Here is a 121,896-nt window from a genome sequence, read left to right as displayed (position 1 = left end):
TCAGAACCCGACCGAGTTAACTCGTTAATCACTCTGAGGCGGTGTGTGAATTGTTCTCTCAACTTACCGGGTACCATTACTGACGTTGGTGCCTGTGGGCTTGCGTCAGTCTGGCAGTTATATTTCACAGCGCGGCTGGCCGTGCACTGACAGCCCCGCCAACTGCACAATTATATTTCTCAACGTGGTCAGTCAACCTCTGACAGCCCCGCCGACTGCAGCCAGCCGTGCTGTGAAATATAACTGTGGAGTCGGCGGGGCTGCCAGAGCGCCATACGTAATGCGTCACTTGCAACTGCTGGAGGCGGGACCCCCCCTTAAAATCCCAGGTTCCTTTTGATCCAGGTAAATCATGGCGCAGTGGGAAAGGCTCCCTGGATGCAGCATTCCTGATAAGTTTACCTGCTTCCTAGGAGGGTTAGCTGTTTGAAAGGGGCTGTTTAATGCCAGCATGCGAGTTCTGACACAATCTTATTTTCCAATGATGGTAACTTAAGTATTGGCGCCCTCCGGTGGGGAATGCAGTCATTTGCAATGCACTGCACACAGCAGGTCAGTCAGAATCAGATTTATTGCCATGAACATGTCACAAAATTTGTTTTTTTGCAGCGTTATTGTGCATTACAAGTGCAAAAACTGCTAAAAATTACAATTTTGTAAATACACTATTGTTACAAGTCCAGAGGACCCCAAAACACAGCGGTAATAGATATGCAACACAACAAAGGGTTACTTAAACAAAAGTTGCTTTTAATTATCTTTGAACATGAAAATAGAATCAAACTTTAACTTATTTCTATTGATTCACTTAACCCCCTTCTAACTCTAAGTTCAGCAAAATTCTTTGGTTCACAGTCCAATCTCATTGGTTGCAGGCAATTCTTGTAGCGTGTACAGAAGTTAACATTAACAAAGGTCACCAGGCTTTGGTGCTTAACAAGTAAATGGTTACCTCTCAGAAGGGTTCTTGTTGGTCTTCAGAGAGAGTTTTTCTTGTTTCAGGTCACCACAGAGTTCCTTCCGGTTTCTCCTGTTCCAAGGGAAACACCGGACAGCCAGTCCTCTCCTTTGACCAGGCCGTATTCCAAAGCTTGCCAGCTTGACCCTCTGGAACTGATGTCTGTGTCTCTCCTCTCGCTGCCTGCAAAGATCACATCACCTTCCAGACAGCAAGTTCTGTTTTCCAGACAAAGCTACCCCGCTTGTTGTACGTTTGTTGCCCTTTTGCAAACAGTCCATCATGAGCCTGAGTGAACCCTCTTGCAAAAGCTCCTGCAAAAATTCTGTTTTAAAGTGTTTGTGTGACCTGCTCTAACAAACCTTTCCCAATTTATCTCCCAAACACCTCGATATTCTCCATCACACTATTTTAAAAATAAATAAATTAGTGCAAAAGAGAAAAAGAAACCGTTTTAGTAATGTTGGGTGTGCGTCCTCAGGCTCCTGTTCCTCTTTCCTGATGGTAGCAGTGAAAAGACAGAAAGCCGGATAAATTGATCAGCATTCGAGAAGAGTCCCTCCGTGTGGACACTGAGCAGACCCTGAGCAGACCAGTGTCGTAGGAACCTGAGGCCCAGCTTAAATAATCTTGCTTGCTTGATACACAGAGGAGATTGCAGACGTTTGTATCTGGAGTGACAGACCATCTGCTGGAGGTATTCAGTGGATAAAATAGCATCAGTGGCAAGAATGGGTGACATTTAAATACCAGGTCAGATCGAGATGATGGATCAAGGAGTTTCTTTCCCTTTGCCATCAGGTTCCTGAATGATCAATGAACCAAAGACACTGCCTTACTTGGACTTTTCATGCATTATTTTAATTTATTTTTTTGTAAGGTGGTTTGCTCTGTGACGCTGCCGCAAAACAACCAATTTTGTGACTTTTTCATGACAATAAATTCTGAACTTCTGTCCAAAATGTTGACCATTCTATTCCCTCCCACTGAAGCTGCCGAGTCCCTCCAGCAGATTATCTGTTGCTTCTGACAGCTTGCTACCTGTCAAAGGCTTTTCAGCAGAACTTTTCAACACAAATCACTTTAAAACTATTCAAGCCAATTGAAATTAATTATTTTCTAAATTTAACAAATTTTACTCCTTGGACACTTGAATGTTAGTCATGACTTCAAATAAAACTTAATTAAAACTTCAAAACAAAATAGGAACACTTGTGTCAGATTATTTTTGGAATATTGCATGATAGTGCAGTACAAGGTGAAACATTTCCACCCCATATAAATTAGTATGACAAATTCTTCAGGGGTGACACGTGTAGTTTGGTGAAGCATTTGGTCATAATGTTCCTGTTGTATTGTCTTATGACATTCCCAATAGCAAAGAAGCTTGATCAGAATGTTCAGGAAGACAACAAAATAGCGACAGATACCCAGAAGGGGTGTTTTGCTTTAGAACAAACTCAACATTTCATTCCAGTTTCTGTGGAAGGCGGCAGCTCATTGAAATCCCACTTCAGGGGCAAGTGTAAAATCCTCTGATGGCACCTCAGTGGGGCACTGAATGTAGGAGGTGTGTGTCTACAGACGACTGCACGTCTGTGCGCATAGGAACGCATGTGTGCAAGCGTGTACGTGTGTATGTGGGCATGCAAGGAGTACATGCGTGAGTGTACATGTGCGTGTGGTCATTTGCGTTTGCGGGTGTATATGTGTGACTGGATGGTGGGTGGAGAGGGTTAGTACCTTCAAGTTTCTGGGAGGATCTCTCCTGGAGGCAGCACATCCAGCTAACCGTGAAGGCATAGAACAACCCTACTTTCTCAGAGGTCTGAGAAAATTTGGCCCGATAAACTTTTACAGATGCACAGGTTGAAGTAAAAATACAACACTGGAGAAACTGAGCAGGACAAACTCTGAAATCTCTTCCAGGAAGACCTACCCATGTGCGCAATGTGTGTGCAAGTTCAGAAAAGTTCTTTGGATCACAGTCCAATCTCACTTCTCATTCCTTCAAGTTCACTGGTTGCAGGCAATTCTTACACAGTGCACAGAATTTAACATTTATAAAGTTCACCAGGCTTTGGTGCTTGAAAGGTCAATGGTTACCGCTCAGGAAGGTTCTTGTCAGTTTTCAGTGAGAGATTTCATCCACAACTGATGTACTTCCATCAGTTACTCCAGTGTCTCGCTGATGAAACTTGTCCCTTCAGGGTTCTCCAGATGATAACCTCTTTCTTTCAGGTCACCACAGAGTTCCTTTTTGTTTCTCTTATTCCAAGTGAAACATTACACAGCCAGACCTCTCCTTTTGCATGAACCATAAGAGCTTTGACCAGGCCATCTTACAAACAGGCTGTCCACAAGCTTGTCAGCTTGTCCTATTCTAGCCCCAGCCATTTCTGCTGGCTGTAACACTGTAGAAGTGATCTGTGTCTCTCTCTCTGAGATAGAAAGCCATTTGACTCTCTCTGCTTGCAAAACTACATGACTCTCTTAGAGCAGCAAGCTCTCTTCCAGACAGCAGTGGCTCCGAAATGCTTTCATCTGTTGCCTTTTGTAAACAACAATCATTAGTGAAATCTCTTGAGCACTCTTCAAAGCTCTTGCCAAAGCTGTGAGGCCCCAATATGTCTAGCATTGGGCAGATCTCCAGTATTTCAAATAAGATCTGTTTTAAAGTGTTTGTATGTAACCTACTCTAACAAACCTTTCCCAATTTATCTCCCAAAAACATATCTATATAGTCTGTCACACTACTCATTTAACAAGTCCTGCTTCTCTGGGATGTGGAAGGCCTCGCATTCTTCCACACTACATTCCATGCATCTCGTCCATACTATTCTCTGTTCATACCCCAGCCTGCCCAATTGTACACCCAACAGTTGCAAAAGGAGAAAGAAAGAACTATTTATTAGCAGAGAATTGCTGAGGAGGCCAGACAGCATCTGTAGGTAGAAATGGTCAGTCGTTTTAGGTGTGAAGCTTTATCAAGACGAGGATAGAATCAGTAAAATTACTTATATAAAGAGGAAAATAAGCTGTGAGATGGGCCCCAGAGGTGAGTGAATACAGAAGGTATGGGAAGTGGGTCAGGAGCTTGTGCCACTGCCTGAAATGCAGTGACAAGAGATATTGCATGCAGACTAGTGTTAATCCCCACTTACATGTGGCATGGAACAAATGATTCCTGCTGCTCTCAGTATGCAGAAATAGGCCTGAGATTGCCTGATCTCGGAAGCTGAGCAGGCTCAGGCCTGGTCAGTATTAGGAGGGGAGACCGCTCAGGAACACCAGGTGCTGTAGGTTTCTGTGAGTGGCGCTGGACAATTGGTGACTCTGCCTGCCATGTAGTTGACAAAAGTTAAAGGATTTCATATATGTTACATTCTAAATGTAGTATTACATGACAATAATGGAACCTTTACCTTTAGATATACAAACAACTCAAACATGGTCCAGAGATTATTTTATTTACAAGGTTACAGCGGTACCCTTGAAGTATTTATGAGTTTCACAGGAGGTAGACAAATTCATCCAGTTTCAGACTTCCTCTACCACCATTTTTGTACATGGTTATCTTGCACTCAAGACGGCAAGCTTTGCTCAAACATCTGGCTGGCTACATGGATAGTTAAGATCAAAGATCTAGTCCAACAAAATTCAAATGACATGCCCCATTTGTAAGAGGTTAGTGAAATTACTTGGACTGCAGCAGGATTAGAATTTACAACCCAGAATCCACTGCCATTACATTTCCTCAGATTTAAGATCTGAACATTCCTGTTTTAACTATCAGACCCCTCAGCATGACAAATTTTCAAGACCTAGGCAAAACAGAGTAATGATCATGGATTTCTTGTTTTGTTTATTGGCCAATATCTATTCTACCCTAGAATCTGCTTGCTGTAAGAGAAAGCTAGCCTCTTAAATGAAGGAACCTTCCACAGGCAGCAGGAACAGTGTTAAATCAAATCAGTTAGAGAATCTTGGATTCAGTGCTTCACAGATTAAGTGCCCCCTTCATTAATCAGATAAAAAAGAAAAAAATGCTTGTTCTAAAACTAGACAAAGTATACACACAGATATATCACTGGTTTATACATAGGTATTTCAACAAAAAAAATTGCATAATTACAAATATACAGGTGACCTGCATTTCAACATTCAAGTTTGAAAGACCTCCACACTCAGCTAAACAGTCAGGAATCTGAACTCAAATCAAGAGGTAAGTTGGAAATAACAGATATTTGACTGGTATCAGAAGCAGAGTATTCAGGGCTGGAGTGTGAGGAATAAAGGTTGTAATTTTCAAGGTTGACCCAGCAATGGATTCTGTTCCTCCACCTCCCACTGTTCTGATATCCAGTGTCGCTGTTGTACTTGGAAAGGGGAAAGAGGAACAGAGGAGACTAAGGGCATGACCTAGGGTGGTTAATTGGTGCAACAATCTGTGCTGTTCTGTCAGGTTGCTTTTAGATATCTTACAGTTCACTACTCCCTCACCAGCTCCCAGCTTCAAAAAAGGAATCTATTTTTAGAAAACATGGAATCAGATTTAAAACCAGAGCAGCGAAGACCTCAATTAGAAACGATGCATTTTTTTACCCTAAATCTGCAGGACTTACTAATGGTGATAGCACAGCTCTGATACAGGCCAATGCTATCCAAGCTCTTCAGATGGTTCCTCAAAGGTGCCAATATTGATGAAGGAACAAACATGAAGCAGGAGCTGAGAGATGGATTGCCAGTTATGGCTTCATACAGTTACATAGTCATTTGAATTCTGGTGTTAGTTAAGTAATTACACAATCTACAACGGTAGTGTGCAAGGAAGAATGTGGGCAACCAATCTTGCCTGTAAACATCAGTTCAAAATGGAACACTATTCCAGCTGAGTGTTTGAGAAGTTGGACAATGTGATTCTCAAATGCCTCATCTTCAAGGCTGTTGTGGCCAAGGTTACAAACACCCTAAAAAGTTAGAAAGTACTCCTTCCCATTGTCCAATAGTCTCAGCAAGGCCAGGGAGAGCTCGTTCTTCCAAATAGCTGCGATAGAGGTTTCCCTCAATCTCAAAACAGCACAATGACTTGACTGACAATAACAGCTGGATTAAATGCTATCACTTTGCAACACTGTTTCAAAAGGAAAATGTGTGATTGACAGGAAACACACAGGTCCCACCTATCAGTACTAAAATATTTTACAAGACTGAGCTGTCAAATTTTGCAGGGTTTGGAGCACCAGGAAAAGATCTGCTGTTTCAATGGGGCGGGGTGGAGTTGCATGCAGGAGGTGAACGATTACAGGACATCTCTGCAACCTGTCATTACTGGACAGGCAACAATTGTTTTAGGGCAGCACAGTGAGTGGAGTCACTGCTTCACCATACCAGGCATCCAGATTCATTCCTGACCTCAGGTGCTGTCTGTGTGGAGTTTGCATGTCTTGTGAATGCATGGTTTCCTCTGGGTGCTCTTGTTCCCAGAGGCATGCAGGTTCACAGAGTTAGCAGGCCATCATAAATTGCCTGAAGTGGTGGGGGGGGGGTTTGATAAACAGAATTAGTGTTTCAACTCTATACCTTTCAAAAGGCCTTTGCCACCACAGCTCCAGCCCATCGCCTCTGCCAAAGCAACTGGTCTTTTGCACAGATCAGGATCAAAGGGAGGCCAATCGGGGCAACAATCTGAAGAGCTGCCTTGTGACTATACAGAACCCCAAGATGGTCATGGTGTGGAACTTCAGGTGTGCACAGTTTCAACTTCAAACGTATCCCTCCCGCCACAATCAAGCTGCATAAGGAGCTTGATCCTGTAGGTGAAAGCTCTGCATCTATGGTTCATATGCTAATCTTTGAACTGCCCCCTCCCTTCTGGTCAACCCCTTCCAGTTACAGTGAGCTAGACCAAGGTCCAAGGGATGGGATGGCAGCTCCTGTTGTTTGAACTTCAAATTCCACACCTGAATGTGCTGACACATCTGGTTTATTAATAAAACTGCAACATAGATTTATTAATAATATGTGCCCCTATCCGGGACAGAGGGTCCTTCCTCCTTAGTAACCAGTTCAGAAACATTACTAGCTTTGGAGCTGCTGATCTGTACATTGGTGGAAGCCATCTTGAGATCATCAGGATGGCAAAGGCTCAATAACCAATGATCCTCAGTGAACATTGAAAGAACATTTACTTCTTCACTGCAATCCCTCCCCTCTCCTTTTTCATGTCGCTCTTCAATTTGGTCCCCATTGAGAGCAGGCTACATCTGGAATGTGGTGCAATTCCAACATTTTCTGGGAGCAATGGGCGATGACAGGGATGCAGTTGGGAAAGAAAAAGAATGCGACTCAGAAGGATCCAAAACCACTTTCAGGCACAAAACAGGATTCAAACTAAAAGCAAAACAAAGCCAAGTTGTTTTCCAATTCTCCAGGGCCATGCACGAAGCAGGCAGAGGTCAAGAATTTGGAGTCTAGTTTGCTTCTCAAACCGCAGGGCATTTGGTTCAACAGGATGCCAAAGAAGAAGGGAGCTCATTTACTGATAAAACCATCAGGGGCTGATTGTGCACCATGGTGACAAAACACCATTCACCCTGTTTCACTGTAGAGACTGGAGAGCAGTGACACATGGCTTCATCTTGAAGTACTGGTTAAACCTCAGGACACTATACCTACAAGACAAAAAGAATGTTATCAGGAATTAAAGAAACATGAATTGTTGTAATTTATCAAGCATACGAGGCTGTTTTAGAAAAGATCAAGTGGTTTAAGGAAAATGATGTGAATGAAATAATCCACTGCTCGTATGATTTATTGTTTCAAGAAAGGGATTAGTGATGATGTAACACTACTTATGGCCTAAATATTTGAGTATCTAGGGCTGGGGTGCAATGCTATCAGCAGAAATTTTATGCTTTGCTCAGAAATGTGTGGAATGAAACCTAAAAGTGAGGAAGGGAAGTGAGAAAGGGAGTTCATCAAATTTTCATAGATAGGAGTGGTGTCAGCCCCTGGGTACTTACCCTAAGAAATCGAAGTCTATTGTGGAGTACTTGGCTTGAATCAATGCCCAGAACCCCCAGAAGAAATGAGATGCCTGAAAGCAAAAATTTCAAAAGGACTACTTTAAATTAATACTCAATCAAGAATCTGCAAGTTACTAGCACAGGTTCTGTGTTTCTTTCAAAGGGGTCAGCAGGAGAGTGGCAAAGTGTGTTGGCATTCGTTCTGGGACTCGAATCCGGCAGATACCCGGATTCTCTACCATTCACAATCCCTAATCAAATTTAAAGAGGCCACAGACTCCGAGAATGTCAGGAGACAATTAAATAAAGTCTTGGAAAGATGAAAACAAGATTTCCAAGTGGTTTCTATGGTTGGTGCAACTCCAGTTTGGGACTAAAATCAGTTGAACAGAGATAATAAGAGGATTATAATAGACAGAGTGAATAAATGACCATCAAAATTAGATTTCAGGTTTATTGACATAGGGTTGGATGGATTGCAATACATCTGAAAATTCCTTTGCTTGGCTGTACTGGTTTGGCAAAACACACACACTTGGGAGTTGTGCTTGCAGATCTGATCACTGTAACTTTTGGATATGTATATTTGCCTTGAAGGAGGCGCAATGTAAACTCAGCAGATTCAATGTGTTGCCTGAAGGAAAGAAATGAGAAGTGTGTGTCTATACTCATTGGAATTTAGAGTAATAAACAGCTACGTGATTAAAACTGAAGCTTCAGAGATAAAACATAGCACAGTTCAGTACAGGCCCTTTGACCCTCAATGTTGAACCGACCCATCTATTCCTACCAAAAACGTACTAAACCCTTCCTTCCTCAATAGCCCTCTATTTGTCTTTCATCCACGTGCCTAAGAGTCTCTTAAATGCCCCTAATGTTTGAGCCTCCACCACCATCCCTGGCAAGGCATTCCACATACCCATATCTCAGTAAATAATTTACCCCTGATGTCTTCCCTAAACTTCCCTCCCTTCACTTTGTACAGATGTATTCTATTGTTTGCTATTTTTGCCCTGGGAAAAATATGCTGGCTGTCCACACCTCTCAGAATCTTGTAGACCTCTATTATCTTTTCTCATCCTTCTAACATGTTGATAAGCTGAAGGTATTTCCTCCCCCTTATCAGCTAAAGCTTAGAATGGAGAGGTGGGGAGAGGAGCTTAGAATGTGGATCGCCCACTTGTCCAAGATGCAGTCACACATCAGTGTTGAGTGGTTGTAACTACTCAGTCGTCAGGTGGTTTGAAATTTAGCCTGATTTTTGATGAATCAAGGGTCATGAGATATTAGGGGTGGAGGGGGGAGGGGAGGGAAAGAGTTGGATGCAACCAAGGAGATTGGGAGATGTAGAGCAATTTCATTAAACAGCAGAGTAGGCTTAGGGGCTAAATGACCTATTTTGCTTCAGTATATCCCATGCCTATAAAATGTGAAGAGCATGTCATTCCAATGTTGATGAATTTATTAGATTCTCCACCTCCTCGTTCCAGTAGGCTCACTAATCAGGATGGATCATTTCTTATAAGAACACAAGAAATAAGAGCACGATAGGCCATCTGGCCCGTTGAGCCTGCTCTGCCATCTCCACCCTACCCGACTTTCCCCCATATCCCTTAATATGACCTTAATTCCCTTATTATGAAGAAATCTATTCAACCTTGTCTTAAATATATTCACTGAGGTCACCTCCACTGCTTCAATGGGCAGCGAATTCCACAGATTCACCATCCTCTGGAAAAAGCAGTTCCTCCTCATCGGTCCTAAATTTACTGACCTGAAACTTGAGGATATATCCCCTGGTTCTGGTCTCCCAGCCAATGGGAATAACTTACCCACCTCAATCTGATCTGCCTTTCATAATTTTATGTTTCTATGACCCTCTCTCATTCTTCTAAACTCCAGCAAGTACAATCCCAGATGACTCAATCTCTCCTCATAGGCCAACCCCTTAATTCCTGAAACAACCTGGTGAATCTCCTCTGCACCACCTCCAAAACTAGTACATCCTTCAAGTAAATAGACCAGAACTGCAAGCAGTTCTCCAGATATGGTCTCACCAGGTCCTTGTACAGTGCTGGATAATCTCTCGGCTCTTAAAACCCTCTAGCAATGAAAGTCAACATTTCATTTGCCTTCTTGATAGTCTGCTGCCTGCAAACCAATCTTCTGCGATTCATGCACACTCCCAAGTCTTTCTGCACATGAGTTTGCTGCAGTAGTTTGCCACTTAAATCATACTCTGATCTTCCATTTTCCTTCCAAAGTGAATAACTGCACATTTACCAACATTGTACTCCATCCGCCAGACCCTTACCCACTCACTTAACCTATCTAGGACTCTCTGTAAACTCTCCAAATCCTCTGCACAATTTGCTTTTCATCTTATGATCTGAATGTTCTGTCCAATGTTATCGAGGTCATTCCTAATGTTGGTCAGGTCCACACGTGAATTTTGCGAGATAATAAATGATTATAAATTAAATATTCAACACGTTTAATGAAAAATTGCCCCCCTTCCTTTGTTCTCACTCGCTCATCTAGAACTGCTTATCTTGGAGTACACAAAAGGGCTGGAAAAACTCAACAGGTCACGCACCACCCATAGAAAGTAAAAGACAGTGGATGTTGCAGCCCTGAACTCTGATTTTTGGCACTCCTGAAGGGCTCAGGTCCAAAATGTCCACTGCCTTTCATTTTCTTTGGATACTACATGATTTGCTGAATTCTTCTGAACTGCACTATGCCATAGTATTTGCAGATTTTCTTATTGACTATTTTTCATTTTCAATTAAAAAAATTAAAGTTAAACATACATCACTGTAGCAGGCCATTCTAGCTCATACTACACAATACATTCAAATAGCCTACAACCCCCAGTAAGTTTTGAACGGTGGAAGGAAACCAGAGCACCCAGAGAAAACCCACGCAGACATGGGGAGAATGTACAAACTCCTTACAGACATTGCAGGATTCAAATCCCAGACTCGATAGCTGACATTATAGCAGCATTGCACTAACCGCTAAGCTAACCATGCTTATCCTGGATGGGTGCTATTAAATGCATTGGGAGGATCATGTGTATTGACACCCTTTATGTGCTGATGCAGTGTTTTAACACAAAATGTCTGTGATTCCTCTATTTCCACCTCAGAGTTCCTACAGAGGTTTACTTCCCCCATTGAATTGGTCCCAATTATTCTGCTTTAGATACTTTGTACAATTTCAGTATTCATATGCATTTTGTCCTCTTTACAAAGCACTGCATCCAAGAATTGTTCAGTGCATGGTTTGACCCACAAAGCTACTCACTCATGAATCCTAACTATATAAGCCACTGGGCTCACAACCAGGTTTTGGAATTCTAATTAACAGACAAATCCAATTCCAATCATAGCAGCCAGATTTAAATATCATCTGAAATAAAAAAATAGGAACATCTGTTAATTAGAATTCCAAAACCTGGTTGTGACCCGCATATATGTCAGGGAAGGAAATCTGCCACACTTATCCAGTCTAGCCTATGTGCAACTCCAAACCCACCAATGGGTTCAAAGTTTTAAAAATGTCAGCGTTGCCAAATTTCATAAAATAATGAATAAAGGAACATTCCCCCTCCCCGCCACAACAAAGTTGAGAATCTGAAGTTACTGCAGAAGCCAAATTTCTCCAATGGCAAGGTCCCACAAAAAGCCATGCAATAAATGACCAGTTCAAGTATTTTAGTTGCAGAGTTAAATGATGTCATGGACATGACATTCCTCCTCTTTGGTTGCCATTGATGGTTTACATTTTCTTGAAAGGTTACATAGATGGGGAAGGGAAATAATCTTTAGCAGAGTGTCTAATTTGAATCAAGCCAAGATTACTCTGGAGTGAATGGAGGATGAGAAAGTCATAACCAAGCTGAAACCAATATGCTTTCTTTGAACAAGCAATAAAACTACAAATAATTTGTATTCAAATATTAATAGGTGTTAATACTCCAGTGGAGAGGTTTCTTCCATTGACAACTCCCTGAATTTATTTATTTTTTTTAAATTTGGACATACAGCACGGGAACAGGTCCTTTCGGCCCATGACCTACACCCAAGTGACCTATCACCCTGGGTACTTTTCTGAACAGAGGAAGGAAATCGGAGCAACCAGAGGAAACCCATGCAGAAATGGGGAGAACATATAAACTCCTTAGAGACTGTGTGGAATTCGAACCACAGTCCCGATCGCTGGCGCTGTAACCCGGGTTAGAATGCGGCGCTGTTAGTACATTCTTCCCATGCCTGTGTGGGTTTTATGTGGGTGGTCAGGTTTCCTCCCACCCTTCAAAATGTACTTGGGTTGTAGGTCAATTACATGTAATTGGGCAACACGGGCTTGTGGGCTGGAAGGGCCTGCTACCGTGCTGTGCATCCAAAAAAACCTCAGCTCATCCTTCCTTTTGTGCACATGAACTCGCAGTTTACTAAGGCATTGATTTAAAACTTGTACATTTTAAATCTCCATCTCTGCAATTCCAGCTCTAAAACCCTCCAAGATCTTTGTGCCCCTTCAAGTCCAGCCTCTTCAATAGCCCCAAATTTCAACACTCCTCTACATGGACACATACTTTCTGCTGACCATGACCCAAGCCTCTGCAATCCCCTCCCAAATCTCTCCTTTTTCCTTCAATCAACATACAAATAAATTGTAATTTACCTGGGTGAATTATTTGCTTGCTCTATTTGTCTAAAAACAAAAGGCTTACTCAAAGTCGAGAAAGGTTACAGGGTTACATTTCAAATTATGGGCCATCGGAACATGAAGCACTCAATTCTGCGTGATCCCAAAAAGGTATGATGCAAATTCCTTCTTATAAAAGTTCAGTTGATGGATAGTGTCTTTTATTACACTACAATCAGCATGTTTCAGAAGAGAGAAAGGATTAAGTTTGTCTGAGGACAGTACCATGGAGTTGCATTGTTCCTCTCCCAATTAGGTAGCACCATCTTACAAATTTGGCTAAGAATTTTGACGTAGTGAAAAAGGTGACTGATGAATGTTGGGGTGTGGATGTTAAAAGGTCCCTCATGCTAGGCTGACCCAAAAGAGCAAGGCATTTGGGATTCAGGGGTCTTGGTAGATCAGATTCAAAGGTGGGATGGCCGTAGGACATGAGGGCAGTAGTGGAGGAGCATTATTTTAATGGAAGGTCTATGATCATTGAGCATAGTGGGTCCTTTGTGATACATATAAATGACAAAAATGTAGATGGACTGATTAACAAGTCTGAAGATGACACACAAATGAGCAGAGTTGCGCATAATGAGGAAGATTGTTAATGGACACAATAGGATATAGATGGAAATATGAATTGAAAAATAGCAAAGGGAGTTTGAGCTGGACAAGTACAAGGTGTTACATTTGACCTTTGAAATGGAAGAGGGAAGTACAGTACATCTCCGATTTTCCGAAATCGGATTTTCCAAAATCCTCATTTATCATAAATAAATTTCAGATAAATGATGATATTTGAAACAAATCAGAAGTCCTCATTTATCCAAATTTTTTTGGAGCCAAACTGACTGGAGATATCGGGTCCTGGTGGCAGTGCAGACCTCAGACTCCTGGAATGAGCTGGTCCTCGGTGGGGAGGTGCTGGTGATCGGCGGCAACCAGGATTTTTTTGGTGAGAATGAAACATTTTAATGCTCGAAAAGCCTTCCCCTGTTGTTTAAATACCTTTACAAGTGATTTGGTGTTGCTACTGGGCTGTTTTTTGAAAAAAAAGTTCTTTAAAAAAACCCATTTATCCGACATAAGCACCCTTTCGGATAATCGGGGTTGTACTGTATACAACAGTAGCCTCCTGATTTTTCCATACACGTACTCTTGAGGGTCCAAATCCATACATCTCTGAAAGTGGCAACACTTGGGCACTGACTATAAAAGTCTTGTACAAACTCTGGTTTGGCCATATTTGGAATATTGTGTGCCAGTTGTGTTCACACCAAATATATGGAAGCCAGGATGTTGCCTTGATTAGACTGACTTCAAAGTAAAGAGGCATAGATAGAGAGCAGACTATTTTTCCCCAGGGTAGAAATGTCAAGTATAGTAGAATCAGAATGATCTGGAATTCAATCAACTGGAAACTCAAACAACCAGCAAGAAAAGAGGAAATAAATACAATTGACTGGGTGAATGGATCCCATGGAAGATTGCTGAGGTTTGCCACACTGAACGAGCAATGCCCCTCAATTTGTGACATACTTTTCGCTGTCGCCACTTGTATGCATGCGACTTTGGTTGTCGGTTCGAGGGGGTTGCGCCGAAGGCCTGACTGGGGCACTGGTGTGGAGGTGAGCTGGGCTGTCAGTGCGTGAAAGGTGCATTGAGGGCCTGACCAGAACATTTGTGTGGAGGTGAGCCGGGTTGTCAGTGTGAGGAAGGTGGTAAATTTTCAATAAAGTTGTGTGGGATGAGGAGTGGGATGACAACTCCCTCAAAGTGTCCCCTTATCCCTGTTTCATAGTCTTTTTCTTTATTGGTATATTAGTAAGGCTTTATCTGTGAACTTGGGGGAGAAGGTTAATTATGACCGCAGTAGTTAGTGTAGTGGTTAGTGCAGGATGGTTACAGCGCCAGCGGCTAGGGTTCAAATTTAAACTTTGCAAGTTTCAGGAATTACCTGATTAAAGTGAACTTTACATAATTAAAGATTACAATACTGATTTTTTTCCAATTATTTTACACCATCTTTCATCTTTTAAACATTGTATCCTCAATGCAAGGATATAGTTATGCATTAGAAAAGTGAATCTCAGAAAACCAGAAAATTTGCATATCTGACATCTGTGATCCCTGTAGGTGCTGGATAATGGGGATTCTACTGTACAAGTGGGCAGAGGGTTAAAGTGAAGGGGTGGGGGGGAAGGGGAGTTTAAAGAATATTTGCAAGGCAAGTTATTCTATTAGAATTTGCTTTTAATTGTCCCAGAATGGTAGTAAAAAATATTGGATGCCTGATTTGCACTGGTAGGGGAGGCAATGGAAACAGATACAATGGCAATATTTAAGAGGCATTTAGAAAGGCAGAGGATGGAGGGACATAGACCATGTAGAGGTAAATGAGATTTAGTTTAATTTAGCATTGTAGATGACACAGACATTGTGGGCCAGACAGTTGTGCTATACTATTCTGTGACCACAAATAGCTCAAAAGACACCAGGTTAGGAGTCAGTATAGGACAAAAAGCAGATTGAGGTGGAGGAAGATGCAAACCAGGATTGATGAGACTCCAGTGTTCATGTTTTGTACTTACCAAGGAGAATTTGTTGACTTGGACATAGAGGGTGTGCACTTCATTGTCAGTTACCTCGCCTGCCTTCTTCGTAAATTGCTTACATGCTTCCAAGTAGATTCTCAGCCATTGCATCTGCAAGGATTGGTCTGGGTACAAAGAGTAGTCAACCTCACTCACACCTAGCATAGTAAGATAGAGGGTTACAATAATATTTGGTCAACACTCGTACCAAAAATACAATAATATATGCTGAGAATGATCAGTCATACATTCCCTATCCCACTTTAGTCATGTGAAGTAATTCAAACAAACTCCTGGGCACATGTACTCAAAGATGAGTAAATATTGTGTTACCAAGAGAAGCAGTAGTTATTGAGAAGAGTTTAATTTTATTTAGCAACTTTCACGTCCCTTTAGGTTTCAAAACATTCCATTCTCTGCAAACTACAAAAAAAAATTATATTTTGAAATGTAGTCAGTCACTACTGATCATTGTTGAATGGAGAGTAAATTTGCTTAATTGAAGTAACTCCATGGAATCTTTTACATTCACCCAAGTGTGCAGATAAAGTCTCATTTAATATCCCATAGAAAAGATAACACCTGCTCCAATGCACATTCCCCAGCATTGCATTGGCTCCAAAACATTCATTACAAGGAGATCTAAACCACAACCTTTTGGCCCAACAAGGTACAGAGATCATGAAGGACAGCACTCTGAAGATGGGCAATAGGATTTACTTTGAGAACAATGGCATGTTTATGGATGCAATTATGATGGGGCTATTAAATTTGCTGGCCACACCAAACTAGAAGGCTTAAATATATAGTCATTACCAATAAATCCAGTAGAGAAGAAACAACTCTGCACAAAGAATGCCAATAATGCAGGGTTGTATACCCCACACCAGCCTATTCCCAACCTCACCAACATAACCTATATGTACTTGTCATAAGTGGAATAAAATCAAGGAAGTGGAATAAATCAAGGAAGTGGAATAAATCAAGGAAGTGGAATAAATCAAGGAAGTGGAATAAATCAAGGAAGTGGAATAAATCAAGGAAGTGGAATAAATCAAAGAAATGGAAATTTGAGAGAAAGGAATGTTGAAGGGCAAGAGGAGACTGGAATGAACATAGACTAGTTAAATTGAATGAAGATTTGTGTGCAACTGAATAGCATCTTAGAGCACACGAAAAATCACAGGCCTCGTTAAAAATGTGTGCATGACAGCAAAACTTGCACTTTTGCAATTAATCTTATCAGGGCAGTCACCCCTCAATTAAAACACAGTTGAACATAATTCCATCACCCTCTCTCTCACCTTTTGGTTCAATGACCAAAACATTGCCATGAATCCAAACTATGAAATTTTTAAATTACATCTAGGATTTTTTTTTAACAAGTGTGGTTAGGGTTAGTTTGAGGTTGTGGAGAGGTCTCTCTCTCCCACCCACCCCCCACCACAGATTTTTCACCACCCTGTACATTAAGCATTGCATTGCTTTCCCTGAATAGCATAAGGAGTGGTTGCAGTTACAAAAGACTCACCAGCAAATTCATTGAAATGATTTCCAATATCGAAGGCCTGGTAATTGTAGCTGGAATATTCGTAGTCAATAAATTTCACCCAACCTAGAAATACATTTAGATTTTCAGATTTATTGTCAGAGCACATACATGACACCACATATCACCCTGAGATTCTTTTTCCTTACAGTGAGGCAGAATTACCACTTATTGGTAGTGCAAAAAACTGTACACAGCGTATACATGCAAACAAATAAATTGTAAACAGATAACGAATGTAAACAAACTGACTGTGCAATACAGAGAGAACAAATGAAAATCAATAAAGTGCACAAGTAAGAGTCCTTAAACGAGTCCCTGATTGAGTTTGTCATTGAGGAGACTGATGGTGGAGGGGGAGCAGCAGTTCCTGAACCTGGTGGTGAGAGTCTTGTGGCACCGATACCTCTTTCCTGATGGCAGCAGCGAGAACAAAGCGTGTGAATCCTTGATGATTGCTGCTGCTCTCTGACAGCAGAGTTCCCTGTAGATGTTCTCAATAGTGTTTCATAATTAATTGGAATTAATGACACCTTCTCAAAACTATAAGCATTGAAACAATCCGAATCCAATAAATCACATGCTCAGAACTCCTATTTTAAAGTGTTAAATTTTTGGTTCTGTGAAGCCTACTTTTCATAGAGGGATAAACTCAGTTCCACTCAGGTACATCAAAATAAAATTGTGACTCAAACCATTATACAGGGGAAAGGGGCAAATTGTTTTCATCTAGAAAAAATCCAGATAATTCCATGAGTACTTACAGTAGTTTTAAATACTGCATTCTTACAGCTGCAGACTGCCAGGTTTTAACCTGCCCAGAATAAATCTATTCTCAGTAACTGAGTACCAATTATTTTTTTTTCAAGACATACAGCATGGTTAGAGGCCATTTCGGCCCATGAGGTTGTGGCGCCAATACCAGCATGTCCTTTCTTAAATAAAGAGCCAAAACTGTATCCCATACTCCAAATAAGGCCTCTCCAATGGTTTATAAAGCCTCAACATCACATCCCTGCGCTCATCTTCTTTTCCTCTCAATAGGAATGCCATCATTGCATTCACCTTCTTCACTACTGACTCAACCAGGAGGCGACCTTGAGGGTATCCTGCACAACATCCCCCAAGTCCCTTTGCATCTCCGCATTTTGAATTTTCTCCCTATCTGAATAATATGCTGCCCTGTTATTTCTTCTATCAAAGTGCACAATCGAACACTTTCAAAAACTGAATTTAATTTGGCCCTTCTTTGCCCATTCTCCCAATATATCCAGTCTCTCTGCAGCCTCTATTTTCTCCTGTCTTTCAACCTATAACTATATAACAATGACATCGCAGAAACAGGCCAGTTCAACCCTTCTAGTCCATGCCGAACACCTTTTCCCGCCTAGTCCCATTGCTTTGCATAAGGGAATTAGGGGTTTACGGAGAGAAGGCGGGGACGGGGTACTGAACTTTAAGATCAGCCATGATCTCATTAAATGGCGGAGCAGGCTCAAAGGGCCGAATTACCTACTCCTGCTCCTATCTTCTATGTTTCTCATGACCATATACCTATCCAACTTTTCCTTATTGAGGCCACATCTACTACTTTGGCCAGAGGTTCATTCCACATTCCCACCACCCTCTGTGTGAAGAAATTCCCCCTCATGTTTCCCCCTTCCATCTCAATCCATATCCTCTTGTTTGAATCTCCCCCACTCTCAAAGGAAAAAGTCTATTCCCATTTAAATACAGGTACACGATCCTTTATCTGGACATCTAAAATCCAGAAAGCTCCAAAATCTGGCAAGTGGGGACTGGCATTTGGGGGAGGCGGCGGAGGGACCGGCGGTTGGGGGTGGCAGCGGATACAGCAGCACAATTCAGGTGGGCTTTCCGAAATCCGGAAAAATCTGAAATTCGGAACACCCTGTCCCCCAAGGGTTCCAGATAAAGGATTGTGTACCTGTACCTCTATCAAATTACCCCTCATTCTTCTTCACTCCAATAAAGTCCTAGCCTATTTAACTTTTCCCTGTAACTCAAACCCTGAAACCAAGGCAACATTCTTGTAAATCTTCTACGCATTCTCTGTTTTGTTGATATCCTTCCGATAATTCAATGACCAAAACTGCACAAAATTTGGCCTTACCAATGCCTTATACAACTTCAACATGACGACCCAATTCCTGAACTCAATACTCTGACTTATGAAGACCAACATACAAAAAGCTTTCTTCACCACTCTATCTACACATGACTCCACTTTCAGGGAATTGTGTACCGGAATTCCTAAATTAATTTGTTCGACAGGACTCCTCATTTGTCAACCATTTAACGAGTTTGACCTTTGCTGATCAGTCCCACCAAAATGTAGCATCTCACACTTATCCGTATTAAACTCCATCTGCCATCTTACAGCCCACTCTTCCAACTGGCCTATATCCCACTGCAAGCTTTGAAAACCTTCCTCACTTTCCACAACACCACCAATCTTAGTATTATCTGTATACTTACTAATCCAATTTACCATTAATATATATGACAAATAATAATGGACCCAGTACCTATCACTGGTCACTGGCCTCCAATTTGACAAATAATTTTCCACCACTACTCTCTGGCATCTCCCATGCAACCATTGTTGAATCCATTTCACTGCTTCAACATTAATACCTAATGATTGAACCTTCCTAACTAACCTCTTATGCGGAACCTTGTCGAAAGCTTACCAAAGTCCATATACACAACATCCATAGCCTTCCCTTTGTAAATCTTCTTAGTAAATCTCCTTGCAAAATTCTAAGATTTGTTAAACAAGACCTACCATGCACAAAACCATGTTGACTACCCCTAATCAGTCACTGTCTATCCACATAATTGCATATTCCATCTCTAAGAACACTCTCCATTAATTTACCTACCACTGACGTCAGACTCACAGGCCTAGAATTACTCGGTTTACTTTTAGAGACTTTTTTTTAAAACAATGGATCAACATGAGCTACCCTCCAATCCTCCAGTACGTCCCCTGTGGCTAATGACATTTTTAATATTTCTGTCAGAACCCTGCTATTTCCACAATAACCACCCTCAAGGTCCTAGGGAATATCTTGTCAGGATCAGAGATTTATCAACCTTTATTCTCTTTAAAATAGCCAGTACTACTTCCTCATTAAGCTGTATAATTTCTATTCTCTTCTAACTCCTTAAATAGCCTTACCCCTCTGATCCTCCAGGGGCCCAATTTTATCCTTCACTATTATTTTACTTTTAATTTACTGCAGAATCTTATGGATTTATTTTTTACCTTGCCTGCCAAAGCAGCCTCATAATTTTTTAGCCTTTATAATTTCTTTTAAGATTTTTTTTGCATTCTTTATATTCCTCAAACACCTCATTTATTCCCTGCTGTCTATTGTACACATCACTCTTCCTCCAAACCAATTTCCAATATCCCTTGAAAAACAAGGCTCCCTATATTTTCTAACCTTTCCTTTAATCCTCACAGGGACAGTCCGACTCTGTACTCTGTAAATTTCCCCTTTGAACATCCTCCATTTATCTGTTGCATCCTTTCCTAAATTATATATTATCCAATCCACACCTTCTAAATCCTTCTGCATCTCCTCAAAATAGCCTTGTTCCAATCAAGAATCTCTACCTTGGGCCCAGCCCTATTCTTCTCCATAATTAACCTAAAACTAATAGTATTATGATCACTAGACCCAATGTGTTCCCCCACATAAACATGTCACCTGACCTATCTTGTTCCCTAAAGGAGATCCAACATTGCACCCTCTCGAGTTGGTTCTTCTATGTATTGATTTAGAAAACTTTACGGAACATATCTGACTAACTCCAACCTAATCAGCCCTTTTACAGTATGGGCGTCCCAGTCAATATGTGGAAAGTTAAAATCTCCTATAATCACCACCTTCTTTTCACTACACATATATGCCATCTCCTTACAAATTTTCTCCTCGATTTCCCTCTGACCATTGTACCTACCTTTTTTATCATCTGCAAACTTAGTCACAAAGCCATTTATCCCCTCTCATGTCAAATCAGTTTTAGTTTCTCCTTCACTGGGGAAAAAACCTAATTATTTACCTTATCTATGCCCCTCATAATTTTATAAACATCCAAGATCTCCTATGGTCCAGAGAGAAGAGTCCCAGCCTATAATTCAAATTTAAACCTACCAATTTCAGCAACATTTTTGGAAATCTTTTCTGTACCTTTGCCAATTTAATTATATTATTCCTATAGTGGGGATACAACACTGTACTCCTAATGCAGCCTCATCCAACCTTGTTCCTGTGACGTGGCAGAATTAATTCAAAGATAAAATATTGATTATTAAGCCATGAATAATTCCTGTTCAACTCCTCATCCAAAAGACTACACCACCATCAATTCTAAACTGGATTTTCAACTCAGATTTTCTCTTCACTGGAAACAAACCATCAGCTACCTTAGAATTGCAAGAGTGACATCAAGATGCATGAACATACTATGCAAGCTTGCTAGCACATTACAGCTATACCGTTTTACGAAAGTAGAGCATTCCTATGAAACCTTTCGTCAGCCGAGATGGCATAAAGCAAAGACCCATTCATTACTATTGAAGGCTATTTTTGTAAAAGCGAAAACCCATTCAAATTTCTTTTGGATAGCAAACACAGGTGTCTTTGTAAAGCGAATTAGTATTCGTAAAACAGGTTATACCTATACCTTGTGAGACTTCATTTCCATGTAACATAACAACATATCACAGTTAAGAGAATCTCTAAAAATTAGCCACAACACTGCATTTCAGCTTCTGCTCTTTTGAGCACTCATTGTTATTTTTGGTTATCCAACTCCACCCTTTGCCTTGCCCACTTGTTAAATTTAGACATACAGCATGGTAACCGGCCATTTCGGCCCATGAATCCAGTAATAGATTTGTGTTAATCTTTAATTTAATGTTAAACTATATTTCTCATATATAAAAATGTCTTAGTAAATTAAAGAGTTTAAAATATGGTATCTGTACTCTTAGTAAGTTAGTTGTGGGCTGGTACAGGGTCACAAAATTTTTAAAGAGAACCATTGTTTTCAGAAAAGTGTTCATTCTTGGAGTCAACATGTCTGGGAAAGTCAGAGCTAATGGATTTGAAGTAGGTCTTAATTATTTAAGAACTGCTGAAGGAAGCCATTTGTTTTTAATTAGAACCACCTAAGCCTCTTGAACAGAGATAGGGTCAGAGACTATTATGGATATGAAATGAGTTTGAAAAAGGAACATAATTTTGGTAGAAATAAAACTGATGGTCATGTGGTTTCCAAGAATTGGGTGAAGATGTAACGGTCACATGATTTGGAGAAATACATTACCGAATTCAGACATTGAGTTCAGTTTTGGAAGAGTTTAGTTTGGAGAGTAAAGAAGTCAAAATCCTTTGTGAAAGACAGGGTTAAGTTACAGTAATCAGAATTGGTGCCGTTGTGTGTTGCTCCTGGGAAAAGGGGGACACAGAATCAGTGACTTTTGAAATAAGGAAGGCTATTTCACTCTTTAGAAAAGAGGATAGATTTCTACTGCATCTATTTTTGTATGGCCACTTCATGTAACCCTGGTCTGGTATTTGACATCATCGTGGAAGAAGATAACCACATTTGTTTAATTTTTGTCTGGGTTTGTGAATTCATAACCATTGTGAATAGAGTACTGAAGATACAATGTTTAAAAGCACTTAATAATTATTTCTGAACTGAGAATTTAAGACCTTCAAGCAAGACTAGAATTATGCTGAACTTTTAAAGATTGACTTTTCAGAGTGGGGTTAAGTTTAGAGATAAGAAATGTTATGCTATTAATAGTTTAATACAAAAACTATTTTGAATTTTCCATTGCTGTTCCTGTTAGTGATAACAAAGTCCCTTTAGTTCCAAAAATAATTAAAAAGGTTGTTAGTTTGTAACAGTCCATGCCACCCAATTTACACCCCATTAATCTTCACCACCTGTAAGTTTTTTTTGAATGGTGGGAGGAAATTGGAACCTCTGGAGAAAACCCAGGCAGACGTGGGGAGAACGTATAAACTCCTTACAGATAGCGCAGGATTCAAACTCCGGTCCAGTCCTGATCACTGGCATTGTAAAGGGGTTGTACTAACTGCTACTCCAACTATTATTACAGGGATTTGCATAAATTTGAATTTTGTGCAGCTCTGGAGTATTAAAATCACCCTTTGGTCACATCTATGATGAAAACTGCAACTTTTCAGAGGCCTGGTCTATGACATGATGGACAATTATGGTCTCAACCAAATCAGATTCTCTGAAGTCTTTTACAACTCCAAAAGGGAAACAGAAGACAATAAAAGCAACCTATTTCATAATCATACAAATCCCATGTCACACATGGGCCAAGAAATTGCAGTAGCACCTCTACTTCCTCAAAATTCTGAGGAAATGTGTCACATGACCTGCATTACTTCACAACCTCCAAAGATCACCATCTAGTTTCCTGGCAGGGTGCATCACCATGTGGCACAGGAACTGCTCTGCTCAAGACTGCAAAACAATGCTCAGACCATCACACAAACCCCGAGCCCTTTCCTTGAAATTCTGAAGCAAGATCCACGTTCTAGTAGTGATGGCTTCAGTCAATAATTTTATTGCATGCTTAGTAATCAGTAGAAAAAGGTACTACCAGTATCATTAGGATTTTGCTTCTTGGTAGCAAAGGTAACACTTTTAAAAGGATCACTGAATAGTAATTCATACATGACTAAAAATTGCACAGAGGGCCAAAATCAAGTGTTTGGAGTTGGGAGCATTTAATGAAATGGATTACATACAATAAAATACAACTTCACTGTTAGTCCCTCATCTGAAATGAACGCCTCACACTTCAGTGAAACTTGGGGATTTTCAGTTGAGCACACGTTAACTCAGGGAGGGTTATTTATTGTAACACAGTGAAGAATCAGATGTCTGGAGAGTGATGATTGCTCATGAGTGAAACAGTGGCAAGCAGAAGCAGGACAAAGTTGGCAGTGTGTCCCTGCCTAAAATGATACAGCTGGGAAGAAATACTAACAGCATTTTACAGCAAAACAAAATTATCAAGGCCATTTCTGAGGAAAGGTGTAGGGGCCGAAATGTCTATTACCTTCCACGATGCTGCCTGACCTGCTGAGTTCCTCCAGCATTTTGTGTGATGTTGCAATAAAACAAGGTGACATTGCCAACAGACTGACATTTAACCACTTCAAAATTATGAACAGGAGACTTCAGCACCACCCAGTGAGATCTCAGTTCAATTTAGAGCTTTCACAATAAAAAAACATTAGAGTTACCTTCACAAACTCACATATCAATTGGGATCACTGCTCAGAAAGGCAACAAATTTAGCCAAGTGACATCTCCAATTAACTGATCTCTGGGAGTTCTATTAATATTCTGGCCCAGGTCAGTGGTTAATTCCAATGCTACCAAACTGATACGGTTGATGAAATTTTCTTTTTAATAAAGCATGTGTCAGAATATAATGAAAGTTCTTTGAGTAACTCCCTTCTTGTTGATATAGAACCAGGTCTTTACAATTAATTAGTCAATGAAATTAGGAAAATGACTTGTAGACCAATACTGCAATGGAAGAATGATGGAGGTAGAGTCATATTTAGTGACAGAAAAGCCCCAATTCCTCTGTATTTTAAAGTCATGCGGTCTTTAAATATGTGCAATATAAATTGCAAGTTTGTTATAGAAAGTGACATTGAAAACTTATCACAATGTAATCTTAGACTTCAATTAGTGCTTTGGGGTACGAATCACTTTCAGACAATCTGAGGATTCCCAAGTCTGATCAATAATTAAATGTACACATTTCATTTAGATACATTGACCAATCATTTTGCTAGCCAACAGTATTCCCAATTAACTTTCAAAAGTTAGATAGTTTTAATGAATTTCAAATGAAATGAAGAAAAAAATTCTAAAATTGAAAGGGAAAGAAAAGCATCAAATACGCTTGATAATACTGGGATCCATGCCCATTAAAGCAAAGTGCATAATGAGAGTCCTCCTCACCTACCGAAAAGCAACTATAAAACATGTGAAATATAAATTGCAATATGTTGGGAGGTTCATTATTTTAGAATAAAAACTATGCAGTAGCAGGGTGTTCAATCAAAGCTAGGCAAGCAACACCACTTAACCCAAAAATTTCATTCTCAAAGTTGCTAATGCAGAGAATGATGGACTTAACATTAATATAGCATCTTTTCACAACTTGGGACACAGATCCAAAATTTTGGGGGGGGGGGGGGTTGGGTAGATTTAAGAATGATGAAGAAAAATTGCTTCTCTCAGAGAGCAGTGAATTTCTGCCCAAGGACCTAGTAGAGGCTGCCTCACTGAATGTGCAAGACAGACAGGTATTTGAATAATTGGGAAATTAAAGGTTATGGGGTACAGGCAAGTAAATGGACCAGTCTACGGTCAGATCAGCCATGATCTTAGGGTAGAACGGTTAGCATAGCCATTAGTGACACTATTACAATGCCACCGAACTGGATTCGAATCCGGTGCTGTCGGTAAGGACTTTGTATGTCCTCCCCGTGTCTGCGTGGGGTTTTACCCGGGTGCTCCAGTTTCCTCTCACCCTTCAAAATGTGTTAGGGTTGTAGGTCAACTGGATGTAATTGGGCGGGCACAGGCTCATGACCTGAAAGGGCCCATTAACGTGCTGTATGTCTAAATTAAATATATTGTTGAATGGCGGAGCAGGCTTGACAGGCCAGATGGCTGATCCCCTGCTCCTAACTAATGTAATTTTCCAATGTGCTTTGATCCCAATGGATTTTCATTTTTAAAAATGAAAAGAAGTTGTATCACATGAATTGTGGCTGTAAAATTATGAAACTGCAAAGATGTCACACTCTGCAGCGAAGCAAATGTAACCAGAGTTTCTTTCCAGATCATATCTATAACACATTCCGACATTAAGTGGTGCTTCCAAGCCAAATCATTTTGTTCCATTGCTAAATTGAAAGAGTTTTTTTGAAATAATTTTCAGGCACAAAATTAGTAGATGAAGATAATTGAAAATGGCCCAAGGCACAAAATTTGTCAGAGGCCAGAGCTTCAGAACAATAGAACCAAAAAAGCAATGATGTGTTCACAAGACAGATTTCCTTTAGGCTCTCATTTGTAATGACTGAGGGACCTTTAAACAGCTCAAGGGACGCAGCGACACCTCCAGCAGCAGGCGCAGCGACACCTCCAGCAGCAGGCGCAGGTACCATCCTCCTGGCCAACGTACAGTCCTTGGAGAACAAACATGACGAACTCCAACCTAGACTTCATCATTGGAGAGAAATCAGGGAGTCCTGCATGATGTGCTTTACGGAAACGTGGCTAAACACGGACATTCCAGTCACAGCGCTACAGCCCAAGGGCTACACCCTCCATCGCAATGATCAAACACCAGTGTTTGTGTCATCATCAATTCATCGTGGTCCACAGACGTGACAGTCATGTTCCAGCCTTGCTCCCCTGAACTGGAACATCTGGCGATCAAGTGTCACCCATTCTACCTGCCAAGGAAGTTCACCACCAACATCCTGGTCACAGTGTACATTCTGCCTCAGGCTAACGTCAGACCAGCACTGGATGAACTTAGATAAACAGCCATGAGATAGAACATCTAAATACCTGTCTGATCATTGTGGGAGACTTCAATCAGTCTAACCTGAAGAAGTTGCTGACAAACGACCACCAACACATCACAAGTGAGACCAGGGAAACCAACACACTCAACCACTGCAATACCACCAAGAAAAATGCATACTGAGCCATAACATGACCACACTTTGGCAAGTCTGATCACCTGGCTGTACTACTTCACCCGGCGTACAAGCAGAGACTGAAGACCACAGCATCAGTGGTGAAGACGGCAAAGGTACGTTCGAGGGAGGCAGGACTGCTTTGAATTGGTGAGTGGAGCATAATTAAGAACTCATCTTGAATAAATAAGCAAGAAGTGTCACCGACTTCAAGACCTGCGTGGATGAGTGAGTGCCCAAATACTGGGTATTTCCAACCAGAAGCCCTGGATGAATCAGAGACTCCACAGCCTGCTGAAAGTGAGAACATGGGTGTTTAAGGCTGGGGATTGAGATCTTTACAAGTCTAGATACGACCTGCAGAAGGCCATTTCTGAAGCAAAGTGGCAATTCCAGAGGAAGCTAGAGACATGTGCCAGCTAATGGCTGGGAGTGTAGGCCATTACTGCCTACAAATCAAGGGTAAACACTAAAGATAACTGTGATGTTTCACTAACTGATGAGCTGAACACCTTCTATGCCCATTTTGAGAAGAACCATACCTACTAGAATCCCTGAAAATGCTGAGGACCCTGTAATATTTGTCCCTGGGGACAACGTCAAAACATCATTCGAGAGGGTCAACCCTCAAAAGGCGTCAGGACCCGATGGCGTACCTGCCAGGGTACTGAAAATCTGTGCCAACCAACTAGCCAAAGTGTTCACTGAGGTAAACAAAGGTTCCCACCAGCTTCAAAAGGTACCAATCATCCTGGTACCCAATAAGAGTAACGTGGGCTCCATTAATGACTACCACCTAGTCACACAAACCTGCTGTGATGAAGTGTTTCAAGAGGCTGATCATGACCAGAATCAACATGTACCTAAGCAAAGATCTGGACCCATTGCAATTCGCCTGTCGTCACAACCGCTTCACAGTAGATGCAATATAGCTGGCTTTCCACTCAGCTCTGGATCACCTCGAAACAGCAATTTATACATACGGCTGCTCTTCATCGACAACAGCTCAGCCTTCAAATACCATTATTCCCTCAGTGCTGGTCAAGAAGCTACAAACTCTAAGTCTCTGTACCCCACCCCCTCTGCAACTGGATCCTTGAAGATCAGTCAGTATGAATTGGAAACAATGTGTCCTCCTCACTGATCATCAGTTCAGGCGCACGCCAAGGATGTAATCTTTGCCCACTGCTCTACTTGCTACACACCCACGATTGTGTGGCCAGGCCAATGCCATCTCCAAGTTTGATTCTGCCGATAACCGTGGTGTCATCATCACAAACGGCAATGAGGAAGCGTACAGAAGGGAGACTGATCAGCTCGTTGAATGGTGGAACAACAACAACCTTACGCTCCATGTTAGCAAAACCAAGGAGATGATTGTGGATTTCAAGAGGAAGTCAGGGGAACACAACCGAGTCCTCATGGAGGGCTTAACAGTAGAGAAGGTCAAGAATTTCAAATTATTTTAAAATATTTGGTTTCAGAAAGGAATTAGAAATGTAGAAGATTGCTACGTAGGAAGAAACTTAATGACATTTGATCAATTAAAAAATAATACTTTTTTGTTACCGTTAATTATGGCCTTATTTAAGAGATAAATTGGGTCCAACAATGTTATAATCAAAATGTAATGATGTGGAAATATTAATATGTAGCAGATAATATTAAGAAATTAATTTTGGCTTTTTGTATACTTTATTGCAGAAGGGAACTATTAAAAAGAGTATTCATAGGTCTAGACAACATTGGGAGACAGATTTAAATGTTTATATTGGTGAAATAAACTGATCAGAGTTGTGCTGGGACAGTAGGACAAATACTATAAATGTTAGATACAGATTAGTTCAATCAACTCTACCTTTCTCCACAAAAGCTAAATAAATTGAAGTCAGTTTTATCTGATCATTGTTTTAGATGCAGTCAGGATGTAGGCTTCTTTTCTCCTTCTTTGGCTGAAAAACCTCACAAAGATTAGCGTATACAGAGCCGTTGTCATACCCACACTCCTGTTCGGCTCCGAATCATGGGTCCTCTACCGGCATCACCTACGGCTCCTAGAATGCTTCCACCAGCGTTGTCTCCGCTCCATCCTCAACATTCATTGGAGCGACTTCATATATATATAAAAAATATATATAAATACACACACACTCTACTTGATCCTGGCCTTTTTGGTCAAATTTGGCGATTTATTTAGAATGCAAAATAGGAATTAAATTTCCACTCCAATGTTACTCTTATTAGACAATATTGAAGTGATAAGACCAAAATTGAAAGTATCTACATATCAAAAACAATTTTTAAACATTACCTTAGCAGAGGCAAGAAAATGTATTGCAGAGATATAGAAATCAGATACACACTTGGGTATGGAGTGGTGGAATGCAGAAATGCATAACTGTACTCCTTTGGTGAAGGTCATTTATAAAGTACAATGTGTTTTTGAAAATTTGGCACCCGTACTTAAGAATTAGGGGAATTAATTTATAGACCTTTTCCTTAAGCCTCTAACTTCTTTAGCCTGCTTGACTATGTGTGGTGAGGGGGAACTTCCGGCAACTAGGTTTCTATTCTAGTTTCTTACTTTACTCTTATGTTTTATTACATATTCAATTTCTATTCCTTTTTTCATTCTTTCGGGGTTATTTAGTGGGGAAGGGGTTGGGGTTTTTACTATCATGTAATAGATTGGATATTAATAATTGTCATATTTTGTATTTGGATATTATTACATGTATGGAAAAATTTTTAATAACATTTTCAAAAAACCTTCAAATTCCTGGGTGTCAACATCTGAGAATCTGGCCTGGAGACTCAACATTGATGCAATCACAAAGGTGGCTCACCAGAGGCTATACTTTATGAGGCACCTGAGAAGATTCTGTAGGTCACCAAAGACTCTTGTAAACTTCTACAGATGTACCATGGGAAGCATTCTGGCGGTTGCATCATTGCCTGGTACAGAGGCGCCAACTCTCAGGACAAGAATAAACACCAGAGGATTGCTGTTTCAGCCTGCAACATCACAGGCACCAGACTTCACTCCATCGAGGACATCGACTTGAGGCGATGTCTTAAAAAAAGCAGCCTCTATCCTCAAAGAAACCACCACCCAGGCCATGCCCTCTTCACTCTGCTACCGTCGGGGAAAAGGTATGGGAATGTAAAGACGAGCCCTCAGCTGCACAAGGACAGCTTCTTCCCCACTGCTATCAGATTCCTGAATGATCAATCAACCAAAAGACAAGGCCTTACTTTTCGTACATTATTATTGTTATTTTTTTGAATTTTATTTTATTTATCTATAGTAATACTGTAAGATAATTATAATATGTATGTTTACACTATCATGCTGCCTCAAATTTCATGACTGGTAAATCCTAATTTTGATTCTGAGGACCTTTCTGTACTTCTCAGTGATTCAGTATTAAGTCACATACAGCTCCAGTTCAAGGAGCCATCTCAGAAGTTAGGAGATCTTAAATGGGTAAAAAGACAGTAAATAATTAAAAAAAAACTTTGTATACATATGCATAGGACATCCCAAACATTTCATTCTTGAAATGTTCTACAACAGAACAAGACAGTAACTTGCACACATAACCAAGGACCACAAGCAGCAACACACGACTAAATGAGATGACAAAAAAAACCTGTTTAACCAGAGCAGAGAGCTAAAGGTTGGTCATGACATTGCAACATGATTGTCGGGGTGGGGGAGAGGTAATAACATTGAGGAACCTTTTGTTAAAAAATGTGATGATCCCACACAGGTTTGAAGCTGCAGATTCTGGAACCCTGAGCAAAGCATTTGAAGCTGGATGAGTTGTGGATCAAGAAGCATCCAGGTGTAGAAATGGTCAGTCAACATTTTGGGCCAAAACCTTTTTAAAATCAAGACTATAGTAGGAAGAGGAGTTATCAAGTAGATCAGGAAGGGGGAGAAAAAGAGAGAGAATAAAGCTGGGGAGTGGTTAGGAAGTAATAAGGCATTAGGAAGAAGGTGGGAAAGGTGGGGGAAAAGTAGAGTGCAAAAATAGAAGTAGGTAAAGATAACAGTGAAACCAGCTAGAGGTGGGGTGACCCAAAAATTGATGTTCATGCCTTCAGTTTAAGGCTGTTCAAGTGGTACAAGTGTTACTCCTCAAGTTTATATTTGGCTTTAGCCAGGCAATGGATGAGGCCGAGGACAAAAACATCTGTGTAGAATGGTGAAGTGAACTGTAATGGTTCACGCCTAGAAGTTTAAGCTTCGACCCATAGAGGGCAAAGTGGTCACCCTACCTATCAGTCTCACTAATGCCTAGGAGGCCACACAGAGCATAGATTAGGTTGGATGACACACCTCACCTGGAAGATCTCTGCAGTTCTGGATGGAAATGAGTGGGGAAGGTTAAGATTTGCCCTTTCTGCAGGAAGTGCCCTAGGGAATGGAAATGCTAAAAGGGAGATCAGGGAGTCTTGGAGTGATGCTTACGAATGGATAGGCTTATCAATTAGCTTTTACTGTGTCATAAAAGAATCAGCTACAAATGAAGTTCAAATATCCCCATATTACTTGAGCAACTGGCACAACTACCAAGTCAAAACTGTTTCAATTCTGTAAAGGATCTCTTTCCCAACCAAGGTATAAAAGATGAGTTTCAGATCTGCTCAGAACTGACTTCTGCCAGCATTATTATTGTAATTGCCATTCAGATTTTTCTCTTTGATCTCTCTCTCTCTCTCTCTCTCTCTCTCTTCCCCCCCCCCCTCCCCAAATAAGGCTGTTTATTGAAGGGAATATGATTGGAATAACATGTCAAAGGTCACACTGCACAGCATATTTCACTCCTGCATGTGAAACTATATTACTCCATTTTTAAGAGTAGCAGCAGATGCAAGTAAACTAGTTTAACAAGGCCAATATCTCAATTTTCTTCCTCAATGAACTGCTTCTACAAAGACTCTAAGCAACAGTTTACAACCATTTTCCCAAGGACAGATGATCACTGCTGCCCACACCCACATGCAACTCAAACCTTAAAAAAAATTCACCCTCAGCCCACTCCACTACATCAACCACTCATTCACAAACTTGCAGCCTCCTACTCCATCACAGCACGCAATCAAAGTCTGAGAATATTCATGTGCAATTGCAGATCTTAAAATCTTCAGATGGGGAACAAATTGCTTCATGAGTTTGCTCAATGAGAGGTTATTTGCTGCAACACATTAACAGATCTGAGGACTGGAGGGTGGTGAAGCCCATGAGTGCAAGAATTGGTAGGTTCTAAAATAAAGCAGGGGCATATAAAACCAGTATTCTATGAGCGTGCTACTGCCTGCGAGGCATTTATCAGGTTAAAAATGGTACAAGTGGGAGAAAAACTTAAGGCTTTATAACAAGGAGTATCACAGTTCGTGTAGCAGTTAGCGCAATATACTGTTATAGTGTCAGCAAATGAGACCGGGGTTCGATTCCAGTGCTCCGTAAGGCATTTGTATGTTCTCCCCATGTCTGCGTGGGTTTCCTCTGGGCGGTCCGGTCTCCTCCCACTCTTCAAAATGGACCAGGGGCATGGGCTTGTGCACCAAAAGGGTGTCATTGTGCTGTATGTCTAAATTTAATTTAACGAACAATGCAACACAGTCAACAATTTAAAGTTCAGCTAGTTCAATTAGGCTCCTATTTACTGACAAGAGGCCAAAGAATATCCAGCCAGATCTCAGATTTGTTGCTCTCATTTAATTTAATTTAATTTACAATAAGTAGTTAGAAATATCTTCACAAACTATAATGTCAAATGCATAGAAAGGAACACAAATGCAGCTAACGTTATTCACAAACTGACTTCATTAATTGTGCACAAACCTGTGGTCAGATATCTGCCCAAGCTGAGAAATGGAGAAGTCAATAACAATCAGAACAGTGGCTCAGTTTGCAGGCTCAAGTCACACCCTCAAGAATAACAGGGATTTCTGTTGCCATTTTTCTTTACTTCCGTGATCAGAACTAACACTTCTAAAACTGACATGGTTGGTTGAATATTTTTAAATAAAGTAAACAAGTTGCAATACAAATGTTTTGAGTATTTTTCTGTTACTTTGCCTTGTAAGATGGCCTCACCTTCCTTTTCATTATAGATGATATTCTTGCAAAGGAGATCATTGTGGCAAAGTACAGTGGGGGAGTTCAGCTCAGAGAGGTAAGGTTTCATCCATGCCATTTCCCTCTCCAGTGTTTGCAAAGGTGGCACTTCCTTCTGAATCCTGAAGAGAAGCAGAATACAATTTAGATTGCATTTTCATTATTTAAAAAATACATAGATATACTAGCGTGGTAACAGGCCCTTCTGGCCCATGAGCCCGTACCACTCAAATATACCCATGTGACCAATTAACCTAATAACCTGTACGCCGTTGGAAGGAGGAAGCAATCACACACGGACATGGGGAGAACATATAAACTCCTTGCCCTCAGCAAAGGATTAGAACCTGGGTCACTGTTGATACTTTATACTTAATTAAGCAAATTCAAATGTCATGTTGGGTTTCTCAAAATCAAGAGGCCAGGCTTGGCATCACGTGGCTGTGTCCACAACAGCAAGGGCCTTGCTAGTGTTTAATTCTAACCCCCTTATTCAGCAGCATAAATTGTTCTCTGTGCAATAATACATGTCACTGCATCACTGGATAAAAGTTTTGTATTATATGCAGTAAATTATCTTCAGTAGTCCAGTTGATTTGGATAAATTATGGTTGACTACATACCTGGTATTTTTGGCTTCAGGTGTGAACTCAGAAGAGACAAGAGCCATGTACTTGTGCATTTTCACCCAGAGGTTGGATTTAGGAATACAACCATTGTGGGCATGAATAGAATGAATCCTTGCAAGTTCTGTTGCTATGAGCCTGCAATGAAGTGCAAAGCGCACACATTATTCAAACAATCTATCTAAAATTCATTTGGAGAGGCACTCCCATTTATCAAGGTGCCAGTGAATCTGAGAAGGCTTTAAAGTCCTTCATAATTGTTCTGCTGTTCAGTTACCTCATCAGCAAACTATTCTATTTCCATACCCTTGATTATCAAAGTCTACCAATCTAGAATATAAACTGACAACTTTCCTAGACTGAATTGTAGTTTTCAGAAAGGACTTTTTAAACTGGGAAAGAAAAAAAACCGTTCTGATGAAGCATGTAGGAGCTGAATTCATCACAGATACTAACTGAATGACAGAGTGCTGCCAGCATTTTTTTCCACCCATTTGCAATTTAAATAAAAACATTTCTCTTATCTATTTAAAGCCCTGATTAAATGCTACACAACTTCTACTGGAAGTCACAGATGTTGGGCAAAGGAGGGGGTGGGGGGAAGGATTGGTGATGTAGTAGATTTAGAGGGGATACAAGAGGTACCATCTTCACTCGAGGAATGCATTGCCTGAGAGTGGTTAACGCTGGACCATTAGCAGCAAAAGTCCAGATTAAACATTTAAATTGAAAACTCAATGAAGGACCAAGTGCTGGGAGAGGGGATTAATATGGAAGGGTTCCCACTGGTCGACGTGAACAAGTTGGGCCAAATGGTTGTTTCCAAGCCATGATTCCAACTCCAAATAGTGATGCCAAGTAATTATTCAACAGACCATTACTTTAAAATTCATGATTTTATTACCATCAGTATTCAAGGGCCCATATTGCTTTGATCAGCTTTTCTCGTACTCATTACAAAAATGTACTGATTTTGAAATGTCTTCATAGTGACTTTAAACTTGCCTTTTAACCAAATCATATTTAGTGCTTCTGAAGGCATTTCTAAGAATCATCCTTTTTCAGCTACAGTGAAGGATTCTCAAACCCAGGACATTCCAAACAGTTAATGAATAATGTAGATCTGAAGTGTAGCCCCAAGTATTATTTGAATAAGCATCAAGTTCCCAAAACTGAACAACTGGGTGTGGGGGAAGAGGTGGGGAAGAAAAGAGAGGGGAAAAAATAAAAGCTTTTTGATTGGACAACTTAAAAGATCAACCCAGTGCAGACACCCACATGTAATAGACTATAAAGAAAGTTGCAGAGTACAGATGACAAGTATGAAGGGGAAAAATAAACCTAAAAATGTTTCATTATTTTTCAGGCGAGAGAAAGAAAGGGCAAGAAGAATACACCAAATCATCCAGGATCCGTTAAATTTGCACAGGACAAGATAATGGACATGTATAGAATTGAAACAGTTTATTTGTGTGTTTCTCCTAGTTACTAAGCCTCAATTGCTACAAACCCCTGCCATTACTTTGCAGAAAAACCATTTGTATGGTTTGAAGACAAGGAACCTGGAAAATATAGGTTATCAAATTAAAAACAAAATGCTTGAGAAGCTCAGCTGGTCAAACAGTGTCCTTTATGTAGCAAAGGTAAAGATACAGAACTGACGTTTCGGGCTTGAGCCCTTCATCAAAGTATGAGAAAATGTCGACCGGGTTCCGAACAAAAAAAAAAATCAAATTAATCACTAGTTAATCAGCCCAGAAAACAAAATGAAAAATGTTATTAAATGTAAGATAACAGCGCAGCCATTGGAGGTGTGAGATACAAAATAGAAGAGTATTGCAATTTACAAAAAGCTAGAGGAAAGGAAAAGTGTTTCAGAAAATTCTAATTGCTACCCAAAACATTCTAGTAAATCATGGGTTGCTCATCTGACAACTCCAGACAAAATAAAAAACACAAATTGGGCATTAAATAATTTGAATTTTTCATTTATGGTGATATCTAACATATAGGCTCCAACAAAAATCTGGGTCACCGCTGATAGTTAATGATCTTTTATGCAAAATACTTGGAAAAGTTTTTATTTACACAGAAGTCTCGGGCAAAGCTACCTATTTCCAATGCCAATTGCCCAGCAAAGTGACCAAATTCCTTCCCTCCTTTGAACCCTGCTACAGTAGTGGGGATGCTATTACTTCAATGAGGAAGCATGTTACAGGATTCCATGTTCAGAGCTGAAGATCAGTGATAGAGATATCCCATATCTTGCAAGTATAGTTACAAGCTTGTAATTATACAGTGCCTTTCAAGGCTATTAGTAGTAGTACTTCCAAAGCACTACACATTGTACAGTAGGAAAGCAGTCTGATAACAGCAAGCTCAAAAAGATTGCACGTAGTGTGATACTGACCTGATCATTTGTTTTACGCAACATTGATTGAAGGATCCCATCACCATGGGTGACCCCCACTGGCTTCAAAGTAATTTTAAATCTAAATTTTATTTAGTGCTTCTGACCATTTAAGCTCATGCCACCTAATTACTACTCCCAAACTGACTTACAACCCCGTACATTTTGGATGGTATGAGAAAACCTGAACACCCAGGGAAAAATCTATGCAGACATGAGGAGAACATATGAGCTCCTAACAGACAGCGCCAGATTCAAACCTGGGTCGTTGGTGCTACAATAGCGTTGCTACGTTAACCAATGATAGGATCTTTGACAGATTTTGATTCAAGATCTCATCAGGAACATTGTACCTTCAACAACACAATAATGCTCAGCACCCCATGACATGGAAGCCCTGGATTTTTGTGCTCAGGTTTCCAGAGTTGAAGTGGAATCTGCAACTTCTGGAGAGCTAAGATTGTCCACAGCTGATACTTAAAAGAACTTTGTTAAATGACAAAAAAAATAATCATGAGTGGCATCTGGCTTGTTACAGAGCATGCACTCTGCCTTTATTTGTTCTATTCACATCCTCATGACCCATTCATTTAAAGCCAATGGATTGGCATAGCAGTTAGTGCAATGCCTTTATAGCGCCAGCGATCGGGACCTGGGTTCGAATCCTACGCTTTCTGTAAGGAGCTTGTACATTCTTCCCGTGTCTGGTGGGTTTTTCCTGGGGGCTCCAGATTCCTCCCGCCATTCAAAATGTACTGAAGGTACAGGTCAATAATAAGGTGAAAATTGGGCAGCATGGACTCATGGGCCGAAATGGCCTGTTACTGTGTTGTATGTCTAAATTTAAATTCATTTTTGAAGTGCTATTTAAAATGTCTAGCAAGGACTCTAGGCCCTGCTGACAACAATAAGGCAAAAGTTGCCAGCCTCTTCAGCTGATGAGGGGTCATCGATAAATGCGGGCCAAAGTATTCCCTTTATTTTTTTCAAACATAATGGATGTAGTTTTCTTTGAACAGGAGGTTTCTATTTAATAGCTCATTGTTGAAGAAGATCCGCAGTTCCAATAACCGTGTATTCCTTTAACACTGCATTGAAGTGCCAGCCTTAATTATTAACTCCTGTCCTTGAGAGGCAGCAAAAATTCAGAATAAGTACAAGAACCCCCTAAAGACTAATGGCTGAACACATCAACTCTGTTGAATAAAACAGTGGAGGGGCTTTCTAAACCACAGATAAAACAAGAATGTGAAGAAAAATTATGGGGCTTGTTTTGTGTTTGAAAAGACATTAAACTGTGATCTGGAATGCCTGCCTGCAAATAAATTAATTTCAAAAGGGATCTGGATAGAAATTTGAAAAGGAAAATCCTGAGGTTATTGAGCAAAAAAAGCATTAATCCGGAGCTTCTTCAGATGAGATCATGAACAGTGGGGTAGACAGCAAACTCCAACGCTGTAAAATGTTTCAACCTATAGATTAACAGACTCCCAGCTATTAAATATGCAGAATTGATCTAGGCTTTTGACAATTTATTGAGGCCAACAGTTCATTGCAAATGACAGCAAGAGGAGGGTAGGACGTGGAAGAAATACCGTAAATAAGGGTTTATGTGCTTTCATGACATGGCACTGGAAGCATGAAGTCCAAAAGATTTGAATATGCATGACTGGTAACCAAACAGGAAAGGAATCTGAATAGATGATTCACTGAAGATATCTGGACTTTGAAATAAGGTTCAAGAGCCTCAGGTTGCTCAGTCAAAAGAAGAGATATCTTGCAAGTTCACAAAATTACTTGTTAATCTGAGCCCAAATTAAACAGAAGTGACAATGAAAAGCTGCAGAAACAAAGGATACAAACTTTAGGAGAAGATAAAATTGACAGTTTATATTCAGATGCTTTAAGTAGAGGGCAGGGATGCAAGGTACAGTCTGCCCAGGCAAGTGATTGTGGGAGAAGGATTAACAACTGAATGATCACTCAAATAGTGGTCAAAGAATACCGAATTTGTCAGGTGGATTATAGAATCATATTCCATGCTATACCTTCCTGTGAAATACAAGATTAAAAAAATGACATGGATACTTCAACATAAAGGTACCCAAGTCCCCAAAAATGAGCCCAACAGAATTCCACATCCCTCTGGGGCATACTTGACGATGTTCTGTGACAATCAACCCCTAGACTACACTCAAGTTCTAGAATATCTAACCTGTTAATACTACTTGGTGTACACCCAAACAAAATCATCTCAACACAAGTGAAGGTAGCCCAACTTTCAATCTAGGAATCAATCCAGTAAAATTATACTGAACTCTGCACATAGAATTAAGTGACTGGTTGTACCATTGACCCATATAATCGTTAACAGTTCCTTACCTTTGCATTTCATTCTCCTTGAAATAAAGAGCTAATCTGCCATTCATCTTCCAAAAACATATGAATGTTGAAATGAAAGTTCAAAATGTGACTACAGGAAGTTATAAACATTACAGCACAGAAACCAGCCCTTTGGCCAAGCTATTTTTCTGCCTAGTCCCACTGACCTACACACAGACGATAGCCCTCCATACCATCCCATCCATGTATCTGTCAAAATTTTTCTTAAATATTAAAATTGAGCCCAGCTTCAGCACTTCAGCTGGAAGTTCATTTCACACTCGCACCACACTCTGTGTGAAGAAGTTTTCTTGAAAATGTTCCCCTTTCACTCTTAACCTGTCCTCTGGTTTGTATCTCACTTACCCTCAGAGGAAAAAGGCTACTCATCTGTCTGTCTATACCCCTCATAATTTTAAATACCTGTATCTAATCTCCCCTTATTCTTCATGAGGGGGAAAAAAGTCCTAACCTTTCCCTGTAACTCAATTCCTGAAGTCTGGGCAACTTCCTAGTAAATTTTCTCTGCACTCTTTCAATCTTATTGACATCTTTCCTGTAGTTTGGTGACCAAAACTGCACACAATATTCCAAATATTCCAACTTTATCATAACATCCCAACTCTTACATTCAGACTTTGATTTATGAAGGCCAATATGCTAAAAGCTCTCTTTACAACCCAGCTACCTGTGACACCGCAAACCATGCATCTTGGCGCCTCACAGTTCGGCAGGCAGCAACCTCCTTTGAAGAAGACCGCAGAGCCCACCTCATTGACAAAAGACAAAGGAGGAAAAACCCAACACCCAACCCCAACCAACCAATTTTCCCTTGCAACCGTGTCTGCCTGTCCCGCATCGGACTTGTCAGCCACAAACGAGCCTGCAGCTGACGTGGATATTACCCCTCCATAAATCTTTGTCCGCGAAGCCAAGCCAAAGAAAGAAAGACCTGTGACGCCACTTTCAGGGAACTCTGTATCTATATTCACAAATCCCTCTGTTCTACCACACTCCTCAGTGCCCTACCATTTACCATGTGTGATGATGTAATGGGGGGGGCCTATTATACTGACTGCTTGCTATTGGCTATGGCTGTAGAGAGCTTCCACCCTACTGGTATAACAGATGGAGATGCTTTCCCACTGGCCAGTTAGTGGTGGTTATAGTTTGTTAATAAAAGCCCAGTATTAGTATAACACTTGTCTGGTCCGTTTCTATGGCATATCACCATGTTAGCTTCTAATTTTTTTAAAGTCTCTTGGGAAAGAGGATGACTTGCTTTCATTTTGGTTATGTGGATTTAGAGGCAGGCAAGGGATTGCAGACTTTTCTTCAGATGGGGCAAATGGGTGAGTGGGTCTTTGGGAGTTGGTGATCTCCTTTTGAGACTTGCTCAGGGCTTCTAAATGCTCACGAGGTTCCCACTAACCTCTTAAATGTCGCACCTTCACTTGCCATGGACCAGCTATTTCCAGGAGTCAGTGGGGATGTTGTACTTAAAGTAAATCTTCAGCATCACATGAATCGTTTTTTTCTAGGATGGTCAGATGATCTCCTCCAACAGAACCTCGGTTCTGGGAGTCCAATCTTGGGCAGTGTGGGCAGTCTGAAAGCCAAAAAAGCAACTGGGACCTCAACACTAGATACATTTACCTGGGAAAGTACAATGACCTCATTCACTTGTCCCTTAGTGAATACGGAGGACTTTGTAGAAACAAAATAGAAAAAGATCAGATGGTTATGACACTGGTGAGACCACACCCAGTAATGTGTACAACATTGATCTTATTTCAGGTTGGAAGGAGTCCAGAGAAGGTTTGCCGAACTGATACTCGGAAAAAGATTATCCTATCAGGGAAAGTTCTGTGCATTCGGGTGGGAAAGTCTAGAATCAAGAGTCATTGATAATGTGCCACTTATTTAACATAGAAAGGCATAATTTTCTCTTTCTGATCATCATGTATTCTGGGTCCAGAGTCAAGAGATTTCTGACTAACAGACCCAATCTGTTAAGTTAGACAATCTCTTCTCTTCCATTGTCACCTTGAGCACCAGTGTGTCCCAGGGTTGTATGCTGAGCCTTCTCTTGTATTTCCTATTCACCGAGGGCTGCATTCCTATATATGGTTCTAATTCCATAATCAAGTTCGCAGATGACACCACGGTGGCCCAATCAGAGGGATGAGGTCCAGCACCTGGCCACATGGTGTGCCGACAACAACTTGGCATTTAACATTTAGAAGACCAAAGAGCTCATTGTGGACTTCAGGCATGCTGGAAGCCATACTCATATCCCTATTTACATCAACAGAGTGGTGATGGAATGTATATCAAGCTTCAAATTCCTTGGTGTCCACATTTCCAAAGATCTCACCTGGTCCCTGAACTCAAAAAGACACAACAGTGCCTTTATTTCCTGTGGAGCATGAAGAAAGTACACCTCTGTCCCAGGATATTGACGGATTTTTACCACTGTACCATTGAGTGTATACTTATCTCAGTGTGGTCTGGGAATTGTATCAGACTGTAAAGTACTTCAGGTGGTGAAAACTGCCCAGCGGATTATCAGTATCCAATTGCCCACCATTGAGAACATCTATCAGGAACGCTGTCTGAGCTGGACAAAGAGCATCATCAAGGATTAATCTCACCCTAACTATGGACTTTTTACTCTTATTCCATCCAGTAGGCTCGAGAAGAGCTCACCCCCACCCCCGCCGAGGCTGTGATCCTGCTGAGTGGTAATGGATTCACATTGCACTGTCAGTACTTTTATAATTGTTTGATTGCTGAATGCACTTATTTTTATTTGCATGTAGTTATTTGTATATGCCACTATTTTAAAAACTTCTTTTGGATGCTAATTGTATTTCATTGGCTTTCTATTTTACTTAGCTCAAGGACAATATAATTGAATCTAATCTAATAAGCAACAGGATGAAAGATTACTGGGCGTAAGCAAATATATCGATCTGAGGTTACAAACAAGTTAGATCTTATTGAATAGTGGAGAATTCTGTTCTCCCACAATTAGTTTGCACGTTCACACACTTCTTTAGCCTGGAGATTTAATAACCAGAGGTGAGAGGGATGTGGAGCTGGGTGGAATTGGTTTTGGATTGAGATCATGAAGAATTTCTTCCCTTGATGGCAGTGAAATTTTAATTTTCTGTAGCAGAGACCTGTGGATTCTTCAGGTATTAATTACATTTAAAATAGAAAGTTAAATGTTCATACACAAAGGGAACCAGGAGGTTTAAGATTGGAAACAAAGCAATGAGATTTACTATGATCTCACAGAAAAGAAGAGTTGGCCCAAGGGGTTCTCTCATTTTCTGTGTTTAACCATAACAAATCAAATTCCAGGTTTCAAATCAAAAACTTAAAAAAGAACAGCTTCAAAGGGCCAAGGAAAGAGAAAGTTCATTTCCACTCCACCTTCCTCAAGTGAAGAAAGAAATGAATAGAGATGTTTTACACCATATCCAAACATGGTAATGTCTAATTGAAGCATCACTGACCCAACTGAGGAAAACCTAGTCAAATAATTAGGGAGCAAAACTACTTCATCGTACAAAGAAGTTGTTCAACTAATAGATTCAAACCAGAACCAAATTTTCCAAAGTTAGCAGGTGAAGCAGAGGAGCTGTATAAAAATAAACTACAATAGAAAAACTGGGGCAGTCAATTTTTTTTTTAAACTTCTTAGATCCAAAACATCAACTCCATGCTTTAAATTAGTGGTTCTCAACCTTTATCTTTCCAATCACATACCACTAAGTATTCCCTATACCTTAGGTGCTCTGTGATGAGTAGGGGATTGCTTAAAGTGGTATGGGAGGAAAGAAAACGTTTGAAAACCACTGTTTTAATCGTACCTAATTGTCTCATTATGTGTTCGGTTTCATAACTCCAAAGAAATGGGCTAATGAAAACTTTTCTCAAGCAAAATATTTCAGTAACAATTGGGTCCAGAGCAGTGGCTCTCAACCTTCCTTCCCACTCACATACCACTTTAAGCAATCCCTTACTCATCACAGAGCCCCGATAGCATAGGGTTACCTAAAGTGGAATGTGAGTGGAAAGAAAAAAGTTGAGAACCACTGCTTTAAATGAATACACTCCCAGCTAATGTGCCATTAATTTAAATATTTTGAGGCTAATTTCCTCAGTTTCAGGTTTAAAGATGGTTAGAAATTCCTGGGGCACAGGAACCCAGCAGTTAAAGCCAGGCCAAGATTGTTTACAGAACAGATAATTTTCTTTTAACATTGGTCATAGACTGAGGACAAGATTGTACCTCTTATTACTACATCCAGTTTCTCCTTGCACCCCAAAATTACAGAGTCAATCCATTTGGTTCTTTCCATACCGCTGGTACCCAGTCTCCACCTCCCAGCATGCACCGAAACCAACGGCAACCCCAAGATCCCCACTCGACCACCTTTCACTCTTTCTGAACATGCACCAATCCTTTGCAACCCCTCTTCATATCTGCACAGCTACACAGTACTAGTTCTCCCCTTCAGTCTTCACTTTGAACAGCAAGAAACCTACCTTCAAGGGCTGTGACCTCTGCAGGATCGTTCCCCGCCCGACAGGGGGCCAAGCCTGTCACAACCAGGCTGGCTTCCGGACGGGGAACCTGTTAAAATAAACACGCATGCTGTGGACACCTGTTGAACAAAATGCCATTAAAACTGTACAGTGATGAAACCGCACAGAATTTTGGGAAACTTGGAAATATCAGAACATTACCCACTCTGTTAAAACCCCACCCCATTTAATGTCAGAGCATTGGGTCTGACAACCTTGCTACACTTCAAGGAATGCATTGTCTTGTTAACATACTTCCCCACCTACTGCTTTGAGATAACAACTTCAGCTGCCCAAAAGTCCATCCCACGCACCCCCCCCCCCTCTCAAGAACACCATTAACAAATTTTCATAACTTTAAAGATTACAGAAAGTAAAGGAAAACCTTCTCCCTGGTACAGGGAACTTTATCTTGCTGCTGTCTTCACAAATGTTTTAAAGTTTACAGGGATTAGGGAAAAAAAACCACAATCTTTGCTTGTACCTTACTGGTTATACAAGCTTACAGCAATGTGGGGATTGCAATGTGGCCTTCAACAGTACAACCAAAGGCCTTCATGCATGGAAGCAAATGTTACATACAAATGTTAAGGGTGGTACAGTTAGCACATCGCTGTAACAGCGCCAGCAACCCTGGTTTGAATCTAGCGCTGACTGTAAGGAGTTTGTACCTTCTCCCCATGTCTGTGTGGGTTTCCTCCAGGTGCTCTGGTTTCCTCCCACCATTCAAAAATGTACTGGGGTTGTAGGTCAATTGGATGGCACGAGCTCGTGGGCAGAAAGGGCCTGTTACTGTGCTGCATGCATGTAATAAAAGCAAAGGCAAACAAGCACTGGTCAAAATGTAACCCAAGGTAGCAGCAAGTTTTAAAAGAGCATCTTATAAAGGTCAGTGGGTTTGCTATACAAAACAAATGCACAATCCCATCTGCAAAAAAAAAATTAAGGGTGTAATTGTTAAGTTGGATCAATCTCAGTACTTTAAGATGGGGGATTTGACAATGCTAGCTACCAAAGATTCAACACCCATTCAAAATTTGACCGGTTTCTGGGATTTTATTAATTCAGTAAAGTCTTCTTAAAGAGCAGTGATGTGGCCAAAACTGAAACCATCCATGGAATTACAGCACGACTTTCTTACTATGACAACAATTAGCAAAACAAAGCACTGTGGAAAAGCAAGCTTCTAAGCCCTGCAGTGCAGCCCATTTATATCTAGGATTCATGTGACACAGCCAAGGATTAATATTTCCAAGAATTTGGTTTTATCCGGACACTGTACCACTGTAAATTTCAAACAATAACTCAGTATGTTATTTAGAAGGAAAGCTCAATTAACAGAGGTTAAAAGTTACTGCACCCAACTATAGAAATACAAGAGATTAAGAGAGAAACCAATTGAACAGAATAATTGGCTGACAAGTACATGGAACATTTCTAAGAAATACTTAATAATTATCTGAAAAGCTTAATTTTGTTCCTCAGGTCTGGTTTGCAATCTTAGCTTTACAGTGTTGAAATTAATGAAAACCTCACAATAACCAAAGTCTTCTTGATAACCCCCTAATATGTATTAAGAACTAATGCTTTGCACTGCCATGAATAAGAGTGGCGCACTAGTGTGCAATATCACAGCTTCTACACCCTCCCATCCTTTGCAGCTTCCAGGTGCAGTCTGTGCTGAGTTTGCATGTCTTGTGTGACAGTGGTCATTTGCTTTGGATGTTCCAGTGTCTTTTCACATCTCAAAGACATGCTGATAGCTTAACATGTTAACAGCAAAAAAGAACCAATGGGGAGTTGATGGTTATGAGTGTGAGAGAGAAAAATACAAGTTGCAGGATACAGAGAATCAAGAGGGCAAACAGGACAGCTCCCATTGGGCTAAATGATCTCTTTCTGTGTTGTACAAAGAAAAATAAAATTAGTTGCAGGAGAGGACCCACCCCAAAACCAAGGAAGTTAAATGCAGCATGCAAAACAAAGAACTGAAGTGCTCTTCCATGTAAGCCAAAACTTTCAAAGGACCAGATCCAAATTAAATTTCTGGGAGAAATGGAGTAGGCAGAGATAAAGCTTTGGTTTATTAATCAGCAAATCATGTCAGGAAATCAGTCACACATGCTCTCTGGTCATTTATTTACATGTCCAGCTGGATAAACCCACAGATAAGTGCAATTGATTATTTTGGACATGGGTGAAATTCACTTAAGACACCCAGTACAGACACAGTACATCATTAACCATAGGTTGTGAAGTCCTACAGTGTGAAAGCAGATAACTAGAATCATCATGTAAAAGTGGGGGAATAGTGATCTGTTGGTAATCTTGTACTTCAAGTAGCTCGGTAGCCTCTAGACAATTGCTGGTGCCCAGCCAACCATTCTAGTCTATGGGTGGGCTGAATAAAACTTTTCCCAATTCTCATTAACCCTGCAAGCTAACAATCCAACTGGAAAATGGGGTTTGGCTGATGAAGCAATGAGAACCTTGCTGGTCCCACAAGGACTAGTCTGGTTGATTATTCCACACAGGTGCTCCTTGGCTCAAAGCACATTGGGAGGGACTCTACAAGCTAACTAACAAACACATTCATTCCCAAAGGAAATCTGGGTGCAACATTTAATACCAAGAGAAAAATTAGACAAGAGGTGTGTCCACACCATGCAAGCAGTGATGCTGTGGAGGTGATGAAAAGCAGAGAGCAAGGATAATGAAAGTTTCTCAAATTGAGAAAATTTGGCTTGCTTCCCCTGGATTTCAGAGCCATTTCCCACCATTATAAAGACAGGGGTAAAAACAGAAAAATTACATAGCTGCACACAATCTTCCTGTCAAATATGTCTATACAAATTCTAACATTTATTTTAATGGTGGGAATCTATTTGAATTTGTCACACTAATTATCACACTCACCCAGAATGACACTGTAGTTGCTGGTACATTTTAACAGCTCACACACTATTATACAATCAATTCTTTGCATCAATCAACAATCCAGCCCTTTCTCAAATTTAATAAATACCCAAAGCAAAACATAACCAGACAAAATTATTGACCTCAATTTGCCAATTACTGTACCTTGGATACATAGGGCTGACAGGCACATTTCCACGTGCTGTAGCTCTAGAATTTTGGCACCTTTAACCCCACTACCCAGACATTTGGCCACATCTCTCCAGATCCAACTATAAAAACTTAGAAGATCAAAGTTTGTTAATGAGTCACAAAAGCATGAGGGGCATTGACAGGGCAGAAAATTAGAATTATTTTCCTTCCAGAGAGCATTTAAATGCAATGAGACGGAAGAGATGCAAAATTTATTTTTCATTTGTAAGGTGACTGGAATGCACTGCTTGATGGGGACGTTGAGGTAGCTAATCTCAAAGCATTTTAGTATTTAAAGGAGTGCCAGAAGCACCATAGAATAGAAGGGAGTTAAACAAAAAAGTCTGCAGATGCTGAGGTTGAGAGTGCAATACAAAAATGTGCTGGAGAAACTCAGGTCACACAGCAGGATGCTTCTCCAGTACATTTGTGTATTGCATATGGATCACATGTGTGGAATGGAATTGGTATGAATGGCCCACATGGCCAAGGTATGCCAAAGGTCTTGGTTCTGTATTGAAATACTATTTTAACTGAAAGTTGCAAAAAAACTATCACTGACAATGCATAAACAAGGACAGTTACTTCTAACTAAAAGCCTGGGCAAGATGTACAAATTATAAACATAACAGTTTGACTGCTGCCAATGGGAAGGCCTGTAGAAATTCGTAATAGAAATGGAGGTGAATGCTCCAAGATTTCCTGTAAACTATTTGCATTTCCAATTAAAAGAGAAATATTAACTCAATAGTACTCGTGGAAGAAGTCTCCAAAATGAAATTTGCACCTCAGAAATAAACAGACTGTCTCTTCAATGATCTTCTAACCTAATTATAACTTACTAATACTGTATCACCAAAACACTAATTAGGTTCAAAAAATCTTTTCCATTTAAGAACAAAGGTACCAAAAAACTAGCCCCAGTCAATACAGTCCATGGCGATCAAAACAATTATCCCTCTACATGTTTTTCCCCTGGAGAAGCCTCTTGTTCACTTGTCAAGGTGGTCTCCTTTCCCTTCCTCCACAAGAATGTTACTAATTAGTCAAATACAGTTTGGTGGGCTTTTTTTGGCAACGTAACATTGAAATTCTCTAAACAAATCTCAGGATTTCCATCACGTGGTTCCTCCTCCCTCCAAAACAGAAAAGATCTGGTCATGTTATCTCATTTGGATCAGATAATTAAAATGTAAAGCTCACTGACAAAAAAGCTCTTTTTGTGGTTCATACAACAATAAGATTTATCTGTAAGGTAACGGTTTGAGTAAATGTTGGTACCTGAACAGGGCTGGTTCTCGCACATGCTGTGGACTAAGTGCTATTCCATGCATGAATGCATAACAGAGACCATTCTGGAATGTGCAGTAGAGCTCTGGAGCACAACCATTGGCATGCAGAACCTGAAAACTATTCAGTTCGTTGTCCCGATCCACAAAGAGCTCGGTCTTGTTCCCATAAACTCTCACTAGGACAACATCTTCCATACTGTTCCCCACATAGCAGCCAACTAGTTTGTTAGTGATTCCATCTGTAAATAACTGTAAGAAACACAATCCTGGTTAGTCACACCTCTGGTAAAATATTGGGGCAGCACCAGCTAGGTGAATTATGCTTAAACTTAACTTAAACCAGACTAGCTGCATGTCAGTAGGACCGCCAGAATGTTTTTGGTTTTGCACCTGAACTTTTTTGGTGTTGTTTTTAGTATACAATCCACATCACTCTACAGTGGCTCCAGGTCAATAGTTGCTTCCATAGTCACTTTTTCCTTGATAAAGCCTTACCATCAACTTACCTTTCCCTTGGTTGATAATAAAACAAATTCAAATTCTGCAGGGGATACCAACCAATGTTTATGAACTCCCAATCATATAATGGATTACCACTCACAAGAGAGGTGCAGAGCTCAAGGCAACATCAAATGACCAAATTATGAATGTCTGGCATTATGTGCTGTAAATAAAATTGCACCCTGATTGAATTAAGGACTAAGTACTTCAAAAAGAAAAACATACCAGAGTATTAAAAATCCCTCATTCAGGAAAGGTGATGATCTTAAAAGGAACTTGCAGAGACTGGAATGGAAATGAGAATGAAAGCTGATGGGTCATAGAGTTTTAAAAAAAAAATTGGATTCACTAACAAAAAGAAACTTGTCTGGGATTTCTGGTCCAGTTCAGTCCCAGACCATCTAGATAACTCTTATAACTTTGTAGCAAGACAACACATAATTCCTTTTAAAAAATCCGACAATTTGCTTATACTCTTTGCAAAACAATCACGAGTCATCATCAAACAGAGCTATCCTGGAACTGGATCTCTACAATTGCCAGAGCATCATTAACTAGAAAAAAAATAATTAAGGCTTTGAAAAAAAATTATATCTCAAGCAAACCAGGAAAATACTGCAGATAGGGGAGAAACCTTGAATGTCAATAAGGTGGCCTGTTTAGTTCGCTACATGATGAATCAATGGTTTTTGGACAGAGGGTGGTGAAAGCTACAGAAATTTTTGACAAGCAAACAGCGAGGTCCAGGTGACAAATTCTATCGCATATGATTAACCAAATCCAGGTAGCAAGATGCAGAAGAGCCAAAAAAAACTAATTTAAAGCACACAAGCTTCTATTGGAACCATTTACCAAAATATCTGCAAAATTATAAACCCCATAACATTAAAATAACAGATGATAATTACGGTGCCATTTCTGGTGAATAAATAGTTTGTCTCAGAGTAAGCTAATCAATTGATACTCAATGTGCCAGCCATCTAGACTTGAGTGACCTCCATTAAACTGAAGCAATTCACCAAGATAAAAACGAATACAGAATGCAGAAGAGGATTGCCATGTTCAGTCATTTATTTTTGAAAGAGCTTATACGTGTGCCACAAAAAAAAACACGCTACATGAGAGAAACAAAAATTAATATAAAACATAACGTAAAATGGCAGCATTTCATACCTCTCAAACCGGGTAATTACTTTAAGCAAAGAAAAACAGGGCAAGGAGAAAAGTGGGCAAACAAATCATAAAGCTATATCCACTCAAAGGTTTGCTAGAAAAGTTGGCATTTAAAGATAAGAGTCTTAAATACAAGACAATCAACTTGTTTGGAATCTTTGAAACAAAATGTTAAGTTTCTCTTTCCACAAACATAGCCTGACCTGCTTAGTATATCCAAAATTTTCATGGTTATTAAAAAAATGTTCAAATCACTACTCTTTGGTTAATGCTCCGTTACTTTTCATGTACATTCTTGGGTCAACCCTATCTGTTGTAATCATATTCCGTTTTGGGCGTGACACACCTCAGAAGGGATAACCTATGGCTTACAGATTTAAAAAAAACATTCTTGTTACAGTAAGTGCAGATTGATGGATGGGACAATCCATTATTGTCACATAGTACTACATGTAGAATGTACCATACATGAAATTCTTTAACTTTGTCTACTGTAAGGAAGACAGAAAACCGCCACTTTGTCCAGCGTCCCTCACAGAAATACCCCAGCAAGGGACGAACTCGCAACTTCTGGTTTACAAGACCAGTTCTCTAACCACTGAGCTGTCAGAGCATTAAGTAAATTAGCTAAAATTTAGAGTTAAAATGGGATACAAGGAAACATTTCCTTGTAGGGTAGGGAGAGTAGAAATTCTTATGTTTCTCCAAAAAAGTCATCAAACATCTGAAATTTTCAAATCTGCAAAGTTGTTGTTTGCATCAAGAGATATGGAAGGTTGGTAAAAATAAATTCAAGTGCAGAATAGCCTTGATCTAATTAAACATCAAGAGGTTTGAGAAGTTGAATAATGGATTCCTGTTCCAACATTCAAATACATGGACTTTGGCTTTGAAGAAATCTCAACAAAAGAAGTTGGGGGTGGGGGGGGGGGGGGGGCGGTGGCTGCAGTGATTCTATATATTCTATCTGAGTACATGTCCAACTCTTCAAAAGTGATCAAAGAGATTTTTAAGCAGCAAAACAAAGTGGGCAAATGGAGGACTTGGAAACAGCTTCCCAAAATTCAAACCAAAAGTAAAATATTGAGAGTACAGAGTTAGTATGTTCCCATCAGGATTAAATTTAAAATTGAACCATATTATCATCCAGATCATTGATATAGATGACAAACAACAATTGTCCCAGATCACTGATCCCTGAGGCACACCACTAGCCAAGGTTAGCAGGCATAGGGTATTTTGGTTTTTGAGGGACATTGGGTATCTGGTTCTAAAGAGAGAGGTGTATAGCAGGAATAGACAACATGGAGCAAATAAGGTACACGAGGAATATAAAAAATCCAAGAAAAACTTCCAGAAAAAAAAAATCAGGAAGGATAAAAGAAGACATGAGGTTGCTTTGGCAGACAAAGTGAAGGAAAATCCTAAAGATTTCTATACATATATTAAGAGCAAAAGGATAGTAAAGGGCAAAATTGGTCCCCTTGATGATCAGACTGATCGGCTTTGCATAGAGTCAAGAGATGGGGGAGATCCTAAATGTTTTTTTCCCCATCAGTATTAATTCATTCAGGAAACAGGCACAAAGTTGTGGGAGGTAAGGAAAACAAGCAGTGAGATCATACAGATTTAAGAGTAGGAAGTGCTTGTGTCTTAAAGCAAATAAGGTGGATAAATCCCCAGCACCTGACAAGATGTTCCCTCAGACCTTGAGGGAGGCTAGTGTAGATATATCAGGGGTTCAGGCAGAAATATTTAAAATGTCCTTAGCCACAGGTGTCCTGCCAGAGGATTGGAAGGTAGTTTATGTTGTTTAAAAAAGGCTCCAAAATTAACCATGGAAATTATAGGCAGGTGAGCCTGACATCAGATGTAAATTATTGGAAGGTGTGCATTGGATATACAATTATTTGGTCCGCTAAGAAATTATTAGGGATAGTCAACATGGCTGGGTGTGTGGTAGGTTGTGTTTAACCAATCTTAAGAGTTTTTTGTGGAGGTTACCAGGAAAGGGTGTGGATGTTGTCTATGTGGACTTCAGTAAGGCCTCTGACAAGGTCCCACATGGGAGGCTAGTCAGGAAGGTGCTAGGTATTCATGCTGAAGTAGAGAACTGGATTCGACAATGGCTGGACAGGAGAAGCCAGAGAGCATTGGTAAATGATTGCTTCTCAAACTGGATGACTGTGACTAGTGGTGTGCCTCAGGGATCAGTGTTGGGACCATTGTTGTTTGGTCTATATGAATGATCTGGATTATAATGTGGTAAATTGGATCAGCAAGTTTGCAGGTGACACTACATTGGAGGCGTTGTGGACAGCAAAGAAGGTTTTCAAAGCTTGCAGAGGGGTCTGGACCAGCTGGAAAAATGGCAGATGGAATTTAATGCAGACAAGGGTGAGGTGTTGCATTTTGGAAGGACAAATCAAGAAGGGACATGCATGATAAATGGTCGGGCACTGAGGAGTGCGGTAGAACAGAGGGATCTGGAAATACAGATACATAATTCCCTGAAAATGATATCACAGGTGGACAAGGTTGTAAAGAGAGCTTTTGGCAATATTGGCCTTCATAAATCAAAGTATTGACTACAGGAGTTGGAATGTTATGTTAAAGTCATATAACACATTGGGAAAGCCAAATTTGGTGTATTGTGCGCAGCTTTGGTCACCTAACTACAGGAAAGATATCAATAAAATAGAAAGAGTGCAAAGCAAAGATATTCTAGGATGTTGCCTGAACTTCAGGAACTGAGTTACAGGGAAAGGTTAAACAGGTTCAGACTTTTCTCCCTGGAGCATAGAGGAATGAGGGGAGATTTGATACAAGTATTTAAAACTTATGAGGGAATAGACAGATTAAATGTTGGTAGGCTTTTTCCATTGAGGTTATGGGAGATACAAACCAGAGGACATGTTAAGGGTGAGAGGGGAAAGTTTAGGTGGAACATCTTCACACAGAGTGTGGGAGTGTGGAATGAGCTGCCAGCTGAAGTGGTGAACTTTTAACATTTAAGAAGCATTTGGACAGGTACGTGGATGGGATAGGTATGGAGGGCTATGGACTGGGTGCATGTCAGTGGGACTAGGCAAAACAAAAATGGTTCAATACAGACTAAAAGGGCCTGTTTCTGTGCTGTAATGTTCCATGTTTCTAAAACCACACAACAGATCTGACTACTGAATAATTTACAAACTGTCCTAGCCTAAGCTACAGTACTCATTTTACCAGTATCCTGTTGTTAATACAAGATGGAGAGACACTAAGGATCAGCTCAGTTAGTAACAAAAAAAACTTCTCATAGCAACATATTGTCAATAAGGTAGTTGTCATATTACAAGCTCACATTTCATTTACTGTGACTGTCATTTTAAGAATGGGTTCAAGCTCCAACCATTCACAGCTTGTGGCAAGAAGAAGTGGCAACAAAGTTTTGCCTATAAAGTGATGCTCTAGAAGAATCAAGAACAATGGTTGTTTATTCAGGAAAAACAGATGATGAGTCATGTGATTGAGACACAAAAAGACAGGATTCAGCTTGATTAGCCAGCGATCTGATAAACACAAGAGGTGGAATGACTGTGTGAAATGGACAATTCTACTGATTCTCCTTGTCAGGGAAATTATTGAACCACCGTGACCATTGTACTGGGCATTTTGATTGATCCATATCTAGGTAAACGAAGCAGGATCTTGACAATTGTGATGGTCATTTCGTCTAACCTGTGTCTGTGTTTTGGAAGGATCATAGAAGTCACACGTTTAATTTCTCCACACAAGGAAGAGGAGAATTGTGACAACCATTCACATGAAAGGACATTTCTCTGGAAGCAAACTGACAAGGATTCGTGAGTTTTCAGCAGTCTGATCACTCAGTTTCTCACATCCTTTGTGATTACATCAGGCGTCAGTTTAAAAGTGAGTTTCAACACAGGATTTCTAAGACTGAAATTTGGAATGAGTTTCCAGAATTGTGTCCAAGCTGTAATGGTTTGGGTATCACACTCACTCTCACACACACACGTACATTCACACATAGTTGAGGTAAATTTAAGTAAGATGCTGTAACAAATTATTCTATGCTGAGCTACTACACACTTTGTGGAGTCGCTGTACACCTTTGAGTTGATGTATATGCCAGGAGTCAATGTACATGGTGTAGAGCCTAGTACAAGAATGACTCCTCCAGGCTTGCATGCTGGGCTCATACATGTCACTGCTTCTATCACATGGCCTGGATGTGACATAATTAGTGATGTCATCTGAGGACATTAGGGATGAATTCAAATATTTTGTGTCAGCAGGTTTGATTTTGGTAAAGGGTCACCACAAATGACAGTGAAAATCCCTCTAGATACTGGGGTTGCCCAGTTACTCATTTTGGACAGTGTTTTGGAGGTTTGTGATGAGACTGCTATGGGTGAAACAAATTTAATTTGAGGTCTGGGAGGTGATACCTCTGCACAGGATAATGTTGAAATCAAAATTAGTTGATGGACCTGTTATGACAGGGATCCCATCAAGTTTATCAGTGGAGGGGGTTTCGTTGTTATTAGGAAATGATCTTGCAGAGGGTAAAATTATCTCTGCGGTGAGGTTGACAACTAAGCAAGTCATTGATGAGACAGACCGATTCTGACATATATATCCAGCCTGCACAGTGACCCGAGCTATGGCTAAAAAGTTTGCCAGGGCAGAATGATTTTAAAAGGACTGGAATCTCTGATAGCGCAAAAAAGCACTCAGATTGCAATGATCTGCCAAAGACTTTACATCCTTCTTTATTGGATCAGAGTTCTGGTGCTAACCCGTGCAAGGATTTGTTGTTATCCCAAAAAGAGTTTATAACAGTGTAGAATAGAGATCCTGATCTTGTTGAAGTGAAAGATAAGTGCCTCAGTTGATCATTATTTCAGAGAAGGCATGTGGATGAGGAAGTGGAGACCACCTGATATTCCTGCCAATGAAGAATGGGCAGTTGTACACCAGATTATTGTTCCTAAAGTCTATAAGGATGAAATTTTAACCTTGGCCCACAGCATGCCCTTGCGTGGTCATCTTGGTATGAGGAAAACTATAAAGAAACAACCCTATTGGCCTAGTTGAAGAAAAGATGGTGTGACATTTTGCCAGACATGTCACATTTGTCAGGTTATGGGTAAACCTAACAAGGATCCCCCAGTGGCTCTTTTACAACCCATTCCGCTTTTTGACGAACCCTTTTCTAAAATTATTGTGCATTGTGTTGGCCCATTGCCCAGGACAAAAGCTGGGAAACAGTATTTGTTAACTGTCATGTATACAGCCTCCAGGTTTCCAGAAGCAATAAAGCTAAAACTGTGTCAAAAGCTCAAAATTTTTCACTTTAGACATTTTGCCTAAAGAGATATAATTAGACCAGGAATTAAATTTCATGTTGGGGCTGTTTCAGCAGATGGCTTAAAAATTGGGAGCTAACCAAATCACAAGATCTGCATATCATCCAGAACCTCACGAGGCCTTGCAGAGGTTCTATTCGACCCTCAAAAGCATGATGAGGATCCATTACTTTGGGATGAGGGTGACCATTTGTTTGCAGTGAGAGACACTGAACAAGAATCATTAGGCTTTAGCCCTTTTGAGCTGGTGTTTGGACATCAAGTTAGAGGACCTTTAGTGTTGTTGAAGGAACAATGAATGGGTTAATAGGATGTGCAATTGAATTTGTTAGATTATGTTTCAAAGTTTAAAAATTGTTTGCAGAAAGTCTGTAAATTAGTTCGAGAATTTGAAAATGGCTCAAAAATGAAGATCTGGTAACGATAAAAAGACTAGGGTGAGAACTTAAGCCAGGGGATAGAGTGTTAATCCTGTTCCCAACAAATTCCAAATCCCTTAGGGCAAAATTTTCAGCTCCGGGTGATATAGAGTCAAAGGTGAATGAAATCAACGACATAGTTAAAACACCAGATCGAAGGCGTAAAACACAGAGTTGCCATGTCAATATGTTAAAACCTTATTTTGAGAACTTGGCTCTTACACCTTCACCAGAGGCATTGGTTGTAATTATTTTTGGAAAATTTTATTTTTCATTTGCATCAATATATGCATATAATTCTTCATCATATAATATAATACAATAAAAATGATACAAAATGATATAATTTTTTTCTTTTATCCCATTCCTCTCCCCAAAAGAAAAGGAGGAAAAAGAAAAAACACCTGAATTTATTTATCATTCACTATTCATATATTCCTAGCATATTATTCTATCCTATACATATTAATTGGGAGGAGTGGGTGTTATGGACAATGTGAATGGACTCTTAATTATTAAATCCATACATGGTTTCCAAATCATAAAAATATTCAGGTTGATTCCTTAAATTATAAGTAATCTTTTCCCAATGGTTTACAGCTTTGAATTTCTGTATGCCATCTATCCAACCGTATAAAATTATATGACTTCCATGTAACTGCCATACATTTTTGTGCCACTGTTATTGCTACACTCAAAAATTTTCATTGATATTTGTCCAACTTCAATTTCGTATTAGTGTCATATAAATCACCAAGCAAAATAATTCTGGGATCTTTTGGTATCTGTATCTTCATAATTTGTCCCAATAATATAGTCAAGTCTTCCCAAAATTTTCCCACTTTTTCACAAGACCAAACTGCATGTAATATGGTTTCTGTTTCTTTGTTACATCTGAAACATTTGTCAGAACAATTTGAATCGTCCAAGTAATTTATACAGTGTGCAGTATATTGGTGTAAAAAATATTGTACCATTTAATATCTAGCATTAATTCATATTGGTTACACTCTTCTGGCACAATCTTGACCAGGCATCATTATGAATTTGTATATTTAAATCTTTTTCCCATCTTTTTTTCAGACTTGTATAGTTCCCTTTTCTGCATTGTGTCTTGTAATTGTATATACATATTAGTAATAAATTTCTCAATAAATGTACAAATTATTAAATATTCAAATGGGCTCTGTTCCGGAAGTCTAAAATTTGCACCCAATTTCTTTTTTTAAATATGATTCAAGATGATAGTATGAAAAATAGTATTATTTTGTATATTGTATTTCTCTTTCATTTGTCCAAAAGAAAAAAGAACCGAATAAATAATATTTTATCCTCTTATTGTGCCAGATATCAAAGTAAGTATTATGTAAAGTAAAAGGAATAAGTGGATTCTGCTTTAACATAATCTTAGCTATTTGGTAGTTCTTAATCCCTCTTTCTACAAGAATTCCATTCGATATCATGAATAAATGTTTTAAAATTGGTACTCCTTTCAAAAGTTCCTCGTTCCATTTATATAAAAAATGTTCTGGATTAGTTTCTCCTATGATATTCACTTCAATATGTACCCACGTTGTCTTCTGAAGAAGGGTGAAAAATTTGTTTGAACAGAACTTTGTCAGGAAGCATTTGATAAATTGAGAGCCATTTTGGCACTAGCCTATGCTTAAGTCACCTGTCTTTGAGAGGCCATTTTCTTTACAGGAGATGCAGGTGATGAAGCTGCAGGAGCAGGGCTTTTACGAAGGAGTGGTTTTGAGTGGCTTACTTATCCAAGAAATTCAATGAATTATTCTACCATAAAGAATTATGGTCCCTTGTACTGGCTTTGCAGCTTTTGAGCTTGACATCTGCACAGCTCAGAAATCACTTGGTTGTGTTTACTGACCATAATCCCGGAGTGTTCTTGAGTAAAATTAAACACAAGAACAGATGATTGTTAAACTAGAGTCTAATTCTGCAGGATTATGATTTACTGATAACTCATTAAAAAGCAACGATAATGTAATTGCTGAAAAATGTTATATTTGTCTTATATTATGTAGTAATAGTGAATGTACTATTTCAAATTATAGGTTGCAGTTAAAATTTTGCTCTTACAGCACAAAATTTTCTTTGCTGGGCGAAAGTATTACAAGCTCATATTTCATTTAGTCATGTTTTTAAAAAAAATTTAAATAATTTTTTTATTTTTCACACTGTGAATCATATCAACCAAAATATGTACAAATGTTTCTCATTAAATTTACACAGTGGTCTTTTCTCCCTTTTTTCCCCCCAACCCTCCCTCCCCTCGACCCACACCCCTCCAAAACCCATATTCAACATTTACAATAAAACCATAAAACAATATCTTCATACAAAGGAAAATAAACATTGAATCTAGTCGGTTTGTCTTCTTATCATTTCCATTCTCATTTTAGGGGGTGGAAGTCCAAGGCAAGCTCTCTCTGACATGTTCCATGTATGGTTCCCAAATTTGTTCAAACATTGTGACTTTATTTTTTAATTACATGTTATTTTTTTCCAATGGAATACATTTATTCATTTCCATGTACCATTGATGTATTCTCATGCTCTCTTCCATTTTCCAAGTTGACATTATACAAATTTTTGCTATCGCTAAGGCTATTATAATGAAATTTTTTTGGACTTTATCCAATTTGAGGCCTAATTCTCTACTTCTTATGTTACTTAAAAGAAATATCTGTTTTTTTTGATATGTTATTTTTTGTAATTTTATTTAGTATCTGACTTAGTTCTTCCCAAAACGTATTCACTTTCATACATGCCCAAGTTGCATGTAGTGTTGTTCCCATTTCGTCCTTACAGCAAAAACATCTATCCGATAATGTTGGATCCCATTCTTTTAATTTTTGAGGAGTGATCTGTACCCTGTGTAACAGATTATACTGTATCATGCGTAACCTTGTATTTATTGTATTCTTCATAGTTCCAGAACATAACTTTTCCCATACTTCATTTTTTATCTTTATGTTTAGATCCTTTTCCCACTTCTGCTTAGGTTTATAGTTTATTTCATCATTTTCCTTATCTTGCAGCTTAATGTACATGTTGGTTATAAATCTTAATTATTATTGTGTCTGTAATCACATATTCAAAGCTGCTTCCTTCGGGTAATCTCAAGCTGTTTCCCAATTTATCCTTTAAATAAGCTTTCAGTTGGTGATATGCAAACATTGTACCATGAGTTATTCCACATTTGTACTTCAACTGTTCAAATGTTAATAAATTATTTCCCAAAAAACAATTTTCTATCCTTTTGATTCCTTTTCGCTCCCATTCTCTAAAGGAAAGGTTATCTATTGTAAAAGTGATTAGCGGATTTTGTGTCAATAGTAATTTTGGTATTTGATCATTCAATTTTTTTTCCTTTCTAAGTGGATCTTCTTCCATATATTAAGTAAATGATGCAATACTGATGAGTTTTTATATTGCACCAGCTTTTCATCCCACTTATAAAGTATATGTTCCGGTACCTTTTCCCCTATTTTATCTAGTTCTATCTTAGTCCAGTCTGGTTTTTCCCTTGTCTGGTAAAAATCTGATAAATACCTTAATTGTGTGGCTGTATAATAATTTCTTAAATTTGGTAACTGCAAACCACCTTGATTATACCTCTCTGCTAATTTATCCATCACTACCCTTGGATTCCTCCCTTTCCACAAGAATTTCCTTATTATTCTCTTAAAGAATTTTTCTGTTAAAGGAATTGGTAATGTTTGAAGTATTTTATCCTTGGGAACACGTCTTTGGTATTACTGTAATTATTGCTGTCTTCCATGAATCTGGCAAGTTTTGTGTTTCTTCTATCTGGTTCATTACTTCCAGGAGAGGTGGAATTAATAACTCTTTAAATGTTTTATAGAATTCTATCGGAAATCCATCCTCTCCTGGTGTTTTATTGTTCGGCAGCTTTTTTAATATATCCTGTATTTCCTCTATTTCAAATGGTTTTATTAATTTGTTTTGTTCCTCCTTGTAATTTCGACAATTAAATTTTAGCTAAAAATTCCTCTATTTTATCATCTTTCCCCTTGTTCTCAGTTTGATACAATTTTTCATAAAATTCCTTAAAATTTTCATTAATCTCTGTTGGATTATATGTAATTTGTTTGTCCTTTTTCCTTGATGCCAGTATTGTTCTTTTAGCTTGTTCTAAGTTGCCAGGCTAATATTTTATGTGTTTTTTTCCCCCCATTTTGTAATACTTTTGCTTTGTTTTCATTATGTTCTTCTCCACCTTGTACGTTTGTAATGTTTTGTATTTAATTTTTTTGTCTGCCAATTCTCTCCTTTTCATTATATCATCTGTTTTTACTAATTCCTTTTCTGTACTTACTATCTCCCTTTCCAACTGCTCTATTTCCCGATTGTAATCCTTTTTCATCTTAGTCACATAACTTATTATCTGCCCTCTAATGAAGACTTTCATTGTGTCCCAGAATATAAATTTGCCTTTCACTGATCCTCTGTTTATTTCAAAATATGTTTTAATTTGGCATTCAATAAACTCCCTAAATTCCTGTCTTTTAAGTAGCATGGAGTTTAACCTCCATCTATATGTTCTTGGTGGGATGTCCATCAGTTCTATTGCTAATAACAATGATCTGATAGTAGTCTAGCTTTATACTCAGTTTTCCTAACTCTCCATTGAATATGGGCTGACAACAAAAACATATCAATCCTTGAGTAAGTTTGGTGCCTACTCGAATAATATGAAAATTCCTTCTCTCTTGGGTGTTGCCTCCTCCATATATCCATAAGTTTCATTTCCTGCATTGATTTAACCATAAATTTGGCTTTATTCTTTTTGCTTGTCTTTTGTCCAGTTTTATCCAACATTGGGTCCAAATTAAAGTTAAAATCCCCTCCTATCAATATATTTCCTTGTGTGTCCGCAATCTTCAAAAAATATTCTGCATAAACTTTTGATCTTCCTCATTAGGTGCATATATATTGAGTAAATTCCAAAATCCTGAGTATATGACACTATCATTGCATTCCTCCTCTATTTTGATTGGTACATTTTTGTTAACTAGTATGGCTAGTTTTTGAATTATAGGATGCTGCCGTTACATGTCCTACCCAGTCTCGCTTTAGTATGTTATGTTCCACTTCAGTTAGATGCGTTTCCTGCAAAAATGCTATATCTATTTTTCCCTTCAATAAATTTAGTAGCCTCTTCCTTTTAATTTGCTTATGTATTCCATTAATGTTTATAGTGATATAGTTCAACATGGCCATCTTATACCTAGCATACATCTCTTTTCCACCTCTTTGCCACCTCCATCCCCTTTTCATCTTAGTTTTCTCTTATTACACTTAATGTACGACAACACAGTTAAAACATAAAGTATCCCCGCAGTTCCCACATCCACTAATACCTTAACCCCAAAAGTCCCCCCCCCCCTCTGAAATGACGGGCAACCACAATTCCCCTTTTCATTTGGATTGCGATCTTGTTCGCAGCGTCAACTGATTTTGCAGTGACGGTTAATCCCCCTCTACCCAGCCCTCTCCAGAAAACACTTTTTTTTAAAAAAACAAAGCTCTCTCTCTTTCCCCCCCTTACTCCCCTTCTCTTTCACAGCGTCAACTGATTTTGCAGTGACGGTTAATCCCCCTCTATCCAGCCCTCTCCAGAAAACACTTTTTTTTAAAAAAACAAAGCTCTCTCTCTTCCCCCCCCTTACTCCCCTTCTCTTTCCCCTCTTTAGTGCTTTACATGTACATTGTTTTTACATCTTTATAAATACTTTATCGCCATTCTTCAATCTTGTTACATCTCTTCTCCTGTCCTGCAAACTTTCTGCGAATTCTTGCGCTTTCTCTGGATCAGAGAACAGTCAGATTTGCTCCCTGGGTATAGATATTTTAAGTACAGCTGGATGTCTCAATATGAATTTGTAACCTTTTTTTCCATAAAATCAATTTCACTGTATTAAACTCCTTCCTCCTCTATGAGTTCAAAACTTAAGTCTGGGTAAAAAAATATTTTTTGACCCTTGTATTCCAATGGTTTATTATCTTCTCTAACTTTATTCCTTGCCAATTCCAGAATATTTTCTCATGTCGTGTATCTCAAAAATTTTACTAAGATGGATCTTGTATTTTCATGTGCCTGTGGTTTCAGAGGTAATGCTCTGTGTGGCCTTTCTATTTCCATTTCTTCCTGCATTTCTGTCATTCCCAGGACCTTCGGGATCCATCCTTTTATAAATTCCTTCATGTCTGTGCCTTCTTCACCCTCCTTCAGGCCCACTATATTTATGTTGTTTTGCCTACTATAATTTTCCAACATATCAATTTTCTGAGATAACAACTCTTGTGTCTCTTAAATTTTTTGTCACTTTCTTCCAATTTTTCTCTTAAGTCATTCACTTCCATTTCTCTAGCCGTTTCCAGCTCTTCCACATTCTCTACTCTTTTCCCTATTTCTGTCATTACCAGTTCTAACCTTTGCATTTTATCTTCTGTTCTTTTCATTTTCCTTTTAATTGCATTAAACTCCAATGAAAACCATTCTTTTAGTGATCTCATTTGTTCTTCAAATAAGACTATCTATATTCTGTTCATCAGTTTTACCTTCTATTTCTCTTTGTCCACCAGTTTTACCTTCTATTTCTCTGTGAAGATCTTGCTCTTCTGATAAACACAGAGGTGGATTGCTGATTTTTCTTGTCAGGGGAATTATTGAACTACCGTGACCATTGTAATGGTCATTTTGATTGACCCACATCTGGGTAAAGGAAGCAGGAGAATTGCTTAATTGGATCATGACCATTGTGATGAACATTTCGTCTGACCTGTCTCTGGGTTTTGGAAGCACAATTTTTCTATGCAAGGCAAGAGGGGAGTTATGACAAGTATGAAAGTACATTTCTCTAGAAGCAACTCGATAAGGATTCATGAGTTTTTAAGTAGTCTGATTACTCAGTCCTCTCACCTCCTTTGTGATTATTTCTGGCATCAATTTAAAAGTATGAATTTCAACACAGGATTTCTAAACTGAAATTTGGAATAACTTTCTAGAATTGTGCCTAAGCTGTAATGGTTGGGATAAATTTATGCAAGATGTTATATTATTATTAATAAATATATTGTTTTAAAAACAACATGGTCTTGGTGAATTTCTATTGTTCGTCGTCTGCGACGTAACAGTCATGACTGGTCATGATTAATCAGTGTATTTACTCTTTGCAAACTGAAGAAAACTTTCCACTCATGACAGACATGATCACACCACTTTCACATTCTAACCAGATGACCTCACTTTATCCGATTATCACCAGCCACATTTTCTGCAAACGTTTGATTTGTTCTTCATTCTCAGTATATGCCCATTATTGGCAAGATCAGCATTAATGTAGAAATCATACTGACCGCAGGTTTAAGAGTCTCCCCCCAACCCCACCCAACTGAATCCCTCTAGGGTCAAAGAATCAACAATGGTTTGACAAATTCTTCCACATTCCAAATTCTTTAAGCTTCTTCAGACTTGCGGCAAAGTAATACCGAGCTCCTGATTCCACACCATTTATTGGTTTACAAGCTGACTACCATTCATAATGAGGAAATTTCTAAATCCCTTTCCTGGCTTCCAATACTTTCCCAGTGTACATTTTTCAGTGTCGGTTTTGCTTCTGTGCCAAAGTCCAAGCTATATGAAAAGGCCAAATACAAATGTTTTTTTAGACATAGAATTAGCCCATTGATCACAGGTATTGGGTAAAAACAAAATCCTCTCATCTCCTCCAGCTTTATTTCAGACCTCTCAATGGTCCCTATTAATAATCATGTGCCCACCTACCAAGACTGAATGCTGCAGTTCTCTCCCCAAACTTCTCTCCAGATTCTAAAGACGCTTAAAATATACTTCAATTTCAGCTTAACATATTTTGTGACAATGCTTGGAATATTTTAACCTGATTAAAAAGCACCAATAAAATCAAGGTGAACAAGAGATCTGCAGATGGAGTTCTAGTGCTGTGCACAGAAGTGCTGAAGAAACTTATCTGCCTGATGTTCCATATTCCTAATGAAGGGCTCAGGCCCAAAACATTGACTCCCTTTTACTTCCTATGGTTACTGTTTTTCTTTCAAGTACTTTTGTGCATTGCATCATTAAAATCAATTTCTTCCATTCTTCTCTAAAATGTAAAGATTCCTACATAAATGTAATATAGGTACCCTCAAACTAAAAGAATTTTGGCACAATCTTGCTCTTCATGCTTTTTCAGATATGGTGTAAATGTACAGTGGGCTTGAACTCTGCATCGAAGGATCTCAATCCATAATTGCACATATCACCATATACAGCACAGAACAGGCCAGTTTGGCCCTATTAGTCCATGCTGGCCACCTGGTCCATACCCCTCCAATCCTCTCCCCTCCATGTAATTATCCAGTGTTTCCTTAAATGTAAATAACGTCCCTGCTTCAACCACCTCTGCCGGAAACCTATAAAATATGCAAACTCAAGTCCAGCGTGGTTCTCAAACTGATTTAATCTAAGTCAGAATGTCAGGGATAGAATTAATGCTTTAAAATACTATAATACTAAATTACATTTGAAGTATCCTCCAATTTCAATGCCATTAAGGAAAGCCACCTCTATCTCAATAAATCCAAGAGTTTTTACACAACAGTGATGGAATGGTGGACTAGACTCAATGGACTGAATGGCCTACTTCTGCTCCTATACCTTATGGTCCTAATAAATCAAAAGAACTTGATTTTGATCTCTGCCCAAAGTACTGTTCTGACCATAACCACCTGAACTTGAGAAGAAGCCACTTTCCACAACCTTCCTGCAACTCCCTACTTTGACCAGGTCAACAGGTACACTGGATAATGGAATCACAGCACTTCAATTGAATAATCATCGACAATGCTATGCCAACCTCCAACATAGGTGTGGACTAGTTAGTGCTCATGACTCACAGCAGTCCAAATACAGCAAGCACAATTAACTTGGGAAAGTTTAGAAGAGGCAACTGCAGCCACCTTTACCTACAAAACCCAGCAAATTCACCAGGATAGTGAGTGCACAGAGAATAGCTACATAAACATTGAATTTATAAATTCAGTCTCAGTTACTAAAAGCAGGATGATCAAACGGTCAGAATCCAAATCAGCTTCACTCTGGGCAGGTAAAACAATGCAATTAAATACACCAAGATTCAAACCCATTAAAGACAACAAATGACAGAGAAAGATGGTACATTGTTGAGGAAGTGCAATGGAAACATTACTCTACATCTGATCCACCTTACATTGATGACATTATTGTACTGAACACCAACAGGTGAAACTAGCAGTAATAATGTATTATTACGCATCCTTAGAACTGATCAGTTTAGAGTATACCCACTGATCTGTTTAGAGCAATGGTTCTCAACATTTCTTTCCACCCTTCTTGGGAGGAACAGACATGGCTTCCCTTCTTGGGAGGAACAGACATGGCTTCCCTTCTTGGGAGGAACAGACATGGCTTCCCTTCTTGGGAGGAACAGACATGGCTTCCCTTCTTGGGAGGAACAGACATGGCTTCCCTTCTTGGGAGGAACAGACATGGCTTCCCTTCTTGGGAGGAACAGACATGGCTTCCCTTCTTGGGAGGAACAGACATGGCTTCCCTTCTTGGGAGGAACAGACATGGCTTCCCTTCTTGGGAGGAACAGACATGGCTTCCCTTCTTGGGAGGAACAGACATGGCTTCCCTTCTTGGGAGGAACAGACATGGCTTCCCTTCTTGGGAGGAATAGACAGACATGACAAAAAGGATGAGAGCTGCCTTTATAAATATTTTAAAATTCATTTGCAACCTGGACAAATTTAATACAAAACTACTTTTCTCAACTGTGGGGAATATCTTGGAGTCTAATTATTTATATGCACAAAAGAACTTCATTACAAAGAGTTTCTATAAAATCATTTACTAAGTTCAATTCACTGAACAAATTAATCTCTCTCAGAAACAGGTCAGTTCATTATTAGAGGCCATTGAACACTACAGCACAGAAAAGGCCTTTTTGGTCCTTCTGGCTGGTGCCAAACCATTTTTTTTGTTGCCTAGGCCCACTGACCTGCACCCAATCCATCACCCTCCATACCTCTCCCATCCATGTACCCGCCCAAATTCCTCTTGCATGTTAAAATTGAGCCTGCATACATAACTTCAGCTGGAAGCTCGTTCCACACCCTCACCACTCTGTGTGAAGAAGTTCCTCCTCATCATCCCCCTAAACTTTTCCCGTTTCTCTCTTAACCCATGGCGTCTGGTTGTATCTGTCTATCCTCTTCACAATTTTAAATACCTCTATCAAACCTCCCCTCATTTCTTCTTCACTCCAGGGAATACAATCCTAACCTGTTTTAACCTTTCCTTGTAACTCAGTTCCTGAAGTCCGAGCAACATCTTGATAAATCTTCTCTGCACTCTTTCTATCTTATTGATATCTTTCTTGTTGTTAGGTGACCAAAGCAGCACACAATAGTTCAAATTTGGCCTCACCAATGTCTTATACAACTTTAACATAACATCCCAACACCTATACTCAATACTTTGATTTATGAAGGCCAATATTGCCAAAAGCTCTCTTTACAACCCTATCCACCTGTGACACTATTTTCAGGGAATTATGTATCTGTATTTCCAGTTCCTTCTGTTCTACTGCACTCCCCAGTGCCCTACCATTTATCGTGCATGACCTTCTTGATTTGTCCTTCCAAAAAGGCAACCTCACACTTGTCTGTATTAAATTCCATCTGCCATTTTTCAGCCAATTTTTCCAGCTGGTCGAGATCCCTCTGCAAGCTTTGAAAACTTTCTTTGCTGTCCACAACAGCTCCAATGTTAATGTCACCTGCAAACCTGCTGATTCAATTTACCACATTATAATCCAGATTATTCATATAGATGACAAACAACAATGGTTCCATCACCCATCCCTGAGGCACACACTAGTCACAGTCATCCTCCAGTTTGAGAAGCAATCATTTACCAATGCTCTCTGGCTTCTCCTGTCCAGCCATTGTCGAATCCAGTTCTCTACTTCCGCATGAATACCTAGCATCTGAACCTTTCTGACTAACCTCCCATGCGGAAATTTGTCAAAGGTCTTACTAAATTCTATTTAAACCAAATCCACAGCCTTTCCCTTGTCAACTTTTCTAGTAATCTCAAAAAACTCTATAAAGTTGGTAAACACGACCTATCATGCACAAAAGACATTTTGACTACACCTAAGGGTTCATGGCTATCTAAATTGTATATCCGATCTCTTAGAACACCTTCCAATAATTTACCTACTACTGATGCCTGGCTCACTGGCCTATAATTTCCAGGGTTACTTTGGAGCCTTTTTTTAAACAACAGAACATGAGCTGCCCTTCAATCCTCTGGCCCCTCACCCGTGGCTCAGGAAATTTCCACACTAGCCTCCATCAAGGTCTGAGTGAATATGTTGTCAGGCCCTGGGGATTTATCCACCTTATTTGCTTTAAGACACAAGCACTTCCTACTCTTTAATCTATATAGGTTCCATTACTTCACTGCTTGTTTTCCTTACTTCCCAATACTGTGTCCGTTTCCTGAGTGAATATTGATTAAAAAAAAATTAAGACTTTCCCCCCCATCTCTTTTGGCTCCATAGAAAGCCGGCTACTCTGATCTTCAAGGGGACCTATTTTATCCCTTACTATTCTTTTCACCTTAATATACCTGTAGAACCCTTAGTGTTTCCTTCACATTATCTGCCAGAGCAACCTTGTGTCTTCTTTTAGCCTTCCTGATTTCTTTTGAGGTTTTTCTTGCACTTTTTATACTCATTTGCTCCATGTTGCCTATACCTGTTATACCCCTCTCTCTTCTTCTTAACCAGATCCCAATATCCCTGAAAAACCCAGGTTCCCTATGTCTTCCAACCTCATCTTGGATCCTGACAGGAACTGACAAACTCTGTACTTGGGCCAAGCCAAGTTCCAATCACTGAATGAATGAGATACGCTGGGACCCCAATCCAGTCTCAATTTCTGAATGCATTGGTCAGGATCTTCATTGGACTGAAGCATCTTCTCATCAACATGGGAGCATACATCATAATGATAGTTAGTGGGAAAAATTAGAGGGGAAGAACAGCTTATGAAACATTCAAGGTGGAATGGGTTCTCACTTTGGTTGTTTTTGTATTGCAGCCACAAAATGCATATGAATGTTAGATGCCACCAGCTCCATCCTGATAGTAAGGGAATCATTTCATATTGAATATTGTCATGACCACTGAATGGTACTGATGGGGGAAAACTACCACAAATTATATCATCAATTCTTCTTAGCAGCTTTTCTTAAAGTGAGCACATTACTCATTCACAAGTCTCACACCAAGCCAGCTTCATTGTTGATTCCCCAACCTTTCAAAATTGTAATCACCCCTCTTTACATAACCTTTGCCTCCACAACATTCTGCAGTAGGGAATTCCAGAAAGCCACCATCCCTGAAGAAAAGCACATCAGCTTTAAATGACTACCTCCTTTTCTTATTTAAGAACCATCTCCTCAATGAAAATCTCTCAACTTGCGCAACCATGGTCCCTTAAGATCTTGTATATTTCAGTAAAATCACCGCTTTACTTTAAATTCCAAACAATAGATTTAGTTTATTTTTACCTTTCATAACATGACAAACATTTTATCCCAGGAATTAGTGTACTGAATCTCTTCTGGGCCAACTCCAATATTAGTAGAGGTACATCCTTTCTTAAATATGTGGACTGAAACTGTATGCAGTACTTCAGGTGGAAGCTCCTCAATATGCTGTACACTTGCTACAATACTTTGATTTTAAATTCAACCCAAGGTTTTAAAAAAAGCCAATGTGCTATTTGCCTTTTTAATTAGCTGTATGCCAACATGTGTTTGATGCACAAGAACAGTTCAATCCCTCTGTACTCCACCGACTTCATCGCTCTTCCTTTAGATAAACGCCCTGCCTTCTGGCTCCTCTTGCCGAAGTGGTTTTCAATAAATTCCATGTGCCAAGTTTTTAAACCCACTCACTCAACCGGTCGATATCCTGTTTCAGAGTTCAAATATTCTCACTCAAGTCTGCCTTCTTACTTTTTTTGTCATCTGCAAACTTTTCTACCTTGTATTTTGCCCCTTCCTTCAGATATTAATACAGATAGTAAACAGTAGACTGCTGAGGAGTGATCCTTGGAACTATCACTAGTTACATCTAACCTGCCTAAAAACAACCATCTATTCCAACTGCCTTCTTCGTGATAAGCAATCTTCAATCCAAGCTAAAATACTGCAAACTTTCACTGGGTGCACAAGCATCTTATGTGGCATATTAAAACATACCTCCTGGAAAACCAAATGCATGACACCTGCATCGTCCCCAAAATCCACCACAAAGGTTCTCCAAGGCTACAATTTTCTCCAAATATTTCCTTCGTTGACTTGGTTTGATCACATCACATTCTCAAAGTTATCAACCATTGCTTCTCTGACTTACGATTAATGCTCACTTTCAACATTCCTCCATGGTCTCAACCCTCTGTATTGCTCATCATCTGGCACCTCGAAAAGCCCTCCACGATCCCTAGCAAAATATCCACATTCCACCTCAAATTAAATTCTTCCACCACGAGTGGCCCTACTTTTATCCACTCAGTCTCCAACCTATAGAACTCCCATTTTTGCCATTTATAAAGACACCCAAGTATGAAAGCAAAGACCTAATGTAAAACCTCAGGTTGATGATCCCAAGGTGCTTTCTTTCCAATTCAATGTCAGTGAACAAATGAAAAGTACTTGAGAGAAGACTCCCCTGCCCTGACAGCTATTTTAAACAAAACTAAAACCAGGGTTTACTTCTTGGCAGTGAGGAGTTCTTGTATACAAGTTTGCCATACTCATTTTACATCCTTTTGGACAATGCCATTAAACTATTCACTACAACCATTTTAGGGCACAGAATTAGCACATAACTGAGTTGGAAACTTGAACCCATATGCCAATCTTTTGAATTACTAACCTCAAATTCATGGAGAAGTTGTGCCAAACCAAAACAATGCAGACAATGAAAACAGAATCAAGGCTAAAAGTCAAGAGAAAAAGGAGGCTGAGAAAATAGAAATATAGCAAGAGTAAATTGCATGAGGAGGGGAAGGGGGGGGAGGAGGGGGAAGGGGGGGGAGGAGGGGGAAGGGGGGGAGGAGGGGGAAGGGGGGGGAGGAGGGGGAAGGGGGGGGAGGAGGGGAAGGGGGGGGAGGAGGGGGAAGGGGGGGGAGGAGGGGGAAGGGGGGGGAGGAGGGGGAAGGGGGGGGAGGAGGGGGAAGGGGGGGGAGGAGGGGGAAGGGGGGGGAGGAGGGGGAAGGGGGGGGAGGAGGGGGAAGGGGGGGGAGGAGGGGGAAGGGGGGGGAGGAGGGGGAAGGGGGGGGAGGAGGGGGAAGGGGGGGGAGGAGGGGGAAGGGGGGGGAGGAGGGGGAAGGGGGGGGAGGAGGGGGAAGGGGGGGGAGGAGGGGGAAGGGGGGGGAGGAGGGGGAAGGGGGGGGAGGAGGGGGAAGGGGGGGGAGGAGGGGGAAGGGGGGGAGGAGGGGGAAGGGGGGGAGGAGGGGGAAGGGGGGGGAGGAGGGGGAAGGGGGGGGAGGAGGGGGAAGGGGGGGAGGAGGGGGAAGGGGGGGGAGGAGGGGGAAGGGGGGGGAGGAGGGGGAAGGGGGGGAAGGGGGGGGAGGAGGGGGAAGGGGGGGGAGGAGGGGGAAGGGGGGGGAGGAGGGGGAAGGGGGGGGAGGAGGGGGAAGGGGGGGGAGGAGGGGGAAGGGGGGGGAGGAGGGGGAAGGGGGGGGAGGAGGGGGAAGGGGGGGGAAGGGGGGGGAAGGGGGGGGAAGGGGGGGAGGAGGGGAAGGGGGGGGAGGAGGGGGAAGGGGGGGGAGGAGGGGGAAGGGGGGGGAGGAGGGGGAAGGGGGGGGAGGAGGGGGAAGGGGGGGAGGAGGGGGAAGGGGGGGAGGAGGGGGAAGGGGGGGAGGAGGGGGAAGGGGGGGAGGGGGGGGAAGGGGGGGAGGGGGGGGAAGGGGGGGAGGGGGGGGAAGGGGGGGAGGGGGGGGAAGGGGGGGGGAGGGGGAAGGGGGGGGAGGAGGGGGAAGGGGGGGAGGAGGGGGAAGGGGGGGAGGAGGGGGAAGGGGGGGAGGAGGGGGAAGGGGGGAGGAGGGGGAAGGGGGGAGGAGGGGGAAGGGGGGAGGAGGGGGAAGGGGGGAGGAGGGGGAAGGGGGGAGGAGGGAAGGGGGGGAGGAGGGGGAAGGGGGGAGGAGGGGGAAGGGGGGAGGAGGGGGAAGGGGGGGAGGAGGAGGGAAGGGGGGGGGGAGCTGGGTCCGGTTGTCCGGGCTGCCCGCCGTGCCCTACCTTGGTCTTCACTTGCTGGATGTCCCAGTGGGGCCGCAGCCGGCCGACCAGCCGCAAGGCCCCGGGGACCACGTCGTTCTCGTCCACGTAGACGGAGAACTTGGGCACGGCGGGGGCGCCGCTCGGGACGCGCACCTCGGTCTCCATGGCGGCGCCGCCGATGTGCCGGCCGCTGAGGCGCGGGGAGGGAGGTCGGGGAGGATAAAGGGCCGGGAGGAGGAGGGAGGGGGGGGGGATGATGGGGAAGGAGGGCGAACACACCCGCCGCAGCTCCGCCCCCACGAGGAGGTCCAATCGCGACAGAGCTCGGCCAGCAGGCTGGTTCTCATGGGGGGGTGAAGGAGCCGCCGGCACTCGCGTCCTCCGCAGATGCTGCCCCCTGCAGCCGGGAGGTCGCAACGACAGCGAGGCGCACCGCCTCTCCCAGCTCACCAGACCGCACCCAGAGTGCACGTCAATCATTGCTTTGGCCATCAACTGTGCATTCTGGTGTCCAGCTGACCTCATCGGTGATCACACCCATTGCAGTAGGGAAGTGATCCAGGAGTATCAGCCCCAACAGGCTGAGGAACAGCTTCAGGTTTATTGTCAGAGTACATTCAGGCCATCACATACAACCCTGAGATTCTTTCCTGCTGGCCACTCATTATTACCACTTATGGGTAGTGCAATGAGCTGTACCCATTGAACACGTGAACTGACTGCAATGCAGAGAGGAGAGAAAAACCAGAGTCCTTAAACGAGTCCCTGATTGAGTCTGAGGGTGGAGGGGGTGCAGCTGTTCCTGAACCTGGCGGTGCGAGTCTTGCGGCCCCTACACCTCTTTCCTGATGACGGCACCGAGCACAGAGCGTGTGCTGAGTGGTGTGGGTCTTTGATGATGAGCTTTTTCACAGAGGCAGTGAGAATGCTGTATGACCAAAGGAAGTGCTCACACTCACCATCTGGAGACTCTCACATTTGTGAAACAATATTTATTTGTACAAATGAAATACTTGACCTGCCTAGGGTTGTGTGTCTGCGTGTTTTGTACCAAGGACTGGAGAACACTGTCTCCTCGGGTTGTATTTGTACAATCAGATGACAATAAACTTGAATAAGAGGAATAAAACTCCCTTTCTTGTGTGGTGGGGGGAGAGGGGGGGTGAAGGGTAGGGCTAAGAAAGCATAAAATTGCAAAGTAATTAGAGGGTGGTTAAAGAAATGACAAATATTTTAAAAATGTGCACGTGATATGACACATTCGCAGCCAGATTGTGATGTGCTGGGTTAGACATACCTCATAATGTGGCAGCTGAGAGCACCCCCACATATTTGCCTGCAAACAGGACTTGTATTGTGTGAGAGGTTTCAAAGTCTATGATCTAAATTTAGCTATCCTTCAACTTCATCTATTCTTATGAATTCAAAGTTTAAGGACTTTTGATCCATTTCATGGTGAGATATTTTTAAAAAATGTCCAGCAGATAAATAGCCATGTTGTTCTGTGTAAAATGAAATACAGGAAAAAGCAGGGGATGGAGGTAAGGGAAGGGAGAAAGAAAGATAAGAGGAGCTTAGGAGAGAACAGGGAAGGGATAGAAATTGGAGGTCAATATTGATGCCGTTTGGTGCAATATCAAATTTTCAGATGACCTCAACCTGGCAGTGCATATGGACATGGAGAGCTATGTCATAGTGGCAATCGTGTGTGGGCTTGAAGTTGTTGGTCACTGGGAGGGCCTTGCTATTGCAGTGAACAGAGCGAAGGTGCTCAATGAAACAATCTCCCAGTCTGCGACCAGTCTCCCTGACATATTAGGAGTACCGGATGCAGTAGATGTCTTACTTCACATGGAAGGACTATTTGGGCCCCTGAATGTTGGTGAGGGAGGAGGTGTGGGTGTGATTGCAACACTTCTTGTGGTCCCAGGGGGTGATTGGTGAAGGCATGAGTAGATGAGGGAGTCAGGAAGGGAGCAATCTCAATGGAGAGGGGAAGGGAAGTTAAGATATGCCTAGTGGCGGGATCCTGTTGTAGGTGGTGGAAATTGTGAAGAATGCTATGTTGGATGGGGAGGTTGGTGGTGTGAGAGGTGAGAATGAGGGGAACCCTGTATTTATGTCTGAATAGGGAAGGTGCCAGGGTAGATATGTAGGAAATAGTTTTGTTGCTTTTGAATGAACAATTAGTTTGTTTTGGGTACTTCGTTGAGTTATGAGAATTTCTCCAAGCATTAGACGAACTCTTTCCACCTCGATTACCAGAATATGCTGGCATTTGACACCTCTTCCAAAGTCTAGCATTTCAGATAGTGAACTGAATTGGATAAAATTGTTCATTGTCATGTGAAAGAAGCTTTGTTTTACATGCTATCCAGGCAAGTCAATTCCTACACAACCATTCCCCGACATATGTCCGAGTTCCATTCTGAACGATTGGTCAGATTCTGAAATGGACATAAGTTGGACATAGCTTGTAGAAATCACATGCACGTGGGATCTCAGAATGGTAAATCAGTAAAGGTTTAAGTTTAAAACTATTTCCTCCTTGTGACAATGCTACTTGATCCTTAAGTGCCTTAAATCCTGGCATGGTTTTAGCTTCTTTATGAATGTACATTCATTCTGGCATCCTCTTCCAAAAAAGTCCTGTTATGTGACTAACATGCGACCCAGGTCCCCACCCCAGCCATGCCGAACTAGGAACTCCTGATACCTCCGACCCAGGTCCTCACCTCAGCCTGGTACCCCTGACACATATAACCCAGTTCCCCACCCGATCCTGGTACCCCCGACGCCCCCAACCCGGGTCCACACCTCAGCCACCTTGAACCTGGAACCCCGACACATCCAACTCAGTTCCCCACCTGAGGCTGAAACCCCTGACACCTTCGGCCCAGTTCCCCACCTGAGACTAGAATCCCCCGACACCTCCAACCCATTTTCCCACCCAAATTTGGAATCCCTGACACCTCTGACCTGGGTCTTGTTTGGCAACTGAGAATGAGAACTGAGAGAGTATTTAAAAAATTGTACACAGTATTATTTTTTGGCCATATGTATGGATGGTCATAAGTTGGATAGGTTGTAAGTAGGGGAGAAACTGAATAGTACAGCACATAGTACAATAATAAATCATAATGCAGCAATAAAACAAAAGAGAAAACTACAGTTAAAATATTCAAGGCATCATAGTTTGTAGATGACAGTTTATTCAAGTGTCTGATAACAGCAAGAAACAACATGTCCTAGAATCTGGATATGTTCTCTAACTCAAGCTCTTTGATGGAAAATTACTCCCCCAATTTATGGGTGGTTTTTGTTTGACATGTGGCCATGGACAGGCGTGAGCAAATGAGTGCGGCACAGAAATTAAGTGGTTGGCCACTGGGAAATGCCTGTCACTGATGCGGACAGAGCGAAGGTGGTCGGCAAAGTGGCAGAAATAAGGAAGGGTGTTATACATGAAAGCCCCCCTTAGTGAGAAGCTGTTGATTGCTTAATGCTTTAAGTTATCAGTGACTTGTCAGCCCCCTTGCTGGTGTGAAACACAAATTAATCATCGCCTGGACAGAGAGAAAAGGAGAAGGCATCACATGTCATGAACTGCCTTATTGAAGGTCCAAGTTCTGCTTCAATCTGACATACTAATGACAATGAATCCAGAAAAAGAAAACATTTAGCAATTAACTAGACTCCAGAATGCCCCAAACATTAAGATCAACAAAGTTGTGGTGAAGTTTTGCAAAGTAAAGAAAAGCAGTAGCAATTGAATAATTTCCCCCACAAACCAATATCTCATGAACCACAGTGTTTTCTTGGGCTGGTAACGTGCTTTAATGATGGCTCAGGGACATATAGCTCAGATATTACATGAATTCCCCTGCTCTTCTTTGAATTGGCATCAACATTTCTACATCATCCTCGGGGTGTGTGAGGGTAGATTAATAAATGAATCTTTGGTTTAACACTTCTCAATTTTCAGCACTTCTGGGAATGAAGGTTTCTCTCAGTATAGCTTTGGCTTCAAGTGTCAGCTTGGATTTAAGTGCTCACCTCTTTGACAAGGTTATATTCTTTTTGGCCTTGAAGATATTTAGCTAGATTGACAACCTAACAAAACCTGCCAGAATGACAAAGACAGGGTGGTTGAATCATGAGGGGGTGGGGGGGGGGGGGGGGTGGGGGGCGTGGTAAAGTGAGAGAAAGTTGGAGTGAAAAAGAGAAAGTGAGAGATTGAAATGGAAAGAAAGAATAGGAAAGAGGGAGAGAAAGAAAGTGAAAGATATAAGAAGAGAGAAACTGACAGGAAGATACCGAGCAAGAGTGAGAAATAAAATGGAAAGGAAAAGCAAAATGAAATAATAAAGAGAAAATGTAAAGATATAAATAGAGGGAGAGAGAAAGAGAGAGAGAGAGAGAGAGAGAGAGAGAGCGAAAACATGATGCAAATGCACTCCAACAGGACGGTTCAGTGCCAATGGAATATTTTTATGGGTGTAATGAATTCTGTCTTTTTATATCCATCCTTTGGTATGATGAAGTCCCTAAGAAGGAGGAGGCTTTTGTTCACTGTTCTTTCAAAATCTTTGATTCAAAACACCATCAAATTTTGTTATCCAGCAATACATTTGAAAAACAAAATGCCTTTTTCAGTATGAGTCATTAAAACAATGAACAAAATAACTACTGGTAATAACAGAAAAAGAAGCTAGAATATATTCAAGGTTGCTCAATCCAAAATTCCCAATTGTAAGGCCTGGTCTGGTCTCCAGCTGCATCCTGACCATCTCTGCAGCCCCTTTAGGATCAGTAACCCTGTGGCCAATGTTTGCTCATTGAATAAGAGCTGAGGGAATGTAGAATTAAAAATTAAGAAGTTCAATGATCTTGACTGTTAACATTATGGGCATTCCTTGTCGTCACATTACAGGAAGGATTCAAAGGCTTTGGAGAAGGTGAAGAAGCGAAATAATGGTCGTCTCTTCAATAGCCTGTGATCCAGTAGGGTCAAGAGATATCAAACATTTTTTTTTGATGTTATCCTTTGCTTATTTATGAAATATGGGTAACACTAGCAAATGCAATATTTATTGCTCATTCTGTATGTGAGGTTAGATATGTTTAAAACCAAAAGGCAGAGGTTTAAGGTGAGGATTAGAGGAGATCTGAGGAAAATTATTTTCACCCGGACAATGGTGCAATCTGGGACACTATTGGTGAAGGTGCTGAAGGCAAGTACTTTCACACCGTTAAAAAAATATCCATATGAGAGCATGAATTACCAAGGCATTGAAGGCTCTGGACCAAGTATAAGTGTGGATGGGTATTTATCAATCAGCATGACTAAGTTTGGCAATAGAACCTGTTTCTGTTCTGTATTACTTTGTAAAAACCGTTGATGAATGAATCAGGAATCAAATAAGAGGAGTGAATGTTGCTGAGGGATACAAGAGTACACTAAGGGTCTCCAGGAGGATGCAAGAGGGTGACGAGGGCACTGAAGTCTTTCAGATTGTGTTGGAGGTTGGATCTGGAGCTCGGATTGCTGATGGTTTGGACTGAAATCTGTATGATTACAGAGTACTGGAGGCAAATCCATGGACACTCAGTGACCAGGAAGGGACTCTTTTTATTCTCTTTCTCTGACTGTAATGGGTGCCAGGCAATTTCTGCTGATGGCAAATCTTTTTGTGTAATATTACACCTGTTTTATTACATGAAAATAAAGCAGTCTTGCCTGTTAAATCTTGAAATGTCCACATTCATTCTGGATGTTGTTGATGCACTAAAGGTTAGTTCAATGCTGATAGTCAATCATTTGATATAATTTGCAAGCAATATTCAACTCCCCTCTATTAAAATCATGCCTGCTGACATCCAAGACCTTGATAATGCATTCAATAAGATATTGTTTTATTTAAGACTTAACAGGAATATGATTGGATACTCTTCTAAGCGAAGGCTATGAAAATGAGCTCAATATCTTGAAATCCTCCAAAGTACTTTACAAGTATTGAAGTGTTGGTACTCCTGTAACATTAGAAATATGGCAACCATTTTGCACACAACAAACTCGCAGATATTGTCGTGAGACAATGATGAGATTATTCACTTTAAAAATGATGAGGGAGAGGTAATTATTGCCCCTGGACATGAGGGATAATTCCACTATTTCTCTTTGCATTATCCTTGGGATTTTTTTAATGAGAAAAAATATAGATTTTTAAAAATTGTATACAATGTCATGAGAGGAGGAAATGCTTTTGCTCAGAGTAGGGGATTGGTACAAGAACATAGGGGAGGGGAAGAGATTTAATAGGAATCTGGGGAATAACTTTTTTTTACCCAGATGGTGGTGGGTGCATGGAAGGGGCTGCTGGAGGAGGTGGTCGAGGCAGGTACTATTGCAATGTTTAAGAAAAACTTGGACAGATACAGGGGTAGGATGTGTTTAGAGGGATAGGGGTCAAATGCAGGCAGGTGGGACTAGTACTGGTGGTATAATTTGGTCATCATGGGAAAATTAGGCCAAAGGGCCTGTTTCCTTGATGTATGACTCTAAAGCAGTGGTTTTCAGACTTTTTCTTTTCACTCACATACCCCCTTAAGGGGTAGGAGAGATGATTATAATTCTAATATTTCAAAAACAGGGTGGACGGGGGAACTGGGTAACTACAAGAAAGGAAAGCATCAGGGATACCGGCAGGTAGTGGGTGAAAGAGATTAACTGGATTACTCTTGCATTGAGCTAGCATGGACTTGATGGATTGAGTAGCTTCCTTTCATTTCTGCAATTCTTTTCTTCAACTAAAGATATGGGCAGCACGTTGTTAGGGTTCAAACCCCGAGCTGTCTGTTAGGAGTTTGTATGTTCTCCCCATGTTTACGTAGGTTTTCTCTGGGTCCTCTGGTTTACTGCCACCCTTCGGGGGTTGAAGGTCAATCGGGTGCATTTGGAGAGCATGGCCTCCTGGGCGGGAAGGACCCATTACTGTCCTGTATGACTAAATTTAATTTAAATTTATAAATAATGCTCACTCTGCTTATTGTTGTAATAGGGGAAATATGAAGTCTTTCCAGCCAAGGATGTTGAGCAGAATGGTTGCTCACGTAGAAGCACAATTCTTTAATGGATGTGTACTGGACTCTGAATTTGATAAAAACGAAAATTTGAATCAATGAAAATAAAATATGGAATTCAGCCCACGTCACTGCATTTAGCACGTAACCAAGAGCAATCATCTACTGCCAAACCCAACACTGATTTGGGTGAGTGGTCATCCACAGACTCATTAACTCAAGCAGTTGGGTGTCCTCCTCTTCTCACAGAGACTAAATGAATGGGGAATTGTGAGAATGAAGATTGTGTAGCCCCTTCCATGCACCCACCACCATCTGGGTAAAAAAAAGTTATTCCCCAGGTACCACTGAAAGAACTGAACAACTTTGTCCTGTGCCTGCTTCTCAGTTGAAATATATCAATTTTGAACAGAGTTGAGAGCACTGGATGTAAAAGCTGGATTGATGTAGCACAAGTTGAAAAAAAAATTCCCACCTTCAATGAGGCACGTGCTATGTTTTTGTGAGGAAAGTCTAGCCCAAGTGATTCTGATTTAAATTGCTTTGGCAAAACCTATTCTGCTGTTCTTGTAATCAAATTTGGTGTAATAACGACCGATAAAACTGGCACCCAGGATCCAGAGCGGGCCCTTGGGTGGAGGGATGTCAAGACCATTGAAGGTGACTGTGCAGACTTCCTCTCCATACTGGGACTCCTGCAAATGAGGGTAAACCAGAGATTAGACCTGTTGTTTAATAGCACAGAAACACTGAGATTTTGAACATTTTCAAGCTCATTTTCTCTAACTTGGTTTCCACAAAGTGATCATTTGCTAATGAGCTCTTCATATCCTGTTCAGGTGACCATGTACATGACATTCCCCTGTTTAGCAGGAGAACCAACACAAATCTCAAACTGCCACTTTAAAATCCGAATCATGGAGACTGATAAATACCCAAAGCTTCACTCACATCAAAACCAAATACCTCTGATATACTCTCCTCAACATAATAAAGGATATTCAGACAAGGATGAATCAAAAACTGTTGGCAACAAACCACATAAGGATAATGCCTTTGAAATTGTACCATGTAGAGCAACAATTTAAAGCACTGCACAAGTATTTAACCACACCTAGTTAGATATTTTGTGCGCTATTGGTGTGCCTTCACATTTTCTGCCTCTATGTGTGTATAACATTGAGATAATCCTCACTTAAAAATCATTGAACCAGCTGCTAAAATCTATAGCACCTGAATGTATTTGGGCAATCAGATTCAGCATTCATTTTTTTTATCAGAACAGGACTAGTTATTAAGCAATGAGAAGCTGAAGGGACTTAGCACGTCAGGAAGAAATGATCAGACAATGCCTCGAGATAGTCTCGATAAAGACCTGAAATGTTGACTGACCATTTCTGCCTATGGATGCTGCCTGATCCATTGAGTTACCTCCAGCTTCCTATCATTTTGCTAAAGATTCCAGCATCTATTTTTTTGTCTTTCCCAGGGATATTAAAACTCAAGGAAGTGGTGAACATTGATGAGCTGATGACCTGTAAAATTCAGGGCTTGGTCTGGTTTAAGAACCTAAGAAATAAGAGGACGACATCTGGCCCATCAAGCCTGCTCCAGATCATGGTTGATATGGCCATGGGCCAGATGGCTGATCTGGCCAAGAAGGTGGCGCCTATCAATCGGCACCAGCCACAAGGGGCTGCAGACTTTGGGGAAGAGGAGGACTGGAGCAGGGCACCAGAGGACGGGAAGATCGTGCACCATCTGAGAAGGAGAAGTGAAGGTGATGCTGACACGAATGGTGACCATGGCGGCGGACCAGTGAGGAGGCTGTGTGGCTGAGGGACCAGTGCATGCAGCGGGCTGCTGGCGACTTGAGGCGAGGAACCCGTGGAAGCTGTGGGCTGCTGGAGACTGCTGTTGGGAGACTTACACTGGGCTGGGGACTGCTGGACACTGGCTCAAACTAGCTGGAGGGGTACCAGGTATCGGAGCCAGGATGCGAGGAGGTGCTGAGGGCACTGGAGTTCCTGACTCGGATTTGGAGCTTGGTTTGCTAATGGTTTGGACTGGACTCTGTGTGGCTGAAGGGGCTACAGCAGCATTGGGGGTGAATTTTTAGACACTCGGTGACTCTGGGGGGACACTCTTTTGCTTCTCGCTCTCTGACTGTAGGTTTGACTGTAAGAAGCACTTAGGCAATTCCTGCCACTGGTGAATCTGTCTGCCTTGCAGCAGGCAAAAGTAAATTTCATGTAATAGACACTGTTTTATTACTATGAAAATAAATGGAATCTTGAATCTTGGGCTCATCTCCACTTACCTGCCTTTTTCCCAGAGTCATTAATTCCACAACTATGCAAATATCTATCTAACAGCATCTTAAATGTATTTAATGAGGCAGTCTCCAATGCTTCCTTGAGCAAAGAATTACATAGATTCACTACTTTCTGGAAAAGCAGTTGCTCTGTATCTCTGTCCTATATCTGGTCCCTTAAATCTTGAGGCCTAGTTCTAGTCTCATTTATCAGTGGAAACAACTTTCCTGCCTCTATCTTATCTACGTCTTTTATATGTTTCAATAAGATCCCTTCTCATTCTTCTGAATTCCAGTGAAGAGAGTCCTAAGCATCTCAATCTCTCCTGGTAAGCTAACCCCCTCATCTTTGGAATCAATCAGGTGAACATCTTCTGCACACCCCAAATTCATTTTATACTTTCTCAAGTAATGAGATCAAAACTTCACACAGTATTCCAGGTGTGACCTCACCAGTACCTTGTACAGTTGCAATAGAACCTTCCTGCTCTAAAATTCAATCCCACTAGCAGTGAAGGCCAATATGGAATTTGGTGCCTTGATTTCCTGTTGCACCTGCAAACCAATATTTGTCCCTCTGCACAGCAGCTTTAATCTTGTATTATTTGTACAATATTCTGACCCACTATTTTCCAAAGTGGGTGACCTCACATTTACCAACACTGTTCTCCATCTGACAGATCCTTGTCCACTCACTTAACCTATCTCTCTGCACACCCTCCGCATCCTCAGAATAATTTGCTTTTCATCCAATTTAGTGCCATTGGCAAATTTAGATACTCTTCACTTCCCTCCATCCCATCCCATTCCAAATCATGAATGTATATATTTTGTCATTATTTAATATAGAAATAGAACATCCAGTCGGCGCCCAGTGAGATCCCACAAGCAACAATGTGATAATGGTTTCATAATTTACTTTTAGTGGGGTTAGTTAAGAAATACTGACCTATGGATCAGGATCAACTGCTTTGCTTCTCTTCCAAATGTTGCCATGGCATTCTTTACGCTCAGCAGAGACAGCGCAATGCTTCAACATCTCACCCAAGAATAATACGAGCTCACCTTTATAATATAGTCTTCGCCTTTCAACAGATAATCCCTTCCTCCCAGGTTAAAAGAAATGTGAGGCAAGATTTGAATTTTGTCACAATCCACGATATACTGCAAATGGAAGAAAGAGAGGGAGAAAATCAGGTTCTAATTAGAATGCTTAGCAAAGCATTCCTCCCATTTGCATCTTCCTCCAGTATGACATCAATCCAAGGTTCCTCTCCATTACCTCAATAAAGAAATCAGTATTTCTCAATTCTAAATGCTTCAATTTGATTTTTATTTCAATAAGGCAAATAAAGCTGCTGTGCAGAGGGACAAATGATTCATACATTTACATTTCTAAGTCTAGTTATGTTCTTGTCCTCTAAACCAGACATCCTATGTTTCAGCTCTCCTAGTTTATGAGCCCCCTTCCCTGTGAAGCAGTCAAGTTTGGTTTTAGTTTCTTCCATACTTCTCTCCCACTGTCTACACACAAAAAAAACATGTTACATGAGGTGAAAAGAAAACAAGGTGTTGTGGTCCACATTGAGAATGGCTGCTCTAAACTGTTGTCGGATTTCTGAATTCTCATTTCATTTAAAAACACAAATAAAGTTGTCAAGAGATTGAGGTGATTCTCTTCATAGGTGACTAAAAGCAAGTCTGTTGCAAAAAGTAAGAATTTGCATCCCCTGTCATCGTAGCTTGTTGACTGAAGATGCCATTTTCTGTGTCACTTAACGTGGAACTGAGAAGAGTACAACACTGGAACAGATCCTTCAGTCCATTGTGCCAGCCATGATGCTATTCTAAACTAAACCCAGAAAATGGAATGAAGAGCGCTATCTGTCTGGAAGTGGACAATTCCTTTTATTTTGTCTCCAGTCACCTTGAAGACTGTATCTGATCATGCCACAAATTCCTGAGGAATAACCTGCTGTGCTACATATGTTTATTTATATTCTGATCCAGACTGCAATCACTCCCCCACTAGTGATGCTTTCAGCTGCCAAGACCCCAAGCCATGGAACTTGGTGCTCTCCACTCTTTCTTCTACAGAACATCCCTCCCTAAACCTTGGTGCTTCTGCACCTTACACTACCTTATCCTGAAAACCTAACTCTTCCCCAAACTATTGGACGACTGCCCTAATATCTCCAAAGGTTCAGCATCAAACATCCTCAGATATTTTACTGAGTCAATATTGTTATTTATATGCTTGCTTCAATCTGGTGATGCTGAAACATAGGAGACCAGGAGGAAGCAGCATTGGAACAGATGGGCAAGTAGGCCTCTTTTCCCTGCATAGGAGAATGTAAGATGAGAGGGGAAGAATTTAAAGGGGAATTGAGGGGATATTTTTCCACACAAGGTGGTGGGTATATTGGAATGAGCAGCCAGAGGACATAGTAAAAGTGGGTACAATTGTAACTTTTAAAAGACATTTCTATTGGTAGATGGATAGAAAAGGATTAGGCTGAATTCTTTCAAATGTGCTGACCGATGTAAACCTATGATCATTCTAACCATTTCCTCCCTCACAGTCCATAAACTTCTATTTTTATGACATCAATGTGCCTATCTAAGGGCTTTTTAAATTTACCTCAAGTTGAAGTTCAAGACGAGTCAAGTTTATTGTCATCTGATTGCACAAATACAACCCAATGCTACAGCGTTCTCCGGTCCTCAGTGCAAAGCATGCAGACATACAATCAGACATAGCACACATATAGACAAACAATATATGCAGGACAAGTATTTTATCAATACAAATAAATAAATAAAAATTCTTTTGTACAAATGAAGGTCTCGAATGGTTAATGTGCGCAGTTCCTTTGGTTGTTCAACATTCTCACTGCCCGTGGGAAGAAGCTGTTCCTCAGCCTGGAGGTGCTGGCTCTGATCCTCCTACATTTCTTTCCTGACAGGAACAGCTGAAAGATGCTGTGTGTAGGGTGGAAGGGGTCCTCAATGATTTTGCATGCCCTCCTCAGACAACGATGCTGGTAGATCATGTCAATGGTGGGTGGGAGGGAGACAGACTCCAGTAATCCTCTTTGCCACTATTATGGTCCTATGGATTGATCCCCGATTCATTTCTCTGCAGCAACTGTACCACACTGTGATACAGCCAACCAGGATGCTCTCGATAGAAGGTTGACATAATGGTGGCTGGTAGCCTTGTCTGCTTCAGTCTTCTCAGGAAATACAGTCACTTGTTGCACTTTCCTGACAAATGAGAAGTTGTTGAGTGCCCAAGATAGGTCACTAATTAAGTGAACTCCAAGGAACTTGGTGCTCTCCACTCTTTCTTCTACAGAGTTGTTGATGTGTAGTGGAGGGTTGTCAGATCTGGTCCTCCTGAAGCCCATGATCATTTCCTTTGTCTCTCTGAGCAGAAGCAAGCTGAGCACACAGCCCTGAGGTGCACCAGTGCTCAGTGTTATAGTGGTTAACATTCTGCTACTGACCCAAACAGAATGTGGTCTGTCTGTTAGGAAGTCCAAGATACAGTTGAGTTCTAGCGAGGACAGCTTCTCCACCAACATCTGGAGAATGATTGTGTTAAATGCTGAGCTGAAGTCAATGAACAGCAGCTGGCGTATGAGGTGTTGTTCCCTAGGTGGTTCAGGATGGAGTGAAATGAGAAGTCTGTAGCAGTGTCTGTGGAATGGCTGGTACCTATTGTTCCAGCCTCCACTACTCACCAAGGCAATGCATTCCACATACCAACCACTCTCTTTGTTGAAAGTTTCCAGTTTTAAGTAGTGCATTAACTCCATGTCCTGATTTTGCGGGACTATCAACAAGCGCACATACTCCTTATCCTGATTTTCTGTGACTGGTTTTATACCTAATCAGCTGGTTCGTACTGGTGTTTGTAATGGAAAGGTTTATCCATTGTCCCAGTCCAGAGAACATACTATGAAAGGTAACGAGAACTTTAGAAAGAGGAATGCAGACTCAGGGCAATGGGAACTGGAGGTATAGCCAACAAAGGTGGAGCAGTTCATCTTGGTGATGGTAGAAAGGGCAAGCACTGTAGGACTGCAAGATCTGAGGGTTGTCAAGATGGAATGTGAGTAGAAATGGGAAGGAATGGGTCATCAAGTGATTTTTTTTTCCATTTTGTGTGAGAACAATGTAGTGAAAACTATTGTACTGTTGCCGTCATCAGAGGATGTGATTAAACTCAAGAGGATGCAGAAAAGACTCACAGGAACATTGTGTAGACTGGAGATCTTGAGTTATAAGAAGAGACTGGGTAGGTTATAGCTTTTTTCCCTGGTGCACAGAAGAATATGGAGTAACCATTTAGCTGGGAGATTTATAACATTATGAGGGCCACAGTCTTTTAGCCAGGATAGGGGAGCCTAAAACTAGAGGGCATGAATTTTAGGTGAAAGGAGAAAGATTTAAAAGGGATTTGATTGGCATTTCCCCCCACATAAGCCGCTTTCAGGTGGCCAGAATACCCCAACATAAAGCTGCCTAAAATACTTGAATGTGGCTGTTGGGAGGCCACATGAAAGCGGAGAACCCTGACCTGAGGAGGACTTACCCAACCCTCCTCAGTCCGCTTCCGAGCGCTCCCCCTAGGCACCTGAAAGCGGGTGGGACTACGGCCACAGTCAACAGGAGCTGTCATTTGCTCCACGGCGCCTCTCCCCATTGTGGAACTTTCAGGTGCCAGAACAGTGGCTTCAGCGCTGCCACCTGAATGTCACTTCACACACACCCACACCTGGCTCCGGAGCTGCATTCTCCCAGCTATTCCACCTGAAAGTGGTTATAGAGAGTGGTGATATTTGGAACAACCTACCACAGTAAGTTAGGGCTGCATGCTCGACGTAGTGTAATGCTTTTGAAGCGACAGCGACCTGGGTTCATATCCAGCACTGTCTGTAAGGAGTTTGTATATTCTCCTCACGTCTGTGTGGGTTTGAAATTTAAATTTAGACATACAGCACGATAACAGGCCATTTCAGCCCACGAGTCCATGTTGCCCAATTTACACCCAATTAATCTACACCCCGGGTATGTTTCGAAGGGTGGGAGAAACTGAAGCCCCCAGGATCACTGGTGCTCTAACAACATTACACTAACCTCTATGGCAACTGTGCCATTGCACCCTGAGGGTTTCCTCAGGGCACTCCAGTTTCTCCCACCCTTCAGAACATACAGGGGTTGTAGGTTAATTGGGGTATTTGGGCGGCATGGCCCTGTTATTGTGCTGTATATCTAAATGAAAAAGAAATGTAAAAGTGGTAGAGGTGGGTAAAATGACAATGTTTAAAAGACATTTGAACATGTACATTCTTAGGAAAGGAAATGTTTAGAGGGATATGAGCCAAACTCAAGCAAATTAAATTGGTGAAGGTAGGCATTAACTTTGATAAAATTAGACTGATGGCTGTTTGCCATGATGGATCTTCAAACTTCTGAATTAAATATGCAAACATAGATATTTGGCTGATTTAATATTGCATGAATTACTCCTCAAAGGGCAAAACAGCCACAGATGAATTATAGCGGAGCCAGAAGGTGGAAAGGGTATTTAGGGTGAGACGAGGCTCTCAGGGAGAGTGTAGTATCCTGGGCACTGATGGGAGCCTTGAAGTGGGAGGTACACCTGCACCTTAACTTTAAGGACATGGGTTGGGTTGTAAAGTTGGGTGATGTAAATGCTTGAAGTCTTCCTGATTGTATTGGAGAGCACTGAAGGCTTGGATTTGGAGCTCAGGTAGCTGATGTTTTGAACGGGAGACTATGCAGCTGCAGAGGCGGGGGCGGGGGGGGTGGTGGGGGTGGGGGGGTGGGGGGGTGGGGGGGGTGGCGCTGGAGGCGAATCCATGGACAGTTGATGTCTCTGAAGAAACCCTTTTACTTCTCTTTCTCCTCTTGTTAGGGGTGCTGGGCAATCCTCATGCTGATGCTTTTTTTTGCCTTATGGCAGGCAAAAGTTAAAGAATATCATATACAGTATATTACATTTTTAATGCATGAGCATATGACAATAACATGAACCTTCTGAAGCTTTTTTTGAATAAAAAGGAACTTCTTTATAATCTCTTCATGATGTAATCCTCATGACTGCCTGTGCAATTCAAGTTTGCTTTGCTAGTTTATCTCTGAGCTGACAGACAAGATCATGCTTTTAATTTGCTGTTACACAAGTTGTTATTTAGTCATCTGAGCTATTTTACTGATTACCCTTAAATAGTTTTTCCAGCAATTTTCCAACAGTTTTTTTTGGATCTCACTATATTGAGACCATGAAGCAGAAAGAGTTCTTTTGACCTATTGTGTTTTGCGCTGACCATTTGAGAAAACTGATATACAAACAGAAAATACTGTTGGAAAAGCAGTATCAGTGGAAAGAGAAATAGCTGATATTTTATATTGGTAGTGTGATAGTACAGATTCTATCACCAATGTGTATATGTACAGATTATAGTGTAGGATGACTGTGATTGGCTGAGAGCGTAGCACCACCTACTGGCAGGCCTTAAAGGGTTGCTCCTAGCCAGACCAGGTCATTGTGGACTGGTCAACCTACTTGTGATACTCTCCAGTCTTCTAGTTAATAAAATTGGATCAACAAGCCTTTGATTCTTTCGATCCGCTCTACAGTAGGTTTCTGTTTGAATTGTTGAAAAGTCATTGACTCAAACCTAATTACAACTCATCCACACTTGGATATCAAATAAAAAAAAGAGTCATTGAGTTAGTTATATAGCATGGAAACAGGCTCTTTGGCGCAGTTCATCCATACTGATGTTGCCTACCTGAGCCAGATCCACTTGCCTATGTTTGGCCCAAATTCCTCTGAACCATTATTATCTATATATTTGCCTCTACCACATTTTCTGGCTATTTATTCCATAAACCTACCTTCTGTGTGAAAAAAAGTTACTCCCTCAAGTCTCATTTAATTTTTGTTTCCCCCTCTCACCTCAAGTCTAAGCTCGCTAGATTTTGTCTCCTGTTTCTGTCCTTGATCTAATATCCTGAGTTTATTGGCCTTACTTCAGGTTTCTGGCATCAAAATCACTGCAGTTTATTTGCATGAAAGAAGTTCTGACAATGCGGCAATGAAGTTGGGGCATCGATAGATATATGGAGCTGGCATGTGTCTGTCAGATCTTCTTTGCTTCCTGTCCTGCCTACAAAATTTATATTTGCCTCATCTTGCCAACATATTAAAGGATTCATCCCATTTTAGTCACACTTCCTTCTGCCCATGTCCATTGGGCAGAAAATACACAAGCTTGAATGGAGCTCCCATTGGTAAAAGATGATGCCCTTGCACTTGCACAAGACCAAGAGGATGATGGTGGACTTGAGGAGGAAGTGAGGAGAACATGAACCAGTCCTCATCGAGGGCTCAGCAGAGAGGATGGTCAAGAACTATAAATTCCTGGTGTCAACATCTCCGATGATCTGTCCTGGAGCCTCCATGTCAATGCAATCATGAAGAAGGCTCGCCAGCAGCTATACTTTGTGAAGAGTATGAGGAGATTCAGTACGTCACTGAAGAATCTCGAAAACCTCTACAGGTGTACCATGGAGAGCATTCTGGCTGCTTGCATTACTATCTGGTATGAAGGTGTCAACACTCAGGACAAGAAAAAGCTCCAGTGGGTTGTTAACTCGGCCTGCAATATCACGGGCACCAGTCTTCATTCCGTTGAGGACATCTTCAAGAGATGGAGTCTTAAGAAAGCAGTCTATCCTCAAGGACCCCACCTCCCAGGCTATGCCCTCTTTACTCTGCTACCATCAGAAAAAAAAGGTACAGGAGCCTGAGGATGAGCACTCAGCGGCACAACAACAGCTTCTTCCCCTCTGCCATCAGATTCCTGAATGATCAATGAACCACAGACACTGCTTTAGTTTGACTTTTTAAAATTTATTTTGTAAGGTGTTTTATATGAAGCCTGCTGCAAAACAATGAATTTTGTGACACATTCATGATCAATTCTGATTTCTCTTCCTTGCACTTTGTGCTTATAACACTAAGTCCTGTAATCGTTGATCTACTACATCCTGCACTTCATTTATATTTATTGCACTACTCACTGTACTTAAATATGGATTGACTTGTCTGGAAAACATGCAGCATGAAACAGAATCTTTCAAAATTTTGCCAATACCTTGATGAAGGGCTCAAGCCTGAAATGTTTATTAAGCATCTTTATCTTTGCTCAATAAAGTGCACTGTTTGACCTGCTGAGTTTCTCCAGCGTTGTGTTTTTACTTCAACCATGGTGTCTGCAAACTTTGTTTTACTCCTCTCATCCTTCTTCACTCCAAAGAGAAAAGTCCCAGCTTTACTAATCTTGTCTCATAGGACTTATTTTCCAATCCAGGCAATACCAGAATGGTGTTGGCTGTCTTTGTTAACTATTCCCTCCTTAGTTGTTGGACAATCCCCATTATCAAAGATGGCGAAGGATCAAAAACACAAATTCAACCTTGAGTTTGCAAACCTTCAGAGATTCAATGCTGGTTTTTTCTGAAGTCAATTTTACAAATTGCTCCATTTGTATGACTAAACTGAAGCTGTGAGCTGTAAGCGATTTGTATTTAGAATTGAAGACAATTCAGAATCTATTGTGTACATTTACGGTCTCCTAATTTGAGAAAGGACATTCTTGTACAGATGGCCCCCGACATACATCTGAGTTCTGTTCTGACTGACCAGTCAGATCCCAAAATGGATGCAAGTCAGATGTATGTTCTCAAGGCTGACGTGTTCTTAAACTGGAGCCGAGGCACTTCATCCAGCCTACCTGGCACTGTAAAGACCTATTGTCCACCACCACCAGCACCTGGCCTGCACACACCTCCCCCACCTCGAACACCGGGACCTCCACATTCAGCAACAGTGGAGTCTTGGCACCCTCCTGGCCCATGGGCGCCGCCATGTTCATCTGTTAAAATAAACAGCCCCTGGGTCCCAGGAACCTGACACGCAATTTTTATATTTACATTTCTTTTTTTTAAAACATTTTTAGTTTTTTTTGGTCATAAGTCACATAGGTTGTAAGTAGGGGACCACCTGTATTGAGGGACTGACGTATGAAGAAAGATTGTGGTTATACTCTTGTACAAACTCAAGAAATCTCTAGGTTTTGTATTATAAAGACAAAGTGTAGGGTATAGAGAAAAGTGGAAGGGCAATTGTACATTTCTCCACATCCTGGTAATACTACACCCTGCATTTTCTGCACTGTATGGGGTGTATGGGTGACTTGTCTGGATAGCATGTGAAACAAAGCTTTTTCATTGCATCTTCGTACATGTAACAAAAACACAAAATTCAGCCTCAGCAGGTTCCTCCTCAAGTTGCATGCACCTCTTGATTTTTAATTTTAAAAAAATTTGACATACAGAACAATAACAAACTCTTCCGGCCTACGAGCCTGTGCTACCAAAATGCCATGGTTAACCTACAACCTCCAAACATTCTGAGTTGGAGATATATCACTGGTCCTTTGTTATCGCTGTATCTAAATCCTTGACACCCCTCCGAGGGAATACCTTAAAAATGGTGACTATCGCCATGCTCTCAAGGACATTGGTGATTAGCAGGAACACCAAGTCCTTATAAATTGATAGAAAGTATAAATAAACCAAAACAGACATGCTTGCATACATGATTACAAGGGAAATGTACTCATTGATCTTGTTCCTTTGTGAAATACAAAATGACTTTGTCTGATACATTCAATGTGACTGATTTGGAATCCACATGAAAAGAACTGCTTTTCTAATTAATAACTAAAAATCAGTAACAGACATGGTTGTTGAGCATATGATCTGAAAGATTAACTTAAGACAGCACATGTTTGCAAATATGAACTTTTTTTGTATCTTTGTTGGCAAGATGAAAAACAGGCCAGTGATTTAAAAAAAATTTAAACATACAGAACGGTACCAGGCCCTTTCAGCCTGTGTGTCTGTGCTGCCCCAATTACACCCAATTAACCTACACCCCCAGGGGAAACTGGAACCCCCGAGGAAAACCCAACCTGACACAGGGAGAACGTACAAACTCCTGACAGACAACGTGGGATTCAAACCCGGGTCCCGATTGTTGGCTCTGTAAAGGCATTGCACTAACCACTACACCAATCATCCACCTCTTAAAGACAAACAGCAGAATAACAGGCCCTTTTGGTCCACGATTCTGTGCTGCCGAATTATACGCAATTGACCTACAAAACCACCCCCCCCCCCCCCCCCCATACACTTTGAATAGTGGTAGGAGGTCCCAGAGGAAACACTTGCAAATATGGGGAGAACGTACAAACTCCTTTCAGACAGCGCCAGATTTGAAATTCGATCACTGGCACTGTAACACCGTTATGCTAACCTCTACGCTAACCGCGCTGCCCTGAATGCTAGATTTTTAAAAACCCTTACTGCCATGAACACTGTTTATGCAAGTGGCAGCCCAGCACATGCCTAAGTATCACTGCAATCACATCCCTGCCAAATGAGTTAAAACTGAAAAATAAGCTTATGGCTGCCTGAGAACATTCCAGAACATCCCAAAATGATTCACAGCCAGTACATTTTGAGGTGCCATTATTACTGTAATATTGGAAGATGCAGCTGCTTATTTGAAAGGCTGTTATCAGAAATAATAATCAGAAAAGCTATTATCATGAAATCTGGATTATCATAAAAATAACCACATTTCACTAATGTCCTTCAGGAGAAGAAGCCTTTCATCCTAACCTGCTCTGAATGAGCTTATCCATAAATCCAGACCAGGGCTCCCCAAACCTTGAGGGCTCCTCAAACCTTGAGGGCTCCCCAAACCTTGAGGGCCCCTCAACTCCTTCATGGCCTCCTTGATCCCTCATCATCCACAGGCATATATTATATATTATATTTTTAAATTGGCCATCCTTCGGTTTGAGGAAGACACGTTGTTGTGCAGTTCATCTGTGGACATGAAGGTGACTTTACAGTTCCAGTCTGGAAGTGCCATGTCTAGAACAATGGGGGCACTTGAAGTCCGTTGTAGTAATAACTGTGGCTGCTGCTCTGCGACGCCATGCATGACCTTCCACCAGTTTTTGGCAGTGCCTGTCTTCGAAACTGGCGTAGGCTTCATTGCATGGGGCTCGCCAACGGGACCTGTCAGCAGCTGTAGCTTCTAGTTCTCTTGGCTGGATGCCACAGTAGCGTAGGATTTCTTTCACAGTGTCTTTATAGCACTTTCATGGATGACTTTGAGGTCTCCTTCCGAACTTCAGTTCACTATAGAGCAATCGACGATGCATACGGTGGTCATCCATTCTGATGATGTGTCACACTCACCAAATCTGGGCTCTGACGATCAGGGACTCAATGCTGGTGGACTTTGAATGACCCAAAACCTCCAGGTTGGAAATAAATAAATAGATAGATAAATAAATAGATGTGCAGTTTCCATATGCATTAGTGAGGGAAACTGCATATCAAACCCTGCTTTGGTTGGAGATTGGTAAGTTTTAGTCATAAGTCACCACGTTCTTCCAGGTTCATTCTGTTCCTCTGCTTTGTTAGAATTGACTTTGCGTGGCTAAAACCAGCTTCAACCATGAACGAACTTGGGAATGTAAGTAAAAATGACTTAACCACTGTACTAAGCTTGTGGTATTTAGCAGCAGTATTTACATTGTTCCAATAGTCACTGAGGCTTTTATTTTTGAACAGCAATTTAACTTCAAGATCTACACACATATCAATGAGTTCATCTTTTTCTAAGTGAAGTTCAATGTCTGGGTTTTCCATTTTCAAATCAAGCGGTGTAACAATCCAGTCAGGTACATGCATTTTCTCCAGATCCTGGAAATGTACTTTAAGATCTTCCTTTAATTTTTCAAGGTGACTTATGTCCATCTCCAGATCACAGTCTGATATGTTCTCATCTTCTTTCAAGTTTGAAAAATACTTAAAATCTCTACGTGCCAATGAAGATTTAAATAGACCTATTTTGACTTGGAAATCCGTTAGGATTGTTTGGGTTTGAATAATTGTAACATCTTTACCTTGCACAATTAAATTTTGTTACTGCCAGACCTACATGCACTGTGCTTTCTGCTTATCTCTGTTCTGTGGTACAAAGATATAATTGAAAATGACCAATGGTGAAATAGCCAAAATGGTTCTGAATCAAGGTAAGGACCAAGCATTATTTTCATGTGAAATCTGAAATTCAACTCCATGTAAAATGCCACATTTGAGTGTAACATGACTAGCAACATTATTGCATTGAAAAAAATTAAACACAGTGTACTGTAATCTTTTGATCAAAACACAGCATCGTAGGTGGAGCCTGAAAGCCTATCGTTTTTTGTTGTTGTGGTTTATCAGCTGATACAGGGATTCTGCTGATGCTACTGTTCTGTTTAATTACCCTAAACACATTATTCTAAAATCCGAAAAAAATCCAAAATCTGAAACACTTCTGGTCCCCGGCATTTTGGAGAAGGGGGACTCAACCTGTAATGCAATGCTTACCTCTCCCTCTACCAGAGACACGGCCCCTATCACATTGATTATGGTGGAGATGGCTGCAGCTGGTCCAGTGATGTAGGAGGACCCAGTGTCGACAGCGGCAACACATCCTTCATTGCACAGAATTAGTTCCCCATTGATGGAAATTCTGAAGGACAGAAGAAAACTGAAATGAATGCAAGCTAACTTTCCATCCACTAAGGTGATATGTGGAGTACTTCTTAAATAGTCAGTGATAAGGAAATGAAACCCTAAAGGTCATAACATGCATCAATGTGGAGAGTGAAATGATTTATTTTCTTTCTTTTTAAAATATTTTTATTGAGTTTAACATATAAACTTGCATACAAAATTTTTGAACAAACACATAACCAGTCATCTCATGAATATACAAGTATATATATATATATATGTACACACACACACACACACACACACACACACACACACACACACACATATATACATATATATATATATATATATATATATATATAGATAAAAAAATTGATGGAACTACATTAGACAGGTCCTTGATCAACATAAGAACCAAATAATTAAATTAATCTATGATAACCACATTAATCCCATACTTGCCAAGTTAAACCAAATAAAAATTGATAAAAGAAAAGAAAAAAATAAAACAAACAAAAAAACCCCTAAAAACTAAATCTAATCTACTCCGTTCCTCTAATCAAGGTTGATAGTATTCTATGAATGGGCCCCACATCTCTACACATTGAAACTTTCTACTTTTAATGCTGTATCTAATTTTCTCCAAGCTTAAATAGGACATTACCTCATGTAACCACTGTGTATGGGTAGGTGAAGAGTCATTTTTCCATTTCAATAAAATTGCTCGTCTGGCTATCAGTGTGGTAAAGGCTAAAACTTTCTCCTGAGTTGTAGACAGAAGTGTATCTGGCTCATGTGAAAGACCGAACAAAGCAATTAACTGACAAGGTTCTATATAATTCTTAAAAATTGTTGATAAAGTTTGGAAAATGTCTCGATATTGGGGAGGGTTTTGCCTGCGATGTCCTGTGATGTCCTGATGACCCCTGAGCAGAAAGCCTTACAAAAGGTAGTGGCTACAGCTGGACCAGTGATGTAGGAGGACCCAGTGTCAACAGCAGCAAACGCATCCTTCATTTTACAGGCCCCGTACCAGGTCATGATACAGCTAATTCATCTGTAGAAATGATCCAGATGTGTAACCTTCCATATTATTCAATGGGCAACCTTCCACATTAACCAGTGGAAGGTTGCCCATTGATACAATGGATTGAACAGATGACAGGAACAACACTTTTATGAATTTATATAGAGTTAAATGCAAGTGTTTTATTCTTTCATTGTCTTCTGTCATTTCTTTCTGGATAAATATTCATTGTCATAATCGTTATAAAAATGTCTTTTGAAGAAGACATAACATTGGTTGAATAGAAGAGTTAAATGTAAACCTTTCCTTTGAGAATGCTGACTGTCAAATTGTTAACCACACACTATGGTGTCAGCACAGAACCCCTCCAGTATCATTGAAGAGCGCTTACCCTCTCATCGCAACCTGCCAGTAGCCTTTCTGGATCAGCTTCTGATAGTGGAACTCTCCAGTGTAATATGAAGGGTCAGTGCCCCCCAGGATAACCTCACCACCAGGAGTTTCATGGGAATCTCTGCATGAAGCCAGAACACAGAGAAAGTTAACAAAAGCTATGCATTGATGGGAAACAAGAAAGCACAAGAATGGGGGAGATGGGAGAAGAAGGTCATCCTGTTCTCTTGGATTGGTGTCTGGTTGTCCATTCTGCCGTGGTCCAGGACTAATCATTAGTGACCAACAAATAAAACTGGGATTCCCACAAGGATATCTTCCACTGGTAATAGAGAAACTTCACTGAAGTAGAAAAGGTTTGCAGCTCTAGGTCGGATGTACCCCTAAAGGTTTCAGTACATAATCTGCACCCGTTCAACCCCAGAACACCATTTTCAATGCAACACACAAAAGCACTGGAGAAACTCAGCAGGTCACGCTGCATCTATAGGAAGTTACAAGCAGTCAATATTTTGGTCATGAGCCCTTCATCAGGAATGTTGCCTGAGTCGAAAGATGAATTTGTCTGGCACTGTAGTGTATCGCACTGGATCCTGACTTCACCAGATGTTCTCGTTTACCTCATGGATGTCAACTTCACTTGCTGATCGACAGTGACCAAACTCATTTTTGGCTGATGTCAGTTAAACTGAATATTTTCATAGATCCATAGAACATTACGGCACAGAAACAGGCCCTTCTAGTCTTTGCCAAACTATATTTCTGCCTATTTCACTGACCTGCACCCAGTCCATAGCCCTCTATACCTCTCCCATCTGTGTACCTGTCCAAATTCTACTTAAATATTAAAACTGAGCCTGTATTCACCACTTCAGCTATCAGCTTATTCCACATTCCCACTACTCTCTGTGTGAACAAGCTTCCCTTGTGTTCTCCCTTAACATTTTGCTTTTTAACCTTAACGCATGTCCACTAGTTTGTATCTCACCTACCTTCAATAGAAAAAGCCAACCTATATTTATTCTGTCTAGACTCCTCATAGTTTTAAATAACTCTATCAAATCTCCCCTCATTCATCTATGCTCCAGGGAATAAAATCCTAACCTGTTTAGCTTTTCCCTGTAACTTAGTTCTTGAAGTCCAGTCTTCTAGTAAATCTTCTCCGCACTCTTATTGCTATCTTTCCTGTGAATAGATTATACTCCAGTTTTTACCATGATTAGTAAAATTGTTCAAAAAAGTTACCAGTAAACAGTGTATTTTTTATGTGTTGGGCTCCTGGAAGATTTGACACTGAACAGTAGAAAGGAAGGGGAGATCTGTTTCCCGATAATTTCAGCAAGGGGAATCCTCTTGTTCACACTGTTTAGAATTCCCACAGATTCACTCATGGCTTAATGAACAAACCTCTGATCGAGAAGCAGTAAAATTCAGTTCATGCCTTCTGACGTGACTCCACCCTCACTTCACTTACCTTTGAATCTTAGATGTTGGACTTTCATGTATGCCATCCTGTGCCCTGATTGGTTCATTAATCCACCTTCTTGTTACAGTATTCAAGATTTGATTCCTTTAGTGTAATATTATGTGAAATTGCCTTCTGCCTGCTTAAGGCGGACAAAGAGTTGTCATTAGTATCACCCAGTGCCCCTTACAGTTCAAGAATCCTTCAACGCTTCAGGCCCATAAGGAGCCCTTCTTGCCACCGGCATTCTCTTGAATTCCCGCTCCGACACCTGGTTCCCATGATCCAGTCTCCAGCAGCCTTCAGACCATGCGGGTCTCCCAACCGCAAATCATCCGCAACCTGTGTAGTCTCACAGCCGTTGAGCCCTCGCTGGTTTGCTGCTGTGGTCACCTTCCCTGTAGGGTTATCTCCTCTGCTACTCCTTTTCAATGGTGGATGGGGTATTTCAGGTGCCCTGCGCTGGTCCTCTGCTCCCTGAAGTCTGTAACCCATCTTGGCCACAGACATCTGCGGTTGCAGGATTTAACTTATAAATACCATCAACTCCTTTAACAAGCAGTTTAAATCCTGTACTGAGCCGTTAGCATTAGGATCAGGCTGTTGAACCCTTTGGACCAGCACTGCTGTGTGTCTCCACTCTCCCAGGTCTGAACCATCGGCAGCGCCACCATTACAGCTGCTCTGGCAGAGCTGCCAATTTTTATTATCCCATCTATTTACTCTAATAATTTTGACAAACATTTCCATTTTCATCTTTCTTATTGTCTCTAAATGTCTAGGTTACTCCATTTCAATGTTAACATCTTTTTTCCTAAAATCCCACGTAATCGCCTAAACACACCCACGTGATCAATTCATCTACTAACTCTTTGGAACGAGGGAGGAAACCAGAGCCCTGGAGGAAACCCATGCATGGTGTACAAACTCCTTCGACAGAAGTGGATTTGAACCCGGGTCACTGGTGCTGTAATAGCGTGGTGCTAACCGCTACATTGTCACCTATCATCCTGCCATACAAATTTTCTCAATGTCCCTCTTCTCCTTGTTACATCCTTGCCCTTTGCTCCATGCTTCTAACACATATCCCTTCTTGGCCTTGAGCAGATCAGGAATTGGATTGACCCACCTGTTGTAATAAACAGAGAAGACATCTTCAGTGAGGATGTGTTGGTCCAAAATCCGCTCAAACACCGGCTTAATGTTGTCAACTGAAATGGTCCGAAATCCCAACCCCAGGACACCATCGAACTTGGCAAAGATGAAGGGGTATACAGGCAAAGAGGTGGCCTCAGCAAAAACCTGGATCACCGGGATGTTGGATACCTATCAAGTAAAGAACATGGTTCTCCTGAAGAATGAAAAGCGACATGACTGAAGCAGATGTAATTCTCAGAGGGGTCGTAAAGACAGGAACATGAGGCTGTAGATTCTGGTTGTAGTCTCAGCTCCATAGAAGTGAGGTGAGGAGAGAGGTTTTTCCTCAGGGAGTTGTAAAATATTTTGGAAATATTTTCCTCAGATGGAAATCAAAATCTGAACAGTAAACCAATGAAAAGACATGACTTTAAATGTTCATTAAATTTCTCTCTCCACAAGTGCCGCCAGACATGCTTAATATTTTCACCCTCTGATGCTTTATCTTGGATTTTCAGCGACTAGTTTTTTTTTTGCTTTTACAAGATGGAGATCAAAGTCTTTTTGTCCACTAAGGGAATCAAGGAATATCGAGACCAGACAGAAAGGGAACGAGCCACAGTTTTACTGATGGAACAGGTTCATTCTTCAACATGAGGTTCCAGTGATAGGCAGGTTTAGGCCTGGGAAGGGGTCAGGAATGGGGACACGCCTTGAAGCGATGGAGGATCTAATTCTTTTTCCTTCAATACCTGCATATTACAAGTCCCTGTTTTTTTTTTGCATTAGGTTTATTGTGAATATTTTTTTAATCTATTAAGTTTACTATTGGAGTTTTTTAAAAAAAACCTGCTTGGCTGCATTAAGTAACAATTTCAGCAGATATGTACATTGCACAATGTGTATGACAATAAATTCATAATCAATATAAATATTCTTACAGTCAAAACATTTCCAAGCTCCTCAACCCTAACGTGGATATTCTTTGTGATTTTCTTTAGACCTACAGCACAGAAGCAGGCCCTTTTAGCCCACAAGCCCATGGCACCCAATTACCTCCAATTAACCTCCAACCCCAATATGTTTTGAATGGTGGGAGGAAACCAGAGCTCCCGGAGGAAAATCACACAGACACAGGGTGAAGGTACAAACTCCTTACAGAAAGCACCGAATTTGAACCCAGGTCTCTGGCATTGTAATAGCATTGCAATAACTGCTACGCTAACTGGACTGCCCCTCCATGTTAACTGAACCATTAATGTAACAGCATTAACAAAATTATCAGGGAAATCAGCTGCAGGGGAGACCACATTGCAACTTATTGCTCTGCTATTCTCAAACATTATACTTTTCAACTCCTTGCATGTTAAAGGAGTGGCTCTTCTTGTTTAAGGCACAGACCCAACTGAATGGCTCTTGAGTTGCCCCTGGACTCAGTGGGTCTATAAGCAATACAATTAATTTTTATCCTGCAAGATGTTTGTGCTTCTCACCATGACAATATCTTGACTGAGGACTCCACCAACATTACCAGATCCATACTGAATCTCAAATCCTCTTCCATTGGCTTCGTATGTTGTTGAAATGGAGGAGTCATATCTATTGTGGGAAACTATGAAGAAACAAAACAACAAATACATGGTTCACTTACAAGCAGTTTTTTTTTGGATCTAATTTAAAATCTGGTGCTCAGGGATGAGTTTTCTTTTGGTGTTAACGAATGAAAATGGAAAAGAAAATCCAACCCAGAAATCTGCTCAGGAAATAGTTGTTTTTCTCAGCTGATAAGAAAAGAAGGCAGCAGAAGGTAGTAAACGAGGCCAGGCCCATCACAAGGGGCACTACTTCAAGAAAGCATAAAGGACCCCATCACCCAGGTCACAACCTCTTCTCACTGCTACCTTCAGGCAGAGGATACAGAGGCCTGAAGACTAGCACCTTTGGGTTCAAGGACAGCTTCTTTCTAATGGCTATCAGGCCCTTGAACTTCCCCTTGTCAGACCAATCGAGGACTGCTCCGACATCACAAAAGGACTGTCTGCACTATTGTAACACCACTTTTTTTCTTGCATTGTGGTAATTTGTCATAATCTTTTGTATTTATTATATCTTTTTAAATTTAATGCATACCACTGTCTTTTTTAATGGAGTACCTGTTTGGCTGCAATAAGTAAGAATTTTGCTTTACTTGTCCATTGTCCAATGTACATGACAATACAGTCATTATCATTACAATTCTGTTCCAGCAATACCTCTTCACTGTTCAGAACACGCTCTACACCGCTCTTTGAGAATGCTATTTATGTGTGTTCAGAACCCACATGAAGACCAGCAATGAATCCCCTGGAATATCAGTGACTGTGATAATCATCTAGACATCATTGCATTTTAATAAAAATTGCAAATGGTGGAAATCTGAAATCAAAATAGAAAATGCTGAAAACACTCAACAGGTCAGGCAGCATTAGTGGAGAGAGAAAAACCATCAGTTATGGTTTTTAGAATGCAGGCACGTAAAGGCACAATCAAGGAATTTTGCTGCTACACAGGCAGTCTAAAAAGGAATGTGAGGGAATTTTGAGTCAATTCTGATTTACCCTGCAGGACCCCAACAACCTTTTGGAGGAAGGCTGCAGTGTAAATCGTACTGGAAATATTCATTGACGGTCATCCACTCTTACTGCACGTCCAACCCCCGGGACTGTTGCTCTCAGGTACTTGCAGTCTTAAAAGGCTCCCAGTGTGAACGACCACATGGGCAGTAGTTATGTTAATTTTTTCAATGACTTTCCCGATATTGCAGTTGAAAAACCATCAATGTTTCAGGTCTGTGATCCTGTATCAGAACTGGAAAATCAGGTAAAGTGCAGCACACAGATATACTGGAGAAACCCAGCAGGTCAAGCAGTGTCCACAGGAAGTAAAGGGGAACCAAAGTTTCGGGACTTTGATCTGTGTCAAAAACTGGAAGGTGCCTGAATATAAAGGTGGGAGGATGGGGGAGATGGAGAGGAGGGAGGAAGGGGCAGAAGGAGGTGGATAAGAGGGAGGAAGGGCAGAGGGAGGAGCACAGGTTAGCAGGTGGTACAGGTGGTAGAAGAGAAAACTAAGGAATAGAGGAAGAGGGTGGCTCTCTGAAAGGAGAGGGAAGGGGGTCAGAAGCTGAAGGAAAGGAAACAGGTGGATAGGGAAAGAGAAAGACACAGAGTAGGATGTTAATAGAAATTGGAGGTTAAGATCATGCCATCTGGTTGGAGGGTGCCCCTCACACAATATGAGGTGTTGTTCCTCCAGGTTGCAGGTAGCTTCAGTTTGGCCATGGACAGTCAATGTTTCAGGTCTGCAATTCTGTATCAGAACTGGAAAATTAGGCAAAGTGCAGCACACAAATATGCTGTAGAAACCCAGCAGGTCAAGCAGTGTCCACAGGAAGTAAAGGGTAACCAAAGTTTTGGGACTTTGCCTTTTGTCAGACGTGTCGGGTTAACACTATGACTTTGCCCACATGATTTATTATTAATCATTTCAATATGATTTTGCATTATAGAGAACAAACATTGACACACATCTTGACAGTTCTTTCGAAATAACCAAAAGTACTTCAAAACGTTTCTTAAAAACAGAAAAAATACTCCTGAGAAGAACCAGAGAAAAGCTGAAAAAATTTAAAGTTGCCAGCCGAGAACTGAATGGCAACCTGATTTGCTTCCAACACAAATTGCTGGAGGAACCCCAATGAGTCAAGCAGCATTAGAGGGAAGAAATGAATGGTCAATGCTTCAAGCTGAAGGTCTTCATCAGGGAAGGGAGTAAAACACAAAAGTCTGCACACATCGTGGTTGAAGTAAGAACACAACACTGGAGAAACTCAGCAGGTCAAACAGTGTCCTTTATATAGAAAGGATAAAGATAAATAGCCAATATTTCGGGCTCGAGCCCTTCATCAAGGTTTCAAGGTACTAAATTGAGTGGAAAAGCAAATTGGGTGGAGGATATGGAGGGTCCGCAGAGACATGCAGTAGATAGGTTAAGTGAGTGGGCAAGGGTCTGGCAGACGGAGTACAATGTTGGGAAGGAATTTGGAAGGAAGAATGGAAGATCAGAATATTATTTAAGTGGCAAGGATTGCAGCGTGCTAGTGTGTAGAAAGATTTGGCAGTGCTTGTGCATGAATTGCAAAAGGTTGGTTTGCAGGTGCAGTCCTATAAAGAAGGCAAATGGAATATTAGCTTTCATGACTAGAGGGTTGAATTTAAGATCAGGGAGGGGTTCTGCTGCAACTGTACAAGGTGCTGGTGAGGCCGCATCTGGAGAACTGCATGCACTTCTGGTCTCCTTACTGGAGGAAGGATGGACTGGGTTTGGAGGGAGTGCAGAGGAGGTTCACCAGGGATGAAGGGTTTGGACTGTGAGGAGAGACTGAGTCGTCTGGCACTGTACTTGCTGGAATTTAGAAGAATGAAAGGGGAACTTATAGAAACATAAAATTATGAAAGGCATATAAAGATTGTGGTAGGTAAGTTGTTTTCATTGGTAGGGAAGACCAAAACTAGGGGACATAGCCTCAAGATTCAGGACAGAGATGAGGAGGAACTACTTTTCCCAGAGGGAGGTGAATCTGTGGAATTTGCTGCTCATTGAAGCAGTGAAGATTTTCTATATCGTAAGGGAATTAAAGAATATGGGGAAAAGGCAGGTTGGTGGGGATGAGCCTATCATCAGATCAGCCATGAATGATGGAACAGGCTCGATGGGCTGGATGGCCGACTCCTGCTCCTATTTCTTATGTTCTCATGTTGTTTTATTTGCTTATTCTATTAAAATGCTCAAAACCCAGTTTCTTACTCTTTTGCTTTTACATTTGTTTTTCAGTGAGTTTTTAATTCAAAGTGGCTCTGGAGAAGAATGAAGTGTCTGGATATTAGACATAACAATGAGCAACAAGGAAGCAATGAGCAACGAGGAAGGGTCCAGGAGGGAGATAGATTGAATGGTGTATTGACAACAACTTTGCGTTCAATGTCAGCAAAACCAAGGAGATGATTGTCGACTTCAGGAGAAAGTCAGGGGAACACGACCCAGCGGTCATCAAGGGCTCTGTAGTGGAGAGGGTCAAGAATTTCAAATTCCTGGGTGTCAACATCTCCAAGGATCTGTCCTGGAGTCTCCATATTGATGCAAAAAAGGTTACCCAGAGGCTATACTTTGTGAAGTGTCGGAGGAGATTTGGGATATCACCAAAGACTCTTGTAAATTTCTACAGGTGTACTGTGGAAAACATTCTAGCTGGTTGCATCATTGCCTGTTATGGAGGCGCCAACTCTCAGGACAAAAAGAAACTCCAGAAGGTTGTTAACTCAGCCTGCGATATCACAGGCCCCAGACTTCACTCCATTAAGAACATCTACATGAGGAGGTGTCTTAGAAAAGCAGCCTCCATCCTCAAAGACCCCCCACCACCCAGGCCATGCTCTCTTCACTCTGCTACCATCAGGAAAAGGTACAGGAGCCTAAAGATGAGCACTCAATGGCACAAGGACAGCTTCTTCCCTGCTGCCATCAGGGTTGTGTGTTTGAGCCCCCTTTTGTATTCCCGCTTTACTTCCGACTGTGTAGTACAAATTTAATAATCAAGTCTGCATATGACACCACAGGCCTGATTAAATGGGACGATGAAATGGCCTATAGGGATGAGGTTCAGCACCTGGCCTTGTGATGTGCTGGTAACAACTTGACACTCAACAGACAGAAGTCCAAGGAGATCATCGTTGACTTCAGACATGCCAGAAGCCACACTCATGTTCCAATTTACATTTAATAGAGTGATGGTGGAGTGTTTACTGATATTTAAATTCCTTGGCGTCCATATCTCTGAAGATCTCACTTGGTCCTTGAATTCTTCAATTTTGATTAAAAAGGCCTCTTTATTTTTTGAGGAACATGAGGAAGATCCACCTCTGGCCCAGGATACTGATTTCTACAGATGCACAATGGACAGTGTGCTAACATAGGTATTTTGGGGTGGTTTGGGAACTGTATTGCTCAAGATCGCTGGGCACTCCAGCAAGCACTGAAAACTGACCAATGTATTATTGGAATCCAATTGCCTACCATCGAAAACATCTATAGGGAACGATGTCTGAGCAGGGAGAGAAACATTATCAATGAATCTACACATCCAAATCATGGACTATTCACTCTTCTCCCATCAGGCAGGTGCCACAGGAGCCTTCGATCGTGCACTAAAAATCTCAAGAAGAGATTTTTCTTATGAAGCTGTGACTATGTTGAACACTGCAACCCGGCACTAAGTGGTCCTGCACTCAGATTGTCGAATCAGTACTTTTTAACAGTTTGCTGTAGAACAGTTTTGTTTGTTGGTTTTAATTGCACATGTTTTACGGTAATCCACATAGCACTATTTTTTAACTTCCGATGATTTTCTGGTACAATGAGAACAAAGTGAGTCATCATCATTATCTGATTCCGGAATAATCAATGAACCAAAGACACTGCCTTACTTTTCGTGCACTATTATTTTAATTTTTTTATAGTAATGTCATAAGATGGTTATAATATGAATGTTTGCCCTATGGGGCTGCCACAAAACATCGAATTTCATGACTTGTTCGTGACAATAAATTCTGATTCCAACCGTGATAAACTAACCTCACCATCTTTCTATAAAACCACAACTGGGCTATATCTCCACCTAGTGGCTAATTTATGTTAATCCTGGAAAAAAAATCAGAATATTCCACATTTTTATTTTTTTTAAATGTTCTGGTTAAGTTCAGCAACATTTTAAAATGATCTTTGGCAAAATGATTTTGAAAAATGATTCAGCACAGAAATAGGGCCCTTCTGGTCCATGAGCTCACACTGCCCAATTCTATCCATGAACCCCATATGTTTTTGGAACATGGGAGAAAACCGGTGCCCCCCCGCAGGAAACCCACACAGACATGGGAAAAACTGCTTACAGATAGCGTCGGATTCAAACCCAGGTTGCAGGTCCTGTAATAGCACAGCGCTAACCGCCACACTAACCGGGCCTGGAACGTGGGAGCCCCTGGAAGAAACTCAGGTAGAAAGGGGGAAAACAGCAACTCCTACAGACAGTGCCGGATTCGAACTCATGATGCAGGTGCATAACATCGTGGGCTGAATGACCTGTACTGTGCCGTAATGATCTATGTTCTAGTGTATGACATGAATAAAGCAAAAAGACTTTGCACTTTTTTCCTTTGTGCATATTTCTTTATTTTGAATGCAGTTTACATTGCACTTACGGCAGGCAGCGTAGATGGGCGAGCAGTTGGCTGACGGAATCCAGAGATTGGCCGATCCTGTGTCGAAGAGAACTTTGAAAGTCTGTGGAGGGGTTCCAATGCTGATCTCCCCGAAATATTGGGTCTGAGAAGGATGAGACACAATAACAAAGGGAATCTTGCATTTATACCACTTGTGACTGTCCTGGGATTGTCTATAGGACTTTGCAGCCACTGAGACACACTTGTAGTGTACGGGCCAAATTACCAATAATGTGCTTGTACAAACATCTCAATAGAAGGTTGATTTTAATGCTGGTGATAGAGAAATAAATTAGTGGCTCAGACATGGAACAGGAATGCTCCTGCTCCTGCTCTTCTCCGAGTTAGGATTTCTGATGTTCCTGAGACACGGGTGGCACTGGTTAAGTTCAGTGGCCCAGTGATGCAGCTCGTACGCTGCTCCCTCAGAGTTCTAATGGCCGAGGTTCAATCCTGACCTCCAGTGTTGTCCATACGCCAAATATGGTTTCTTCACACACCCCAAAGATGTGGACTGGCATCTAAATTGACCAGAAACTGCCCCCAGCATAACTCACCCCCCAGAGCAAGATGGCGGTGCTGCTGTAACTGGGAGGTCAGCGCTACTCTTCCTTTCAGTGCTCCTCCGCAAGGCCCTGCTGCTCAGCTCTCCCACCCATTGGACCCGTTTGGGGATTTAGATTGTCTGGAGAGCCGACGGTGTTCTCTTTACAGTAAGGGTCCTCGAGATGGCAGCAGCCCAGACAAGGGCTGTGGACTCCAAGGAAGCAGCAGACCAGCAGAACATCAGAGCAGGAAAACACCCCCCCCCCCACCCCACCCCTGATGAAAAGAGGTCTTGGAAACTACAGCCACAGACCAGGCTCCAGGTCCGGGCTTGGTACCCAAAGGGCTCACAGCAGGCCAAGGCTCCTGAGCACCAGGTACCTGGTCAGGGATTCACCATGGTGTCAAAACCAAGCAGGGCTCTTGAAGGACCTTGGGTGCTCAATGATTCCAAAAGCATCAGGGGTTCAGAACCAGGGTCTGAGGAGGGTGATTTGAGATCTGGTTCACAGCTGGACAGGAGGTGATGCACCTATAGAGGTTACAGGAGCATTAGAAGAGGTGGCGTGATCCATGGACACTCAGGGTCTCCGAATGGACCCTCCTTTGCTTCTCTTCTTGCCTTGATAGTGGATCTGGACCAGTGGCCTCTCTTTATGTGTCTTTACAAGACAAACAAGGGAACGTCTCCAACCAGACGGTATCAATATCATATCAAATTCCAACTTCCGTCAGCCCCGATCCCCGGTACCTCTCTTTCCCTCAATCCTCTTCCTCCCTCCCTCCAGCTCCCCATCCCCTTCCCTTTCTTCTCCTACCACAGAACTACCCTTCCTAGCTCTCTGCCCTCTTCTCCTATCACTACTCCTTTTTCAATATTTTTATTGGATTTTACAGAATTAATACTTAAGTAAAAGCCATTAATCAAAGATAATACATAAAAAGGAATATACAGAAAAAATGGTTTATAAGAAAAATAAAACTATAATATATATAACTCAATATCATAATCAAACTGAAGTAGCAAATGCTTAAACAATTGCAACATATGACTAATTGAAAAAGATTTATAAAATATTATACTATACTAAAAATTCTAACCCCTTCCCTTCTGAAGTTATCTGGTAAGTACATATCATTTCAGTACCATTAAAAGAAACCACAAACTCACAAAGCAACACTTGCTAACAAGTGGGCCATGACCTACTGGTTGGGAACCACTGGCTTAGAGAAGCACAAAAGCTGTCGATGTTGGAATCTTGAGTAAACTAAGAATTGCTGGAGGAACTCAGCAGGTCAGACAGCATCCATGGTTAGTCAACATTTTGGGTGTGAATCCTTTATCAAGACAGGTACAACAGGTGAAGGGGAAAGAAGCTGGGGGGGGGGGTGGACAATATAGACAATAGATTAATGCATATCCTGGTTTGTCTTAAGACTGGAAGGAAGCTTTCATGGATGTGCAAACTCAAAACCTTCTCAACGTGAACAAATAAAAGAGTCACTCATCATTGCACAGAACCTAAACATCCACCCTGACATTGAACAGGCTAGTATCTTCTGATAATGATTTCCCAAAATTTATCTACTGCTGTTTCAACAAGGCATAAAGTCAAGGAGTCTGATGAAACACTGTCTAGTTGCCTGGAGGAAAGCATGTCCAACAACGCTCGAGAACTTTGGCACTAACCAGGACAAAGAAGTTAATCACATCCACCATTGTAAACATAGATTCATTCCATGACTGCTGAACGCATGGACTACAGAATACAGTGCACTTATTCTCTGATGCTATTCTCCCAAATCTGCTTAATTTACTACAAAACACATCAGCTTTAGGTCACGTACCATTCTGAGACTTGAAAGCAATTGTTCCCATAGCTGTAGGTTCAAGAAGCAAGGGTCAGCCATGGAAAATAATGGACAGAAATTGTGATTTGGAACTGGAAGCCTAATAATGGGACTTGGATAAACCCTTGAGAAGGAATCATTTGTGGGATATTGGAAAAAGAGATTGAAATTGGTCTACTGAAGGCCAACCATGGTTTAATAGGCCAAAAGGCCTTGTTTGTTGCCATAACAATTCTTCAATTTGGCAAATATAAATTTATTTAGACATACACCATGGTAACAGGCCCTTTCGGCCCATGAGTCTGTGCCACCCAATTTACACCCAATTAACCTACAATCCCTGTTACGCTTCAAATGGTGGGAGGAAACCCCATACAGACACGGGGAGAATGTACCATCTCTTACAGACAGCCCTGGATTTGAATAACAGTCCCGATCGCTGAAGCTATAAAGGCAATGCACTAAACGCTATGCCAATTTAAACACCACACACTGAAAAGGCTATTCGAGGTGGCAACACAACACCACTTCCTCATGGGCTTTTGGGGAGGGCAATGAAGGCTAGTTAGCTAATGTCCAGTACGTGAATTAAAAAAAAACCTTTCAGGACAGAGTTTCGGTCTGGCTATACTTACATCCAGGTAGTTGGTAAGGATGGTTGGTGCTGTGCCATTGTGTATGCCCATCTGGAATAATTTGTTTTCTTCCCCAGAGTCGGCGATTGGTTTCAATCCTAGCTGGCGCAGTGACTGACGAATGGACGGCATTTTATGGAGAGGAATCCTGTGATGAGAAAGCAGCTTTAACTGAATTAATACCTAACAAAACCAATAATCACAGGAAGCAAGGCATTCGGCCCATCAACTACAGTGCTGGCATACTCCATGTCAAATTTATGCCAACTTGCATTTATATAACACCTTTAAAGTAGTAGCAGAGTCTTTACAATAGTGTAATCATAACACAACTAAAACCAAGTGACAGAACAAACTTGGTCCACAACATTTTTAAGAGATGATTTAAAAGAGGACATGGAAAGGAGAGGGTGTTAGGTTTAGGAAATGATTTTCAGAGGGGCATAGGGTTACGCAAGTTAAAAGCCCGGGCACCTGGGTAAATGAGATAAATCAGGGATACTGAGGAAGATGGAAACAGAGAGGGAGAGGCATTTCACAGCTGTTGGGTGGCAAGAGAGATAGGAAAAGTTGCACTGTCACAGAGGGATTTAAAAACTCTCCGCTCCCCTCCATGGAGTCCATCTCCCACTGCCTCAGAAAGGCAGCCAATATACTGAAGGATGCTTCACACACACTCCCTCCTCCCTCCTCCCACTCAGGTCAAGAGTAGGGTGGCCACTTCCAAATTTACTAAAAGGAGGGCATGGTCATAGGTTAAGTGTGATATATACACATAGTGTTGCAAAAAAATTATATCTTTTTAAATAAAACTTAAACCGTTTTGCAAAAACAAACATAAAGGCAAAGATTCCATTATTGTCACATAATATTACATTTAGAATGTAACGTACATGAAATTCTTTGACTTTTGTCTACTGTAAGGCAGACAGCGAGCCACCACTTTGTCCAGCGCCCCTCACAGAAACCCATAGCACCTGGTGGTCTCCCCTCCAAGTACTGAACAGGCCTGAGCCTACTTAGTGTAGCTTCTGAGATTAGACCATCTCAGGTGTATTCAGGCGAAACAAATGCAAACATGCTGTAGAGTAAACCTATGGCCATATCCTCCTGTTGGAATGATCGCCCTAGAGGGCATTACTTAGACAGGCACCTGGATGAAAGAAAAACAGAGGGGTATGAGCTAAGGAAGGTTGCTTATGAGTGGGTTTGTATGAGCCTGTACTTACTGTTAATTGATCTCTCTGTAACTTCATAATGGTGCTCTTTACACAGCTTTACGAATGTTAGAGATAACCTGCTGTATCCAAACATTCCAATGAACTTAACTTGTTTCCACATGTGCTTTCCTTTTATTTAAAACATCTGTCTATATTTTACAATAACATTGTTTTAATCATTTGGGCAATTTTGTGGGCAATTCTGGTCATCCCATCGTGGGAAGAATGGGGAGGCTTTGAGAAAGGTGCAGAAGAGGTTTAGCCTGGTTTTGGATCATTTGAGTTATGGTGAGAGGTTGGACAAACATGGGTGTTTTCTCTGGAGCAGATGAAGCTGAGGGGCGACCAGATAGGGAGGCAATGATAAAGTTGTCAGTCAGAATTATTTTCGCAGGGTAAAAGCATCACACACTGGAGCACATACATTCAAGGTGAGGTCAAGGTGAGGGAGAAGGAAGTTTAAGGGATATGTGCGGGGATTGGTGGGTGCCTGGAACGGACTGTCAGGGTGATGGTGGAGGCAGATGCAATAGGGGCATTTAAAAGACTTCTACCCGGTGTGATTTGACATCATTTGGTGCTGGCATGTTGATTGCTCTCCTTTCCCACTGGACCCCTAACCAGTTAATTCCCCGTTAATTCTTGGGACAAGGTGCCAGAGGAAAAGGGGGACAGGACAACTGCAGCATCATGGCTACAACATTTCCAAACGCAGGCACGGGGCTAAAGCAGTACAAGCAGTCACAGTATTAGCTTCAATTTACTATAAAATAAACATCAGAGAGAAAAGGAATAAGATGGGTAACTGCATGAAGTTTTTCTTTGATCATCAAGATGTTCTTGGCCTCCTGTGCAATTCCTAAATAAACACAACCATAGCATGAAAAAAATACGGCTTTCGAATTTGTTCAAAGATTACAAATCCCCAGGGGTGATTAGGGGTGTATTAACACAGCAGAGAGGTGCATAAACGTACTGCCCGATTCAATGGAGGTGAAAGTGATAAATTCAATAATGTGAGAGGAACCAGCACCCAGGATAAACGCAAAATGTTAAGTCATTTATGATCTTCAATATTTTTAGACCTGGAGGAATATACTTAACATGATTTACAATAGTACAAAGCCAATTTAAATGCAAATGCAGTATGCTCTGGCAGATAATAAACATCTTGGGGGGAGGGGTAGTCACATATTTAGCTATGCAATACCAAGAACAATTTAAATGCAAATATGAGCTGAGCTGGTGGATAATGATTATCTGTGGATTAAAAAGCATCTGATTATTTTACAGGTTATCACTCAGATAGTAATAGCTGTCAAGCAACGAATATTATTAGAACCATCCAGCACCAAGGAAATAATTCTGCTTTGTGTGCCTGTGCTTTGAATTGGCTACGAACTTGGACCCATCACTTTTGTCTTTTGTAGGTTAGCTGATATTGACTGTTGAATCCCTTCTGTTGCCCAATACCCCTCGTTATTGATCCACATATCGCTGAAGTTCCCTGCCAAGACCAGGAACGAATTAGTGCTCATTTCAACGATGATTAAAGCCTTCATGCTCCAGCATGAATGTGAGCTGGCTGTGTGACCAGAGTCCATCATAGTCAAACTAATTCCCATCATTCAGTCAACTTCTGGAAATATAACCTGGCAAATGCAGTTTCTAATAGCAATACAACAGCATTTTGTTCCTTCTAAGAGTGTTTCCAAAAAAATATACATTTGGCACAGACCAAGGGGATATTCAGAACTGAACCCTATCTTCCATATGGTGTCTGAGAAACAGCAACTTGTCCTAAGAAATAAAATGGTGTGTCATCAAGCGGATGGTGAATTGAATTATACAACATGAACAAAAATAGCATGTGTAGCTCCCAGTTTTACAGGGTCTCCAAAAATAACCAAGAACGGGGAAAACCTTTCAAACTCTCCCACGCACATGAAGGGCTGAGTGATCCTGGCTGCGTCATAAGATCATAAGACAAAGGAGCAGAAATAGGCCATTCAGCCCATTGAATCTTCCCCTCCATTCAATCATGAGCTGACCCATTTTCCCACTCAAGCCCACTGCGCGGCCTTCTCCCCATAACCTTTGATGCCCTGGGTAAACAAGAACCTATCAATCTCTGATTTAAATATACCCAATGACCTGTCCTTTGATGCTCTGGCTAATCAAGAATCTATTATACAATACACCCAATGACTTGGCCTCCACAACCGTCTGTGGCAACAAATTCCACAGATTCACCACCCTCTGACGAAAGAAATTCCTTCACATTTCTGTTCTAAGTGGATACCCTTCAATTATGAAGTTCTACCCTCTTATCCCAGACTCTCCCACTATGGGAAGCCACCTATGTTCATCTCCTCTGTCCATACATTTCAACATTCGAAATGTTTCAATGAGATTCACCTAAATTCCCATGTGTACAGGCTAAGAGCTGTCCAATGCTCCTCATATGATAACCCTTTCATTCCCGGAATCATCCTTGTGAACCTTCTGAATCCTCTCCAATGTCAGCATATCCTTTCTTAAACAGGACCCCAAAACTGTTCTCAAAATTCCATGAAGTCTCACCAATGCCTTATAAAGCCTCAACATCACATCCCTACAGTTATATTCAGTTCCTCTTGAAATGAATGCCAGCATTGCATTTGCCTTCTTCACCACTGACTCAACATGCATATTTACCTTCAGGCCATTCAAGAGCCTGATAACAGCAGGAAACAAAGTGTCTTTGAATCTGACAGCATGGTAACAGGCCCTTCCAGCCCACAAACCTGTGCCACCCAATTGACCTACAACTCCCAGCTACTTTATATTACAAACTACCAAATTCACTGTCAGGGAGGAAGGGCACAACTGATGCTTCCACTGCTTGGATCCAAGCCACACACTATCCTAAAGTGGGCACCATGCCATTCCTTCGTCACTATTTGATGGAGAGATTAGTAACTATACAGATGACATAAATATTGATGGTCTTTTATATAGTGAGGAAGATCAGGTGAAAAGTTTGGTGGCGTTTTGGCAGATGAACAAAATGTCGACAAGTGCGAGCATTTTGGGAAGTCAAGTAGGGGTAGCTCAATAAGTGGGATGTCCATGAACTGAGAGTCCTTGGGGTTCAAGCTTATAGCTTCCTGAAAGTCACAACACAAGTTGATAGGGTGGTGATGAAGACATCAATCAGGCATAAAATACAAGTTGGGAGGTTGCCGACATCACAGGTAAAACCCTCTCCAACACAGAGAACATCTACGATGCCACTGGAGAGCAGCAGCGATCATCAAGGATCCACACCACCCAGCACACGCTCTGTTCTCACTGCTACCATCAGGAAAGAGGTATCGGTGCCACAAGACTCACACCACCAGGGTCAGGAACAGCTGCTCCCCCTCCACCATCAGACTCCTCGACAACAAACTCAATCAGGGACTCATTTAAAGACTCATACTTGTGCACTTTATTGATTTTTTAAATTCTCTCCATATTGCACAGTTTGTTTATATATGCTATCTGTTTACAGATCTTTATTTGTTTACATGTTTACAGTTTTTCTTGCACTGCCAATAAATGCTAATTCTGCCTCGCCCGCAGGACCTTGGAGTTGTATGTGATGTCATGTATGGACTTTGGCAATAAATCTGAAATCTGTGACTATACAACTTCCTTGCTGAAATGAAGAGAGTTATTGACCAGTGAATGAGACTACATGGTCTCCACTATACAAATCTGTCCCTCCTACCTGGTCAATAGCAATAAAGACTACAATTCTCATCATTTCAACCAATCCTCAGAAACTTAATGAACTTCTTAAATCACTTAATTTAACTCATGCCAATCTTTAGTTTTCTGACTCTATGCACACAGAGGATCTGTAACGTGCAAAAAAACTGCTGTGAATGAATTTGATTTGCCTGTTTTGTTAAAACATTTTGAACCCAGTTCTTTTAAAAGATTTAAATCTTTTACATAAAAAAAATTAAGATTTAAAATGTTATTTAAAAAAAAATTTAGTCAGGCATTGCGTTAACAGGCCCTTCCAGCCCACAAGCCCGTGCCGTTGATATATCCCAATTGATTTACCACCCAGTACATTTTGAATGGTGGGAGGAAACCAGAGCACCCGGAGGAAACGCACGCAGACATGGGGAGAAGGTACAAACTCCTTACAGACAGAGCTGGATTCGAACCTGGGTTGCTGGAGCTGACCACTGCACTAACCGTGCCACCCTATTGTCACGATAGATGTTATCATGTTGTTTTTCTTTGAATTGAAAATGGCTTCAGATTATGGTGACTATTTGTGACCTGCCTGGACATCAGACAAAACTAGGAAATTTACTGTATTACAGTACACGTGACAATAAACCAGAGACTAAAATATTGATAGTGATTAGCATTTCAGACTTGTTATTAATTAGCTGGAATAGTATTAATTGTCTTAATACTGGCAACGAGATAGAACTCCCAATAACATTGCTACGTCCTACCTTTTCAATGCAGACGCTGCTGAAATGCAAAGACCGTAGAGAACCAACAACCACTTCATTGCAAGGGCCAGGCTTCTGGCTTTTTTCTATTTCACTGTACAAACTTTTCTCCGGGTAACGTCTCTGCCACTGGCGACTTTTATAGTCCCTTGCCAATGCCTTCAGCTTCACCATCCATTCTCCTATTGGCTCCCGTTCATCCCTGCCGCCTGTTGTCCTGACCCTATCAAATACTTTTGGCAAATTTTGACTTTGGAGGATAGATGTAAACCATCTGTGTAAAAACAACTTAGCTGAGTCGCACAGCAGATTAAATACTGCAGGTCATCTCCCGAAGCCAAATCCAGCTTTAAATGGTGTGATTGCAACAGTTCTCAGGGGAACCTTGGTCCAAAATTTAGGTACTGAGACTGAATAGGGCACCCCGGAGAAAGGCAAGAGACGAACTGGGTCCATTTGTGAGTTTGACTTCATCCGTTCGGTGTTACTGTTTCCAGTGGTAGACTTTGAAAGTCTTTCCCTGTTCATTTCACCATAAACGTTTCTCATTTAAACACCATCCAATAAATCCAGTAGGATCTAAGATGATAGTAACTTCCAGTAAAGAGCATCTGTAAAAATAGAATGCACCATGCAAGATGGATGGGGAGAGGGCAATGAGGACAAAAGGATCAACCATGCCAAGAAGTGATTATTGGCTTTGCATTTCAGCAATATACACATTAACAAAGGAGATAACTGTTTATTTAAAAAAAAAACAAGCTTTAACTTCATTGTCACATTATTCTGAGTAGAATAAGAAAAGTTCTGTGGTGAGCAGTCTGGCAAGTCTACTCTAACGTTCATACACCTGTAAAAAGTAGCAGACCAAGAACAGTTACAAAGCATAGGGTTGCAATGAGGAAGGTCCATTAGTACTCAGCAAGGGCAGTGTGAGAGCACTGTTGTGGGGGTCAATCAGGAGCCTGATGGTTGTGGAGAAGAAAGTGTCTTTAAGCCTGTTGAGACTGCAGAGGATCCCCTCAATCCATCCTTCTCACTGCCTTAGAAAAGTGTCAACATATTAAAAGACTAATTTTCCGCCTTCCTCCTCCCTTTCCCCACAGCAATCATGAAGAAGATTCTCGAATATGAGATCACACCCCACCATAATCAAGGACAGTTTCTTTCCTGTCGATATTGGACCCTTGAATGATCATGTGAGTCAAACAATGTTGCCCTTGCTCTGTACCAAATGATCTCTCTCTGCAATCTGTTGTAACTCTGCACTGTGGTTTCACAATGAATAGGTTGACCCCCTCCATAAATCTTCGTCTGCGAAGCCAAGCCAAAGAGGTTGACCGTGTACATAACTTGCAAATTAACTTCATTCCTGCACCTTGGTACTTTATTTTTTTAATTTTATTTTTACAAGGGCCAGGCTTCTGGCTTTTTTCTATTTCACTGTACAAACTTTTCTCCGGGTAACGTCTCTGCCACTGGCGACTTTTATAGGCCATTTCGACCCACGAGTACGCATTGTCCAATTATACCCAATTAGCCTACACTCCAGTACATTTCGAATGGTGGAAGGAAACCGAAGCCCCCACGCTGACACAGGGAGAACGTACAAACTCTTTACATGTGACCACAAACTTAAACTTGAAACCTGGTGTGCAATTTCACACTCCTGGGCCTTCTCCCCAGTGGGGCGTGGGAGTGGGGGGAGAGGAGAGAGAGAGAGAGAGAGAGAGAGAGAGAGAGAGTTTCTGGGGTAGGAGGGGGCTTTCAATTTGTAGGCTGCCTTTGAGCATTGACAAATCCAAATAGGCAAATTAAGACCCAATGTGTCTCCTCTCATCTGCAAGGAGAAGGGGGCTTGGTGGAGGGTACAATCAAGCAGCACCTACTCACCAATAACCTGCTTTGCATTTTCCCAGAAACCCTGAATCCCAACCTGAGGTGAGAGTGACCAACTTTGATGCCAAGGCAGCAGATAAGGAGTGTGGCTTGAGCCTGGTAAAACTGTTGAACGGGCATCAAGGGCCAAACTCTTAAGGTTGGAGTGATATCTTGAACTGGGGAAGATGGTTGGAGGTCAGTTACAGAACATTATGGCACAGTACAGCCCCTTTAGTCCATGACAGTTTCTTTCCAACAGCTATCAGGCTCCTGAATCTCCCCTTGTTACACTGATCAGGGATTCTCTCACAACATCAAGGGACTGTTTATATTATGTATGTGACCTTTTTTTCAACACAAGGATAACTGAATATTTATTATCAATCTTTTTTTTGTATTTATTATGGTTTTAATCCAATTAAGTGTATCAGTGTAGTTGTGTTTTTTTTTACAAAGTACCTGTTCGGCAGCAGCAAGTAAGAATTTTGGTGCATGTGAACATTGTACAATGACAGTAAACAATCATCATTTCTAATAAAACTTGCCTCCCCATTTTCTTCATCTCTGTATTTGGACCATGGAATTGAATCCGACGTCTTGAAGCAGATGTACACTTGTGCAGTATCCGAGTGTAGACTGGCCGTTGTCATCGCATAATAGCAGTCTCTACCCTCAAAGATCCCCACCACGCAGGTCATGCCCTCTTGACTCTGTTACCATTGGGGAAAAGGTCCAGGAACCTGAAGATGAGCACTCAGCCGCACAAGGACAGCTTCTTCCCTGCCGTCATCAGATTCCTGAATGATCAATGAACCAAAGACACTGCCTCATTTTGACTTTTTGTGCACTTTTAACTTTTGTCAGGTGGATTATATGAATATTTATACAGTGATGCCGCCGCAAAACAATGAATTTTCTAACATGTTCATGCCAATAAATGTTAATAAACTGGGTGGCATTAATATCAACTTCCCTGTTTCCCCAGACGTCTCTCCATTCCCAGTCTCCTTTCTCACAGACATGATAAATTTTACCTTGTCCCTTATCATATCCAATTAACACCTTTTGGGACTTCCATGCTCTGATTCCATTCAAGCCGGTAAACGTCAGCAGTTGCCAGCGTTCACCAGAGAGGTGCAGGCCATTTTCTGTACATTTTCCATTTTCCCAGGCAGTACAGACCAGATGATGCTGTTCATACATGAACCAGCAGATGGGGCAGGAACTCCCCTTTCCTCCTGCCCCAGCACCAGATGATCTCACAAACAATGTTTCTCATTGTCAGTCCGTTAAACAAAAATAATTGACACAAATACACAAGGATAAGACATTTCTTTTCCTATTTTACTACTCCATGCCCATTATCCTGCCAAGAAGGCCTTGCTACCCATTGGCCAGGAACCCATTTCTCTAAAAAAGAGTAAAAGAGAGCTAGGGAAAGAGATATTTTGGACATCCCAAACTCTGCAACAGCCAACAAAATACTTTCTTGAACTGCAGTTACCATTATAACATTAGAAACATTACAGGGACTACCCAGATGATGCATGTCTTTGCTAAGAATATCAACTCAATTGGTATCAAGCCATATTAAAATAATATAGAAAAATTACACATTCTCTCTGCAATTACTTCAGCTGACCATGATCTTTCATGTATGGAAGAAATACCTGTTGGTCTGTAAATGTGTGTTACATCTGGTTGTATGTCTGCGTGTTTTGCATCGAGAACTAGAGAACTGTTTCATCGGGTTGCACTTGTACAATCAGATGATAATAAACTTGACTTGGAAAGGCAGGAAAGCCCATTTTTGGAATTTACTAGGTGTTGTGGACATTCCACTTCAACTGATATCTCTTCCTTGAAACACGCTTGGTAAAACAATATTCCTTGACATGATGTGGGCATCATTGACAAGGCCACACCGGCAAAATTGGTGTGGATTCATACACTATCAGATTCAAGACAGTTTCCTTCCTTCCTGAACAAATCTCACATGAGTAAAGTAATGTCGCTCTAGCTCGGTTCGATCTGATCTCTCTCTCATGAATTAGCAAGTCTGCACCCTGTACTGCAGTTTTAATTGCTGTATTATGTGTGAGCTAACCAACTGGATTGCTAGCAAAGCAAACGTTCTGACCGTGCCTTGGTGCACGAAAAAATCAACTTGAACTTGAATTGCCCTGAGTGAGCCACCTTCTTGAAGCACTGTATTGAAAGTGGTCCCACTGCACAATTAGGCTAGGAGTTCTGGTCTTGTATTCGGCAATGCAGTAAGGAGAGGAAAGAGAGGGGATCTAATTGCCAAATACTGACAAGGCTGGACAGACTGGATGTGGGGAGGGTATTCTCCCTGACTGGAGGGTGGAAAAACAGTGGTGGGAGCCTCAAGTTAAAATTTGTTGTCACCTGTATCAAGGTGCAGTTGAGAAAGTTTGTTTCGCAAACAATCCAGTCCAGGAGTCCAACATGCCATATATAGTGCGACAAGTAAAAGACTGCAAAGAAGTGCAGGGTCACAGGGAGAGATCAGTTAGGGCAGAGCAAAGGCAACATAATTATCATGGCATGCTGCAGGGCAAGAGATTTAGTAGCAGGATAAAAGAAAGTTGTTCACTCAGAAGATGGTGAACCTATGGTTTCACTCCTTCAGTCTCAGCAGTCACTGAATATATTTAAGACAGAGGCAGCTCAAAACTAAGGAGCTGATTGTTGACTTCAGGAAGGAAAAACAAGAGGTGTATGATCCAGTGATCACTGGGGGATCTGAGGTGAAGAAGGGGAGTATATTTAAGTTCTGGGAGGATCTTTCCTGGAGCCAACACACTATTGGTATCGTGAAGAAAGCACGTCAGTTCCTCTATTTCCTCAGGAGCTTGCGGAGGTTTGCTATGACATCGGAAACACTGGCAAATTTCGACAGAGGAGTGGTGTAAAGTGTGCTGACCAGCTGCATCACAGTCTGGTATAGGGACACCAATACCCCTGAGTGTAAAGCCCTCACAGGCAAACCTCTTTCCACCATCGAGAACATCTATGGGAAAACACTGCCATTGGAGAGCAACAGCAATAAAGGATCCACATCACTCAGCACATGCTCTGTTCTCGCTGCTGCCATCAGGAAAGAGATGTAGATACCACAAGACTCACACCATCAGGTTCAGGAACAACTGCTTACCCCCTCCACCATCAGACTCTTCAACGACAAACTCAGTCAGGGACTCATTTAAGGACTCTGACTTGTGTACTTTATTGTTGTTGTTTTTTCTCTTCACTGTATTGCAGTCAGTTTGTGTACATTTGTTTACGTGTACGCTGTGTACAGTTTTTTTGCACTACTATTAAGTGGTAATTCTGCCTGGCCTGAAGGAAAAAGAATCTCAGGGTTGCATGTGATGTCATGTATGTACTCAGACAATGAATCTGAAATCTAAATTTCTAGACATCACCAAGAGATATGGGCAGAGAGCTTGTGTGGTAAAGAGATGACCAAGCCTGACTGTATTCAGTGCAAAGCAGCTCAAAGGGAAGATCCCACAACCTTTGCCTCACACATGCACACACACGCACACACACACACACACACACACACACACACACACACACACACACACACACACACACACACACACACACACACACACACACACACACACACAGAGAGGCCTACTCACACACACCCATACACAAAAACACAGGCTTACTCACACACATAGACACATATATTCACACACTTACACACATCCAAACACACCCATGTACATGCACACACACATGCATACACACACACGTATGTAAGCACGAGTGCACCCACACACATTCTTGCACGCATGCAGACACAAATACACACACACACACACACACATATATATATACACACATAAGCACGCACACACACACACACACACACACACACACACACACACACACACACACACACACACACACACACACACACACACACACACACATATATACATACACATAAGCACATGCACACATACATACTGATCTATTCTTTGTCAATATGATTCCAAAATACACCACATCATCTAAACCACCAGGGGTCCAATGGTGCACACCTAACCACATGAAACACAGGACAGTGATCTGGAGTAAGGTGCATCACTCGCAATTGGATTTGGATCACCAAATGTTACTTTCCCTGCCTTCTTCCATCTTCAATCCAAGACCATTGCTGTTATTCTGAACTTCTGGTCTAATCTTCCATCTCACCTCTTCTCACGACACTTTCCCATGCAACCACATGAAATGCAACCTTCTCATTTCCCTCCGTCCAGTGCTCCCTACACTCCTTCCAGGTGAAACAGCAATCCACAGAACCATAGAATGCTGCAGCACAGAAAACAGGCCATTCAGCCCCTATAGTCTGTGCTGACCATCATTTCTCTAGTCCCACTGACCCATTCCTATACCATAACCCTCCATTCCTCTCACATCCATGTACTTATCCAATTTAATCTTAAAACATGTGACTGAGCCCGCATTCACTACATCAAATGGCAGCTCATTCCACACTCCCACCACTCTCCGAGTTAAAAACTTTCTCCTAATGTTCCCCCTAATCCTCTCCCTCTTCATCTTAAAACGATGACCTCTCGTATTTATCTCCCCCAATCTGTGGAAAAAGCCTACTCACATCCACTCTGTCTATACCTCTCACAATCTTGTAAACCTCTATCAAATCTATCCTCATTCTTCTTCATTCCAAGAAATAAAGACCTAATCTGTTAACTCTTTCCCTGTAAGTCAACCCCTGAAGACCCAGCAACATCCTAGTAAATCTTCTCTGCACTCTTTCTATCTTATTGATATCCTTCCTGTAGTTAGGTGCCCAGAACTGCACACAATATTCCAAATTTGGCTTCACCAATGTCTTCAACATAACATCCCATCTTCTGTACTCAATACTTTGATTTATAAAGGCAAAGATACAAAAAGCTTTCTTTACAACCTTGTCCACATGCAACACCACCTTCAGGGAACAATATCTCTGCAATCCTAGATCCCTCTGCTCCTCCGCACTCCTTAGTGCCTTATCATTTACTGTATATCTCCTTCCTTGGTTTGTCCTTCCAAAGTGCATCACCTCACACTTGTCTGCATTAAACTCCATCTTCCACTTTCTGGCCCATTATCTTAGCTGGTCCAGATCCTTTTGCAAGCTTTTATAACCCTCCTCAATATCCATAATACCTCTTATTTTTGTATCATCAACAAATCTGCTGATCCAAATCGCAACATTATCATCCAGATCATTGATGAATACAGGAAGCAACAATGGACCTGTCTCTCAGAACTCCCTCCAATAATTTACCTATTACTGACATCAGGCTCTCTGGCTTATAATTACCTGTTTATTTTTGGTGCCTTTTTTAAACAATGGGACAACAGAAGCTACCCTCTAATCCTATGGCACCTCACCCGTGGCTAAGGACATTTTGAAAATATCAGCCAGGGCCCCTGAAAATTTGACACCAGTTTCCCTCATGGTCCAAGAAAATATCATATCTGGCCTGATTGTAAGGCAGATATCACCTTTTTCTCTTTAATATCTATCTGTTCCATGACTCCTCTGTTTGTTTCACTTCCTTCCCTATCCACTCTGCCAGTTTGCTGAGTAAATACTGATGCAAGAAAAAATATTTAAGATCTCCCCATTCTCATGAGGCTCCACACATCGTTGACCATATGATCCTCAAGAGGACAGATTTTGACCCTTACTATCATTTTACTCTTAATATACATATCGAAACCTTCAGGTTTACCTTCATATTATCTGAAAGAGCAACCTCATGGCTTCTTTTTTCCTTCCTGATTCCTTTCTTGAGTATTTTCTTCTTTTTCTATTCTCTTCAAGTACCTCATTAGCTCCTTGTTGCCTACACTTGCTACACATCTGCCTCTTCTTCTTAACCAGATCACCAATATCCCTTGAAAATCAGGGTTCCACTTGCACTTCTAATTCATTCACCAATGGAGCCCTTTCTGTATTGGATAAACCAAAACATTTATTGATAGGTAATCAAAATTATCTTGTGTATAGAAAGAGTAAATACAAGCTGGATTTTTCCACTGAGATTCAGAGAGTCGAAGGACTTGGGTTAAGGCTGAAAGGGAGCAAGTTTCAAGGGAATATTAGGGAAAACGTCTTTGCGCAGAGAGTGGTGGGAGTGCAGAGCGAGATGCCAGCTGTATTAAAGGCAGACTCAATTTTGACATTTAAAATGAGCGGGTTATGGAGATCTGGGTGTAGGTAAATGGAACTAGGCAGGATAATAATTACTGTGCTGTAGTTCTCTATGGCTGAATGACTGCTGTGCAGATTCCATCCGTGTAGCTAGTCACCTTTCACTTTAATTCTTCGTCCCGTTCCCACACTGTGTCATTTGTCTCTGGTCTCTTGTTCTCTTCCAAACAGGTTCAACTCAAAGTTGGGGAACATCATCCCCACTTCTCTCTGAGGATGACGCAGCCTTTCATCACAATGTTGAATTCAACAATCTCAGGCAACTTAATGTTCGGCTGCAAGTTTAACCCTCTGTAATATTCAGTCGGTTTTCACTCCCCTAATCAGATGGACATTACTTGAAATTTCAACAACTGTTCTTAGCCACTTTTACGCTGCTTTTACTTTTACACTTCAGGATATTTTCCCTCACCTATTAACTTTGTAAAGCTTTATTAACAGCTTCTCGCCACAATAACCTGACACCACACACTCAAAGATGTTTTAAATTTTAAATTCATATTGATAAATTTGAATTTAGACATACAGTATGATTACAGACCCTTATGGCCCATGATTCCATGCTGCCCAATTACACCCAATTGAATGGTAGGAGGAAACAGAAGCCCAGGGAAACCCCTTGCAGACCATGGGGAGAATGCACAAACTCCTTACAGTCAATGCAGGATTTGGACCCTGGTCCCGATCACTGGCGATATAACACCATTGCGCTAACTACCCATTTCTCCTATCTATCCTTCCCCCAGCCTCTCTACAATTCTAAACTAGCGTATTTTCACACATTCACAGTTCCGACCTGAAACATTAACCCATCTTCCCTTTCTGCCCTGCTTGGTATTTTCAGCATTTCATTTCAGATTTCCAGAATCTGTAGCTTTCATTTTGAGTTCAAACCTATCTGAATGAGAAGAATTTGAACAAGGTGTACGATTTTGGGTAGGTCTATTTTATTTTCACCAGTACCACCATCCCTGCAAGAGCTTGAGAAATCCCATTGAGAAACAAGTTGGAATTCCTCCAGGTGAGGTGCAAACATCTGGAGATCACACCAGTTCCAGCAAAGCCATTACATACACAGCAGGCTTTCAGCCACCTTGAGGATTTTGAATGCTTTCCTTTCCAAGCCATTTGACTGGCTTCTCACAAACTTACATTCAATAGTCCTTCACATCCACAGGGAGTGAGCAGCATCTTCACTCAGAAGGTAGAGAACCTTTGGTTTTCACTCCCACTGTCTTGGCAGTGACTAAGTATATTTAAGAAGAAGGCAGATTATTTAACGCTGAAAATATCACAGCACAAGGTAATACACATTCCTGATATTTAGGTGCAGTACAAGATCTATGAGCTTTTCCAGCTCTGTTGTGTCCTGCACTAAACTCCAGCATCTGCAGACTTCTTTTTTAAATCTTTATTTAAGTGTTGTTAATACCTCTGGTGAAGACAATTCCAAAGGAGATCGGGTTCCTTGCACA

General features: G+C 41.2%; 2 protein-coding genes across 6 annotated transcripts; both read right to left on the bottom strand.

Annotated features, from left to right (window-relative positions):
- Positions 1 to 4,407: 4,407 nt before the first annotated feature.
- Positions 4,408 to 70,574, bottom strand: LOC138765171 (ethanolamine kinase 1-like). 5 transcript variants are annotated; one of them, XM_069942048.1, is made up of 8 exons: positions 70,109 to 70,569; positions 47,197 to 47,456; positions 33,414 to 33,554; positions 32,770 to 32,912; positions 16,819 to 16,902; positions 15,285 to 15,412; positions 7,984 to 8,057; positions 4,408 to 7,632 (listed from the first exon to the last, which is right to left on the bottom strand). In XM_069942048.1, the coding sequence occupies exons 1-8, from the start codon at positions 70,253 to 70,255 to the stop codon at positions 7,560 to 7,562; spliced, it is 1,050 nt and encodes a 349-aa protein (XP_069798149.1). In that variant the 5' UTR covers positions 70,256 to 70,569; the 3' UTR covers positions 4,408 to 7,559. The 5 variants fall into 5 exon arrangements, 3 of the variants coding, with proteins under 3 accessions (XP_069798149.1, XP_069798148.1, XP_069798150.1); XM_069942047.1 differs by having other exon boundaries at positions 15,285 to 15,445; positions 70,109 to 70,568; XM_069942049.1 differs by lacking the exon at positions 7,984 to 8,057 and having other exon boundaries at positions 15,285 to 15,445.
- A 3,672-nt stretch (positions 70,575 to 74,246) lies between these two features.
- ren (renin) lies at positions 74,247 to 112,351 on the bottom strand. Its single transcript, XM_069942046.1, has 9 exons — positions 112,270 to 112,351; positions 106,548 to 106,695; positions 103,495 to 103,618; positions 97,696 to 97,814; positions 96,195 to 96,391; positions 93,599 to 93,721; positions 92,049 to 92,193; positions 80,553 to 80,651; positions 74,247 to 77,868 (listed from the first exon to the last, which is right to left on the bottom strand). Exons 1-9 carry the CDS (start codon positions 112,326 to 112,328, stop codon positions 77,707 to 77,709), a joined length of 1,176 nt encoding a protein of 391 aa, XP_069798147.1. The 5' UTR covers positions 112,329 to 112,351; the 3' UTR covers positions 74,247 to 77,706.
- Between the last annotated feature and the right edge of the window lie 9,545 nt (positions 112,352 to 121,896).

The sequence above is a fragment of the Narcine bancroftii genome, chromosome 5, assembly GCF_036971445.1.
Source record: "Narcine bancroftii isolate sNarBan1 chromosome 5, sNarBan1.hap1, whole genome shotgun sequence".
NCBI lineage: Eukaryota > Metazoa > Chordata > Chondrichthyes > Torpediniformes > Narcinidae > Narcine > Narcine bancroftii.
This window is presented reverse-complemented; position numbering and strand designations above follow the sequence as displayed.

Excerpts from the sequence above, each read along its gene's own strand:
- LOC138765171 (XM_069942047.1), bottom strand. The coding sequence starts at position 70,255 with ATGGAGACCGAGGTGCGCGTCCCGAGCGGCGCCCCCGCCGTGCCCAAG. Across the intron at positions 33,555-47,196 it reads CGAGAACCAGCCCTGTTCAG|GCTCATAGCAACAGAACTTG; the intron begins GTACCAACATTT and ends ACTTCATTGCAG. Across the intron at positions 16,903-32,769 it reads CATCTATAATGAAAAGGAAG|GTTGGGTGAAATTTATTGAC; the intron begins GTGAGGCCATCT and ends ATGTATTTCTAG.
- ren (XM_069942046.1), bottom strand. The coding sequence starts at position 112,328 with ATGAAGTGGTTGTTGGTTCTCTACGGTCTTTGCATTTCAGCAGCGTCT. Across the intron at positions 103,619-106,547 it reads TCCTTACCAACTACCTGGAT|ACCCAATATTTCGGGGAGAT; the intron begins GTAAGTATAGCC and ends CATCCTTCTCAG. Across the intron at positions 92,194-93,598 it reads TGGCAGGTTGCGATGAGAGG|AATTTCCATCAATGGGGAAC; the intron begins GTAAGCGCTCTT and ends TCTGTCCTTCAG.